This window comes from Pristis pectinata, chromosome 37 (genome assembly GCF_009764475.1).
Source record: "Pristis pectinata isolate sPriPec2 chromosome 37, sPriPec2.1.pri, whole genome shotgun sequence".
Lineage (NCBI taxonomy): Eukaryota > Metazoa > Chordata > Chondrichthyes > Rhinopristiformes > Pristidae > Pristis > Pristis pectinata.
In genome coordinates, this window is record NC_067440.1 from 14237926 (window position 1) to 14369536 (window position 131611).

A 131611-nucleotide genomic window follows, 5' to 3' on the forward strand; every position below is an offset into this window, starting at 1 on the left:
AATCAAATCTGGTTCATTGCACAACACCAAATCCAGAATTGCCTTTTCCCTAGTGGGCTCAACCACAAGCTGCTCTAAAAAGCCATCTTGTAGGCATTCTATAAATTCCTTCTCTTGGGATCCATTGCCAACCTGATTTTCCAGTCTATCTGCATATTGAAGTCCCGCATGACCACCGTAACATTGCCTTTCTTACGTGCTTTTTCTATCTCCTGTTGTAACTTATATCCAACATCCTGGCTACTATTCGGAGGCCTGTACATAACCCCCATTGGGGTCTTTTTACCCTTGCAGTTTCTTAACTCCACCCACAAGGATTCTACATCTTCTGATCCTCTGTTACTTCTTGTTTTCATGATTTGATTTCAGTTTTTACCAACAGAGCCATCCCACCCCCTCTGCCCACCTGACTATCTTTTTGATAGGATGTGCATCCTTGGATGTTTCGCTTCCATCTGTGATCTTCTTTCAGCCATGACTCTGATGTCCACAATGTTGTACCGGCCAATTTCTAATTGTTAGGAGAGATTGGATTGGTTGGGTTTGTTCTCACTGGAGTTTATAGAATTATGGGGGGGGGGGGGGGGCATAGATAGGGTTAGACAACACAGTCTTTTTCCAAGGGTGGGTGAGTCCAGAACTTGAGGGCATAGGTTTAAGGTGAGAGGGGAAACATTTAAAGGAAATGTGAGGGGCAAGTTTTCCACGAAGAGGATGGTGGGTATATTGAATAAGCTGCCAGAGGAGGTGGTAGAGGCAGGTGCAATTTAAATGCAAAGTGTGTTTAAAAAGTACTTGGACAGGTACATGATAGGAAAGGAACAGAGGGATATGGGCAAATGCAGGAAGATGGGATTAGCATAGATAGGCATCTTGGTCAGAATGAACAAGGTGGACAAGCTTCCATGTTCTATAACTCTTGAAAGTACTCTCAGTACTTTCAGTTACTCTCTACATTGTCAGTACTGGCAAGTACATTGGCTTCTGCCTCTATCCATAGATGACTCTGCGTCACCTCCTCCTCCCCCATGATGTCCTTTAGTCTGGCACCAACAAGATATCAACAGCGCTTGATTCTCTGATGTGTCCTAATCAATGGTTAGAGACTGTGGATGATAAATTAACCTGGCCACTAGAGCTGAAGACAAGCTTAGCTATGTAATCTCATCCCAGCAGCCAAAAGGTTAGTGAGGGTTTGTATGATTAAGCAAGATATAAAGAGGAAGTTGCATCACCGCAGATAATGATAATTTAACATCAATTGTTCAATGCAGCTACATGAGCTGCTGGAGAAGACTATCAATTGCTGTACCTCGACCAGTCTGTGGTACTCTGGCGAAGGGATGAAGTCTAGTCCACTCTTTGCTTTTAAGTTGCATTACACCATTACTGGGGAAGCCAGGATGGACAATTACTGCAATACATCTCCCTCTTCAGTAAAAATGAAGCACTCAGTGCCCTGTCCCACAAAAAGTGGTGATAAAGTTGTGGCTGCCATCAGGAGACAGAAAGGCAAAAAAGCCTGGAAGGCACCATCACCACTCAATTCTGCCCTACAGCTATTGCAGAGATTTCCACTCCAACTTTGCCATTAACCTTGTGAGGAACTAAAAGCTCCTCAAGTTGCAGAGCTGCTGTACTGCACATGCAAACAGAGAGACAACCCAACCACTTCCTGACCGCCAGTAGCTGCAACACAGGAAGCAGAAGTAAGCACTTCCTGTTTTTCCAAATTCAAGAGGAAGCCGATCTAAAAAATAAGTAAATATTTTCAGTGTTCTACTGGAAACTAGAAAGGAACTGAAATGCAGCAATTCTTTAACATTCTCCAAATTCTTGTCTGAGCCCTTTACACACACATCAAGTTGCACAGTCAGTCCCAATAGGGCATCAAAAAGCATCAGAGCGGTAAGAAAATACACAGAGCGTCTGCTGAGTGGATCCACACTCCTGCCCCCCACAGGATGTGGGCAATGTTGTGAAGACAAGCACTTATTTGCTGGGTCACTTCAGTCAGGAGTTGTCAACCATGCTGCTCCGGGTCCAGAGTCACACACTGGCTCAGACCAAGAATAGACATCAGATTCTCTTTCTTAAAGGAAACTGATGAATTAGGTAGTTCTAAACTACAGCCTGGTGTCTTGTGGTCACCATTTCAGAAGGGAGTTGTTATTTATTTGATTGTATTTAACAGTCTCGGCTGCTGCTGTAGGATTTAAACTGGTATTGTTGGATCATCAATGCTTCAATTTGCTGGCAAACTCCCTCCTTCCCACTCACATGCAAAAAGCAACCACAGTCCTACTGAGTAACTTCCTAACACCTTCTCAGATGAACTGCCCCTGCCCTCCTCTATAACAATTCTAACATGTCAGTACCAGTTACCTTTAGTTATTGATACATCTAAAAGATCAGAAGAAGCGAGTGGGTGGTTTCTCGCACTTGGATTGCACCATGGTTTCTAAGTCCAGAAGACAAGATACACTGCTGCACTCAGACACCTAGATTAACAAACAGTATTTCAGCTGGGACAGGAGTGATGGTGCACCAGGTAAGTGATGAGGTGCTTTAGACGATTTGTACCATTGAACTACTTGGCTAATTCCTGGGATGAGAGGGTGGTCCCAATACAAGAGGCAAAAGAAATTAGATCTACATTCTTCAGAAGAACGAGGGATGATCTAATTGAAATGTATAAGACTCAGTGGTCTTGATGGGGCAGATTTTGAGATGTTTCCACTAGTGGGAGAGTCTCACTTAGTTACAAGGGGGCAGTCATTTAAAACTAAACTAGCAAGAATTTCTTCTTGGAATGGGGAAGGGGTAAGTTGCTGGAATTCTCTACACTGGAGGGTTGTGAGGGCTGGATCTTTAGGGGTATTTAAAGAGGAAGTAGATAAATTTTTGAAAGATCAGGAACTCGAAAGCTACGGGGAACTGACACAGAAGGGATGAGGCCTGGGGCAGATCAACTATGATCATATTGGAAGGCAGGGCTGGCTTGTGGGGCCTACTATTTTCTTATGTTTTGATGAACTGGATGGGCCAGCAACACCTCTAAATTTATTTCCTGTTACATGTCTCCAGCCCTCTCACTGTCAAAGTCCAACTAATCTCTTAGTCTGCCTCATGTTCTCACGCATGCTCCCCTAACTTGTTCTCCTACCAGGCCACATCCCATGCCATACACACCCATACCACATTGACAGCATTAGACAATCATCACCAAACCCTGTCCACTGAACACTCACTATTAAATAGAACACTACAGCACAGGAACAGGCCCTTCAGCCTACGATGTCTGTGCTGAACACGATGCCAAATTAAACTAAATTTTTTCTGTCTGCACATGATCCATATCCCTCCGTATACATAGAACAATATAGCACAGTACAGGCCCTTCGGCCCACAATATTTTGCCAACATTTTATCCTGTGCCAAAATCTATCTAAACCTTCCCTCCCACAGATATCCACATGAATGATAGAAAAATGGATGGCTAAGAGTCTCTTAAATGTCCCTAATGCATCTGCCTCCACAACCTCTGCCGGCACTGCGTTCCATACACCCACCACTCTGTGTAAAAAAACTTACTTCTGACATCCCCCTTATATCTTCCTCCAATCACCTTAAAATTATATCTCCTCGTGTTAGCCACTTTCACCCTGGCAAAAGTCTCCGACTGTCCACTCGATCTATGCCTCTTATCATCTTGTACACCTCTATCAAGTCACCTCTCATCCTCCTTCTCTCCAAAGAGAAAAGCCCTAGCTCACTCAACCTATCCTCAAAAGACATGCTCTCCAATCCAGGCAGCATCCTGGTAAATCTCCACATCCTTCATATAAGGCGACGACCAGAATTGAACACAATACTCCAAGTGTGGTCTAACCAGAGTTTTATAGAGCTGCAACATTACCTCACGCCTCTTGAACTCAATACCCTGACTAACGAAGGCCAACGCACCATACGCCTTCTTAACAACCCTATCAACCTGCACGGCAACCTTTGAGGGATCTATGGATGTGGACCCCAAGATCTCTCTGTTCCTCCACACTGCTAAGAGTCCTGCCATTAACCTTGTAGTCTGCCTTCAAATTCGATCTTCCAAAGTGTATCACTTCACACTTTTCCAGGTTGAACTCTATCTGCCACTTCTCAGCCCAGCTCTGCATCCTATCAATGTCCTGTTGTAACTTACAGCAACCTTCTACACTATCCACAACACCACCAACCTTCATGTCATCTGCACACTTATTAACCCACCCTTCCACATCTTCATCCAAGTCATTTATAAAAATCACAAAGAGCAGGGATCCCAGAACAGATCCCTGCGGAACACTACTTGTCACCAACCTCCAGGCAGAATACGCTCTATCTATAACCACCCTCTTGTCTTCTATGGGTGAGCCAATTCTGAATCCACACAGCCAATTTTCCCTGGATCCCATGCCTCCTGACTTTATGAATGAGCCTTCCATGAGGAACCTTATCAAACACCTTACTAAAATCCATGTACACCACATCCACTGCTCTAGCTTCATCAATGTGCTTTGTCACATCCTCGAAGAATTCAATCAAGCTTGTGAGGCACAACCTGCCCCTCACGAAGCCATGCTGACAGTCCCTAATCAGCCTAGGTTTCTCCAAATGCTCATAAATCCTGTCTCCAAGAATCTTCTCCAGTAATTTGCCCACCACTGAAGTAAGACTCACTGGCCTATAATTCCCAGGGTTATCCCTACTCCCTTTCTTAAACAAAGGAACAACGTTTGCCACCCTCCAATCATCTGGCACTACTCCTGTGGCCAGTGAGGATGCAAAGATCATCGCCAAAGATGCAGCAATCTCTTGCCTCGCTTCCTGTAATAGCCTTGGTTATATCCTGTCCGGCCCCGGTGACTTATCTATCCTAATGTTTTTCAAAAGTTCCAGCACATCCTCTTTCCTCACGTCGACATGCCCGAGCACATCAGCCTGTCATATGCCAGCCTCACAAACGTCAAGGTCTCTCTCATTGGTGAATACTGAAGCAAAGTATTCATTAAGGACCTCCCCTACCTCTTCCGACTCCAGACACATGTTTCGTCTTTTATCCCTGATTGGTCCTACCCTCACTCTAGTCATCCTCTTATTCTTAACGTACGTGTAGAACGCCTTGGGGTTTTCCTTAATCCTACTCGCCAAGGATTTCTCATATGCCCCCTTCTAGCTCTCCTAAGTCCATTCTCAAGCTCCCTCCGAGCTACCTAATATCTCTTGAGAGCCCTGTCTGATCCATGCTTTCTAAACCTCAGGTAAGCTTCTTTCTTCCTCTTGACAAGATATTCTACATCTCTTGTCAACCATAGTTCCTTCACTTTACCATCCTTACCCTGCCTCAATGGGACAAACTATCCAGAACCTCATGCAAGTATTCCCCAAACAACCTCCACATTTCTGTTGTGCACTTTCCCAAGAACATCTGTTCCCAATTTACACTCCCAAGTTCCTGCCTAATAGCATCATAACTCCCCCTCCCCCAATTAAATATTTTCCCATATCATCTGCTCCTATGTTAGTCAAGGCTATGTTAGTCAAGGAGTTATGGCCACCGTCTCTAAAATGCTCTCCCACCAAGAGATCTGAAACCTGATCAGGGTCATTGCCTAGTACCAGGTCCAGTATGGCCTCTCCTCTTGTCTGCCTGTCCACATACTGTGTCAGGAATCCTTCCTGGACACACCTTACAAACTCTGCCCCATCTCTCTAATCAATGTTAGGGAAGTTGAAATCACCCATGACAACAACCCTGTTATTTTTGCAACTCTCCAAAATCTGCTTCCCGATCTGTTCCGCAGTGTTTCTGTTGCTATTGGGGGGTCTGTAGAATACTCCCAATAGAGTGATCGCTCCCTTCCTGTTTCTGACTTCCACCCACACTAACTCAGTAGACGATCCCTCCAGGACATCCTCCCTTTTACAGCTATGACACTGTCCCTGATCAGCAAAGCCACTCCCCCACCTCTTCTACCTCCGCTCCTGTCTATTTTGAAACATTGAAACCCCGGAATATCCAGCAGCCATTCCTACCCTTGTGATAGCCAAGTCTCTGTAATGGCCATAATGTCATAATTCCATGTACTAACCTATGCTCCAAGTTCATCACCCTTGTTCCTGATACTTCTCGCATTAAAGTAGACACACTTCAGCCCATCCAACTGACTGCAATTTTGCCCTTTCAACTTTCTACATGCTTCATCTACTTGTACACTAAATGCACCGACCTCTGACCTATCACTCGGGTTCCCAACCCCTGCCAAACTAGTTTAAACTCTTCCCAACAACTCCAGCAAACATGCAGGCAAGAATATTGGTCTCCCTCCAGTCCAGGTATAACCCATCCCTTTTGTACAGGTTGTACCTTTCCCAGAAGAGATCCCAATGATCAAATCTGAAACCCTGCCCTCTGCACCAACTCCCCAGCCACACATTCATCTGCCAAATCACCCTATTCTTACCCTCACTGGCACGTGGTTCAGGCAGTAATCCAGAGATTGCTACCCTTGAGGTCCTGCTTTTCAGCTTCCTACCTAGCTTCCTCTATTCCGTCTTCAGGACCTCATCTCTTTTCCTACCGATGTCATTGGTACCAATATGTACCACGACCTCTGGCTGTTCGACCTCCACCTTCAGAATGTTGCGGACCTGATCCGAGATGTCCCTGACTCTAGCACCTGGGAGGCAACATACCATCTGGGAGTCTCTTTCACGTCCACAGAATCTCCTGTTTGCCCCCCTTACTATTGAATTCCCTATCACTACTGCTCTCCTCATCTCCCCCCCCTTTCCTTCTGTGCCAGAGACCTGGGCACTGCGACTTTCCCCTGGTAGGTCATCCCCCCCCAACAGTATCCAAAGCAGTATACCTGTTATTGAGGGGAATGGCCACAGGGTTACTCTGCACTACCTCCCTATTCCCCTCCCCTCTCCTGACAGTCACCCAGCTACCTGCCTCTGGCAGCTTAGGAGTGACTGCCTCTCTGTAGCTCTTATCTATGAACTCCTTGTTCTCCTGTAGGAGCCAAAGGTTGTCCAGCTGCATCTCCAGTTCTGTAATACAGTCAGTAAGGAGCTGCAGCTGGATGCACCTCATGCAGATGTAGCTATCAGGGAGACTGGAGGTCTCCCAGAACTCCCACATCTCACAAGAGGACGAGACCACTGACCCTGGAGCCATTCTAACTACTCTAGCCTGGCACTAAAGGAAAAAAGAAAGAAACTTACCAGAGACTCGCCTTAGCCCCTGCCTCCTCTTGCCAGAGCCTCTTGAGCCAAAGCCTCAAGTGCTCCACTCTAACCCTAGCCCACTCCAACAAAGGTCACTCCCAAAATGGACGCTCCGCTTACATCTACCTTCCCTTTATTCGCTGTTGTTAATTAGCCAATCAACTAGTAACAATTTACAAATGTGCCTCTTGTAGACTCTTGCGAGGTGAAACTCACAAGCACACGCATAGAGACTCACCTCTTTTCAAAGCTCCCGGTCCAAATCTCGCTCCACGTCTATGTCTACATGTGTATCTAAAAACTCTCAAATTACTATCGTATCTGTTTCCACCACTACCCCAGCAGCCTATTCCAGGCACCTATCACACCCTGTGTAAAAAAATGTAACCTGCACATCTTTAAACTTTCCCCCTCTCACCTTAAATACATTTTCTCTGGTATTTGACATTTCTACCTTGGGAAATCTATGCCTCTGATAATTGTATAAACTTCTATCAGGTCTCCCCTCAACCACCGATGCTCCTTATAGTTCATACCCTCTAATCCAGGCAACATCCCGGTAAATCTCATCTGCACCCTCGCCAAAGCCTCCACACTCTTTCTGTAATGGGATGACCAGAACTGCACACAATACTCCAAGTGCGGCCTAACCAAAATTTTATATAGCTGCAACCTGACTTCCTGACTCTGAAAATGCCCCGACCAATGAAACCAAGCATGCTATACGCCTTCTTTACCACCCTATCTACTTGCATGGCCACATTCAGGGAGTTATGAACTTAGACCCCAAGATCCCGCTATACATCAATACTGTTAAGGGTCTTGCTATTAACTATATACTTTCCCCTTACAATTGACCTCCCAAAGTGCAATACCTCACACTTACCCAGATTAAACTCCATCTGCCATTTCTCCACCCATATCTGGAACTGACGGTAATGTTGCAGCTCTATAAAACTCTGGTATTGTGTTCATTTCTGATCACCTCATTATAGGAAGGATGTGGAAGCTTTAGAGAGGGTGCAGAGGAGATTCACCAGGATGCTGCCTGGATTAGAGAACATGTCTTCTGAGGAAAGGCTGAGCGAGCTAGGGCTTTTCTCTTTGGAGCAATGCAGGATGAGAGGTGACTTGATAGAGATGTACAAGATTAAGAGAGGGATAGATAGAGTGGACAGCCAGCACCTTTTTCCCAAGACGGCAATAGCCAATACTAGAGAACATCCATTTAAGGTCAGAGGAGGAATGTTCAGGAGAGATGTCAGAGGTAGGTTCTTTACACAGAGAGTGGTGGGTGCCTGGAATGCACTACCGGGGGTGGTTGTAGAGGCTGATACAATAGGGACATTTAAAAGGCTCTTAAACAGGCACATGGAAGTAAGAAAAATGGAGGATTATGGGCTGTGCAGGAGGGAAAGTTAGATTGATCATGGAGTAGGTGTTCATATGGTTCGGCACGACATCATGAGCCAAAGGGCCCGTACTGTGCTGTACTGTTCTATGTTCTACATCCTAATGTATCTTTCCCACAACTCCATCAATCTTTGTGTCATCTGCAAACTTACTAACCTACCCACCTACATTTTAGTTCAAGTCATTTATATATATCGCAAACAACAGTGCACCCAGCACTGATCCCTGCGGAACACCACTGGTAATGGACCTCCAGCCAGAATAACACCCTTCCGCCACTACCCTCTGTCTTCTATGGGCAAGCCAATTCTGAATCCAAACTATCAAGTCACCCCGTGGATCCCATGCACCCTACCATGAAGGACCTTGTCAAATCCTTGTTAACGTCCTTGTGGACAACATCCATTACCATCATAATCTCATCAATCACCTTCTTCAGCTCCTCAAAGAACTCAGTCAAGTTTGCAAGACATGACCTGTCCATGCATAGCCATGCTGACTGTTCCTAATCAGGCCATGCTTTTAAAATGTGTGTAAATTCTACACCAAGAATCCTCTCCAATAGCTTCCCTACCACTGATGTGAGGCTCACTAGCCTATAATGCTGGATTATCCTTATTTCCCTTTTTGAACAAAGGAACAACATTGGCTACTCTCCAGTCTAGGACCTTGCCTTGTGAGTATACCAAGATCTTTGTCAAGGGCCCAGCAATCTCCTCCCTTGCCATTTTCAATAACCCGGGATATATCCCATCCATTTTAATGCTCTTCAAGAGACCCAGCACCACTGCCTTCTTGATCTCAAAATGCCCTATTCTTTCTGTTCACTTCTCACGGAAGCCAAACTTCTGACTGCACATTCACACTCACACTTTTAGAATACAGGAACAATTTTAGTCCATGATGTCTGTGCTGAACACGATGCCAAATTAAATGAAATCTCTTCTGCCTGCCCATGATCCATATTCCTCCACTTCCAGCATATTCATATGTCTACCTAAACACTCTTAAACACCACTATCATATTTGCTTCCACCACCTGCCCTGCCATCCCATTCTAGGCAATACCACTCTCTGTGTAAAAAACACTGCACCACACATTTCCTTTAAACTTTCCACCTCTCACCTTAAATAGTTGTCCTCTAGTATTTGACATATCTACCCTGAGAAAAAGATTCTGACTGCCTACCCTATGTCTCTCTTAATTTTACAAACTTCTATCAGGTCTCCCTTCTGCCTCCGATGCTCCAAAGAATTCCTTTTTTTTGCACTATTTATTTATTTTTTGTAATTTTTAGATTTTTATGTCTTTGCACTGTGCTGCTGCCGAAAAACAACAAATGTCAGTAATAATAAATCTGATTCTGATAACAACCCACGTTTATCCAACCTCTCCTTATAGCGCATACCCTTTAATCCAGGCAGCATCCTGGTGAACCTCTCCCGTACCCTTTCCAAAGACTCCACATCCTTCCTGTAATGGGGCAAACAGAATTGCACGCTCCCCCTCCTCCTCCACATATTCCGCTCAACACCCTCATTGCCCACAAAGCTGGGTTAAAAAATCAAAAAACTTTTGTGACCAAGTGAGGCAAGAATGAACAGAAATCAAAAAGTCTGGCTGGCTGGATCAATCCCTGCACAACGTTGTCCTCACATACAGCTTGTAAGTTATTGGAGCTTTCAGTAAACCTCAATGGAAATTATAAGCCTGGAGGGTGAAAAGGAAAACTTTCACTGTAGAAGAACATTGCTGAGCTAAAGCAGAAGCAGTGAAGGTGCTGTGACTGGGTGACAGTAACAGTGCTTTTGCTTTCCACACTATAACTGACTAAGTATCACAGTGAGTAGTTTCATCATAGTTTATGTTACAAGAAGGAAACTCAAACTTGGGTGCATTGCCCTGCTGGTCAGAAGAGGATTAGAAAGATGCTGACAACATTTTTCAAAGGGTTAGGGGAACTTTCATTACTGTTCTGAAGACAAGGATAAAGCCAAGTACGTGGACATAGATGGGCTGACAAGCACACTCTAACCCTGGTGCTGATTGTTCTCCTTTGTATAGATCACCCTTGATCTATCCAACTGCTAGAATGAAATGGTGATTTACCACCTCCTCTTGTCCCTATGAACCCCTTGACATTTGAAACATACCTGATGATACTGTAGAGCAAGCTTGAAAAGACAATGCACCAAATCCAAAGTCAGCAAGAAGAAAAGTTCCAGTATGCGTGTAACCTAACTGTTAAAATGGTCCCCGAGAAGTCTCCTGAAGGGTTTGGAATGCAGTGGATTGCCCTTAACAATAGGCAGATTCTTTAAAGAGCTGTCAGTTTAATAGCCCTCTGGATGCCATCAACAACAGCCTTACTGACAGCCTTGGTTTGGATCAGTGTGTTCCTCACTTAGCCATTAATTCTTCTCCTTTTCCCCAGAAGTACAAATGCAAAGGAGCCATGGAGGTGTGATACTAAATCTCACCAAGCAGGAAACCATCAGTAGGGAGACACCAAACTTTATGAAGCATTTATGGATCAAACTTCTGACATCTGCAGATTTAAATAATCTAATTTGGATGCTTGGACCCCTACTGAAGAAAATGGTGGTAACAGAACTAAAGTATGATTGGTGAAGAGAGAAAGAAGCTCAGAAAACAAAATCCTACCACATAATATGAAACAAATGCACACCATTTTGCTTTCATTATCAAGGTATTGAGTACAGGAGCTGGGACATCATGTTGCAATTGTACAAGTCGTAGGTGAGACCGCACTTGGAGTACTGTGTACACTTTTGGTCACTGTTATAGGAAAGACGTGGTTAAACTGGAAGAGGGCAGAGAAGATTTACGAGGATGTTGCCAGGACTAGAGGGCCTGAGTTACAGGGAGAGGTTGGCCAGGCTGGGTCTTGGAGCGTAGGAGAATGAGGGGCAACCTTATAGAAGTGTTTAAAATTATGAGAGGCATAGATAAGGTGGATGGTAACAGTTTTTTCCCCAGGGTAGGAGAGTCCAAAGCTAGGGGGCGTAGATTTAGGGTGAGTGAAGAAAGATTTAGAAAGGTCCTGAGGGGGCAACTTTTTCACCCAGAAGGTGGTGAGTATTATGGAATGAGCTGCCAGAGGAAGTGGTTGAGGCAGGTGCAGTAGAATCACTTAAGAAGCACTTGGATAGGTGGGGCTTAGAGAGATATGGGCTAAACACAAGAAACTGGGACTAGCTGGGTGGGGACCGTGGTTGGTATGGATTGGTTGGGCCGAAGGGCCTGTATCTGTGCTGTATTGCTCTATGACTCTATGCTCTATTCTATTAATGGTTATGTAATGTTAAATCATTTCAATTCAGCAAATGATCTCCACATTTCTGTGATCCATGTTCCTCAACAATGGATGTCATAGAACCTGGATGGGTAGGAGGGCAGTAATCTTTCAAATATATGTGTTCTTAAGTGGCTTTGAAATTGTGAGGATGAATTCACTTCATCCTCAACTATTTCAACAGAGCATTAACTAGCTTATAAAAGAACTAATATCTCAATATGGCGACAAGAGATTTTTTACAATTCTGTCGAGTTTAGTGGGGGGAGCTGAAAATACTCTGGATACTTCAGTTGCCGTGAAACCCTCTGATGGCCCTAGTCAGTGAGGGAGACCATTGAGAGTGGACAAAGTCTTATTGCTAATAAAGCTGTAACTGACCATTTCTTTCTTTGTCCCTTTAGGTAGAGTGCACTGAGGCATTAACTTCATACCACACACTCTGCAAATGCTGTAACACAGAGGTGCTGACACAGACAGGAAAAGCCTGAGCTGATAACTACCTTCACCGCAATCACCCGCCCAACATACTGATACTTAGGTTTCAAAATTAAACTTTACACATCAGAAGCCAAGACTATGTGAGTCAATTATGTACTAAGAAGTTTCCATACTGGTAAAGTTTCCATTCCAAGGCCTTCTCTCTACTTCCTCTCAATTTAAATAATACTGGTCAGACATCTCTTTGGTGTATCTTAATCGCTACTCATTTAACCAATGATTCTTTAAAACAAAAATCTTCTTCTGAAGGCTGTTGGATACTGGTTCTATTGCATGTGCAGCATAGAATTGCTATAGTACAGGAGCCCATTCAGACCATCATCTGTGCTAGTCCTTCATAGAGATACCCAGGCAGTCCCATTCACCCGCTGTTTCTGTAAAGCTCTGCAAAATCTTTTCCCCAAATTTGTCCAATTCCATTTTGAAAATCAAAATTGAATTTGCATCCACCACACTTTCAAGCATGACGTTCCAAATCAAACTACTTGCTGCATTCAAACAGATTTTCCTCATGTCACCCCTTGAATCTTTTGCCATTGCTTTTAAAAACCTGTTCCCTCTGGTCATTGAACCATGCACTAATAAGAACAACTTTTTTTCTATTTGCTCTACCTAAATCTGTTAAGATTCTGAACACCTCTACCAAATGCTCTGTCAAATTCTCTGATCCCTACTCCAGCTTGTCTAGCCTATCCTCGTAACTGGGTACAGAGGATAATAGGATTGGCTAGAGTCAATGTGGATTATGAAAGATACACATCTGTTAGAGTCTTACAAGTTTGTAGCTAGCACAAATAGGCTGAACCAGCTGATATTATGTAATTGGACCAATAAACTGCCACACAAAAGATTATTATGTAAAATTAGGGCACATTGTATTGGGGGGTAATAAACTGCCATGGACTGAAAAGAGCAGGACTAATCGGGACATTTTCAGGAGAGTATTAAGATGCTGGGGCCCCAGCTGTTCACAATATATGTTAATAACACGGACGAGAAGATCAAGTGTAATAAATCTAAGTTTGGTGAAGCTAGTTGGCAGTATGGGCTGAGAGAAGAATGCAGAAGCTGCTTGGGGGATAGAAACAGGTTAAGTGAATGGGCAAGGACATGGCAGGTGGATTTTAATGTGGAAAAATGAGAGGTCATCCACTTTGATAGAAAAAAAATTGAAAGGGCAAGTATATTTTAAATAATGAGAGATTGAAAGATGTTGGTGTTCAGAGCGACCTGGATGTCCTTGTACATGATTCAGTGAAAGTTAGCATACAGAGGCAGCAAGCAATTAGAAAGGTCGATAGTAGTTGGCCTTTATTGCAAGAGGATTTTAGAATAAGAGTGTAGAAGTCTTACTCCAATTATATAGGCCTTGGTGAGACCGCACATAAAATATTGCATACAAATTTCACCTCACTACTTAAGATGGTGCTAGCAAAGGAGGGAGTGCACTGAAGGTTCACCAGGTTAATTCCTGAGATGGGTGGTCGCTTTGCAGAGCACCCGAGTTGCCTGCTGCTTAAATCCACTGCTAGTAAGACCTGTCTATGGCCTCCTATACCGTGATGAAGAAGTACAATACAAGTTTGAGGAACATCACCTTATCTTCTGTCCAGGCATGATGCAGCCTTCCAGATGATGTCTAATTCTACAACTTCAGGTAACTGGCTTTCTCTGTCTGTATCAGAACTAGCCATTTCTACTGTAGGTCACCCAACTACAACTCTGACTTAGTTTTTCACTCTTCATTAGACCTATTGGGCATGACCCACAGCCTTGTAATTTCCCCATTCTGTCCTACCCCCAACCTTCTCTGCAACTTAAAACTTGTTTTTCCTCACTTTCCCAATTCTGATGTAGGGTCTTCAACCTGAAACATCACCTCTGTTTCTCTTTCCATAAGTCTGCCTGACTTGCTGAGTGTTTCTGCATTTTCTGTTTTTATTTCAGATTTCCAGCATCTTAAGTTTTTTTAAAATTTTCATTTAGAGATTTTCCAGAGAATTAAGTGAATCAAGGGATATAGGGTTAGTGCAGGAAAACGGCAGAGGTGGCGAAGAGTGAGGAAGATTTGTCTAAGGTTACAACAGGATATAGATCAGATGGAAAGTTGGGCAGAGCATCGGCAGATGAAGTTTAATCCCATCAAATGCGAGGTGATGCATTTTAGAAAGTCAAATGGGGCAGGATATGTGCAGTAAATAGTAGGGCACCAAGGAATACTGATGAACAGAGACACCTCAAGGTCCAAGACCATAGTTCCGTGAAAGTGACGACCCAGGTTGATGGGGCAGTGAAGGCAGCAAATAGCACACTTACCTTCATAGGTTGGGGCATAGAATATACGAATTGAGACATTATGTAACTTTACAAAACACTGCATAGGCCACACTTGGAGTATTGCATGATGTTCTGGTTTCTAAACTACAAGGTGAATGTGACTGCGCTGGAGAAAATGCAGAGGAGAATCACCAGGATGTTGCCTGGATTGGAGGACTTTAGTTATGGGCAGAGATTAACTAGGCTGGGCTTGATTTCCCCGGAGTGAAGAAGCTGAAGGGGGAGGGAGTGATAAAATGATACAGCACAGAAACAGGCCCATCGGCCCAAACAGACCATGCCAACCGTGATGCTAACCAAGCTAGTCCCATTTGTTTGCGTTTGGCCCATATCCCTCTAAAACTTTCCTATCCATGTACTTATCCAAATGTCTTTTAAATGTTGCTATTGTACCCATCTCAACCACTTCCTGCGGCAGCTTGTGTCATATATGGAACACACTCTGGGTGAAAAAGTTGCCCTCAGATTCCTATTAAATTTTTCCCTCCTCACCTTAAACCTATGTCCTAATATGAGATTTGATATATAAGATTACAAGAGACATAGTCAAAATCTTTTTCTTGTGGTAGCGGTATCAAAAACAAGAGGACACAGGTATAAGGTGAGAGGAAGGAGTTTTAAAGAGGTTCTGAGGGACAAGTTTTTTTTTAACAAAGAGAGTTGATATCTGAAACATGCTGCCAGAGGAGGTGGCGGAATCAGATACAATTACTAGGAGGCATTTAGACATACACTCAAATTGGCAAGTCGTAGAAGGATGCTCTCCTAATGAGGGCAAATGGGATTGGTGTGGATGGTCAGAAAGATCAGCATGGAGGGGAGGGGTGAAAGGCCCATATTCTGTGCAACTCTGCCTCTAGAATATCAACCAAGTTTTTATTGAATGGTGGAGAAAACATGAAAGGCCAAATGGCCTACTCTTTCTTCTCATGTCCTCACATAGATGAATACACTCCACAGTAGTGCAGTGGTTAGTGTAATGCTTTACAGCGCCAGCGACCCGAGTTCAATTCCCGCCACTGTCTGTAAGGAGTTTGTACATTCTCCCTGTGTCTGTGTGGGTTTCCTCCGGGTGCTCCAGTTTCCTCCCATATTCCAAAGACGTACGGGTTAGGAAGTTGTGGCCGTGCTATGTTGGCGCCGGAAGGGTGGTGACACTTGCGGGCTGCCCCCAGAACACTCTACACAAAAGATTCATTTCATTGTGTGTTTCAATGTACATGTGACTAATAATTCTGTAAGCCTAGGCAGGCTATTTGAACAATGGGTCATCCTAGAAGAGCCCAATGCAACCCTCATGCTGCTTGTGTCCATATGGAAGCAGCATGCTGAAGGACAAGAGTGGTACCTTTGACTGATCTTCAGACCCTAGGCCATATGGAGGCTGCTGATAAAGCAGAAACTATTTTAGAACAGCCAACTCACAACCGATCAGACATGAACCTGGGCGCTGAAGTTATTGAAGCATTTCAGGTCAATGTAGTGCAGAGTGGTAGAGAGGTACAAAATACAGTCAAAAATATCAGTGGATTGTTGGCCATTATAAATGGAGGGGGGAGAGGGCTATTTACATCAGCCGTATGGAGCCTTGGTCAGATTCCATGTAGAATAACTGTTCAGGAAAGAGGGGCTGGCCTACAAGTGGTGCAATATAGATTCATCACAATCAAAGTGGGGTTAAAAGGGATAACTTGTGAGGAGAGGTTACGCTACACTGTATTTGCATTTCCAGTTACAGAAGTAGTTCTATCCATTTTATTTTAGTGTTAAAAATGATTCAATAAAAAGAAATACTTGCGAGAAAACACAGAACGAGCAAGAACCAACTTAAAATCGGAAACCAACATTCCAAAAATAAAATCAGAAAGATTTTTTCACACAAAGGATGGTAGAAATCTGACACTCTCCAGAAGATACATCTGACTAATTACAGCCTACAAGACCAAGCAGATGGGTTTCTGTTAGGTAAGGATATGAAAGGATATGGAGTAAATGGAAAAATGGTGTTATGCCAGAGATCAGCAATTCTGTGGCCCCACAGCTTGACCAGTCTTTAAGCTCCCACCAGTGTAAAAACGTGAAAGTCCTGCATCATTAGTCAAGAGTTAAGCTTTAAATATTGGAATTATCACTTCGGTACACATCCCTTTTGCTCCTTCCCACCACATTCCTTCCTTCAGCACAAGAGCAAACTATTGCAGATGTAGGAACTTCCAAATGTATAGCAGGTCAGGCTGTATCTGAGGGAGGGAGAAATAGTTAATGATTCACATTGGATTCATAGAGTTATACAGCTTGGAAACAGGCCCTTCAACCCGACTCATCCATGCTGCCTAAGGTGCCTACTTAAGCTAATTCCATTTGTCTGTGTTTGGTCCACATCCCTCTTTACCTTCCCCATCCATGTACCTGTCCAAATATCTTTTAAACAATGTAATTTTACCCGCCTCTACTACTTCCTCTGTCAGCTTGTTCTACATAGCCATCACACTCTGTGTGCAAAAACTTGCCTTTCAAATGCCCTTTAAATCTTTCCTCTCTCACCTTAAATCTAAGCCCTCTAGTTTTAGACTCCCTTACCCTGGGGAAAAGACTGACTACCTACCCTATCTATGCCCCTCATGATTTTATAAACCTCTATAAGGTCACCCCTCAGTCTCCTTCACTCCATGGAAAGCAGTCCCAGCCCATCCAGTCTCTCCTTATAACTCAAGCTCTTCAGTCCAGACAACAACCTTGTAAATCTTTCCTGCACCCTCTCTAGCGTACTGGGCTACCTGAACTGCACACACTATTCCAGGCAGTCTCACCAACATTTTGTACAACTGTAACATGGCGTCCCAACTGTTGTAACCAATGCCAAGGCCAATGAAGGCAAACATAGTATACGCCTTCTTCATCACTGTCTACCCGTGTTGTCACTTTCAAGGAACTATGTACTTGTACTCCTCCGTCTAACTTTTCAATAACATTACCCAGGGCCCTGCCATTCATTGTGCATGTCCTGCCCTGTTTTTACTTCCCAATGCATCACTTCACAGCTGTCTGAGTTAAATTCCATCTAACATTTCTTTGACCATTTTCCCAGTCTAGATCCTGTTGTAACCTTGGACAACCTTCTTCACTGTCCACTACCATCTACAAACTCACTAATCATAGGAACACAGAAAACCTACGGCACAATTCAGGCCCTTTGGCCCACAAAGCTGTGCCAAACATGTTCCTACCTTAGAGACCTATAGCCCTCTATTTTTCTCAGCTCCATGTACCTATCCAAAAGTCTCTTAAAAGACCCTATTGTATCCACCTCCACCACAGTTGCCGGTAGCCCATTCCATGCACTCACCACTCTCTGAGCAAAAAACTTACCCCTGACATCTCCTCTATACCTACTTCCCAGCACCTTAAACCTATGTCCTCTTGTGGCAACCATTTCAGCCCCAGGAAAAAGCCTCTGACTACCTACCGATCAATGCCTCTCATCATCTTATATACCTCTATCAGGTCCCCCCTCATCCTCCGTCACTCCAAGGAGAAAAGGCCGAGTTCCCTCAATCTGCTTTCATAAGGAATGCTCCGCAATCCAGGCAGCATCCTTGTAAATCTCCTCTGCACCCTTTCTAGGGCTTCCACATCCTTCCTGTAGTGAAGTGACCAGAACTGAGCACAGTATTCCAAGTGGGGTCTGACCAGGGTCCTATATAGCTGCAGCTTTACCTGTCAGCTCCTAAATTCAATTCCACGGTTGATGAAGGACAATGCACCATATGCCTTCTTAACCACAGAGTCAACCTGTGCAGCTGCTTTGAGCGTCCTATGGACTCAGACCCCAAGATCCCTCTGATCGTCCACACTGCCTAGAGTCCTACCATTAATACTATACTCTGCCATCATATTTGGCCTACCAAAATGAACCACTTCACACTTATCTGGGTTGAACTCCATCTGCCACTTCTCAGCCCAGCTTTGCATCCTATCTATGTCCTGCTGTAACCTCTGACAGCCCTCCACACTATCCACACCTCCAACATTTGGAGGTCATCTAAAACATTAATATTTATGACAAACAAAAGGGGACCCAGCACTAATCCCTGCGGCATATCACAGGTCACAAGCCTCCAATATGGAAAAGCAGCTCTCCACTGCCACCCTCTGCCTCCTACCACTGAGCCAATGTTGAAGCCAACAGGCTAATTCACCCTGGATCCCATGCGTTCAACACAATCATTCCATCCAAACTCATCATCAAGCTTCAAGACCTGGGCCTCTGCACCTCCCTCTGCAACTGGATACTCGACTGGCTCATCAGTAGACCTCAATCAGTGAGGACTGGTAACAACATCTCCTCCTTGCTGACCACCAACACAGGCACACCTCAAGGCTGCATGCTTAGCCCCCTGCTCTACTCTCTGTACACACATAATGTGTGGCTAAGCACAGTCCCAATGCCATATACAAATTCACTGATGACACCACTGTTGTTGGACAGTGGTGATGAGTCAGATTGCTGGGGTGAGATAGGACACCTGGTTGAGCCGTACCACAACAACAATCTCTCGCTCAACATCAGTAAAACTAAAGAGCTGATTGTTGACTTCAGGAAGGGGAAGGAGAGCCACCGTGTGCCAGTCTACTTTGGGGGAATCAGTGGTGGAGAGATTCAACAGTTTCAAATTCCTGGGCGTTGACATATCAGATGACCTGTCCTGGGCCCAGCACATAGATGCAATCACAAGGAAGGCACGCCAGCATCTTTACTTTCTTAGTCACCGAACACTCTAACAAACTTCTACAGATGTACTATTGGAAGTACCCTGATTGGTTGCATCATGGTCTGGTACAGCAATTCGAATGTGCAGGAACGCAAGAAGCTGCAGAGAGTAGTGGACTCAGCCCAATACTGCCTCAAGAAGGCAACATCCATCATTAAAATATCCCCACCATCCAGGCCATGACATCTTCTCGCAGCTACCTTCAGGCAAGAGGTAGAGAAGCCTGAAGTCCCACACCACCAGGTTGAAAAACAGCTATTTCCCTTCAACCACTTGGTTCTTGTACCAACTGGCACAACCCTAATCACTAGTTTAGCAACACTATGACCACTTTGATCACTTTGTACTAAAGTATACTTTTTTTTTGTTCTAATTGTGTTTCTTGTAAAAATTGTGTACAATTTATGTTTACTTTGTTTTTCTTTCTTGTAAATACTGCTTATATGATGCTATTGCACCTGTGCATACATGTACTTGTGCATATGACAATAAACTTGACTTTGACTTCCTAAACTTCCAGACTAGCCTACCATGCAGGACTTTGACAAACGCCTTGCTAAAGTCCACACAGATAATGTCCACAGCCCTGCCCTCGTCAATCCTCTTGGTCACCTTTTTAAAAAACTGAATCAAATTTGTGATGCATTTTCCCCACACACAAAGCTATGCTAACTATCCCTAATCAGTCTTTGTCTTTCTAAATGCAAATAATTCTTGTCTCTCAGAATCTATTTCAGTAAGTTTCCTACCACTGACACAAGGCTCACCAGCCTGTAGTTCCCCGGCTTGTCCTTGCCGCCCTTCTTAAATAAAGGAACAATAATAGCCATCCTCCAGTCTTCTAATACCTCATCTGTGGCTAATGAAAATACTAAATCTCTGCCAGAACCCAAACAATCTCTTCTCTTGCTTCCCACAACATCCTAAGATACAACTGGTCAGGCCCCAGGGACTTGTCCACCTTTATGCCCTTCAAGACCGCCAACACCTCTTTCGTAATGTCGATATTAATGATTTGATATCAGAACTGAAAACCTCAATGACTTGAAACCTTAACCGTTTCTCCAGAGATGCATCGACTCTTTCTCCTTCAGTCGTAGGCAAACGGGCAGGCAAAGCGCAAGTTCATCCCTTTACCCAAGATCTGGCACTATTTTTGGTCACGCTTAAATCACAACCAATGCAACACTGATTGAGGTTGGATTTCTGACTCAGGCCCTCGTAGCTGAAACTGGGACCAAAAATGTGTGGGAGATTTCAATTAAATTTTATAATATCTACCATGAAGGTAAAGAGGATGCTAATGCCTTTTGGTAAATCAACAATAATTTTTTTAATAATGAACATATCACATTCCATAGGATGCTTTAGACTGTGATATGTTTAATAATCTAAACATTGCTTCTTTGTTACTCAGCCTATCAGGTGCTGAACTACACAGGTTCCACTCCTTTGCCACAAGGAGTTAATTGATTTCAATCGGCAACACAAGGACCCTGTGGAGGGACGAGCTCAGCCACGATGTTTCTATCGCTGAATGGCACGCTGACTGACACTCTCCTGGTGTTTCATTCATGAAAAAAAAACTACATCAAGAAAGTGATGCCAGTTGAACGTCATAGCTGTTCTTTCCTCATTGATAACATCACGTATTCACTACAGGCAATATTAACAGTACAGAGAAAGTTTCAAAAGAATTTAAGGTAGGAAGCTGCAAGTTTGTGAGAGCATAAAATGTTATAACATGGTAGACATGGGATTTCCTTGTTCGAGTCTACTGCATGACAGGAGCTCCATCTGCTGACAACCTTTGACAATATTCTCCCACACTGGAGGTTTAGTTAAATCACTGGGTAAATTCAATGTCTTCTGAAAGTTTATACTGTGGAGTCAGGATGCATGGATTGATTTTCTAAATGTTGCCCTGTACAAGAGAAAAGACAAACTGAAATAACCAGTGCAGAGTAAGTTTGCAACTCTCCCACCTCAGGTGGAAAGCATTCTGACTCGTTGCACCACGGCCTGGTATGGAAACTCCAATGCACAGGGACGCAAGAGGCTACAGAGAGTGGTGGGACTCACCCAGTTCCATCATGAGTACAGCTCTCCCACTATCAAGAACATGCACAAGATGCGATGTCTCAGGAAAGCAATATCCATCATCAAGGACCCCCATCATCTGGGCCATGCCCTCTTCTCGTTGTTGCCATCAAGCAGGAGGTACAGGAGCCTGACGACTCACACCTCAAGGTTCAACAACAGCTTCTTCCCCACTGCCATCAGGTTCTTGAACCGACCTGAAAAACCTTGATTCTACCTCAGATTATATTTCCTTTAACTTGCATGAATGTCGTTATGTTAATTTTTGTTTATTTTGCAGTGTAAATTATGTATAATTTATGTTAATTTAACTTTATGCAATTTATCTTGTCATATTTGTAATGTACTGTGCTGCTGCTGCAAAACGCTAATTTTCATGGCATTTATACTCTGGGTATGTATGCCCATGACAGTGAACTTGAACTTGACTTGCAAAATGGTTATACATTGTTTACATTTGGTAAAGCATAAAGCCAAGGCTTGGGAAAGACCACTAGCACAATGAATCAGAAGGACAAAGACTGCTTTACCACCAGCCTGGGCTCCTCAGTGAGTGCATCAGTGGAAATTCCACATACTCTTATCGTCAGAGAATCATACAGTGCAGAAACTGGCATCTCAGCCCACCCTATCCATGTTGGCCATCAAGTACATACCCATACTAATCATGTTTTTCAACATTCGACCTGTTGCCTTCTATACCATGGCGATTCAAGTTTTACCCAAATACTTAAATGTTGTGAGAGTCTCTGCCTTCATCACCCCCTTCCAGGATTCAACCACCCAATGGGGGAAAAGTTCCTCAAGTTGCTTCTAAATCTCCTTCCCCCTACTTTGAACTTACACGTTCTTGAAGTACCAGTGGTTACGATTTCTACATGCTCTGGGGAGGCTGGCGTCAAGTAGCCCCCTTGGAGAGATGGCAATCATCTGTGGAATCCCCACCTGCCACAATATGGAGCCTACAGGAATGATGGGTGAACTGCTGGAAATAGGTGGCTGGATGCCGGCAGAATGTTGGTGAAGTGTTACAGCATTAGTGGCACAAGGCTCTTTTATTCTAAAATATGTACAAAGGGACTGCAAGTGGACACCGCTAGAGAGTAATACACACAATTTGCAACCTCACCAAAGTTCCCTCTTCCTTAGGGGTCTCCACTGCCCAGTATTATGCTGCTCCTTTACAATGATTTTGACCAGGGGGATGCCTCTTAAACATTCAGTAGCATTCAAATCCAAAGTCTGGGGCACAACTAAATGGCACTTATACACTTGCTATTACACGCGGTGCCACTGCAGAGCACAGAAAGGAAACACAGGCAAGTCTAGGAGAAAGGCAAATGGGGTAAAGCAAAATGACTTTTCATATAGTACTAAAATAAAGTGCTTCCGGAATTTCTAGACCATTCTCTCTACTGTACTTCTCCATCCCGGAGGAATGTCCTTTGATGCAGGTGGAAAGTCTCCCAGTGTCCCTACCTTTGCTGAATTTATGGACTGGAATTTTCTTGAGCTGGTCCTTGGAGAGACGGTTCCTCCGGATCCTACGTCGATACTGCACACATCTCACTATCTGCAATACGAAGAACAAAGTAAGGTCTCAGGCTAGACAAAGATCTTATACTATAGAGTCAGGTTACTGTATGCTCACTCAAACTATCATGTTCCATACCCTGAAAACCCCACACACAAAAAAGATCCCTTAAAACAAGCAAGTAATTGCTTGAGGAAGTCTTAGATGACTGAGCAAGCCTTAAGGTGGATAAATCCCCAGGGACTGATGAGAAGTATCCCAGGCTGCTACTGGAGGCAAAAAAAGAAACTACTGGGGCCCTGACAGGAATGTTCAAATCTTCTCCAGCCACAGCTGAGGTTCAGATGACTGGAGGACAGCAAATGTGCTTCCTTTATTCAAGAAGGGCAGCAGGGGCACTCCATGAAATTACACACCTGCGAGTCTAACATCAGTGGTAGGAAGATAGTGGAAATATTCCCAGGGGCAGGATTAATCAAACTAGGAGAGGCTGGAATTAATCAACAGTAGACAGCATGACTTTATTAAGGGGACATCCTATTTGACTAAGTTGACAGAATTTTTCAGAGGTAACTGTGTGCCAATGAAGGTAGAGCCATTAATGTAGAGTACAGAGTCATACAACACGAAACAGGCCCTTCGGCCCAAATGGTCCATGCCGACCAAGGTGCTCATCTAAGATAGTTCCATTTGCCTGCGTTTGGCTCATATCCCTCTAAACCTTTCCTATCCATGTACCTGTCCAAGTGCCTTTTACATATTGTTAATGTACCTGCCTCAACCATTTCCTCTGGCAGCTCATTCCATATACTGACCACCCTTTGGGTGAAAAAGTTGCCCCTCAGGATCCTATTAAATCCCTCCCCTCTCACCTTAAACCTATTCCCTCTAGTTCTTGATTGCCCAACCCTGGGAAAAAGACTGTGTGCACTTACCCATCTATGCCCCTCATTCTCCTACACTCCAGTGAATAAAGTCCCAGTCTGCTCAACCGCTATAACTCAGTTCCTCGAATCCTGGCAACATCCTTGTAAATCTTTTCAGTATCCTTTCCAGCTTAAATGGCATATTTTCTACAGCAGGATGACCAAAACTGAACACAATACTCCAAATGTGCCCTCACCAATGTCTTATACAACTGCACCATCTATACTCAGTGCCCTGACTGAAGTAGGTCAGCATGCCAAAATCGTTCTTCACTACCGTGTCTACCTGTGACACTACTTTTATGGAACCATGTACTTGTATTTCTAAGTCCCTCTGTTCTACAACACTCTCCAGGGCCCTACATTTCACTGTGAAAGTCTAGGCTTCAATCAGCCCTGTGAAAACATTCGACATGGGAGACTGGTCCAAAAGGTAAGAGCCCATGGGATCCAGGTAAAGTTGGCAGAATAGATCTGTAATTTGCTTGGTAATAGGAGGCAATGTCTGTCTTTGCCATTGGCCTGTGACCACTGGTGTACTATAGGGATAAGCTCTAAGACTCTTGTTTGTTATATACATTAACAATCTGGATATGAATGCAGGAGGTACAAGTTTCCAGATGACATGAACATTGGTGGTGTTCACAGTGAAAAGGGTAGTTTTGAGCTTTTTAAACATATTGATGAGTTGTTATGCAAGGCAGAGTAACAGCAGATGGGATTCCATCTTGAAAAATGTGATGTTATGCATTTTGGGAGAACTAATAAGGTTAGGACACACAATGAACGTAGGGACCTTGGAAGCACTGAGGACAAAACAGCTCTGTACATTCGCTGATCAACTGTTATTATACAAATCCAAACAGGGTTCTAATATAGATGTTACAAATACCCCTGATAATCCTGGAGTGAGCAAGAGAGTGGAAGATTTGCCACAGTCCAAGATGCTAACCCTGCTACAGTGACTTATAATAGAACATGCACACATGATGACAGTTTTCAGATTTATGCTAATAAATGGAGGCTTCATGGGTTTCACTTCGGAAGACGTCGGGATTTCGGAGCAGATAAGTTTTTTTTATTTTTAATAGGGTTTTTATTATAAGGGTTAGATTTTATAAGGTTCTTAAGTTGTTTTATAAGTTTTTAATCGGGAATAGTGAGGGCTGGACTGCGCAGGCGTGTGACATCAGCAGGTAAGGCATGGGCAGTTTAAAAAGTGAACTGCCATATCCAGCGGGCAGCGTCAGAGCGGGCAGCCGAGTGTGAGGGAGCAGAGTGTTTTGGGCTTTGGCTCAAGGGGCTTTTGGCGTAAAGGGGTGAGGAAAGGTAGGTGACTTGAGTTAAGGAAGGGGTATGAATGAGGTTTCCTGTACTCAGTGTCAGATGTGGGAGTTCCCAGAGTCTCCCTGCCTCCGGGAAGGCTACATCTGCACCAGGTGTGTCGAGCTGCAGCTCCTGAGGGACCGTGTTAGGGAACTGGAGATGCAGCTCGATGACCTTCGTCTGGTCAGGGAGAATGAGGAGGTGATAGAAAGGAGTTATAGGCAGGTGGTCACACCGGGGCCACGGGAGTCAGGCAAGTGGGTCACAGTCAGGAGGGGGAAGGGGAAGGGGAAGAGTCAGGTACTAGAGAGTACCCCTGTGGCTGTACCCCTTGACAATGTACTCCTGCTTGAGTGCTGTTGGGGGAGACAGCCTACCTGGGGGAAGCAACAGTGGCAGTGTCTCTGGCACAGAGTCTGGTCCTGTGGCTCAGGAGGGCAGGGAAGGAGAGAGGGCACCAGTGATGGGCAGACAAGTGATTCTGTGGACACAGGAAAGAAACTCGGAAGGTAGTTTGCCTCCCAGGTGCCAGGGTCTGGGATGTTTCAGATTGCGTCCAAGATATCCTGAAGGGGGAGGGAGAACAGCCAGAGGTCGTGGTACATATTGGTACCAACGACATAGGTAGGGAAAGGAATGAGGTCCTGAAAAAAGACTATAGAGAATTAGGAAGGAAGTTGAGAAGCAGGACCTCAAAGGTAGTAATTTCTGGATTACTGCCTGTGCTAAGTGACAGTAGGTATAGGAACAGAATGAGGAGGAGGTTAGATGTGTGGCTGAGGGATTGGAGTAAGGAGCAGGGATTCAGATTTCTGGATCATTGGGGCCTCTTTTGGGGCAGGTATAACCTGTTCAAAGAGGACGGGTTGCACTTGACTCCCGGGGGACCAATATCTTGGCAGGGAGGTTTGCGGAGGCTACTGGGGAGGGTTTAAACTAGAATTGTTGGGGGGTGGGATCCGAACTGGAGACTGGGGAAGAGGTGTTTGGCTCTCAAATAGAGAAAGCTAGTAGTAGGTATGATAGCAGGTGATAGGCAGGCTCAGACATGTTTGAGATGTGTCTATTTTAACACAAGGAGTATTGTGAACAAGGCGGATGAGACAGCTTGGATCAATACTTGGAGCTATGATGTGGTGGCCATTACAGAGACTTGGATGGCTCAGGGACTGGAATGGTTGCTTCAAGTGCCGGGTTTTAGATGTTTCAGGAAGGACAGGGAGGGAGGTAAAAGAGGTGGGGGAGTGGCACTGTTGATCAGAGATAGTGTCACAGCTGTGGAAAAGGTGGACATCGTGGAGGGACTGTCACGGAGTCTCTGTGGTGGAGGTTAGGAATAGGAAAGGGTCAATAACTTTACTGGGTGTTTTTTATAGGCCACCCAATAGTTACAGGGATATTGAGTAGTAGATAGGGAAGCAGATCCTAGAAAGGTGTGGGAATAACAGAGTTGTTGTGATGGGGGATTTTAATTTCCCACACATCGATTGGCATCTCCAGACAGTGAGGGGTTTAGATGGGGAGGAGTTTGTTAAGTGTGTTCAGGAAGGATTCTTGACACAATATGTAGATAGGCCTACAAGAGGAGAGGCTGTGCTTGATTTGATATTGGGAAATGAACCTGGTCAGGTGTCAGATCTCTCAGTGGGTGAAAATTTTGGTGATAGTGATCATAATTCTATCTCCTTTACGTTAGCACTGGAGAGAGATAGGAACAGTCAGACTAGAAAGGCATTTACTTGGAGTGAAGGGAATTATGAGGCTCTCAGGCAGGAAATTGGAAGATTAAATTGGGAACAGATGTTCTCAGGGAAAAGTATGGAAGAAATGTGGCAAATATTCAGGGGATATTTGTGTGGAGTTCTGCATAGGCATGTTCCAATGAGACAGGGGAGTCACGAGAGGATACAGGAACCACGGTGTACAAAGGCTATAATAAATCTAGTCAAAAGGAAAAGAAGAGCATACAAAAGGTACAGAGAGCTAGGTAATATTAGAGATCAGGAAGAGTATAAGGCTAATAGGAAGAAGCTTAAGAAGGAGCTTAGGAGAGCCAGAAGGGGGCATGAGAAGGCCTTGGTGGGCAGGATTAAGGAAAACCCCAAAGCATTTCACAAGTATGTGAAGAGCAAAAGGATAAGATGCGAAAGAATAGGGCCTATCAAGTGCAGCAGTGGGAAAGTGTGTATGGATCTGGAAGAAATGGCGGAGGTATTTAATGAATACTTTACGTCAGTATTCACTACGGAAAAAGATCTGGGGGATTGTAGAGGGGACTTGCAGCGGGCTAAAAAGCTTGAGCATGTAGATATTAGGAAAGAGGAGGTGCTGAAACTTTTGGAAAGCATCAAGTTGGATAAGTCGCCGAGACTGGATGAGATGTACCCCAGGCTGCTGTGGGAGGCGAGGGAAGAGATTGCGGAGCCTCTGACAATGATCGTTGCATCGTCAATGGAGACGGGAGAGGTTCTGGAAGATTGGTGGGTTGCGGATGTTGTTCCCTTATTCAAGAAAGGAAGTAGGGATAGCCCAGGGAATTATAGACCGGTGAGTCTCACCTCAGTGGTTGGTAAGCTAATGGAGAAGATCCTGAGAGGCAGGATTTATGAACATTTGGAGAGGTATAATATGATTGGGAATAGTCAGCATGGCTTTGTCAAGGGCAGGTCCTGCCTTACGGGCCTGACTGAATTTTTTGAGGATGTGACTAAACACATCGATGAAGGGAGAGCAGTAGATGTAGTGTATATGGATTTCAGCAAAGTGTTTGATAAGGTACCCCATGCAAGGCTTATTGAGAAAGTAAGGAGGCATGGGATCCAAGGGGGCATTGCAGTGTGGATTCAGAACTGGCTGGCCCACAGAAGGCAAAGAGTGGTTGTTGAAGGGTCGTATTCTGCGTGGAGGTCGGTGACCAGTGGTTTACCTCAAGGATCTGTACTGGGACCCTTGCTCTTTGTGATTTTTATAAACAACCTGGATGAGGAAGTGGAAGGGTGGGTTAGTAAGTTTGCGGATGACACAAAGGTTGAGGGTGTTGTGGATAGTTTGGAGGGCTGTCAGAGGTTACAGAGGGACATAGATAGGATGCAAAGTTGGACTGAGAAGTGGCAGATGCAGTTCAACCCAGGTAAGTGTGAAGTGGTTCATTCTGGTAGGTCAAATATGATGGCAGAATATAGTATTAATGGTAGGACTCTTGGCAGTGTGGAGGATCAGAGGGATCTTGGGGTCCGAGTCCATAGGACGCTCAAAGTGGCTGCGCAGGTTGACTCTGTGGTTAAGAAGGCATATGGTGTATTGTCCTTCATCAATCGGGGAATTGAATTTAGGAGCCGAGAGGTATTGTTGCAGCTATATAGGTCCCTGGTCATACCCCACTTGGAGTACTGTGCTCAGTTCTGGTCACCTCACTACAGGAAGGATGTGGAAGCCATACGAAGGGTGCAGAGGAGATGTACTAGGATGCTGCCTGGAATGTGGAGCATGCCTTATGAAAGTAGGTTGAGGGAACTCGGCCTTTTCTCCTTGGAGTGACAGAGGATGAGGGGGGACCAGATAGAGGTATATAAGATGATGAGAGGTATTGATCAGGTAGATAGAGGCTTTTCCCCAGGGCTGAAATGGTGGCCACAAGAGGACATAGGTTTAAGGTGCTGGGGAGTAGGTATAGAGGAGATGTCAGGGGTAAGTTTTTTCCTCAGAGAGTGGTGAGTGCATGGAATGGGCTACTGGCGATGGTGGTGGAGGCAGATACGATAGGGTCTTTGAAGAGACTGTTGGATAGGTACATGGAGCTGAGAAAAATAGAGGGCTATGGGTAAGCCTAGTAATTTCTAGGATAGGGACATGTTAGGCACAGCTTGATGGGCTGAAGGGCCTGAATTGTGCTGTAGTTTTTCTATGTTCTAAATCCAGCTCTAACTCAGAACCTCCTTTATCTCTAAATTATCACTCTGTTTGTCTGACATCCAGAACAAAAGGCAATTGATGATAGGGCAGTGGATGTTGTCTCTTTGCAAGGTCCCCCATGATAGGCTGAACCAGAAGATTAAGATGCATCCAACGGTGACTTGGAGGTTTGGATTTTGGATTCAAAATTGCCTTGCCATTGAAGACAGAAGGTAGTGGTTGAAGAATGTTATTCTGATTGGAGGTCTGTGACTAGTGGTGTTCCACAGGGATCAGTGCTGGGACATCTGTTGTTTATGATATACAGTATGTAAGTGACTTGGAATTAGAATTGAAATTGGTTTATTATTGTCACTTGTACTGAGGTATAGTGAAAATCTTGTCTTGCATACCGTTCATACAGATCAATTCATTACACAGTGCACTGAGGTAGTACAAGGTAAAAACAATACAGAATGCAGAATAAAGTGTCACAGCTACAGAGAAAATGCAGTGCAGGTAGACAATAAGGTCCAAGGTCATAACGAGGTAGATTGTGAGGTCAAGACTCCAGTCGATGGGTTGGTTAGTAAGTTTGCAGAAGACACAAAAATTGGCAGACAGTGAAGAAGGTTGTCAAAGGGTACATCAGAATATAGATCAGTTGCAGATATTGGCGGAGAAATGGCAGATGGAGTTTAATCCAGGCAAGTGTGAAATATTGTACTTTGGGAGGTTAAATACAAGGACAAAGTATACAGTTAATGGCAGAACCCTTAACAGCACTGATGTACAGAGGAATCTTGGGATGCAAGTTCACAGCTCCCTAAAAGTGGCAACACAAGTAGATAAAGAAGGTGTACAGCATATTTGCCTTCATCAGTTGGGGCACTGAGTACAAGAGTCAGGAAGTCATGTTGCAGCTGTATAAAACTTTGGTTAGGTCACATTTGGAGTACTGTGTGCAGTTCTGGTTACCCCATGACAAGAGGATGTGGAGACTTTGGAAAAGATGCAGAAGAGGGTCACCAGGATGCTGCCTGTTAGCTGCAAAGAGAAGTTGGAAAAATTGGATTGTTTTATCTGGGACGTCAGAGGCTGAGGGGAGACCTGATAAAAGTTTTTAAGATTATGAGAGGCACAGATAGGATAGACAGTCAGAATCTTTTTCCCAGGGTAGAAATGTCAATTAGAGGGTTTAGCCTTAACCTAAGAGGGAGCAGCTTTAAAGGAGATTCATGAGACAAGTTTTTGTTTACACAGAGAGTGGTGGGTGCCTGGAATGGACTGCCAGGCACAGTGGTGCAAGCGGATACAATAGTGGTGTTTAAGAGGCTTTTAGGTAGGCACATGAATATGCAGTGAATGGAAGGATATAGATCATGTTCAGGCAGAAGGGACTAGTTTAATTTGGCATCATGTTCGGCACAGACATGGTGGGCCTAAGGACCTGTGTTGTACAGTTCTATGTTCCATGTGAAAAAACTTTTGAACTAAATATCAGGAAGATTAGAACCATCGTCTTTAATCTCAGTCTTGGTTCTGCATCCCCTGACTTCAGTTCTCTTTGGCATGTGTCTGAGACTGAACCAGACTGCTTGAAACCTAGTGGCAGATTTGCTTCACTACTAACACCTCCTTAACAGTGTTGAACTTTGCCTCTGCCTCAATTCACCTCTTACTGCCTCATCTGTGCCTTTGTTACTCTAGACAAGTATTTCAATACCATTCTGCTCGGCCTCTTTGATTCCTCTCTCCGTACACAACAAGGTTATTCAAATACCTGCTGCCTGTGCTCTCAGTCATGTCCCATTCACCCACACCCATCAACACAAAAATCTTAGTGGCTTCCAATTAAGTAGCACCTCAATATTTCTTGTTTTCCAGTTCTCTTCTCAACCTCTACAATTTCCTCCAGCCCTACAATCCCTCAACTTATCTGCAGTCCTCGTTACTTGTTTTTTTGGTCTCTGTTCCTATCTCTTTTTTAACCCTTTTACTTTCTCCATTAGTTATGCATCTTTGAATCCGTGGCTCTATTCCAAATACAACGTTATGCGTTTCTTAGTATCCTTTGCTGAGTTGTTTCAAAGTTCACAATTAAAACAGTAGTCAAGACTTGGGAACTTGGTTGTGCGCAAGTCAGAACCGTTGGTTCAATTCTCACAACGTATGTACGACAATGGATACGAGAAGAAACTGACTGTTGTAGTCCAGCCAGTAAGCCCTAACCTGTGGCAGGTTCTCATGTTTGACTTGGAACCAGTTTCCATGTCCTACAGTGCTGCACTGAAACTGTATGCCTGTCTGAGGGGACGGGGGGAATCAATGTGGGTTCAGGGATGGGTTGGAGGGGCACGAAGTAGGGCATAATAATAGATGATCCCAGTCAAGAGCACCATAGTGTGCAGGTCTTTAACTTTCTTCCACAATCTGTACTCGTGTGCTGAATGTTCCATTGCACACAGACCCCAGTACCCACAGGTTATGCCTAACTGTGGCAATTTGTTCCCTTAGCTTCAATTCCAGAGTCACTCTGGACACTGCTTAACCATATTCCAACTGACAGAACGATAATTGGAAAGTAACAATGTTGAAACCCTTTCAATATGCAGAACTCTAACAGTGATATGGTCTGCATCATGCACTTACCATGACAGTGATCATGACAACAATCACAATTCCAACCACACCAGTAAATGGAATGAGGTAATATCCCAGCGGGAAGCTGAAGTCTGGCATCAATATAACGTAAGCACTGTGAATAGACACAACAAGGAGGAATGTTTGGAGAGGAGACTGACACAGGCAGCTCTGATATCGAGGAAAACACACCACCACCATTACTGCAACAATTAGAACAACCATGTGAAATAACATAACAGTTAAGCAGTATAAATGACTTCTGCAATGCAATTAGGCTACTGGAACTTAAGGGAGCCAAAGGATTCAGTTGCCTCACAAAAGTAGAAGGAGATAGGCACAATTGTGATGTCCTCCACTTCAAACTTAAAGCCATTGCAGCTTTCAGATGAGAACCTTGCAGTGCAAACATCAGCTACTTTGTAATGGCAGAACTGACCCCTAACATCTAGAGAATGACCACTTCCAAGCCCATATAGGCAATCAGATCATCCATTCCTTCCTGGCCTTTCTACTTGTTAGCATCCCTGAATCTCAGCCCTTAAAGAGGTTACATGTTTGACTTGGAACCAGCCTCTATGCCCTACAACAGAGTTCTGAAACATCTGCCTGTGTAGGGGGAGAATGTGAATTTGGGGAAGGGTAAAAGGGCATAATATGGATGATCTGAGAGATCCCAAGAATACTACAGCTGACAGCACCTCCCAAACCAGGGGAATGTCAACCTGTGTAGGTGCCCGTCTAAGTTATTCATCATCCTGACTTGGTAATATATCGCTGCACCTTCAGTGTTGGAGGATCTAAATCTTGGATCCCCTAACAGCACTGGGGGACCAATTTGCACACAAAGATTTTAAAGGAGGTGGCTGTAGAGATAGCGCTGTCATTGGTTGAAGGTTTCCAAAACTACTGAATTCTGGAAGGGTAACAGCAGATTAGAAAACAGCAAATGTGACTCCCTTCTTCAAGAATGGAGGGAGACAAAAAGCAGTTAACCATAGATTAGTTAGTAGAATATCTATTGATGGCAAGATGCCAAAGTCAATAGTAAAACAAATAGCTAATCCTTTAGGAAAGTTTAATATAAGCAACCAAGGCTAACGTGAACCTGATTGGATCTATCCCAGGTTATTGAGAAAAGCAAGAGAGGTTGTTGCTGGGGCCTTGGCGGAGATCTTTGTATCCCAGGTGATATCCCAGAGGACTGGAAAATAGCCAGTGTTGTTTCTCTGTTTAAGAAGGGCAATAGAGACAATCCAGGAAATTACAGGCAATTGAGCCTTATCAGTGTAGGGAAATTATTGGAAAATATTCTTAGAGATAAGATTTATTCGAATTTGGAAAAACAGTTATTTGGGATAGTCAGTATGGCTTTGTGGAGGGAAGTCATGTCTTATAAACTTAATTGTGTTTTTTGACAAGATGATTGATAAGGGCATGGCAGTGGATACATTAGCAAATCTTTCGACAAGGCTCCTCATGGTAGGCTAATTTAGAAGATTAAGACACATGGGATCCATGGAGACTTGGTAGACTGGATTCAAAATTGGCTCAGCCATAGAAGACAAAGGGTAGCGGTGAAAGGGTGTTATTCTGACTGGAGGTCTGTGACCAGTGGTGTTTTGCAGGGATCCGTGCTGGGGCATCTGTAGTTTGTGATATATAAAAAGTAATTGGATGAAAATGTAAGCGGGCTGATTAGTAAGTTTGAAGGCAATACAAAAATTGGTGGAGCTGTGGATAGTGAGGAAGATTGTCAAAGGAGTCAACAGGATATGGACCAGTTGGAAATATGGACAGAGAAATGCCGATGGAGTTTAATCTGGACGTGTGAGGTGTTGCATTTTGGGAGGTCAAATGTAAGAGGAAAGTATACAGTAAACAGCAGGATCCCTTAACAGCATTGATGTATAGAGTTATCCTGGGGTACAAGTCCATTGCACCGTGAAAGTTGCAACACAAGTGGATAAGGAGGTAAATAGGTGTATGGCATGCTTGCCTTCATAAATCGGGGTGTCGAGTACAAAAGTCAGGAAGTCAGGTTGCAGTGTATAAAACTTTGGTTAGGCCACATTTGGAGTATTGTGTGCAGTTCTGGTTGCTGCATTACATCTTTGGAGAGGATGCAGAAGAGATTCACCTGGATGTTACTAGAGAGTATTAGCTACAACGAGAGGCTGGTCAAACTTGGATTGATTTCTCTGGAGTGTCAGAGATTGAGGGGTGATCTGATAGAAGTATTTAAAATTATGAGAGGTACAGATATGGTAGATAGTCAAAGTCTCTTTCCCAGTGTGCAACTGTCAAATATGAGAGGGTATAGCTTTCAGGTGAGAGGGGAAAGTTTAAAGGAGGTTTATGAGGCAAGTTTTTTGTTGCACACACAGAGAGTGGTAGGCGCCTGGAACGTGCTGCCTGAAGAAGCGTTAGAAGCAGATAGCAACATTTAAGAGGCATTTAGAAAGTCAAATGAACAGGCAGGGAATAGATAGATATAGACCATGTGCAGCCAGATAAGATTTGTTTAAATTGGCATCATGGTCGGCAGACACATGGTGAGCTGAAGGGCCTGTTCCTGTGCTGTACTGTTCAGTGTTCTAACAAATTTGTTTTGAGTACTTCGAGGATGTAACAAGCAGGGTTGATAGAAGGGAATCTATGATGTAGTGTATGTGGAGTTCCAAAAGGCATGTGACAAGATGCCACATAAGAGGCTGGTGCACTTCTGCACTCATGGTATTGGGGTAAATGTGTGAGTATGGATTGAAGACTGGTTATCACACAGACCAATCATTGGAATAAATGGGTCTTTTTCAGGTTGGAAGGATGCAACTAGTGGAGTGCCCCAAGGATCAGTTATTGGCCCTCAACTATTTACTATTTATATTAATGACCTGGAGAAAGGGGTGGAATGCAGAATATCTAAATTTTAGGAGGAAGGGCAGATTGCAATGAGGAAATGGTGACTCTGCAACAGGACATTAACAGGTTGGATGAGCAGGAAAAAAACATGGCAAGTGGGGTCTAATGTGGGAAAGTTTGAGATCAATGCACTTTGGTAAGAGGAATCAAAAAGCAGATTGCTATCTCAAAGGAGAGAAATTAGAAATTAGTGAAGTACAAAGGTGTCCTTGAGCATGACTCACAAAGGTTGGCAGGCAAGTGCAGCAGGTAGTTAAGGCCACAAACCTCATACTAATTGGCCTTTATTGCTAGATGAATAGATTCAGAAATAGACTAGTATTATTAGAACTTCCTTGGGTGTGGACAAGGTTATACCTGGAGTATTGTGCAGTTTTGATTTGTTTATTTAAGAAAGGATGTAGTAGTATTGGACACAGTTCAAAAGAGATTCACCAGACTAATTTCTGGGGTGAGAGGATTGTCCTATCACAAGCAGCTGAAGAAATTGGAGTTAAGAACACAGGTCCTCCCCAGCTTATGAATGCCTGACTTATGTACGGCTCATACATATGAACAAGCTTTTGAGAGACTGGCAGGAGGCCAGATTTGCTGGAGGTTGTGGGGCTGCAGGCATCTTCTGCCATGTGAGAACTCCGTTCATGGCCACATTTCTGACTATTCAGGTTAGAAACAGTTCACAGGAATGGATCCCTGTCATAGCCTAGGAAGGATCTGTAATGGATGATCTTATTGAAACATGTAAGATCCTAAGGAGGCATGACAGGGTATATGTTGAGATGTTTTCATGAGTGGGAGAATCTTCAATGAGGGAACACAAGATGCAAGATAAGGAGCCAGTCATTTAAGACTGAGAGATATAGGAATTTCTTTTTGCAGAGGGTGGTGAATCTTCTTCCCCAGAGGTTGTGGAAGCTAGATTACTGGAGGTATTTTAAGAGGCACATGGGATCTAAGACAAACTGGATAATTGGATCCAAAATTGCCTCCATAATAGAAGGCAGAGGGTAATGGTGGAAAGATGTTTTTCTGATTGGAAGTTTGTGACAAGTGGTGTCCCATAGGAATAGGTTCTGGAACCTTTGCTGTTTGTGATATATATTAACAACTTAGATACAAATTTAGGAGATATGATTAGTAAGCTTGTGGATGACACAAAAGTTGTTGGTGGTATGGAATGCAAGGAAGGTTGTCCGAGCCTATAACAGGATATAGATCAAATGGAGAGTTTGGCGGAGGACTGGCAGATGGAAATATTTCCTAATAAGTGCAAGGTGGTGAATTATGGGAAGTCATATAAAGGTAATAATAGACTAAATGGCAGGACACTACTACTGAACATAGAGATCTAGGGGTCTGAATCCATAGTCCTCAGAAAGTGGCAATACAGGTGTATAGGGTGGAGGAGGAGGAATATGGCATGCTTACCGTCATAGATCGGGACACAGAATATAGGAGTTGGGATATTGCAACTTAGGACACACTTGGGAGTATTGTGTGCAGATCCAGTCGCCAAACTATAGGAAGGATGTGATTGAGCTAGAGAGAGAGTGCAGAGGAGAGGCACCAGGGCAGCGCCTGGATTGGAGGAATTTAGTAATGGGGAGAGATTAGATAGGCTGGGGTCATTTTCCCTGCAATGAAGGAGATCAAAGGGTGACCTGATAGGGCAAGTAGAATCTTTTTTTTTACATAGCAGGGGTATCAAGAACAAGACAGCATAGATTTAAGGTGAGAGGAAGGAGTTTTAAAAGGAATCTGAGGGGTAAGACTTTTTTTTTACACAGAGAGAGGCAAGGTGGTGGAATCAGATACAATTACTGTGTTTAAGAGGCATTTATATACTTAAATAGGCAAAGGCACAGAAAGATACAGTCCTAATGCAGACAAATGGGATTAGTGTAGATGGGCAAAAACATTGGCATGGATGTGTGGGCCGAAGGGCCTGTTTCTTGCTGAATGACTCAGTAACTCTATGAGGAGACAGATAAATTTTTGAAAGATTGGGGAATTGAGACTATAGGAAACTGGCACAGTAGGAGGAGCTGAGGCCTGGAGCAGATCAGGGATGATAATATTAAATGGCAGGGTTGGGGCAAGGGGCCATTTCCTACCCCTGATCCCATTTTCTTGTGTCCTTGTGTTTAATGATTCACGATGGGGGGAACTTAGGGATCAGCAATAAATATTGGCCTCACCAACACCACCCACTCTCTAAGGAAGATTCAAAAGAAAATAGGCCATCATACCTATCTCAGCTGTTGTCCAATTAATCCTACTCTCACCCCTACACCTTCCACACAGCTCTGCAACCCCCTCCCCCCTTTTCAAGTCTTATCAAAGTTCCTGTTGAATCTGCTTCCAAAATGTTTTCAAGTTGCATCCTCCAGATCTCAACCCTAACCCTCTCTACTCCACACCCACTGATTGCCCTTTCCCAGGAACCTCTGTAAAGTAATGCATTTCCATTTCACTGTGTCAATGTAAAGGTTTTGATACTTGTTCATCTCGGAAGGAAAAATATTGAGAATTAAGTGTGATGCTGAAAATAATCCCCAACATCGAGATTAGGGTATAGTAAACATGGTTAACCGAATAGGGGTAAAGCTGTGGAAGCTGAGAGTTAGCATTAATTCAAACATCGGAGAAAATGTGAAGATATTGACACGTGGACTTCCTTATGTATATCCTTTAAAGTTATAATTGGAGGGGAAATGTTTGGAGGATGACTCAAAAGGAACCAGAATTCTACACGAGAGAATGAAAGGCCTTTCCAAGTAAATACATTTTAATAATCATAAGCCTGAATGCTGGCTCCAAGTTTGGTGACAGGCTGTGGCTCAGGAAAGTGATGAACTGCCAAAGCATGTCCTAACACATTTACACTGTATGTTTATGGTTAAACAACCACATTATGCACTTACCCCTTGTCATAAGTGAACAAAGACTTCAGGTACTGGGAGGCATGGGTCCCTATGAACACCGATGGGATTGTGATCTGACGTCTGATTTCCTCTGCAAAATTAAAAATATCAGCAATGGATTCTGAAAGTTTCCTCCACAGACAAACCAAAGTCTGTACAAAGCTTTCAGGTCACCTTAACTGACACCATTCCAACCAGCACTGGCTTCCAGGTGCAAAGTGGATCCCAATCCCTGACATCATAGATTCTTAGTTATACAGCATACAGACAGGCCCAACTCGTCCATGCCGACCAAGATGTCTATCTATGCCTACGTTTGGCTTATATCCCTCCAAACCACTCCTATCCATGTATCTGTCCAAATGTCTTTTAAACATTGTAATTATACCTGCCTCTACCACTTCCTCTGGCAGCTCATTCCACATACGCACCACCCTCTGTGAAGAAAAACTTGCCCCTTAGATCCCTTTTAAATCTTTCCTCTCTCATCCTAAACCTATGCCCTCCAGTTTTAAATTCCCCTATCCTGGGAAAAAGACGATCTACCCTATCTATGCCCCTCATGATTTTATAAACCTCTATAAGGTCACCCCTCAGCCTCCTATGCTCCAGGGAAAACAGTCCCAGCATATCTAATCTCTCCTTGTAACTCAAGCTTTCCAGTCCAGGCAACATTCCTGCAAATCTTTTCTGGACCCTCTCTAGCTTAATCACATCCTTGTTGTAGTGTGGTGACCAGAACTGCACAAAATGGTCCAAGCGAGGCCTAACCAACAATTTGTACAACTGTAACATGACATCTCAACTCCTATACTCAGTCCTCAGCCACTGAGGGTAAGAATACCATAGTCCTTCTTCACTGTTCTCTCTACCTGTGTTACCACTTTCAGGGAACTATGTACTTATACCCCTAGGTTACACAGTTCAATAACACTCCCCATGATTCTGCCATTTATTGTGTATGTCCTGGCCTAGTTTAACTTCCCAAAATGCATCACTTTGCACTTGTCTGAGCTAAATTCCACCTGCCATTCCATGCCCACTTTCCCATTTCCTCACGATTCTGTTGTAACCTTAAATAACTTCCTTCACTGTCCACTTTTCCATAAATTTTTGTGTCATTTGCAAACTTGCTAATCAAGCCACCTATTTTCTCTTCCAAATCATTAATATAAACAACAAATAATAAAGGATCCTGCAACAATCCATGTGGCACACCACTGGTTACAGGTCTCCATTCTGAAAAGCACCCTCCCCTACCACCCTCTGCTTCCTAATACCAAGCCAACTGTGTATCCAATTTGCTATCTCATCCAGGATTCCATGTATTCTAACCTTCTGGTCCAGCCTACCAAACAGGGCCTTGTCAAAGGTCTTGTCAAAGTCCATGAAGATAACATCCACTGCCCTGTCCTCATCAATCCTCTTGGCCACAACATAAGCCATCTTCCGGTCTTCCAGTACCTTAGCTGGCTAAGGTACTGGAAGACTGGCTAACAAACACACAAAAATCTCTGCCAGGTCCCCAGCAATCTCCTCCTTTGCTTTCCACAACCAAGAAAGGTGTCTTATCTACAGGCCAAGACTAAAGTCCTGAGGATTTGGTCCTAAACAGCAGTATGCAGGTGGCTGCAGCTTGGGAGCTCACTCCTAGCAAGACAGGGAACTGATCATAGATCACTTTGTTGTAATATACTCTTGGCACATAATCCTCAGCTTACAAGTAGTTATGCACTAGGCAGCCACAAACAAAGCTTATGCCCTGCCCATTATGTACATCAGTGACCGTTCACTGGAAGAAGTAACATCAGTGACATTTTATTTCAGTTATAAAGTGCTGAAACCTACCGTTGCTCCAGCGCATGCTGAGTAGTTGGTCTGAATCCACATTGTGCACAATTGCAGCCTTGTATCCTGCCAGCTGTGCCTGCAATACCTGCAATAAAGATTCACACTTCACTTCTAAGATCGTAGGTGTTTTAAAACAACCTTCTATTTTATCCTGCTTTTTTATGCGATTGTGAACCGGAATCAAACATCACAGTGAAGTCTCCCCAGGCCTCAACAGGTCAGATATTCTTGGAATCCTGCATTCATGCTAAGTCTCAAACAGGCCTGACAGTCTTGGGATCCTACACCCCACTATGGGGCTGAGTCACACAGCCCAAGGATCTCAGGATCCTGCACCCCATATAGTAAGGACTCAAAGACTCAAGGAAACATCCATGCAGCATAGAAGCTTTGGTCTTGCACCTGATACCCTTGCATTTGCGGTGGTAGAGGACAGAATGCCAGTGATCCTGCTCTAGGTCATCTTGTGACTGGTACCATGAAGCTAAAAGTTTGGGAGAATCCATTGGGAGAAAATAAGTAAATTGGTAAATTGGTTTATTATTGTCACATGTACCAAGGTACAGTGAAGAACTATTTTGCATGCCATCCATGCAGATCATTTCACTACATCAATACATCGAGCTAGTACAAGGGAAAACAATGACGGAGTGCAGAATAAAGTGTAACAGCTACAGAGAAAGTGCAGTGCAGGCAGACAATAAACTTGCAAGCAGGCAAGGCCATAACAAGGTAGATTGTGAGGTGAAGAGTCCATTTTATCATACTAGGGGACCGTTCAATAGTCTTATAACAGCGGGATAGAAGCTGTCCTTGAGCCTGGTGGTATGTGCTTTCAGACTTTTGTATCTTCTGCCTGAGGGGGGAGAAGAGAGAATGTCTGGGGTGGCTGGGGTCTTTGATTATGTAGGAAACTAAGGGCTGAACTCAGGGAGAGGTATGTGCACTGGATGGTGTAGTAATTTGAACACAACCCCTTCAGTTCAGACCTTCCCAAGCAAGTAGGTCTCTTCAGCTTTTCACTGCACGAACCCCTTGTGAAATGAGTTTAGATAGGCTCAACTCACTTCAAGAGATAATTGTTACAATCAATTATTGAAGTAATAGCAGAACTTTTTGGAAAGTCATAACCTGATGAAGCAGAGTCAGCATGGCTTCATGATGGGGAAATCACGTCTGACAAATCTGTTAGAGGAAGTATCAACCAAACTGGAACCAAAGAGAAACAGGAAGTACTTGAAAAGCTAGCAATACTTGAATGGGTAACTCATCTGTCTGGATGGGATGCATCCTAGGTTCCTGAAAGATATGCAAATGGAAAATGTGGTGGTGCTGAGCACAATCCTCAAGTTCTCCTTAGTCAGGTACAGGCATGGTGTCGGAGGAATGCAAACTCCAAACACTTCACCCCTGTTTGTTAAAAGGGGTAAGGATAACCCTGGAGATTACAATTCAGTCAGTTTAATGTTGGCAGCAAGGGAGCTTTTAGAAACAATAATCCAGGAAATAACTAACACCCAGATGGACAAATGTGGACTGATAAAGAACTCAGCACAGGGTAAAGGCACAACAATGAGCTGTTGCTGTGGTGTGTATACAAAACTGAAAACAACTTGGATAGAGTACTAGACAATGGGCTTGTTAGCAACAATTAAACCCAGCCCATGGGATGAAAAGGTCAGCAACAGCATATTAAGAGATAAAAACTGGTAATTATGGTGATTGGCTACTCTTCAGTCAGATGAGAGGTCAGAGCATTCATTGCAGGACCACTGCTACTTTTGATGTACATTAAAAATTTGGAGCTCAGCCTGTAATTTCAAACTTTGCAAATGAATGGAAGTGAAGGAAACAGTGAGAGAAAAAGAGCAACAGACTTCAAGAGGCATTGGCAGGCTAGTGCAATGAAATTCTGGTATTCATTTGCAAAGTAGAAAGCAAGCCAGGGGATGATTGTATACAAATCTTAAAGGATGGTAGGACAGGTTAACAAAACACTAAAAGGAGTTAATAAACATATAGATCTGAAGTTTATGAACAAAGCCACAGAATTCAAATGACAGGAAATTTTGCTAGATCTACCTCAAACATTAATTTGGCCTCAGCTCCAGGAATGTATCCTAATCCAGGCACCAAATTCGAGGATAAATGAGAAACCAAAAAAAGGAAAAGAATGAATTATGGTCTCAAGGATAAAGGATTACAGATATCTGGACAGACTTAAGTTGGTCTCTTTAGATCAGAGAAGGTTGATAAATTTGTTGGAGATATTCTATATTATCCAGGAGTTTAGTCAAAATGGATACAAGTTTGTGATCAATATATGGTGGCAGATTTAAGATAATTCACTAAAGCAGAGGTACAGAAGGGACACTTTAATGAATGGTTGTGATCTGAGAAGCACTGCAAAATGGAGTGGCGAAAACAGATTCAATAGCGGCTTTTAAAAGAGAATTACATAAAGAAGAAAAATGATTGCAAGGATATGGGGTGGAACAAAATGGATGTTCTTAAAACGAGTTGTCACAGATCCAATGGGCCAAATGGCAAGAATTCCACTACTTGTCCTATAGTGTGGTAAGCCTGCACAGCACGAACAGACACATGAAATTCTTCTTCCAATGATTTACCCTGCCATAATCATGACACTTCAGTACTGAAGATTCAGATTGATATATTCCAACTACCAGAACCTTAGAAGTTTAATTAGGGAGTAGTCTCAATCCAGCTTGATATGTTACGTACCTTGACATCAAAGTTGCATCCATATCGGCGAATCACAACAATAAAATCCAAGATTGTGGTGTTTGAAGGAGGTGGGGTGATGGGCTCACATGCATTTTCTGGTTTTGCAAATACCAAGTAACCCTAGAGGGGTTAAAAGAAATCATTATTAACTTTCAATAGGAAATATTTATTTCATAATCTAAAAGCCATTCCTGAGAGCCAACCATGTTCAATTATGATGAAGGGTTGATTTAGATTGGTCTTGTAGCTCCTGGTCATCCTAGTTCCGATTGGAGGAAACGCTAGATCTAGTGGACCTAGTGTCCACAGCCCCAACCTGAGCTTTATTGCACCTTATCCGTTTTTGCCTTGCTTCGGAGAATTCCCATACTATAACCTTCACATTATACAAGAGCAGCACAAGTAGCTCAAGGGTGCCCACTGCCCAAATTTCAAACTTACCTGAAATCCAGGAGGCATGGGATCCAGGGAAACTTGGCTGTGTGGATTCAGAATTGGCTCGCTCATAGAAGACAGAGGGTGGTGGTAGATGGAGCGTATTCTGCCTGGAGGTCAGTGACCAGTGGTGTTCCGCAGGGATCTGTTCTGGGGCCCCTGCTCTTTGTGATTTTTATAAATGACATGGATGAGGATGTGGAAGGATGGGTTAGTAAGTTTGCTGATGATACAAAGGTTGGTGGTGTTGTGGATAGTGTAAAAGGTTGCTGTATATTACAACAGGATATTGATAGAATGCAGAGCTGGGCTGAGAAGTGGCAGATGGAGCTCAACCTGGAAAAGTGTGAAGTGATCCACTTTGGGAGATCGAATTTGAAGGCAGAATACAAGGTTAATGGCAGGACTCTTAACAGTGTGGAGGAACAGAGGGATCTTGGGATCCACATTGATAGATCCCTCAAGGTTGCCGCGCAGGTCGATAGGGTTGTTAAGAAGGCGTATGGTGTGTTGGCCTTCATTAGTTGGGGTATTGAGTTCAAGAGCCGTGAGGTAATGTTGCAGCTCTATAGAACTCTGGTTAGACCACACTTGGAGTATTGTGTTCAGTTCTGGTTGCCTCATTATAGGAAGGATATGGAAGCTTTAGAGAGGGTGCAGAGGAGATTTACCAGGATGCTGCCTAGATTAGAGAGCATGTCTTATGAGGATAGGTTGAGTGAGTTATGGCTTTTCTCTTTGGAGAGGAGGAGGATGAGAGGTGACTTGATAGAGGTGTACAAGATGATAAGAGGAATAGATTGAGTGGGCAGTCAGAGAGTTTTTCCCAGGGTGACAATGGCTAACATGAGGGGACATAATTTTAAGGGGATTGGAGGAAGATATAAAGGGGGATGTCAGGGGTAATTTTTTTTTACACAGAGAATGGTGGGTGCATGGAACGCACTGCCGGCAGAGGTTGTGGGGGCAGACACATTAGGGACATTTAAGTGACTCTTGGATAGACACATGAATGATAGAGAAATGGGGTGCTATGTGGGAGGGAAGGGTTAGATAGATCTTAGAGCAGGATAAAATGTCAGCACAACATTGTGGGCCGAAGGGCCTGTACTGTGCTGTAGTGTTCTATGTATGTTATTTGTAAGCAGTTATACTTGTGACTTCATTTACAAACGATGGAGCAGTGTCATGTTTCATCAGTTCTAATAGTTCCCAAGTAAATCAGGTGCAAGACCAATCATTATTTCAGCTAAAGACCAATAATAAAGCAATTCTTCCAAAGTATACAGATACACGAGCAACAAACTCAGCGGGTCATCTTCCAGCACATTGTTGCTCCAGCACTGTTTATAATCCCCAGACTTCCCAACGTGCTTTGGTGTTAAAATACAGTCACTTTTCTAGTAAGAGGAATGCAGCCAATTTACATACAAGAAAATCACACAAATATGACCAATGACCAGATAACACGGATTTGGATTTAGGGAGATCTAACTTTTAGGCACTATACTGAACAGTAGGATTGTTTAGCTTAGAGTGCTTCGCTTTAAACTCTCATCCAAAGAAAGGCACCACCTGCAGTGCAGCAATCTATCAGCTGCCAACTTGCTCAAGTCTCTGGAGAAGAACTTGAACCCACGACCTTGTGATCCAGAGACAAGAATGCAACTGAGATGACAATATTTTCGGTACAGTGAATGTGCCAGTCTGCAGCTTTTTAAATGATGTGAAATCAGTAGCTCAGTAGAGACCTTATTCAGGAAGACAAAAGAAGATTACTGAAAAATTCAGATGACCACACCCCGCCCATTTTCCTTCTGTTCATCTTCAGCTCAGTCCCTTTTCTAACATGTTCCGCATTCTAGCTTGTCCACTTGACCTTTCCCCTTCACCACTCTTCATTGGCTATGAAACGTTTGGGATGACCCAAGATAGTGAAATGAACTCCAGAAATGCATGCCCGCCTTTTGCTTTCCTTTCTCTAGTAAAAGAATAAACCTACCGGCAATCCATCCCTTTGCAGTTGGTAGCCGAACATTGATGGTAGGTCATCGAAGATCATGGTGGTGTTGGGGGTGCTGTTTGTGTACTGTGAAAGCAAATATATCCATTATTCCTAACCTTTAATATTTTGCTGCCGTTTCTTCTATTAGAATTGATTGATAAAATTGTTTGCAGAGTCAGCATTGAACAAATATCAGAACCAGAGCAAAGCTATTCCTATTGTGGCAACCCAATGAGGTTGATGGATTACAACAAAGAGAAAAGTGAAATACCATAATTTGAAGAAGGAATAAGTGAAAAACTACTCAACCGTGTACATTGGACAGTCTGAGCTTCAACACTGCATTGGAGCAGAAAGATCCAGGAAAAATATAGGTCTTTTAAAGGAAAAGGACCACTAGAACTTCAAATTGTTTATTCATAAACAAAAGAGGAAGAGGGTTGTTTAATTTGCACATTGGTTACGTTGGATATAGAACGCAGGGACAGGAACTGGTCATTCAGCCCTTTGATCTGTTTACCCATTCAATGTGCTCACGTTTGATTGGTGAGCTAACTCCATCCATCTTCCTTGTTTCTTCTTCTCTCAGTACCTTAGACTAGCAGAAATTTATCAATATCAGATTTAGAGTTATTGTGTTCTGTTGGGAGAGAATTCCACACACATCCCACTATGTGGAAAGGTTTTTCTAACCTCTCTCCCACAAAAGTGAGCTCTGAAATTAAGGTGATTTCGCTCTGACTGGCAGGAAGATTGTAGATAGCTGTTAGAATAACAGGGTGTAACAACTGGTGATTTTAAGTTCCCCAATATTGACCGGGACCGCCATTGTGCTAAGGGCTTGGATGGGGTGGAATTTGTTAAGTGTCTCCAGGAAAATTTTCTTAAGCAATATGTAGATGGCCTAAAGAGGGCACAACACTCTACTTCCTCTTGGGAAATGAGGCTGGACAAGTGGCTGGTGTGTAAATGGGGGAACACTTGGGATCAATTATCATAATTCTACTAGTTTTAAGATAGTTATGGAAAGAGGTAGGACTGGTCCACAAGTTAAATTGGGGCAAAGCGAATTTTGATGCCATTAGATAGGAACTTGCAAAAGTTGATTGAGAGAGGCTGTTAGCAGGTAAAGGGATGTTTGACAAGTGGGTTTAAGAGTGGGATGAGGATGATTCAGGACCAACCTGCTAGAGTGAAGGGCAAGGCTGGCAGGATTAGGGAATCTTGGATGACGAGGGATATTTAGGTTCTGGTCAGAGAAAAGGAGGCATATGTCAGGTATAGGCAGCTGGGATCAAGGTAATTCCTTCAGTACAAGAGATGTAGGAGTATACTTGAGAAGGAAATCATGAGGGCAAAGAGAGGACATGCGATATCCTTGGCAGATAAGGTAAAGAAGAATTCTATAAGATTGTATATAAAGAGTAAAAAGATAACTAGGGAGAGAATAGACCCTCATAAGGATTAGTGTGGTTGTCCATGAGTGAAGCCATGGGAGATGGGCGATGTCTTAAATTAATACTGTGGAGGTCACGGAAGCTAGGGAGTTCAGGGAAGTGAAAAGTGACGTCCAGAAACACATAGACATTACGAAAGAGGAGGTGTTGGTGGTCTTAAAGTGCACAAGGATGGATAAATCCCTGGGGCCTGACCAAGTGTATCCTAGAACATTATCAAAAGCAAAGGAAGAATTGCTGAGGTCCCAGCAGAGATTGCTGTATCTTCATTAGCCATGAGTGAGGTATCAGAAGACTGGAGGGTGGCTTATGTTGTGCCATTATTTAAGAAGGGCTGCAAGGATAGGCCAGTGAGTCTAAAATTAGTGGTGGTTCAATGCACAAAAACTAGGAGTCCAGATGAAGGGTCTCAACCCAAAAAGTCAACAGTCCATTTCCCTCCATAGCTGCCTGATCTGCTGAGTTCCTCCAGCTTTTTGTATTTTGCTCCAGATTCCAGAATCTGCAGTCTCTTTTGTCTCCATCAGCGGTGAGTAAGTTACTGGAAGGGATTCTAAAAGACAGGATTTACCTGCATTTGGAAAGGCAAGGACTGATTAGGGATAGTCAGTTGTGGCTTTGTGTGTGGGAAATCATGTCTCACAAATTTGAGTTTTTTTTTGAACAGTTGACCAAGAGGATTGATGAATTCAGGGCAGTAGACATTGTCTACATGAAATTTAGCCAGGCTTTAACAAGTTCTTGCATGGTAGGCTGTAATAGGAGAGCACATGGCTGTCATGTGACAGTGACAACACTGACCCCTCTGGTCGGAGGACAGCATTGCTCCTCGGATCGGAAGTGACCACTTCCACTGTCAATCAAGGTGTGGCTCCACCCCACCCATCAGGTGTGGGCATAGGGATTGGACCTGGAGAGCACCTTTGTTCCTGAACCTGCCTGACCATTGGCCTGTCTAAATCACCTGGCCAGGCTCCACCCAGCACTATAAGAGTGTTGCACTGGCCTGGCCCTTCCTCTTTCAACTGCCCTGGGAATAGTGAGACAAGGCTGCAGAGACCACTGGTAAGAATCTGCATTACCATGTGGTTTGGGAGTGTCTTAGTCAGATTCCAGGGAGTGTTAGGGCCAATACTTGTTTGAGTCAAGGTATTCAGGCACTGAAGTGTTTATCCCTCAATAAGCTGTACCTTGTTTATTGTGTGTGTGTGTATCTCATCCTCATTGCGATTTCCCCCTCATGTTTGAGGTCTCCTGCGTGTGTGTGTGAGTGCATCCGTTCCCATTCATTCCGTCCCTGCACTTGTCTTTGTTAATAAACCATTTTTAAATTACAAAGTCTGTGTCCAGAGATCCTCTACCTTTAAGATTCCAAAAGAACCGTTTCACACAACATAGGCTGATCCAGAATGTTAGACCACATGAGACCCAGGGTAAGCTAGACAGCTGGATACAAGGTTGGCTTAGTGGTAGGAATCAGAGGATGGTGGTAGATTGTTTTTTCAGATTGGAGGCCTGTGGTCAGTGTGTTCACAGCTGGGTCCCCTGTTGTTTGTTTTATATATATTAATGATTTGGATATGAACATAGGTGGCATGATTAGCAAGTTTGCAGACAATACCAAAACTGGTGACGTTGTGGACAGTGAAGAAGGTTGTCTAAAGTTACAACATGATCTAGATTAGCTCAGAAAGTGGGCAAATGAATGGCAGATGGAACTTAACTCAGAAAAGCACAAAAGCAATGTATTATGGGAAGTTAAACCAGGGCAGGACATACACAGTGAATGATAGGGACATGGGGAGTGTTGTAGAACAGAGAGACCTAGAGGTACAAGTACACAGCTTCCTGAAAGTAGTGACACAGGTAGACAGGGTAGTGAAGGAAGGCATATGGCATGCTTGCCTTCAGGGGCCGTGGCATTGAGTACAAGAGTTGGGATGTCATGTTACAACTGTACAAGGCATTGGTGAAACTGTCCCTGGAATACTGTGTGCAGTTCTGGTCAAATTGTCAGTCCTTTTTCCAGGGTAGTGGAGCTTAAACTAGAAGGAATAGGTTTAAGGGGAAAGGGGACCTGAAGGCAAGTTTTTCACACTGGGAGTGGTGAGTACATGGAAAAAGCTGCCAGAGGAAGTGATTGAGGTAGGTACAATTACAACATTTAAAGGACATTTGGACTGGCACATGGATAGGAAAAGTTTAGAGGGATATGGGCCACAAGCAGGACTAGATCAGGTACGCACCTTGGTCAGCATGGATGAATTGGGTCAAAGCGCTTGTTTCCATGACTCTGTGACTCTAACTTGCCTGCCTTGCATTACTTTTTTTTTGATTTAAGGTTTACCACTTCACACCTGAGATTGGAGCTCCACCAGGTACCACTTCATTAAAGGAAAATCTCAAGTGCTCATACTTACCGCGCACACGTATCCCTCCACAGCTGGAACATCCATTAGGAGGATTGGCAGAACAAAGATGGCACAGTACGGCACTGAATAGTACACACCTGCAGGCATCTTGCACAGCAATTGCCCTGAAAATCAAACAGGTTACTGTTAGATGCTGAACAGAATGGATGCTCCAAGATCCCTCCTCTGACGCAAATGGAAAACTGTGACCACAATGGTTCCACTGAAGAGTTTTTATTGATAATGACAGTTGCTGCCACATCAACATTGGTCCGTACAGACATCACACCACTCGTTCTTCTAACGTAACTAAACAATCGTTAACCTTGCTGTAGGAAAAGGAGTCACACAAATATTCCAAGGAAATCTACCTGATCAGGAAATCTGACACAAAAGTAGAAAATGCTAGAAATACTCAGTCTGGGAGCATCCATGGAAAGAGAAACAGAGTTGATGACATTTCATCATGAAAATACTCAACTGACAATGGTCATCAGCCTGAAACCCAACATGTTGTATATTCCCCAGACTTGAAACATAAGTGGTGATGCTCCTTAATGAGCCAGTTCTTAAACAACCCTCCTCACTGGATGACTATTGTCATGCAACTCCCAGGCACAATGACACTTCCGCCCCACCACATCACCATCTAAACCTGTACACGACAACCCACCCTAGGTTGCAATCGCTTGTACCTCAAGCCTGCTACGTGACTGAATGTATGCAACTACATCAATGTTAAGATACAGGGTAACACTGTCAGGGATGTATCTGACAGAGCAGTAATGTTGAACACTAACAAGGTTATAAAGACAAAAGGTATAGTGGTTCAAAGAAGCTCAGCAATGCCCAGTTCCCCTCACAAAGTCTAACACAATCCATGTTTATGGAAGAACGAACACCAAGGAGGAATTCTGGCCCAGCTTGCTCCTTCCTGGCAACAACATCAGGTTAAAGAATCTTTCCCACTGGAGGCAAGGGCTCGGGAAAGTGAGCCGAGAATGCACAATAAAAACAAAGTGCTGGAAACACTCAGCAGTTCAGGCAGCATCTGTGCACAGGAACAGAGTTAACATTTCAAGTTGATGACCTTTCACCAAATTAATGAAAAAAGTTAGAAAACAAATATGTTTTAAATTGCAGAGAAGGAAGAGGGATGGACAGAACAAAGGCAATGTCTGTGATAAGGTGACAACCAAGAGAAACTTGAACAGGTGGTGTTAGTGCTGACTAAGAGAGGCCGGTGAAGGTTAATGACAGCTGACCTGTCTGCAGGAGGTGCAAATAGAGAGAAAAGAGACATACTGAATGGTGCACCTGAGTTACAGAACACAGCAGCCACTGGAGATCTGAAGTAAGGAACAATGCTGAGAATAAGCAGCCAGTCAGGCAACACATGTGGAGAGAGAAACACAATTAACGTTACATGTTGATGGCTTTGCATCAAAGCTGGACAGGTCTAACACAAACTGGAAAGTCCAATTATCTGAATCTTAAATATTGAGTGTGAAGACTATAGTATGCCCAGACACAAGATGTGATGCTGTTCCTCAAACTTATGTTGGGATGAATTGGAACAATGTAAGGGGCCAAAGACAGGTTAGTGTGAGAACATAATGCAAAATTAAATTGCCAGACAACCTATGCAGACGGAATGGAATTGTTCTACAAAGCAGTCACCCAATCTGCGTTTGGTCTCCCCAGTGCAGATGAGACCGCAACATAAGCACCAGCTGCAGTACACCGAAGTGAAAGTGCAAGTGAATCCTGCTTCAGTTGGAAGGAGTGTTTGGGTCCCTGGATAGTGGGACTCACCAATGACTTTGTCCTCTCAGGCTGCTCCACTCTACACAAACACACTGCCCACCCCTTGGTCTGCACTCTATCCTATCTGGCTCTCACCATCTCCCCCTTACAGTTCTTGCTGTCCCCCAGTGTCTCTCAACCAAATGCTCTCTCCTGTTCTGTGATTTTTTAAATTTCTATCCTCATCTAAGCTCTCTGCTTGTCTCTCATACCTACCCCTGGCTCTGCGTTCTCCTTCTTTGCTCCTCTCTACCCTTCTGAGCTCTATGCTCTCTTTAATCCTTATCCCAATCTTCACTTTCTCTCGTTGCTCCTCCATTGCCACTCTGGCCATGTTACCATCTCCTGCTCTAAGCTGTCAGTTTCTTCTATTCATCTCCCTTTGATGGCCAACCTTGATTCACCTTACAGCCCGTGGAGAACCTCACTGCCATTCCACCGTGTGAGCAACCAATCCAAACACTTACCTTAGAGCGTTGTAACTTGAGTGCACAGAAACTCAAGAGTTGTCCTTCACCCCAGAGATTAGGCACATGACCAGAACTGATGGAGAAAAAGATTACGGCATAAGTGAACACCACTTCAAAATGTGTAAACAAACTAGATTTGTGAAATTAAATAAGAGGAGGAAATCTGTCCAAAACTCTAGACTGTGGCTCTAATTGCCTAATGGAAAATCTGCTTCACTATCTGTTCACAAAAAAACATGGTGAATTTTCTCCTCTGTTGAAGCACAATTTCAGGAAGTCCTTCCAAGCTATTGTTTTACAATGATGGAGCACTGGAGATGGCAAGTCAGCCTACTGTTACTGTCCCATCCCAGCAAGGTCCCAACTCATTGCTCTTCCCCCACAGCCATGCAAATGTTCCTGTTTCAGGTATTTATCCAATTCTCTTCTACCACTGGAAACGTGTTCTCCTTCTTGGCATATCAAAGCACATTCTTGGCATATTGAATGCAACGAACATGGAAGAAGATCATATGCCCTCTTGAAGCTGCTCCACATTCATTCACTAAGATTATGATTGTTCTTGACTTTTCCCGTGTGTTCCCATAATCCTTAATTTCTCTGTAATCCAAAAATCTCATCTTTAAATGCACTTAATAACTCAGCATCCCAACCAAACCAGAGGCTTGCACCAACAGTCCAGAGAAGGGGTCAAATCCTCCATAGCAGCTGTGATATTTAAATTCAGTTAATTTACTTATGAGGAATTTTGAGAAACTAGCCTCACTAACGGCGACCACAAAAATTCAAGAACAGAAAATAGCAAGAGTAGGTCACTCGGTCCCTTCAGCCAGCTCCACCGGGTGGTACAGGAGTGGGATAGAACACCTGGTTGAGTGGTGCCACAATAACAACCTTTTGCTCAACATCAACAAAACCAAGGAACTGATCATTGACTTCACAAAGGGGAAGTTGAGAGACCACATGCTAGTTCTCATTGACGGGTCAGAGGCTGAGAGAGTTAGCAGCTTCAAGTTCCTGGGCGTTAATATCTCTGATGACCTGCCTTGGGCCCAGCACAAAGGTGTAATCATGAAGAAAACGTGTTAGCACCTCTATTTTCCGCAAAAGTTAAAGAGACTCGGCATGTAACCAAATACTCTAACACACTTCTACAGATGCACTGCAGAAAGTATCCAAACTGGTTGCATCATGGCCTGGTACAACAATTCCAAAACATAGGAACACAAGATGCTGCAGAGAGTAGTGGACATGGCCCAGTCCGTCACGGGCACAACCCTTCTTACCATTGAAAGCGTCTACACTCCCTCAATAAGGCAGAATCTATCATCAAGCATTCCCATAATCTGAGTTATTGCTACCGTCAGGCAGGAGGTATAGAAACCTTAGATCCTGCGGAGACCAGCTGGTGGGGGTATTTGCAGACATTTTTAACCTCTCCCTGCTTCAATCTGAGGTTCTCACCTGCTTTAAGATGACTACTATCATCCCATTACCTAAGACCATAATGACTACCACCCGATGGCTCTGACATCCACCAACATGAAGTGCTTCGAGAGGCTGGTCACGGCACAAATTAACTCCAGCCTCCCAGACATCTCGATCCACAGCAATTCACCTACCACCAAAAAGGGTTGATGAAGGACGCCATCTCCCTGGCCCTACACTCATCTCTGAGCATCTGGACAGTAAAGACACCTATGTTAGACTATTGTTTATTGACTACATCTCTGCCTTCAATACTATAGTTTCAAGCAAACTCATCATCAAAGTCTGAGACCTGGGACTCAACGCCTCCCTTTGCAACTGGATCCTTGACTTCCTGAACAACAGACCGCAATCAGTAAGTATAGGCAGCAACACCTCCGCCGCGATTATTCTCAACACTGGTGCCCCACAAGGCTGTGTCCTCAGCCCCCTACTCTACACCCTATACACTCATGACTGCGTGGCCAGATTCTGCTCTAACTCCATCTACAAGGTTGCAGATGATAGCATCGTAGTGGGCCATATCTCAAACAATGATCAGTGGGAGTACAAGAAGGAGAAAGAGAGCTTAGTGACATGGTATCATGACAACAACTTTTAAGATATTTTTATTAGTCACATGTACATCAAAACACACAGTGAAATACATCTTTTGTGTAGAGTGTTCTGGGGCAGCCCACAAGTGTCGCCACGCTTCCAGCACCAAGATAGCATGCCCACAACTTTCTAACCCGTACCGTCTTTGGAATGTGGGAGGAAACCGGAGCACCCGGAGGAAACCCACACAGTCATGAGGAGAACATACAAACTCCTTACAGACAGTGGCTGGAATTGAAACCGGGTCGCTGGCGCTGTAAAGCCAACCACTATAAACTAACCACTAATGCTAACCACTACACTACCATGCCCAACCTTTCCCTCAATGTCAGCAAAACAAAGGAGCTGGTGATTGACTTCAGGAAGTGGCGGGGAGGGGGGGGGGGGGGGGTTTGGTGCACATGCTCCTGTCTACATTAATAGTGCTGAGGTTGAGAGCTACAAGTTCCTAGGAGTACCACACCTTGAGCACCAATCAGTACTTGAATTTTCATTAGCTTGTAGCGGTTGCTACCGCGGAATAAAACAAGACTCTACTCGGAGGATTGCCAAACAGAACTGGTTTATTTTCCCGCCTTGCGCGGGCCCTTTAAGGGAGAATGTTCCCGCCCAAAACAACTGGCAATGACGTAAGTCCTACGTCATCAGGACTTTCCCGCGCGCGGGTTCTCCCCGTCGCTCGGAAAGACGAGGCCCGCCGCCATCTTGGGCCTCGTCGCTCTGACGCCGCACGACCCGACTGCCGAGCCGGTTCGCCCGACTAGACGGTGAGTCACCACACAACCCCCCCCCCCCCAGAACCGGCGATACAGTCCCCAAGGTCCGTGGGCTGTGCCGGCTGCCGCTTAGGGGGGCGGCCTCTGCGTCGCGGTGTGGCAACCTCGACAGGCTGTTGCAGATCCAAATGGGCCGGTTTGAGGCAGTCCGCCGTGAAAACCTGTTCCCTGCCTCCAATGTCCAAAATAAAAGTGGATCCGTTATTCCGTATGACTCGGAACAGTCCCTCATATGGTCGTTGCAATGGCGCCCGAGGTGTGCCCCTGCGAACGAAAACAAACTTACAGTCCCGTAGTTCCTTGGGCTGGCAGGATGGGGCCTGACCGTGCCGTGAGGTGGGAATCGGGGCCAAGGCGCCAAGCTTCTTGCGCAGTCTTTGTAGGACTGCTGGGGGTTGTTCCCCTTGGTCCCGAAGGGCAGGTATGAAATCCCTGGGGACAACTAGTGGCGCCCCGTATACAAGCTCAGCTGACGAAGTGCGGAGGTCTTCTTTGGGGGCAGTGCGTATGCCGAGCAGGACCCAAGGCAGCTCGTCAACCCAGTGAGGACCCTTCAGGTGAGCCATCAAGGCAGATTTCAGATGGCGGTGAAAACGTTCCACCAACCCGTTTGATTAAGGATGCTAGGCCGTGATGGTGTGCAGCTGCGTCCCGAGCAGGTACGCTAATGCAGCCCAGAGACTGGAAGTGAATTGGGTGCCTCTGTCTGAAGTGATGTGGGCCGGAACGCCAAAACGTGAGACCCAAGTTGTGAGCAGCGCCCGGGCGCAGGAATCAGTTGTGATGTCAGTCAGGGGGGTTGCCTCAGGCCACCTTGTGAACCGGTCCACGATGCTAAGGAGGTACCGGGCTCCTCTTGAAACCGGCAGAGGGCCCACGAGGTCGACGTGTATATGGTTGAACCTCCTACGGGTAGGCTCGAACTGCTGTGGTGGGACCTTGGTGTGTCGCTGGATTTTTGACGTCTGGCAGTCCGGACAAGTCCTGGCCCACTCACTGACCTGTTTGCACAGGCCATGCCAGACAAACTTGCTGGCGACCAGTCGGACAGTAGATCTGATGGACGGGTGTGCCAACCCATATACCGAGTCAAAAACGCGTCTCCGCCAGGCTGCAGGGACTATAGGGCGGGGCTGACCAGTCGCAACATCGCAAAGTAGGGTCCGCTGACCTGGACCAACCAAGAAATCTCGGAGCTGCAGACACGAGACTGCGGTTCTGTAGCTGGGCAGTTCGCCGTCGGCTTGCTGTGCGTCAGCTAGGGCCGTGTAGTCAACACCCAAGGATAGGTTGTGGATGGTTGGTCTGGAAAGTGCATCAGCAACGACATTATCCTTTCCAGAGACATGTTGAATGTCAGTTGTGAACTCGGAAATGTAGGATAAATGTCTCTGCTGACGAGCTGACCAGGGATCGGAGACTTCGGAGAAGGCAAAGGACAGAGGCTTATGATCGGTGAAAGGCCTGCCTTCTAGAAAGTATCAGAAATGCCGGACCGCCAGATACAGCGCTAGAAGTTCCCGATCAAAAGCACTGTACTTCAGTTCGGGTGGTCTAAGGTGCTTGCTGAAAAATGCCAAGGGTTGCCAGCGGCCTTCGAGTAGCTGTTCCAGTACCCCACCTACCGCGGTGTTGGACGCGTCTACCGTGAGGGCAGTCGGGACGTCAGTCCTGGGGTGTACCAGCATCGTGGCATCTGCCAGGGCGTCTTTGGCCTTAACGAAAGCAGCCGCAGCCTCGTCAGTCCAGGTGATGTCCTTGCCCTTACCAGCCAGCAGCGAGAACAGAGGGCGCATGATACGGGCTGCTGCAGGGATGAAACGATGGTAAAAGTTGACCATCCCAAGGAATTCCTGTAGGCCTTTGACTGTGTCGGGGCGGGCAAAATGGCGGATAGCATCCACCTTGGCGGGTAGGGGTGTTGCCCCGTCGCTGGTGATTTTGTGGCCGAGGATAAAGGTCCAGGTAAAACAGCTGCCGCCAAAGTGTAATTGAAGCGTACGGGTGCCGAAAGACCGTATCGTTGTACCGTTGGCAGCATTGAGTAGAGGACCTGGTGGCCTGTCATGAGTGTCGTGGCCTGTCGGGGGCAAAATACTGACCTCCGCTCCAGTATCAACGAGGAAACGCCGTCCAGATTTCTTGTCCTGAAGAGGCGGCTGGCCCTGGCGTTTCCCTGAAACTTGCAGGGTGGGCGGCATCGACGGGCCTCCGCACCCCACCTCTGATGGTAGAAGCACAGCTGGTCACCCGTGTCGTCGTCTGCGTTCCTGGGGCTGCTCGGTTGCTGGGGCCGGGCGAGGCGGGCGTTGGGCTCGCGGCCTGGTGATTTGACTGACGGACGAACCGCTCTCGGGCTTGGCCCTCCACAGGACATCTGCCCGGGCGGCCACCTCACGGGGGTTGCTGAAGTCGGCGTCAGCTAACAACAAGTGGATGTCATCGGGGAGCTGTTCGAGGAAGGCCTGTTCGAACATCAGGCATGGCTTGTGACCCTCGGCCAATGCCAGCATCTCATTCATTAGGGCGGATGGGGATCTGCCCCCCAGGCCATCCAGATGAAGCAGGCGGGCGGCGCGCTCATGACGGGAGAGGCCGAAGGTCCGGATCAAAAGGTCTTTGAAAGCCGGGTACTTATCTTCCTCCTGAGGCGACTGGATGAAGTCTCCAACCTGGGCGGCTGTCTCCTGGTCCAGAGAGCTAACCACATGGTAGTACTTCGTGGAGTCAGAGGTGATCTGCCGAAGGTGGAATTGCGCTTCGGCCTGGTCAAACCAGACGCTGGGCCGAAGTGACCAAAAGGTGGGCAGCTTGAGGGCCACTGCGTTGGCTGCTGCGCCGTCGTCCATTTCGCGGGTCCAAAAGCCGTTTGGACTGTCGGGGTCACCAATGTAGCGGTTGCTACCACGGAATAAAACAAGACTCTACTCGGAGGATTGCCAAACAGAACTGGTTTATTTTCCCGCCTTGCGCGGGCCCTTTAAGGGAGAATGTTCCAGCCCAAAACAACTGGCAATGACGTAAGTCCTACGTCATCAAGACTTTCCCGCGCGCGGGTTCTCCCCGTCGCTCGGAAAGACGAGGCCCGCTGCCATCTTGGGCCTCGTCGCTCCGACGCCGCGCAACCCGACTGCCGAGCCGGTTCGCCCGACTAGACGGTGAGTCGCCACAAGCTTCTATTTTAGGAGCTTCACTCCCTTTTGCACTTAGCAAATTAAGTAAACATATGATTAACCCAATTGTTAAACATACAATACGAATATGGTTTCAATTTCGTAAATTTTTTGGATTGAATAAATTTAACTTGTCAAGTCCCATTCAATCTAATTTTTTCTTTCATCCATCCAGAGTTGACTCAGCTTTTTCCATATGGAAAAGGAAGGGAATAGTATGTTTTCGTGATTTATTCATTGGTAACTGTTTGTCATCTTTTGAACAATTGTCTAACAAATACAATTTGCCTAGATCACACTTTTTCGATATTTGCAGATTAGAAAGCTACTATACCCTCTTTTCCGGCACCTTACAAAACTGAAATTACGGGAAAAAATTTAGGTCTTAATCCTGATCAGAAGGGCTTGATAGCAATAATCTATGAGTTAATTATGAAAATACATCTAGAATCACTGGACAAAATTAATGAATGGGAAAGCGAACTCCAGACATCTTTACCTACAGAGGCTTGGAAGAAACTTCTTAATTTAGTTAATACATCTTCAATGTGTGCCAGACACTCTTTGATACAGTTTAAGGTAGTTCACAGGACCCATATGTCAAAAGATAAGCTAGCCCGTTTTTATCACCATATAAATCCTATATGTGACAGATGTAAATCGAATGTGGCTTCTTTGACACACATGTTTTGGACCTGTCCTCTTTTGGAAAAATATTGGAAAGACATTTTTAACATTATTTCAAATGTATTGAAGATTGATTTACAACCTCACCCTATCACTGCAATTTTTGGATTACCAAGGATAGAGTCTGGCCATTTATCTGCTTCCGCTAACCGTATGATTGCCTTTGTTACATTAATGGCCAAACGATCCATTTTGCTTAAATGGAATACCCCCTACTACTTTTCAATGGTTCTCTCAAACTATATCATGTTTAAACTTGGAAAAAAATTAGAAGTGGTACTGTTGATCCTTCGCTTAAATGTGAAGATATTTGGAGTCCATTTATTCAATATTTTCACAAGATATAGATCCCCTTTCAATAACTTTCCAACTTAGAGGAACAGAGTTGACGACATAATATTGCTCTGTTTCTACTGAGAAATTTTAGTCCAGTATTTTTTTTTCCTTTTTTTTTGTTTGTTGTCTTTTTTTGAAATTTTTCTGTTTAGTTTAGTTTGGTTTGATATATTGTTTATAATTTTTCTTATTGATTTGGGGATTTTATTTTCTCTCTTTTTTATAATAAATCTTTTTCTTTCTTTTATATTATATTCACTTACTAAGAGATGGTTGGATCTACTTTTTTTATATTGTATTGTTCTTTATGATTATCTATGCCATGATTGTTATCTCTTTGTATTACATGTACAAACATTGATGTTATATATTAATCTGTATTAATTTGAAAACTAAAAAAGATTGAGAAAGAAAGTTCCTAGGAGTACCCAATTCAGGCATAACTTTATGAATATTTTTCTGCATCTGTGCCTATATCACTTCTCATGCACTGAGATATTACAGAAGTTGCATTCTAGCCAGGGTTCTCAAATTATCAAAATCTACAGACAGTGCTGTCAAGATCTGGGGAACAAAGATTCACTCAATGGGGTTCTAGGCCTCTTGAAACCTACCAGCTACAGAACATTCTCTTGCAATGCATACCTGTGTTATTTCTGGAAAGGTTGCAAAAAATGGCTCACACTTGCATGTATCTCAATCTTCTCACCATGTGGGTCTGGCTTGGTACAGCAACTCTCTGCCCACAACTGCAAGAAACTGCAGAGAGATGTGGACACAGCTCAACACATCATTGAAACCAGCCTCCCCTCCATGGACTGTCTATACTTCTCACTGCTTCAGTAGAGCAGCCAGCATAATCAAAGACCCCACCCACCCCGGACATTCCCTCTTCTCTTCTCCCCTCTCCCATCAGGCAGAAGATACAAAAGCCTGAAAGCACATACCAAGAGACTCAAGGACAGCTTGTATCCCACTGTTACAAGACTATTGAAATGGTCCCCTAGTACGATATGATGGACTCTTGACCTCGTAATCTACTTCATTATGACTTTGCACCTTATTGTCTATCTGCACTGTACTTTCTCTGTAGCTGTTACACTCTACTCTGCATTCTGTTATTGTTTTACCTTGTACTACCTCAATGCACTGTGTAATCAATTGATCTGTATGGATGGTATGCAAGACAAGTTTTTCATTGTACCTCAGTACAACTGACAATAATACATAATTCGGATGATGGAACTGATGGCTTTGTGGCCAAATTTGCGGATGATACTAAGAAACATGGAGGGGCAGGTAGTGTTCAGGAAGCAGGGAGTCTGAAGAATGACTTGGACAGGTTGGGAGAATGGGCAAAGAAGTGGCAGATTGAATACAGCGTTGAGAAATGTATGGCCATGCACTTTGGTAGAAGGAATAAAGGCGCAGAATATTTTCTAAACGGGGAGCAAATTCAGAAATCAGAGGTGCAAAACAATTTGACAGTCCTAGTTCAGGATTCCCTAAAGCAGGTTGCGCCAGTAGTAAGGAAAGCAACTGCAATGTTAGCAGTCATTTCAAGAGGACTAGAATATAAAAGCAAGGATATAATGCTGAGGATTTATAAGGCATTGGTCAGGCCACATTTGGAGTATTGTCAGCAGTTTTGGGCCCATATCTGTGGAAGGATGTGCTGGCATTACAGAGGGTCCAGAAGTTTACAAGAATGATACCAGGAATGAAAGGGTTAACGTATGAGGAGCGTTTGATGGCTCTGGGCCTGTACTCGCTGGAGTTTAGAAGGATGAGGGGGAATCTCATTGAAACCTACCGAATATTGAAAGGCCTGGATAGAGTGGACGTGGAGAGGAGACTACTGGAGTCTAGGACCAGAGGGCACAGCCTCAGAATAGAAGGTCATCCCTTTACAGCAGAGATGAGGAGGAATTTCTTTCCCCAGAGGGTGGTGAATCTGTGGAATTCATTGCCATAGACAGCTGTGGAGGCCAAGTTATTGAGTATATTTAAAGTGGAGGTTGATAGGTTCTTGATTAGTAAAGGTATCAAAGGTTACAGGGAGATGGCAGGAGAATGGGGTTGAGGGGGAAAAAATAAATCAGCCATGATTGAATGGCAGAGCAGACTCGATGGGCCGAATGGCCTAATTCTGCTCCTATGTCTTATGGTCTTATAATAAACCAATTCTAAAGCTGAAGTCCACTCTTCCATTCTTTCATTACTACAACATTGTTGGAAATAAATGGTTTAGGCAAATGATTTGAAAAGCAAATTGGATGAGTAGATCAAAGATAAAGGAAAATAAATTGTAGATTTTGGATGGTAGTGGTGAGCCAATAGATTGGGATCAAGTTCATGGAGCATAACCACCAGACTAATTGAGCACATAGAAATATTGCACAGGTTTTTTCTATAGATGAGGTAGAGATGGAAGGATACAAGATAATTAATGGGTACACAAAAAAAAGGTGTGATGATGCCATTCCTTAAATTAATGCTCCACATATTAACCACTCTTGGAAAAAAAAGTTTCTTATCTTCCTAATGGATTTATTAGCAACTGTGTATTTTTGTCTCCTAATTTTATTTTCTAGGAAAATCATTCTCTCTAAATCTACTCTCTTTAACTCATTCAGAATTCTAAAGATGTCAGGTAACCCTCACGACTAGATAATAACGCCCTGACTATCCAGAGCAACAATCTCTCAGTTCACTGAAAATCTTTTCTGCATTTTCCCAGGCTCAATATTCAGCTCCTTGCTTTTCCCTCCACAATGGCAGAAAAGAGGATGTACATTGATGATTGCAGTGTTGTAAAAATCATGGATAATTTATGCTTAAATTATGTTTTTCTTGAGAACGCTGCTTATATGATGCTATATGCCTGTGAAGCTGCTGAAAGTACGTTTTTCATTACACCTTTGCATACATGTACATGCATGTGACAATGAATAATCAACTCGATAAACTCGAAACTTTTCAAATTCCATTCTTATTTTTCCTTCACCTGTTCTGACTCATTAGCAGGAAGGGGATTCTTTTCTCGCTCCTCTCCTATACCCAACTGATAAAGGATCTCCCAAATATTCTGTAAAAACTCAATTCCCCTTTCTCTCCTCTCCTTTTGCTATTATTTTCTGACAATTTATTCAAGGCAGAGTCAAAATTAGCCATGATTATTCTAAACCTGCCATTCACCTTGCAGACTTGTCTCCAATTTCTTTCATCATTTGATGATCTATCAGATTCTCCCAATTAGGTGATCTGTTCTTCCCTTCATTCAATCCATGCACATTCTATACTTAACTCTGAACTAATTACATTGTTTACTCACCATTGTTATAGTTATACTACTATCAACCTTCTTTCACAAAATGTGCTATATCCTGAAATTGTTCGCTGCCCATCCGGTTCTCTGCATAACCCTGTTTCAGTCACTCCTACTAAATTCTGATCCTCAAGTTATTGCTTCAATTCATCCACTGTGGTATGTATCCAATTCAAGCATAACTTAGTGCATGAGAAATGATATAGGGACAGATGCAGAAAAATATTCATTGAGATATTACAGAAGTTGCATTCTAGCCAGGGTTCTCAAATTGTCAAAATCTAGACAGTGCTGTCAAGATCTGGGGAACAAAGATTCACTCAGTGGGGTTCTAGGCCTCTCGAAGTCTACCAGCTACAGAACATTCTCTTCCAATGCACACCTGTGTTTTTTCTGGAAAGGTTGCAAAAAATGCTCACACTTCCATGTATACCAATCTTCTCACCATGTGGGTCTGGCCAGTGCCAGCTGGGTGGGACTGATGATGCAACCAGCAAAGGAATTGACACTTTTCATAAAATCATCCAGATCACCATACTTGTTATAACCTACAACACCTGCTAGTTGGTCCTCAACCTGCTTACCCAATGAGGTACTTTACGTTTTCACAATGAGCATAATTGACAGGGGGTGCCAAGGTTTTCTTTACCAGATGTAGCAATTAGTCAAATGCACAGCAAAATCAAGATTACACGCCTTACAAGTGTATTAAAAAGAGAGAAATCAAAAAGATACATAAGCCCTTTATCAACACTTAGAGCTAATAGAGCAAATTAAATACTGCCTTCACAATACGTAAGGATAATATACCCAATATTCAAGGAAAACAAATAATGGAGTATTGGAGTTCACTTAAATTAACAAACAAAAATTTGAAAAACATACCAAATAGAGACAAATCCCCAGGACCTAATGGTTTTCATGACACAGTTTTAAAGAAGTGGCCTCGGAAACTGCATGTGCTTTAGTTATGGGCCTTCAAAGGCCCCTCAGTTCAGGAATTGTAGCTTCTACCTTTTTAATTTTTTGATTTTCTGGGATCTCAGCATCACTGGCAAGGCCATTTTTTTTACCCAAACCTAATTGCTGTATTTGATGGTGAGGGACTCAGCAATGGGAATGCCGTTGAGCATTTAGTGTAAGTAGTTAATTAGACTTGCATTTGGTGGAGGTGGCACTTTTGTAGCACAAGTATTATGTTCCACCCATCAGCCCATGCCCAAATGTGGTCTTAGTCTTACTGCATGCAAGCACAGTCTGCTTCATTTGATGAGAAGTTGCACTACATTCAATTCCATTTGTATTCATCAGCAAAAGTCTCTACTTCTGACTTTATGATGGAAGGAAGGCCATAGATGAAGCAGTTGGGGGTTGAGCCTAGGACACTGCCCTGAGGAACTCCTACAGTGATGTTCCAGGCCTGGGATGATTGACCACTGACAATCTCAATCATCTTCTTTTATGCAAGGTCCAACTCCAACCACTGAAGCACTTTCCTTTTGATGCCCTTTGACTTCAGTTTTGCCAGGGCTCTGTGATGCAGTCAAATGTTGCCTTTGTGTTAAGGATAGTCACTCTTGTCTTGCATCTGGAACTCAGCTCTGAATCATGTTGAAGTAAAGCTACAATGAGGTCTAGAGTGTGGTGGCCTGGTAAAATCTAAACTGGGCACTAGTGAGCAGGCTACTGGTGAGTAAGTGCGTCTGACAGCACTATCAACAACAGTTTCTGTCACTTTGATCATGAGTATACTTATTGGGTGTTTTAAAGTTAGAAACATAGAAAACCTAAAGCACAATACAGGCCCTTCAGCCCACAAAGTTGTGCTGAACATGTCCCTACCTTAGAAATTACTAGGCTTACCCATAGCCCTCTATTTTTCTTGGATGGGATATGTCCTACTTTTTGTAGACAGGACATACTGAGACAATTTTCCAGTTGATGCCAGTGTTGTGACTGTACTGAACCAGCTTGGCTTAGAGATGCAGCCAGTTCTCAAGCACAGGAATGAATTGAATTGGCTGCAGATGAGATTCCGTGATGATGGAGATCTCATGAGGAAGCCAAAATGGATCATCAATCCAAAACGTGTGGTTGATCACAGTTGTAAATATTTCAGCCTTGCCTTTAGTACTTATGTGCTGTGTCCCACAATCATCGAAGATGGGGCTATTCCTGAGTCTCCTTTCATGAGTTGCACAACTTTCTACTTTTGCTCACAACTACATGTGGCAGGACTGCAGAGCTTCGATGTAACCTGTTGGTCGAGACCCCTGAGCTCTGTCCATTGCATGATGTTTTTATACTCTAGTGTTACACTTTCACTGGGCTGAAATCTTTTCATTTAAATATGTCTGGTGTTGCTCCTAGCATGTACTTCAGCAACTCCTCACTTAACCAGGGTCGATCCCATGGCTTGACATCAGAGTGAGGGATATGCCAGATCATGACGTTACAGGTTGTGATGGTGTCCACTTCTGATGCTGCTGATGGTTCACAGAGTTATACAGCAGAAAAACAGGTTCTTTAGCCCACCACGTCCTTGTAACCATTAAATACTTACGTATACTAATCCCATTTACCAGCACTTGTTCTGTAGCCTTCTATGCCTTGATGATCAGAGTACTTACCTCTATCACCCACTCAGGCAGTGTGTTCCAGAACCTAATCACCCGTATACTGATCCCATTTAACAGCACTTGTTCTGTGGCCTTCTATGCCTTAATGATCAGAGTACTTACCTCTATCACCCACTCAGGCAGTGTGTTCCAGATCCTAATCACCCATTGGTTGAAAAGTTTCTTCATTAGATCCTCTCTAAACCTCTCACCCCTTTCCCTAAACCTTATGTCCTCTAGTTTTAGACACCTTTGCAATGGGAAAAAGTTTCCTACTCTGTACCGTATCTTTGCCCCTTAATTTTGTACATCTCTATCGGTAGCCCCTCAGCCCCACCGCTCCAATGAGAAGACACAAAGAGAGGACACAAGTGCCAGATCGAGAGAGGGCGAGCACTAGAGAGAAAGAGAGGGGAAACAGAAGAAGGAGGAAGAAAATTATCAACAAGAGTTTAAAAGGATAGAAAGTTGGTTGGTCTGATATTTTTTAATATGTTTAAGTAACTACAATCATATATTGTGGAAAATGCGCTGATATAAATCATATAGACCTTCAGAATTCATTCAATTAAGGAACCAATAATGCCAACTTAACTAAAATCAAAAACTCATGGAATTAAAAGTAGATTACCAGCTGGATGGAATTTGAACGTTGGTAAAGGCTAACAAAGAACTGTGCTTAATAAAGAGAGTACCATATAGCAAAGGATAAACAAGAATGGAACCCATTACCATAAAAAAGGTGCGTGGACAATAAATCAGTTATTTTAACAGATGTGGAGGTAAGGTGGCTGGATGGAGTTGGAACACAGATCTGCCATGATCCCTTGGAAGGGTAGTTTAGACTTAAGAAATAGAATGGCATGTGTCCTTTGCACAGATGCCAACGTTTTCTAGTTCTATTCTTGCATCCCAGTGTGTGTTAGAAGCACTGTGAGTATTAATGCCTTTCTTTAAGTTGTTCATGGCATTTTAATTGTGGCCAACGTTCTGCCCAAATGCATAATTACTTCCTTCCTCACAAAATCCATGTCCCCAGTTATAAGGCTCAGACATTCAGATATACCTCTTATAACCAGATATACCTCTTATAACCAGATATACCTCTTATAACAGGAGGTGATAGAGAAGAGTTATAGGCAGGTGGTCACGCCGGGACCATCAGAATCAGGCAATTGGGTCACAGTCAGGAGGGGGAAGGGGAAGAGTCAGGTACTAGAGAGTACCCCCGTGGCTGTATCCCTTGACAATAAGTACTCCTGCTTGAGTACAGTTGGGGGAAACAGCCTACCTGGGGGAAGCAACAGTGGCAGTGTCTCTGGCACAGAGTCCGGCCCTGTGGCTCAGATGGGTAGGGAAGGAGTGAGGAGGGCACTAGTGATAGGGGACTCTATAGTTAGGTGGGCAGACAAGCGATTCTGTGGACGCAGGAAAGAAACTCAGAAGGTAGTTTGCCTCCCAGGTGCCAGGGTCCGGGACGTTTCAGATTGCGTCCAAGATATCCTGAAGGGGGAGGGAGAACAGCCAGAGGTCGTGGTACATATTGGTACCAACGACATAGGTAGGGAAAGGAATGAGGTCCTGAAAAAAGACTATAGAGAATTAGGAAGGAAGTTAAGAAGCAGGACCTCAAAGGTAGTAATTTCCGGATTACTGCCTGTGCTAAGCGACAGTGGGTATAGGAACAGAATGAGGAGGAGGTTAAATGCATGGTTGAGGGATTGGAGTAAGGAGCAGGGATTCAGTTTTCTAGATCATTGGGGCCTCTTTTGGGGCAGGTATGACCTGTTCAAAGAGGACGGGTTGCACTTGAATCCCAGGGGGACCAATATACTGGCGGGGAGGTTTGTTAAGGCTACTGGGGAGAATTTAAACTAGAATTGTTGGGGGGTGGGATCCGAACTGGAGAGACTGGGGAAGAGATGTTTGACTCTCAAATAGAGGAGACTAGGAGTAAGTACCATAGGCAGGTGATAGAGAAGGGACGTGTTCAGACAGGCTTGAGATGTGTCTATTTTAACGCAAGGAGAGTTGTGAACAAGGCGGATGAGCTTAGAGCTTGGATTGATACTTGGAGCTATGATGTGGTGGCCACTACGGAGACTTGGATGGCTCAGGGACTGGAATGGTTGATTCAAGTGCCGGGTTTTAGATGTTTCAGGAAGGACAGGGAGGGAGGCAAGAGAGGTGGGGGAGTGGCACTGTTGATCAGAGATAGTGTCACGGCTGCGGAAAAGGTGGACGTTGTGGAGGGATTGTCTACGGAGTCTCTGTGGGTGGAGGTTAGGAACAGGAAGGGGTCGATAACTTTACTGGGTGTTTTTTATAGGCCGCCCAATAGTGACAGGGTTATTGAGGAGCAGATAGGGAAGCAGATCCTAGAAAGGTGTGAGAATAACAGAGTTGTTGTGATGGGGGATTTTAATTTCCCAGACATTGATTGGTATTTCCAGACAGTGAGGGGATTAGATGGGGTGGAGTTTGTTAGGTGTGTTCAGAAAGGGTTCTTGACACAGTATGTAGATAGACCTACAAGAGAGGCTGTGCTTGATTTGATATTGGGTAATAAACCTGGTCAGATCTCTCAGTGGGTGAACAGTTTGGTTATAATGATCATAATTCTATCTCCTTTACGTTAGCACTAGAGAGGGATAGGAACAGACAGGCTAGAAAGGTGTTTACTTGGAGTAAAGGGAATTATGAGGCTCTCAGGCAGGAAATTGGAAGTTTAAGTTGGGAACAGATGTTCTCTGGGAGAAGTATGGAAGATATGTGGCAAATATTCAGGGGATATTTGTGTGGAGCTCTGCACAGACATGTTCCGATGAGACAGGGGAGCCATGATAGGATACAGGAACCGTGGTGTACTAAGGCTATAATAAACCTAGTCAAAAGGAAAAGAAAAGCATACAAAAGGTACAGAGAGCTAGGTAATGTTAGAGATCTGGAGGAGTACAAGGCTAAAAGGAAGGAACTTAAGAAAGAGATTAGGAGAGCCAGAAGGGGACATGAGAAGGCCTCGGCGGGCAGGATTAAGGAAAACCCCAAGGCATTCTACAAGTATGTGAAGAGTAAGAGGATGAAATGCGAAAGGATAGGGCCTATCAAGTGCAGCAGTGGGAAAGTGTGTATGGATCCGGAAGAAATAGCGGAGGTACTTAATGAATACTTTACGTCAGTATTTACCACGGAAAAAGATCTGGGGGATTGTAGTGGGGACTTGCAGTAGCCTGAAAAGTTTGAGCATGTAGATATTAGGAAAGAGGAGGTGCTGAAACTTTTGGAAAGCATAAGTTAGATAAGTCGCCGGGACCAGATGAGATGTACCCCAGGTTGCTGTGGGAGGCGAGTGAGGAGATTGCGGAACCTCTGACGATGATCTTTGTGTCGACCATGGAGACGGGAGAGGTTCCAGAAGATTGGAGGGTTGCGGATGTTGTTCCCTTATTCAAGAAGGGAAGTAGGGATAGCCCAGGAAATTATAGACCAATGAGTCTTACCTCAGTGGTTGGTAAGTTGATGGAGAAGATCCTGAGAGGCAGTATTTATGAACATTTGGAGAGGTATAATATGATTAGGAATAGTCAGCATGGCTTTGTTAAGGGCAGGTCCTGCCTTACGAGCCTGATGTGACTAAACACATCGATGAAGGGAGAGCAGTAGATGTAGTGTATATGGACTTCAGCAAGGTGTTTGATAAGGTACCCCATGCGAGGCTTATGGAGAAGGTGAGGAGATATGGGATCGAAGGGGACATTGCAGTGTGGATCCAGAACTGGCTGGCCCACAGAAGGCAAAGAGTGGTTGTTGAAGGGTCATACTCTGAGTGGAGGTCGGTGACCAGTGGTGTGCCTTAGGGATCTGTACTGGGACCCTTACTATTTGTAACTTTTATAAATGACCTGGATGAGGAAGTGAAGGGGTGGGTTAGTAAGTTTGCAGATGACACGAAGGTTGGGGGTGTTGTGGATAGTTTGGAGGGCTGTCAGAGGTTACAGAGGGACATAGATAGGATGCAGAGTTGGGCTGAGAAGTGGCAGATGCAGTTCAACCCAGATAAGTGTGAAGTGGTTCATTTTGGTAGGTCAAATATGTTGGCGGAATGTAGTGTTAATGGTAGGACTCTTGACAGTGTGGAGGATCAGAGAGATCTTGGGGTCCAAGTCAATAGGACGCTCAAAGCGGCTGCGCAGGTTGACTCTCTGGTTAAGAAGGCATATGGTGTATTGTCCTTCATCAATCGGGGAATTGAATTTAGGAGCCGAGAGGTATTGTTGCAGCTATATAGGTCCCTGGTCAGACCTCAGTTCTGGTCACCTCACTACAGGAAAGATGTGGAAGCCATAGAGAGGGTGCAGAGGAGATTTACAAGGATGCTGCCTGGAATGCAGAGCATGCCTTATGAAAGCAGATTGAGGGAACTCGGCCTTTTCTCCTTGGAGAGACGGAGGATGAGGGGGGACCTGATGGAGGTGTAAAAGATGATGAGAAGTGTTGATAGGGTAGATAGGCTTTTCCCCAGGGCTGAATTGGTGGCCACACGAGGACATAGGTTTAAAGTACTGGGGAATAGATACAGAGGAGGTGTCGGGTAAGTTTTTTACTCAGAGAGTGGTGAGTGCGTGGAATGGGCAGCTGGAAACGGTGGTGGAGGCTGATATGATAGGGTCTTTCAAGAGACTGTTAGATAGGTATATGGAGCTGAGTAAAATAGAGGGCTATGGGTAAGCCTAGTAATTTCTAGGTTAGGGACATGTTCGGCACAGCTTTGTGGGCCGAAGGGCCTGAATTGTGCTGTAATTGTTCTATGTTCTATACTATTGGCGTTAAAGAAAAATGTATTCTGTACTATCACAGTTCAGTTATCTCAAATGTATCAAGGATTTTGTGGTAATTCATTTCTTGCAAAATACTTAGAAACATTTTTGAAAGGTGTGATAGGATGCAGCACAAATACAACAGAAACAGGCCACAGATGTGTGGGGCAACTAGACAAACCTGAAGAGTAAAATTGACTGACCTGAAAAACAAAGTAGAGGTATGGAGTTAGTCTATTAAAAGGAGATTAAGAGGCTTAGGATTTCCTCAGGAACTTGTCTGTATCTTGATCCTATCCAACACTCCTATTCCTTGAAAACTATTTAAGGAAAGCTCTGGTTAAAGATTTTTCTGTTTTGGGTGGACCTGTTACTTTAGGTAAACACACTAGGTAAGCCAGTGAGCAATCAAAGCAAGTTTGTTACCTCAGGCTTTCAGATATATTTATGACTTTGAGCAAAACTCTCTTCAAACACATGACACTCAATTTAAAGGTGGTCTGCTGATTTTGCATCATTAGGGATGGTAATCAAATGACTAAGCACTTTTCCTCCTCTGAATCCTTCCTAATTATTCTCATGTCTTAACAGTGTCACGCGCCTTTAAAAACAAATGCCAGAGAATGCACAAAGCAAAATCTCAATACTATAGGGGGTTAAAAAGATGTTATTCAACCAACACAGGGTACTTACATACTACACATTTATTGCAATCTGCTGAAATATCCCACCTGATAGATCACGGGTTTTGTACTTGACACTGAATGTCATTGTGAATGTTTCCCCTGACGTTCTGTTGCAAAATTCAACTATTGATATAATTTTCTTCATTTCATAACTCTGAATGGCATTTAGTAACTGTAACACTCACTACAGTACTGAGTCAGTGAAATCAGAATACCCTCAGATACAAGCTCTGATCTCTATGGTAATCTCAAATTTCACAGAAGTTCAAATGAAGTGCCACAAAGACAGGGGTAAAGGCAAATAAAGGTATAGTCATCAACCGTGGAATGGTTAATTTGCGGATTGGGATGAAGAGGTCATGGAGGATTATAGATCCAGGAGAGATTTCAGACACAGAGGGGCAAGGCCATGGGGATATTTGAAAACAAGGATGAGAACTTGAAAATCAAGGCATTACTCAGCCAGGAGTCAGTGTGGGTCAGTGAGCATGGGGAGCATTAAGTGAACCTCACAGTGCAAATTAGGATACAAATTGTGATTTACTGAAGTTTAGAATGGGTAAAAGGAGGGGGTTCAACCAGAATTACCACAGGAGAGACAGATGTACCTGAGGTGGTTGGGGTGGGGGGAGACAATGGATTGGGTTGGATTGGATTGCTTCATGCTCCTTCTGTTCTATGTGCTTGGTCTTCATATGCTAAAGTTTTCCAAGCCTTCCAGGATGTTCCTCCACCATTTTAAATAGCCTTAGGCCAGGGTTTCTCTTTAGTCAGTGAGGATGTTGCATTTTTACAGGAGACTTTCAAGGGCATGCTTCTGATCTTTTGAAGTGATGGAGCTCATTATAGATTGTTTTCTTGGGGTGAATGGTGCTAGGCATTTAGACATCTGGACCCACCCACTGCTGGTTGAAGACAATCACATTATTGATGGTGGGGATGTTGACCTGGGAGAGAGGACGCTGACATTGATTCACCTATCCTGCCAGTGAATTTGAAGGATTTTGTGGAGGCAGTGTTGGTACTTTGAGGCCCCCACTCTAGGCTGCTCACATACCCAACTCATACATAAGGGCAGCAAAGCTATGATCCAGAAGACCAAGAGCTCAGTGCCAGGTTTGAGCTTCTTTGAACAACTTTTTCTGAGGGAGGCAGGAAGCTTTTTAAAAAATTAATTGTTTAAGAGTTGAAAGCATCACTGGCTAAGATAGCACTTATTGCCCATGCTTAACAGTTCTTGAGATGATGGTGGCTCGTCGCCTTTTTGAACTGCTGGTGAAGGTATTCCCACAATGCTGCTGGGGAGGGGAGTTCTAGGACTTGCATCACTGTTACTTCTACTTCCACATCAGGATGGTGTGCAACTTGGAGGGGAACAGCAGGGAATATTCTCATGTGCCACATCCTTGTTGACTTTCAGGTAGTGGGGGTGGGGTAGGGAAGGAGCTGTTGGAGAAACCAAGGCGAGTAACCACACTGCATTTTGCTGATGGTAAACACTGTAGTGATGATGTGCCAGTGGTGGAAGGAGTGTCAGTTAAGAGGACTGTTTTTCCCTGGAAGGTGTTGAGCTTCAAGGGTTGTTGGATTTGCACTCATTTAGGCAAGTGGAAAGTATATCATCCTGTGCCTAACTTGTGCCTTGTAGATGGCAAAAAAGCTCTGGGGTGTTAGAAGACAAGTCACTCATTGCAGAATACTGACTTGCTTTTGTGGCCACAGTATGTACGTGGCTGGTCAAAAGTGACCCCAATGATATTGATGGTGGAGAACATGGTATTAAATATCAAGGCTGGTGATTAGATTCTCTTCTACTGGAGATGGCCATTATCTGGCATTAATCTACCATTAAACATTTGTGGACATTCACTCCAAGGACCCTGTTCCTCCATTATCCTCCCATTTATTGCACTCTTTCTTGCCTTTTTGCACTTCTTCCAAATGAAATACCCTGCACTTCTTAGAGTTAAATTCTATTTGTCCTATTTCTGCCCAATTGACCAGACCATCTGTATCTTCCTGTAGCCTAATCCTTTCCTCCTCATTGTCAACCTCTTGGCTAATTTTGTATCATCTGCATGCCCCTGACATTTAAATCATTAATATATACAATAAAAAAACAAGTGAATGAGTACTGAGCTTGGTGGAAGCCTCCGGTAACAGCCTTGCTGTCACAAAAACATAAGAACATAAGAAACACCATTCAATAAGATCATGGCTGATCTGGCTGTGGACTCAGATCCACCTACCTGCCTTTTCCCATAACCTTCAATTCCCCTACTATGCAAAAATCTATCTAATTGTGTCTTAAATATATTTAATGAGGTAACCTCTACTCCTTCCCTGGACAGAGAATTCCACAGATTCACAACTCTCTGGGAAAAGCAGTTCCTCCTCATCTCCATCCTAAATGTACTCCCCGAATCTTAAGGCTATGTCCCCTACTTATAGTCTAATCTACCAGTGAAAACAACCTTCCTGCCTATATCTTATCTATCCCTTTCATAATATTTATATATTTCCATAAGATCCCCCCTCATTCTTCTGAATTCCAGCGAGTATAGTCGCAGGTGACTCAATCTCTCCTCATAGGCTAACTCCTCATCTCCAGAATCAACCTGGTGAACGTCCTCTGCACCACCTCCAAAGCCAGTATATCCTTCCTCAGGTAAGGAGACCAGAACTGCACGTAGTACTCCAGGTACGGCTTCACCAATACCCTGTACAGTTGCAGCATAAGCTCCCTGCTGTTAAATTCAATCCCTATAGCAATGAAGGCCGACATTCCATTTGCCTTCTTGATAACCTTTTGCACCTACAAACCAACCTTTCACGATTCATGCACAAGCATGCTCAAGTACCTCTGCACAACAGCATGCTGCAGTCTTTCACCATTTAAAATAATAATCTGATCTTCTATTTTTCCTTCCAAAGTGGATGACCTCACATTTATCAACATTTTGTACTCCATTTGCCAGACCCTTGCCCATCCACTTAACCTATCTATATCTCTCTGTAGACTCTCTACGTCCTCTACTCAATTTGCTTTTCCACTCAATTTTGTGTCATCAGCAAACTTAGATACACTAAGCTCGGTCCCCTCTTTCAAATCGTTAATGTATATCGTGAACAGTTGTGGGCCCAGCACCGACCCCTGTGGCACCCCGCTCACCACTGATTGCCAGCCAGAGAAACACCCATTTATCCCAGCTCTCTGCCTTCTATTGGTTAACCAATCCTCTGTACATGCTAATACATTACCCCCATCTCCATGCATTCTTATATTATGGATAAGTCTTTTATGCAGCACCTCATCAAACACTGGAAATCCAAGTATACAACATCCACCTGTTCCCCTCTATCCACTGCGCTCATTATATCCTCAAAGAAGTAAGTTTGTCAAACAGGACCTGCTCTTCTTGAATCCATGCTGTGTCTGCCTGATGGAACCACTTCTATCCAGATGTCTCGCTATTTCTTCCTTAATGATGCTTCAAGCATTTTCCCAACTACAAACATTAAGCTAACTGGCTTATAGTTACCTGCATTTTGCCTACATCCTTTTTTAAACAGTGGCGTGACATTCACTGTCTTCCAGTCCATGGGATCTGCCCAGAGTCCAGGGAATTTTGGTAAATTATCACGAACACCTCTACTGTGACTTCCGCCATTTCTTTCAGTACCCTGGGATGCATCCCATCAGGACCAGGGGGACTTATCTACCTTTAGGCCCACTAGTTTGCTCATCACTACCTCCTTAGTGACAGCGATTATATTGAGGTCCTCACCTCCCATCACATCCACAACATCCCTCTTTGGCTTGTCCTCCATCGTGAAGACCGACACAAAATAGTCGTTTAATAGTCGCACAAAATATCTTTCTTTAACTGAAACAATTTTGATAAAATTTGCCATTCTCCCTTGTAACCCACGCCTTCATTTTTTTGACCAGGCTGCCTTTGCTAAAATCCATATGGCTACACCAAACACACTGCCCTTGTTGAGCATCCTTATTGCCTTATCAAAAAAAAAGTTCAAGTTATTAAGAGATTTTCCTTAAATCTATGCCGTCTCCGATTACTTTCTCTTTCCAAGTAAAAGTTTACTGTCTCTGATCCCAACAATTTAATCACCATAGAATTTAAACCAACTAGCCTGCAATTATTCAGTTTATCCTTGCTCCCTTTTTAAACAAAGCTTAAAACATCAGCAATCGTCCAATCCTTCACCATCATTCCTGTAGCCAGGGATGTTCAAAAAAAAATTCTCTCTCGCTCCTTTAAGATCCTGCTTCAAATCTTAGAACAATGGCAAGGAGGTGCAAGAGGACTGGAGAGCACTCCCAACCACGTGCATACACACACATGGCCCCCACCCCACCCCCCAACTCTCTCTCTCACACACACACACACACACACACACACACACACACACACAAAAAGAATCCAGGTATTTTGCAGTTGCAATTGTCACAAAGTTGTCTCCTGTGTAATTTCTACCCATCGTCGCTTTAGTTAATGAATTTTTTTTGTTGGACCATGGTTCTTGGATGCCTGTTTTATTTACCCCTTAAGTTGTAATGTCATTCCAGTCCAATAATGCCTTGTGTTTTTGATTTATTAGCTCCTGGATCTCCTCATTAAGCCAAACCTGGAGTTTTCTTGTGGTGAAGATTTAGTCTCTTTACAAGTGCAAATGTTAGAGGATTTCAGGGACTGTGAACACTGCAGTTCCTAAAGACTGGGAATTTGCAGGTTGATTTTGAGGTATCAGCCAAATAAGACTTTCTTTGCGGGGCCTTTATATCCTTCTTTCCTCATTTTCCCATGACAGTGTTTCTTGATGATTCAAGTGCTTGAATGCTGTGAGAATATCTGCCTCCACCACTCACTCACTCAGGCAGTGTATCCCAACTGCCCTCAGGATGAAAAAAAACTCTTCCTCAGATCACCTTTAAACTTCTTATCTCTTATCCTAAACCTATGATGTGTAGTTTCAGACACCTTTGCAATGGGAAATTATTTCCTACTTTCTACCCCATCTACGCCCTTTACAGTTTTGTATAACTCTATTAGGTCTTCCCTTAACCCCCTTTCACTCCAAGGAAAATAAACCTAGCCTATCCAGTCTCATAACTAAAACGCTCCATTCCAGGAAACACTTAGGTGAAACTCCTCTGCACCCTCTCCAGTGCAATCACATCCTTCCTATGCTATGGCCACCAGAACCATACAATGCTGTGGTATCAGTCATGATGAATGGTCTCAACCAGAAACATCGACTGTTTATTTCCCTCCAGAGATGCTGCCTGACCTGCCGAGTTCCTCCAGCATTTTGTATGTGTTACTATACCCTCCCTGCTCTTATATTCAAAGACCTGGCTAACAAAGCCAATTATCTCTACTACCTTCTTCACCACCTATTTAGCTTTGCTGTCACCTTCAGGGATCCTTGGACTTTTACTCAATACTCCTTAGGGCTTCACTATTCAGAATCATAATCAGATATTATCACCGACTTATATGACATGGAATTTATTGTTTTGTGGCAGCAGTACAGTGCAAAGACATAAAAATTACTATGTTACAAAAATAAATAGTGCAAAAAAAAAAGGAATAACAAGGTAGTGTTCATGGGTTCATGGATTGTTCAGAAATCTGAGGGCAGTGGGGAAGAAGCGGTTTCTGCATCATTGAAAATGGGTCTTCAGGCTCCTGTACCTCCTCCCCGAGGGTAGCAATGAGAAGACTGCATGTCCCAGACGATGGTCCTTAGTGATGGACACCGCCTTCTTGAGCCACCGCTTCTTGAAGATGTCCTTGATGGTGTGGAGGGTTGTGCCCATGATGGAGCTGGCTAAGTCTACAACCCTCTGCAGCCTCTTGCAATCCCGTGCATTGGAGAATCCATACCAGATAATGATGCAACCAGTCAGAATGCTCTCCACTGTCCATCTATAGAAATTTTTAAGAGTGTTTGGTGACATACCAAATCTCCTCAAACTCCGAATGAAGTAGAGCCACTGGCATGCCTTCTTCATGATTGTATTGATGTGTTGAGCCCAGGATAGGTCCTCCGAGATGTTGACGCCCAGGGAATTGAAGCTACTCACCTACCCTATTCATTATGTATGTTCTACCGTTATTAGTCAGAGTTACAGAAACAGGCTGTTCGGCCCAATTCATCCATGCCGCACAAAGTATCTACCCGAGCTAGTTCCATTTGCCTGCATTTGGCCCAGATCCCTCAAAACCTTTCCTATTTTTATACCTGTCCAAATGTTTTAAATGTTGTAATTGTACCCACCTCTACCACTTCCTCCGGCACCTTGTTCCATATGCTCACCACATTCTGTGTGAAAATTTTTCACCTTAGGTCCCCTTTAAATCCTTCCCCTCTCACCTTAAACCTATGCCCTCTAGTTTTAAGACTCCCCTACCCTGGGAAAATGACTGTGACCATTCAATATCTAATCCCCTCATGATTTAATATACCTCTGTAAGGCCACCCCTCAGCCTCCTATGCTCCAGGGCAAAAAGCCCTAATCTATCCAGTCTCTCCTTGTCCTCCAGTCCCGGTAAGATCATTGTAAATCTTTTCTGCACCCTTTCCAGCTTAATGACACCCTTCTTATAGCTCAACGACTGGAACTGCACACAATACTCCATGTGGTCTCACCAATGCCTTGTACAGTTGTTGCATGACTTCTCAACCCTTTACTCAATGCCCTAACCAATGAAGGCAAGCATGCCAAAAGCCTTCTTCACTGCCTACTGTGTTGCCACTTTTAGGCAAGTATGTATGTGTACCTCTAGGATCTCTGTTCCACAATACTCTCCAGGGCCCTGCTATTTACTGTGCATGTCCTGCCCTAGTTTAACTTCCCAAAATGTAAAACTACACATTTGTCCAAGTTAAATTCTATCTGCTATTACTTGGCCCACTTTCCTAGTTGATCTTGATCCTGTTATAATCTTAGATAATCTTCCTCACTGTCCTCTAAACCACTAAAATTTGGGTGTCAAACATACTAATCATGCCACCTACATTCTCACCCAAATTGTTAATATATATGACAAACAACAGGAGACCCTGCAGCACACCGCTGGTCACAAGCCTTCAATCTGAAAAACAACCCTCCACCACCACCCTCTGATAATGTCTACCACCCAGCTCTTGTCAGACTTCTAGATCACCTCTTCAAAAAAACTCAATCAAATTCATGAGACACAATTTCCCACACAAAGCCATGCTGATTAATCAGTCTTTGGCTTTCCAAATGCAGGTAGATCCTATCTCTCAGAATCCCCTCCAGTAACTTTCCCACCACTGATGTTAGGGTCACCAGTTCCCCAGCTTATCCTTGTAGCCCTTCTTAAATAAAGGCACAACATTAGCCATCCTCTAGTCTTCCGGTACCTCACCCATGGATAACAATGAAAAAATATCTCTGTTAGGGCCCCAGCAATTTCTTCCCCGGCTTCCCACAATATCCTTGGATACACTTGGTCTGGTCCCGGGGATTTATCCACCTTTATGCCCTTTAAGACTGCCAGCACTCCTCTTTTGTAATGTGGATATGTTTCAGGACATCACTATTCTCTTCCCTGAACCCCCTAGCTTCCTTGTCAAAAATATGCATTTAAGATATTACCCGTCTCCTGTGCTCCACACAGAGATAAGCACACTGATCCTTAAGGGGACCTAATCTTTCCCTAGTTGCCCTTTTGCTCTTAATATACTTATGGAATCTCTTGGGATTCTGCTGTACCTTTGCCAAAGCTATCTCATGTCCTCTTTTTGTCTTCATGATCCCAGCTGTCTGTACCTGACATATGCCTCCTTTTTCCTGAACAGAGCCTCAATATCCCTCTTCAACCAGGGTTCCCTAATCCTGCCAGTCTTGACCTTCACCCTAACAGCAACATGCTTGCCCTGAACTCTCCTTATCTCACTGTTAAAAGCTTCCCACTTGCCAGATGTCCCTCTCCCAATCAACCTTTCCAAGTTCCTTTCTCATGCCATCAAAATTAGGCTTGCCCCAGTTTTGGATTTTAACTTGTGGACCAGTCCTATCTTTTTCCATAACTATTTTAAAACTAATAGAATTATGGTTACTGGTCCCAAAGTGCTCCCACACTGATACTTCAGCCACTTGCCCTGCCTCATTTCCCAATAGCAGGGTAGGTGTTGCCCCTCTCTCATAGGGCCATCTACATAGTGTACAAGAAAACTTTCCTGGACAGACTTAAATTCTGTCCCAGCTAATCCCTTAGACCAATGGCAATCCCAGTCAATAGTATGGAAGTTAAAATCACCTACTATTATAACATTATTCCTACAGCTATCTGTGATCTCCCTACACCTTTGCTTCTCTAATGCCTGCTGACTATTGGGTGCTGGAGCTATAGTACATTTCCAAAGTGATCACCCCCTTTTTATTTCTAAATTCTACCAGCATAACCTCACTGAACAAGCCCCCAAGAACATCCTCTCCAAGTACTGCCACGATGTACTCCCTAATCAAAATCGCAACTTCACCTCCTCTCTTACCTCCACCTCCAACGTACCTGTTTCTCTTGTTAATCAAAAACAGTAATAGTTGGTTCTATGTCAACAACCAGCAATGCAATTCTTCATCAGTAAAGCAAAAAGAAACCAATAGCTGGAATGCTGAATGTCAATTTTAACCAAGATGTATTCTGTTTATCACTACAATCTGCGGCCTCGTGGCATTCGTAGGTAATGATAAAACCTGTCCCATCTCAGCTCACTTCACCCAGAGCAAACCAGAACAAATACAAAAGGTCATAGTCTGCACTCAGATCAGGTTTTATCACAGTTATCCAATGTAGAAATAGGGAGTGCTCGTTAATCCAATCCTGGGATTTTATAAAAATCTTTATGATAGAAAGGAACCAGATTAACCAACTGTACCCATGAGGAACAGTATTAGCACCATGGGCAGAACCAACAGAGAGAAAAATAGAAAATCACTTTCCACACAAAGCCAATGAGAGGAGACAATCAAAGGATTTGTATTTCACAGCCTTGCTGCATATACCAGGATGATAAGGGAATCACGGGGAAGATTGCTCGGGCTCTGACAGAGATTCTGCATCTTCTTTAGCCACAGCTGAGGTACCAAATGACTGGAGGATAGATAGTGTTGTCCCCTTGTTCAAAAAGAGCTGTACGGATAAACCTGGAAGCTGCAGGCTGGTGAGCCTTACATTAATCATAGTGAAGTAGATTTATGTTCACTGAGGAAAGGCGGGGACTGATTATGAGTCGCCATGGTTTTGTGCATCGGAGATTGCGTCTTACACATCTGATTGAGTTTTTTTTGAGGAGGTAACTAAGAAAACTGATAAATGCAGAGGTTTTACATGGACTTTAGTGAGGCTTTTAACAAGGTCTCACACAGTAGACTGGTCCAGAAGGTTAAGGCACAAGGTACCTGAGGTGTGTTGGCAAACTGGATCCAAAATTAGCTTGGTGATACAAGGCAGAGAGTAGTGGTGCATGGCTGTTTTTCTGACTGGAAATCTGTAACAAGTGGTGTACCACAGTGATTGGACTTGAATGAGAACGTAGGTGGCACGGTTACTAAGTTTGCAGATGACATGAAAATTGGTGGAGTCACGGATAGCGAAGTTTGTCCAAGGATACAGCATTGAACATAGATCAGCGGGAAGGTTGGGCAGAGCAGTGGCAGGTGGAATTTAGTCCAGAAAATTGTGAAGTAATACACTTTGGGAAGTCAAATTATTGTAGGACATATAGTGCAATTGGCAGGGAACATAGCAGCGTTGAGGTATAGAGAGACCTTGGGCTGCCATAGCTCCCTGAAAGTGGTAACAAACACGGATAGGGTAGTGAAAAAGGCATTTGGTATATTTGCCTTAGTAGGCTAAGGCATTGAGTGTCACAGTTGGGATGTCATATTGCAGTTGTACAAAGTAATGGTTAGACCACTCTTGGAATATTGTGTGTAGTTCTGGTTTCCATACGACAGGAAACATGTGGTAGCAATAGAGAGAGTGCTGAAAAAATTCACAAGGATGTTTCCTGGAGTGCAAGCCTGTAGATGTAACGAGAGATTGGATAGGCTGGGTTTATTCTCACTGAAACGTAGGAGGATAAGGGTGACTTTGTAGAGGTTTATAAAACCATGAAGACTATAGGATAGATAGCCAGAGTCTTTTTCCCAGGGCAAAGGAGCTCAAAACTAGAGGATTCTGGTTTATGCTGCGAGGGAGAAATTTAAAGGAGATCTGAGGGGTAAGTTTTCCATACAGAGGGCAGTGAATACATCCAGGCACAAACATAACCTCGAAAGAGGAGTAGGCAGTCAACTCAGACAAATCCTCTGCACCCACTGCCTGGACCTGTAAACAGCCACTTTGGGCAAGTTAAGGGGCTGACCAATAAGAAGGTCCCTCCTCCACCTCTTCCCCCCCTCCTCCCCACACCCACCCACCCCCACCCCCCAATTGGGAACTCAAAAATCAGGAGCATGAGGCCAGTGCAATCAAACTCAATGAGCAGCACCTATAACCTCTTGCATTACACATACATATGGACGTCCATGCTACAAAACTGACAGGCAATCTGTTAGTCAGTGAACCAGCTTAAGTACCTACTGCATGGGACTGCTCTGTGCAGCACTCTCCACCCCAGGTCCCCAATGTAAAGAGAGAGGACTCCCACTTGGAGACACTGACGATAACTTTTGCCTCCAGGTAGCAGAACCAAGCACCATTGGGTGGCTGGATGACAAACGAGAGTGAGGAAGTGAGGAGCATGCAGAAGCAACCCATACAGGAAATGCCCCTGTGTGATGCAGAATATGGTTTTGTAGCCAACATTTATCCCTCAATCAGTATTACAAATACAAATTAGTTGGACATTATTACATTATCTTTGTGGGAACATGCTGCAGCCAAACTAACTGCCGTGTTACAGCACTGGCCATTCCAAGCGATCTTCAGTAGCTCTTCAGGAAACCCAGAGGTTATGAAACAAGGTTGACCACCCAAGTCACCATCCACTCTTTCTCCAAAATATGTGGTTAAAGGTGTTCCCATTAATGCTTGTAAATCATAAATGACAACATAGAAACAGGACGTTTAAAGTTTGAGCAGAGAAAGCAGGAGTTTTTTTGCCTGCAATACAGAGCAGATCAGGAAGAAACATTTTTTGTTTACCCAGGTTACTGAAGCAGGAAACACAAAACCCTTGGTCATAAAGTCATAACAAGCCCAACGTCCCAACTCGTCTGTGCTGACCCAGGTGCCTACCCCAACTAGGCCTATATTCCTGCATTTGGCCCAAATCCCTCTGAACCTTTCCTATCCATGTACCCATTCAAATGTCTTTTAAACATTGTAACTACAGTATACCCACCTCTACAGCTTCCCCTGGCAGCTCGTTCCATGTACCCACCACCCTCTGTATGACAGACAACAATGGACCCAGCACCAATCCCTGCGGCACAGCGGTGGTCACAGGTTTCTCATCTAAGAAACAACCCTCAGACTCCCTACCACCAATTTTGTACCCAATTTGCTAGCTCACTCTGGATCGCCTGTGATCTAACCTTCTGGACCAACCTACCACATGGAACTTTGTCAAAGGCCTTGCTAAAGTCCATGCCCTTGTCAATTCTCTTGGTCTCCTCTTCAAAAAACTCAGTCAAATTCAAAAGACATGACTTCCCACACATAAAGCCCTAATTAGTTGAGACACAAGAGACTCCAGATGTGGGAATCTGGAGCAACAAACAATCTGCTGGAGGAATTCAGCAGGTCGAACAGCATCTGTTGGAGGAGAGAAGCTGTTGCTGTTTCGTGCCAAAACCCTGCATCAGGAATAAGAGTGGAGAGGGGAGATGGCCACTATAAAGAGAAGGGGAATGGTAGGACAGGAGTCAAAGGTGACTGGTAGACTGTGGAAGGGTGAAAGATGATAGGCAGATTGTGCCAGGTCAGGGAGAGGAGGGGTGGGCAGCTGCTAGAGGGAGATAAGGAGGAACACAAAAGGGCTACCTGCTTGTGTTCCCACTTATCTCCCTCCAGCAGCTTTCTCCAACCTTCAGGCTCCCCTCCCCCCACCTTGCTCCATCTGCCTCTCATTTTTTTCTATTTTTCTCTTTCTCTGCCTCTATTCACCTGCCACTATCTCCCAATTCCTCCACCTCCCCCCACACATGCATAACCTGCCAGTCATCTTTCACTCCTCCACAATCCGCCAATTGCCTCGGAATCCTCTCTCACCACTCCCCTTCTCCTCCTTATACTGGCTATCTCCCTTCTCCACTCTCAGTCCTGGTACAAGGTTTTGACCCAAAATGTTGATTATTCCTTTCCTCCCACAGATGCTCCTTGGCCAGCTGAGTTCCTCCAGCAGATTGTTTGTTATCCATCATCAGTCCTTGCCTTTCCAAATGCTGGTAGATCCTGACTCTCAGAATCCCCTCCAGTAACTTTCCCACTACTGATGTTAGGCTCACCGGCTAGTTTACATTTCCTCCTCTAACTCCCACTGACTGTTGGGGGTCCTATAACACAATTCCATCAAAGTGATCACTCCCTCCTTATTGCCCTCACCATCCGGGACATGCCCTCTTCTCGTTACTACCATCAGGGAGGAGGTACAGGAGCCTGAAGACCCAAAGTCAATGATTCAGGAACAGCTTCTTCCCCTCCTCTATCAGATTTATGAACGATCCATGAACACTACCTCATTATTCCTTTTTTTTTTGCATTGTTTAATTTTGTAATTTAGAGATTTTATGTCTTTGTACTGTACTGCTGCCACAAAACAACAAATTTCACATCATATGTCAGTGATAATAAATCTGATTTGATTTTCCCACCAAGATATTGGTCCCCCTCCAGTTCAGGTGCAGATCACCCTTGTCCCTGAAGAGATCCCAATAGTCCAAGAAAATAAATCCTTCCCTCCTGCACCATCTCCTCAGCCAGGCATTTATCTATCCCCATCCTCCTATTCCTACCATCACTAGCACATGACACTGGGAGTAATCCAGAGATTACAACCCTTGAGGTCCTGCTTTTTAACCTTCTGCCTAACTCCCTATATTCACCCTCAGGACCCTGTCCGTTTTTCTACCTGTGTGGTTTAATAATTTAGCTAGATGGGTAATGGAAACAGAGCCTCAGGGATTACCACTCGAGCTCAGGTGGATAAACACTAACGCACTGCATGCATTGAACAGCTTGTAGGCACGTTGCAATTATTGCGCAAGTGGGTTTGCTTGCGGTTTAATCAAACAAGGCTCAAGGATCAGAGTTAGATGTTAAATGGTCACTGCAGGCACTCCTGTCATTCCAGGAGAATTTCTAGTCAGATACCCTGCATTGCTTTCACATAGATGAACAGACCTCCTTGTAGTAAAAACATCTAGTGTGTTACACTTGAGGTATGAGTGCACATCTGACCAAAGCTTGCAACAGCCAAGGGAGAAGGCTGTAACTTGATTCTCAAACAACATGATTGACTACTCCCAAATCACTTTTTACCACTTTAGAAGTATTCCAGCAAGAATCAGATGGAACATAAAACCACAAGGCACCAAGGTTAAGCATTCAGTCAGGGAAGACATCACAATGTGTTGCAAGTACTTCTCAATTAAACTCCCTTCAGAGCATTAGAAATCCATGGCAGGAAATACACCACCAATGCCCCAGTGCTGCACTGCTCCTTGTTCACTCATCCAGGTCAATCATGGGAACTTCAGATGGCTGCCCAAGTAGGGCAGAGGCAGAAAAAGCAAGCACAGTACTGATCCCAACAACTCTGCAGAAGGGGGGAGGAGGAGGAGGAGGATGATAGCAGGCCTGGAGCAGGAGATGACAGAGCTATCTCGGTGAAACACTGAGGAGATGCTTACACACACCTTGTGCAAGCCATGACCTGAAATAATATCCAAATGAATGGTCTGCCATGCCATGAAGATTGTACAGAAGCTTATGTCTACTGATATATTGTATCAGTTGTAGCTTCCTCTCCCTGAAAGATATTACAAAGGGCAAAAAAGGGATGAGGAAGTGGAGGGGTGTGTTAGTAAGTTTGCGGATGACATGAAGGTTGAGGGTGTTGTGGATAGTTTGGAGGGCTGTCAGAGGTTACAGAGGGACATAGATAGGATGCAAAGTTGGGCTGAGAAGTGTCAGATGCAGTTCAACCCAGATAAGTGTGAAGTGGTTCATTTTGGTAGGTCAAATATGATGGCAGAATATAGTATTAATGGTAGGACTCTTGGCAGTGTGGAGGATCAGGGGGGATCTTGGGGTCCGAGTCCATAGGACGCTAAAAGCGGCTGCGCAGGTTCACTCTAATGTGGTTAAGAAGGCATATGGTGTATTGTCCTTCATCAATCGGGGAATTGAATTTAGGAGCCGAGAGGTATTGTTGCAGCTACATAGGTCCCTGATCAGACCCCACTTGGAGTATTGTGCTCAGTTCTGGTCACCTCACTACAGGAAGGATGTGGAAGCCATAGAAAGGGTGCAGAGGAGATTTACTAGGATGCTGCCTGGAATGCGGAGCATGCCTTATGAAAGCAGGTTGAGGGAACTCGGCCCTTTCTCCTTGGAGCGACGGAGGATGATGGGGGGACCTAACAGAGGTATATAAGAGGATGAGAGGTATTGATCGGGTAGATAGTCAGAGGCTTTTTCCCAGGGCTAGATTGGTAGCCACAAGAGGACATAGGTTTAAGATGCTGGGGAGTAGGTATAGAGAAGATGTCGGGGTAAGTTTTTTTTTTACTCAGAGTGGTGAGTGTGTGGAATGGGCTGCTGGCAACGGAGGTGGAGGCGCATATGATAGGGTCTTTTAAGAGACTGTTGGATAGGTACATGGAGCTGAGAAAAACATAGAGGGCTATGGGTAAGCCTAGTAATTTCTAGGGTAGGGACATGTTCGGCACAGCTTTGTGGGCTGAAGGGCCTGAATTGTGCTGTTGGTTTTCTATGTTTCTAAAAACAAAGATAGAGAAAAATAGCAGGAATAGGCCTTTCAGTCCTTCAAGCCTGCCCCACCATTCAATATGGTTATGGCTGATCCTCTATCTTAATACAATATTCCTGCTCTCTCCTCACAGCCCTTGACATTGTTGTGTCTAGAAAGCAATCCATCTCCTGTGGCCATCCTCCCTTCAAACAGATATACTATGTTGGATACTGTTGGGAGGTGTGAATCTGGGGGGAATGGTCTCTCAGAGGAGGGCAAGCAACAGACAAGTTTGTGGCACTGTGGTTGGCTCTGCTGCATGGCATGGATTCAACAGACTAGGAGAGCTACAGTGATAGGGGCACCTGTGCATTTCTGTGGCTGTGAACAAGACACTCAAATGAAATGTTGCCTCCCTGATGCCAAGATTAGTGATGTGTCAGAGCACAACAGGACATTCTGAAGGGTGGTGGAGGGTGGGATGGAGGAAGTGCGAATGGCCAATTGGTACCAATGACGTGGGTGGTGAAAGGGATGATGTCCTGTAATGTTTAGGGAGTTAGGCTGCAGGTTAAAGAGCAGGCCTCTAAGGTTATAACCTCTCAACTACTTACAGTGCCCTGTGTTTCTGATTAAAGGAATAGGAGGATAGTTCAAATGAATCATAGCCAAAGGGATGGTGTAAGATGGTGGGCTTTAGATGCATAGATCATTAGGAAAGTTTCTGCGGTAGGTGGGACCTATGCAAGCTGGATGAGCTGCACCTGAACCTGAACAGGTCCAATATCTTGCCAGGAGGTTTGCACAAGTTGTTGGGGAGGTTTCAAGCTAATTTGACAAGGGGACGGGACACAGAGTTGGTGCATACCAGGCTGCTATGGAAGGCAAGGGAGGAGAATGCAGCAGCCCTAATGGATATATTTAAATCATTGCTGGCCAAAGGCGAGGTGCTAGATGATTGGAAGACAGCAAATGTGGTGCCTTTATTTAAGAAGGCCAGCAGGGATAAGCAGTTAATCAAATGTCGGTGGTAAGGAAATTATTGGAAAAAAGTCCTTTTTAGATTTACAGATTAATCTACACTTGGGAAGTCAGGGATTGATCAACGATAGCTCAGATTTGTTGATGGGAGATCCTGTCTGACTAGCTTAATAGAATATTTTGAAGAGCTAACTGAATACAATGAGTCAAGTCAAATTGAGTTGATTGTCATGTGCACGAGTATGGTAAAGTACAGGTACAATGAAAATCTTGCTTACAGCAGCGTCACAGGCACGAGGGCAACACAAGTGGTATGGGTTACATGCACTCAGAATGACCTTTAACAAAGTCCCATATTGAAGACTGATCCAAAAGGTTACAGCCCATGGGAACCAAGGTAAATTGGCAAAATGGATCCAATATTGGCTTGGTAATAGGAGAGAGAGGGTTTTAGTGGAGGGTGCTATTGTGATTAGAAGCCTGTGACCAGTGTACCATTGAGATCAGTAGTAGGACCCTTGTTGTTTGTTACATACTTTAGCAACTTGGACATAAGACGTGAAAATTGGTGGTGTTGTGAGAAGGGTAGTCTTAGGCTACAGAATGGCTTTGAGCAAGTGGTAAATTGAGTAGATGGAATTTAATCCTGATAAATGTGAGGTGATGCCTTTTGGGGGGATCAAATAAGGATAGGGTATGTACCAGGAATAATACGGCCTTAGGGAGTATTAACGAACAAAGGGACCCTGATGTACAAATCCAAACATTCCTGAAGGTAGCAGCACAGGTAGGAGGTGTGGTGAAGAAGGTACATGGATAAGAGCAGGAAGGTCTTAGGACAACTTTATAAAAATCGTTTAGACCACAGCTGGAATGCTAAGTTCGGTTCTGGTTGCCACACTACAGTTAGGATGTCATTGCACTGGAGAGGGTGCAGACGAGATTCATCAGGATGTTGCCTGGGATGGAATGTTTCAGTTATGAGGACAGACTGGATAGACTGGGCTTGTTTTCCTTGGAGCAGAGGAGGCTGAGGAGGGGGACTTGACAGAGGTGTACAAAATTATGAGAGGCATATGAGGCAAACTGCTCTATGTTCAAATTATGAGAGGTAGACAGTAAGAGTTTTCCCAGTGGCAGAGTAGGCCACAGAGGGGGAATAATAAACACCCTCACACAGAGCAGTACTTAGATCATCGGATCCAGTGTCTCAGGAACATAAGATATAGAGAGTTACAGTAAGAAAAGTGTAAGGCTCTTGGCTCCTTTACAGAGGTAGGCAGGTGACACACTCACACTGTAAATAACCCCACTCCACAGGACTGGCAAACCTTTCCTGTATGAATACCTGTGTTTATGTGACATTCACATCTCTGCCACACCAGGCAAACTCAAAGAGGGCCACAACTACCACCTGCACCCTCTCTGTCATTTCCACCCACCATGTTCATGCTTTTTTCATTTCTCTCCAAAGTGAGCAGCACACCCCCACCCCATCTCCCCAGCACACCTCTTCCCCAAGCTCCTTCCTGTGATGCTGCTGTGATTCTGTTGCAAAAATGCTTCACCCATTTCAAGCTCCCATGTACTCCCCAGCTCGCCCCAAGTTCCCAAGAATTGCACTGCTACCCCTCCACACAATCTCCCTCAATTGTACTAACCAGCCTCGCCATGCCTCCTCCTCACCTCGCCCCGCTCCTCCTCGTCTCCACCCCCTCTGCCTTGCCCCCTGCCCCCTCCTCCTCGTCGCCTTCACCCCGCACCTTCAGCCCCACCTTGACTGCCCCCTCCACCCTGCCACCTCCTTGCCCCCTCCTCCTTACCCCTCTACTCACATCCCCCTCACACTATTCTCCCTTCACAACCAAATCCCCCATCTCCTGACCAGTCTCCATGCGCCCCGTCTCCCCCCACCTTACCCCCTCCCATCCCCCCAAACAATCACAACCCCCCTGGACTCCCGATCACCTCCTTCCTCGACCTCCATCACCTGACTCCTCGCCCCCAATCACCCACCGCCCCCCCGCCCCAAATCACCTCCCCCCCCCGCCTCCCATGACCGACCTCCATTGCCCCGTCCCTCCACAACAACGGCCCCTTCTCGCCGGCCGTCGCACCTCCCTGCTGCCCCCACCCACCATCGCCCCCCGTGTCTGATCTCAACAGGCGGCAGTTGGACTTACCGAGAAGCTGCGGCTCGGCGGGCTCAGCGTCACCGACCAGGCCCGATCCTCAGTGGCTGGTCCGACTCCCGAATTCCATAGTGGAGTAAAATGGCGACCCTCCTTGCCCCGCCCCCTGCCTGTCACCGACAGAACCCCCCCCCCTGCCTGTCACCGACGGAGGCCCGCCCCCTGCCTGTCACCGACAGAACCCCCCCCCTGCCTGTCACCGACGGAGGCCCGCCCCCTGCCTGTCACCGACGGAACCCCGCCCCCTGCCTGTCACCGACGGAGGCCCGCCCCCTGCCTGTCACCGACGGAACCCCCCCCCTGCCTGTCACCGACGGAGGCCCGCCCCCTGCCTGTCACCGACGGAACCCCGCGCCCTGCCTGTCACCGACGGAGCCCCGCCCCCTGCCTGTCACCGACGGACCCCCTCCCGCCTGTCACCGACGGAGCCCCGCCCCTGCCTGTCACCGACGGAACCCCGCCCCCTGCCTGTCACCGACGGAACCCCGCCCCCTGCCTGTCACCGACGGAGCCCCGCGCCCTGCCTGTCACCGACGGAACCCCGCCCCCTGCCTGTCACCGACGGAACCCCCCCCTGCCTGTCACCGACGGAGGCCCGCCCCCTGCCTGTCACCGACGGAACCCCGCGCCCTGCCTGTCACCGACGGAGCCCCGCCCCCTGCCTGTCACCGACGGACCCCCTCCCGCCTGTCACCGACGGAGCCCCGCCCCCTGCCTGTCACCGACGGAACCCCGCCCCCTGCCTGTCACCGACGGAACCCCGCCCCCTGCCTGTCACCGACGGAGCCCCGCGCCCTGCCTGTCACCGACGGAACCCCGCCCCCTGCCTGTCACCGACGGAGCCCCGCCTTTACCTCGGCCTCACTACCATCCGGACCACTGTCCTAAACCAAAATCACCGCGCCCCCCTGTCTGTCAACAACCGGGCCCCGCCTACTCCGTGCGTCATCAGCCTCCCCCTAGCCCCGCCCTCTCCCGCCCAGCGTGTGTGACGGAGCAGGCCGGCTCTTCACCCCCCGACCCCCCCGCCGGAGGCTGACGGCTCTGTTCTCAGCCAAGGCCCCCCTTCGTACCTCTGCCCCCCCCACCTCAATGAATTCCGTGCCCGGCACAATCACAAGCTCTTTTTCTGCTTCCTAATGACCCATCTCCCGCCCTCTTCTTCCACCTGGACCCCACTCTGTGGGCACCACATCGGCCGTCTTGACTGACTCACCCTCACCCACTCCAGCCTCACCCCTTCTGAACGGTCTGCTCTCCACTCCCTCCACACCAACCCCGACATCGTCCTCAAACCAGCCGCCGTGGTAGTCTGGCGCCCTGACCCCTACCTTGCAGAGGCCAGATGCCAAGTCTCAGACACTTCCTCCTACCCCCTGAGCCATGACCCCACTGAGCCCCACCAGGACATTATCTCCTACAGCATCACTGACCTCATCACCCCAGCAGATCTCACCCCCACAGCTACCAACATGATAGTCCCACAACCTAGGACTGCCCACTTCTATCTCCTCCCCAAAATCCACATGAAGGACTGTCCCGGCAGACCTATTGTCTCCGCATGCTCTTGCCCCACAGAGCTCGTATCCTCGTACCTAGACACTATCCTGTCTCCCCGATCCAATCCCTTCCCACCTACGTCCGTGACACATCACGTGCTCTCCAACTCTTCCATAGCTCTAAGTTCTCCAGCATGCACAACCTCATCTTCACCATGATGTCCAGTCCCTATATACTTCCATTCCCCACCATGACGGCCTCACCGTCCTCCGCTTCTTTCTCATTCTAAACAATTTCACTTTCAATTTCTCTCACTTTCTACAGACCAAACGCATAGATATGGGCACTCACATGGGCCCCAGCTATACCTGCCTCTTGGTTGACTTCGTTGAACAGTCTCTGTTCCAAGCTTACTCCGGCCCCATTCCTCAACTCTTTCTCTGCTATATCGACAACTGCATTGGTGCCACCTCTTGTACCTGTGCAGAACTTGACAGTTTCATAAATTTTGCCACTAATTTTCACCCAGCTCTCCAATTCATTTGGACTATCTCTGACACCTCTCTCTCCTTCTCCGATCTTTCTGTCTCCATCTCAAGAGATTTCTTATCCACTGACATCTTCTACAAACCCACAGATACCTTGATTACAGCTCCTCCCACCCTCTTGCAGGGATGCTATCCATTTTTCTCAATTTCTCCACCTCTGCCCCCATGATGAGGCTTTCCACTCCAGGACATCTAAGATGTCCAACTTCTTTTCTAACTGGGGCTTCCCCCCGACTGTGGTCGAGAGAGCTGGCACCCGTATGTCTGCCAATCCCTGCACTCCCACTGTCACTCCCACCCCTCCCAGACCCAACAGGGATAGGGTCCCTCTTGTCCTCACATTTCATCCCACCAGCCTACAAATCCACTATATCATTCTCTTTCACTTCTGCCATCTGCAACGGGACCCCACCACCAAACATACCTTCCCCTCCTCACCCCTTTCTGCCCTTCGCACGGAACACTCACTCCGCAACTCCCTCATTCACTCCTCCCTTCCCACCCATCCCGCTCCCACCCTGGGAACTTTCCATAGAATCATAGAACAGTACAGCACAATACAGGCCCTTCGGCCAACCATGTTGTACCGACCTTTAAACCACACCTTAGACGATCTAACCCCTTCCTCCCACATATCCCCCTATTTAAAATTTCTCCATATGCTTATCTAACAATCTGTTGAATTTGACCTGCCTCCACCACTACCCCAGGCAGCGCATTCCATGCACCAACCACCCTCTGGGTAAAAAACCTCCCTCTGATATCTCCCTTGAACATCCCACCCATTACTTTAAAGCCTTGCCTTCTTGTATTGAGCATTAGTGCCCTGGGAAAGAGGTGCTGGTTGTCTATCTATTCCTCTTAATATTTTGTGTACCTCTATCATGTCTCCACTCATCCTCCTTCTCTCCAAAGAGTAAAGCCCTAGCTCCTTTAGTCTCTCCTCATAATCCATACTCTCCAAACCAGGCAGCACCCTGGTAAATCTCCTCTGCACCCTTTCCAATGCTTCCACATCCTCACTATAATGAGGTGACCAGAACTGGACACAGTACTCCAAGTGTGGCCTAACCAGAGTTTTGTAGAGCTGCATCATTACCTCGTGGCTCTTAAACTCAATCCCACGATTTATGAAAGCTAACATCTCATATGCTTTCTTAACTACCCTATCCACCTGTGAGGCAACTTTCAGTGATCTGTGGATATGAACCCCCAGATCCCTCTGCTCCTCCACACTACCCAGAATCCTGCCATTAACCTTGTACTCCGCCTTAGAGTTTGTCCTTCCAAAGTGTACCACCTCACACTTCTCCAGATTGAACACCATCTGCCACTTCTCAGCCCAGCTCTGCATCCTATCCATATCCCTCTGCAATCTTCAACAGTCCGCCACACTATCCACAACACCACCGACCTTTGTGTCATCTGCAAACTTGCTAACCCACCCTTCTACTCCCTCATCCAAGTCATTAATAAATATCATGAAAAGTAGAGGTCCCAGAACAGATCCTTGTGGGACACCACTAGTCACAGCCCTCCAATCTGAATACACTCCCTCCACCACAACCCTCTGCTTTCTACAGGCAAGCCAATTTTGAATCCACATGGCCAAGCCTCCCTGGATCCCTTGTCCTCTGACCTTCTGAAGAAGCCTACCATGTGGAACCTTGTCAGACGCCTTACTAAAATCCATGTAGACCACATCTACTGCACTACCATCGTCAATCTGCCTGGTCACCTCCTCAAAGAATCCTATCGGGCTTGTGAGACATGATCTTCCCTTCACAAAGCCATGCTGGCTTTCCCTAATCAGTCCATAATTCCCTAAATGCTCATATATCCTAACTCTAAGAATCTTTTCCAACAGCTTGCCCACCACAGGTGTAAGGCTCACTGGTCTGTAATTCCCTGGACTATCCCTACTACCTTTTTTGAATAAGGGGACAACATTTGCCACCCTCCAATTGTCCAGTACCATTCCTGTGGACAACGAGGACTCAAAGATGCTAGCCAATGGTTCAGCAATCTCCTCCCTCGCTTCACAAAGCAGCCTGGGGTATATTCCATCAGGCCTCGGGGACTTATCTGTCCTAATATTTTCTAACAACTCCAACACATCCTCTCTCTTGATATCTACATGCTCTAGAACATTAACCTTACCAACACTGTCCTCAGCATCATCAAGGCCCCTCTCCTTGGTGAATACTGAAGAGAAGTATTCATTGAGGACCTCACCCACTTCCACAGCTTCCAAGCACATCGTCCCACCTTTGTCTCTATGCGGTCCTGCCTTTACTCCTGTCATCCTTCTGCTCTTCACATAAGTGAGAAAAGCCTTGGGATTTTCCTTAACCCTACTCGCCAAGGCCTTTTCATGTCCCCTTCTTGCTCTCCTCAGCCCCTTCTTAAGTTCCTTCCTTGCTACCCTATATTCCTCAAGAGACCTATCTGATCCTTGCTGCTTACACCTTATGTATGCTGCCTTCTTCCTAACTAGTTGTTTCACCTCTTGTCACCCATGTTCCTTCACCTTACCATTCCTTCTCTGCCTCACCAGGACAAATTTATCCCTAACATCCTGCAAGAGGTCCCTGAGCAATGACCACATCCCCATCGTACATTTCCCTTCAAAAATGTCATCCCAATTTACTCTTGCAAGTTCTAGCCTTATAGCTTCATAATTTGCCCTTCCCCAATTAAATACCTTCCTCTGCCACTCTTCTACTCCCCTTCATAAGGGGAGTTATGAAGGGAGAGCGCATTAATGTGCAGGGGAGGGAGGGAGTTGACACGTGAGAGAGGGAGGGAGCCAGCATGTAGTGTGGAAGGGAGTTGGTGTGCAGGAGAGGGAGGGAGGGAGGCAGTCGATATGATGGACAGAGGAAGGCAGTCTGCACAGGAGGACACCAGAACAAATAGGAGCAGGAGTAGGCCACGGCCCTTCCAGCCTGCTCCAGCACCCAAGATCAAAGGTGACCTTTCACCTCAGTGCTATTTCCCTGCCCCATTCCCATATCTGTTTTGATTCCCTTAATGCCCAAAAATCTGGTGATCTCTGTTTTGAATGAACACTGACCCCTCACAGTGCACTGGGGTAGAGAATTCCTGTGGTTCACTACTCCTGAGAGAAGAAATGTCTCCGTCCTTTAGCTCTAAACATCCTACTGCTTGTTCTCAAACTGTGCCCCCTGCTTCTAGACTCCTCAGTCAGGAGAAACATCCTGCCTACATCTGGTCTGTCAAGCCTTTTCGGAAGTTTGCAAGTTTCAGTGAGATCTCCTCTTATTCTTCTAAAGTCCGAAGAATACAGTCCAACTCTACTTGATCTCTTCTTGTATGCTGGAACCAGTCTGGTGAACCTTCACTGCACTCCCTCCATGGAAAGTACAACATTCCCTAGGTACTAAGACCAGGTACGGTGTCACCAAGGGTCTATACAACTGTAATAAGACTTGTGTGCTCTTGTAAACAAACCCTTGCATTATAAGGGCAAACATACCATTGGCCCTCTCAATTGCCTGGTGCACCTGCATGTGATTTGTGTACAAGCACACCCTTTGAACATCAACACTACCAAATCTCTCACCACTGAACAATTTTGTTTTCATTATGTGCACGTGGATGATCTCATATTTTTCCACATTACACTCCATCTGCCATGTACCTGCCCACTCACTCACCTTGTCCATAACCCCCCCTCCCCCAAAGTCTCTTTACATCATCCTACATACTCAAAGTCCACTTGGTTTACTAATGGCAGCAAATTTACCCACACCTCAGGGACTGCTGCAGCTCAAGAGGCAGCTCACCACCACCTCAGGGGCAACTAGGGATGGGTAATTAAATGCTGGCTCAGTTTGTGAGTATGTGAGGGGGTTAGTGTGAATGTGAGAGGGTGAGTGTGAGCGGGTGTGTGAGGGAGTGAGAGGGTGTGAGTGTGGGAGGGTGAGTGTGGGAGGGTGAGTGTTCCCAGTCCCTGCTGCCTTCCCCCGTTGATGGCCTCTGGCAGGTGCTATTGGAGAGGCTGCAGTGCATTTTGCGGATGGTACAGACTGCAGCCGCTGTAGGCCAGTGCTGGAACAGGATGGTGGATGAGGTGCCAAATGGAAAGGATGGTTTGTCCTGACTGGAGTTGATCTGGTACCTGCTCTCATCCAGGCCAGTGGAGGGTGTTCCACCACACTCCTGACATGTCTTATAGATGGTGGAAAGGCCTTGGGGTGAATGGGAGGTGATCACTTACTGCTGGATCCCTAGCCTCTGACCCATGGTATTTTTATCACAAGCCCAGTTAAGTTTCTGGTCAGATGTGACCTCCAGGATATTCATGATGAAGGCTCAGCAATGGCGGTAACATTGAATGCCAAGGGTAGATGGTTAGATTCCCACTTGTACCAGATGCCTGGCACTTTTGTAGCATGAACGTTACTTGCCACTTACCATCAAATGCCTGAGTGTTGTCTAAGTCTTGCTGCATGAACTGCTTCACTTGCTGAGGGGTTGGGAATGGAATTGAACATTGTGCAATCATCAGCAAACATTTCTGACCTTACAATGGAAGGAAGATCACTGATGAAGCAGCCGAATGTGGTCGGGCGATGCACACTGCCTTGAGGAGCTCCTGCAGGGGCTGGGATAATTGGCTGATAACCACAACCATCTTCCTTTAGGCAAGGTATGACAGCAACTAGTGTTTATTTAATGCCCATTGACTTCAGTTTAACCAGATCTCTTGATGCCACAGCAGATGGGACACACAGGATGAAGAAGTGGTGCAGTTGGTAGAGCACCAGAGATCTGGGTTCAATCACGACCTTGGGTACTGTCTGTGTGAAATTTGTACCATCTCCCTGTGACCGCGTGGGTTCTTCCTGGGTGATCTGGTTTCATGCCACATCCCAAAGACGTGTGAGTGGTGGGTTAATTGGCGTTGTAAATTGTCCCTAGTGTGTAGAGGAGTGGCAGAATCCGGGGAAGAGTTGATGAAAATATGGGGTTGTAGTGGCTGCTACCGCGATGTGAAAGCAAGGCACTAGTCGGTGGGCTGCAGAACAAAAACTGATTTATTTTCCCGCCTTGCGCAGGCCTTTTAAGAAGAACGGTTCCTGCCCACCGAAAACGGAAATGATGTATGCGCTACGTCATCAAACTTTTCCCGCACGCGGGTTCTCCCCGTTGCTCGGGGAAGACGAAGGCCCAATACCATCTTGGGCCTCGCCGCTCCGACAACGTGCGACCCGACTGCCGAGCCGGTTCGCTTGCTCGGACGGTGAGTCACTACACAATCCCTCCCCCCCCCCCAAGAACCGGCGATACAGTCCCCAAGGTTCGCAGGCTGTGCTAGCCGTTTCTTAGGAGGTCGGCCTCTGCATCGCAATGTTGGGACCTCGACTGGTAGTTGTAGATCTACATGGGCCGGTTTGAGGTGGTCTGTCGTGAAGTCCTGTTCCTTGCCCCCAATGTCCAAAATAAAGGTGGACCCATTATTCCTGATGACCCGGAACGGCCCCTCATATGGTCGTTGCAACGGTGCCTGGGATGTGCCCCTGCGAATGAAAACAAACTTACAGTCTCGTAGTTCCTTGGGCTCGTAGTTCCTTGAGCTTGACCATGCCGCGAAGTGGGAATCGGTGCCAAGCTGCTGAGCCTCTTGTGCAGTCTTTCCAGGACTGCTGTGGGTTGTTCCTCTTGGCCCCGAAGGGCGGGTATGAAATCCCCTGGGACAACCAGGGGCACACCGTACACAAGTTCAGCTGACTAAGCGTGGAGATCTTCCTTGGGGGCAGTGCATATGCCGAGCAGGATCCAAGGCAGTTCGTCAACCCAGTTACGACCTTTCAGGGGGGCCATCAGGGCTGATTTCAGATGGTGGTGGAAACGTTCCATCAACCCGTTTCATTGAGGGTGGTAGGCCATTGTGGTGTGCAGCTGCATCCCTAGCATGTTCGTTAATGCAGACCAGAGGCTGGAGGTAACTGGGTGCCCCTGTCTGAAGTGATGTGGGCCGGAACACCAAAACGTGAGATCCAAGTTGTGAACAGCGCCCGGGCGCAGGAATCAGTTGTGATGTCGGATAGAGGGGTTGCCTCTGGCCACCTCGTGAACCGGTCCACGATGGTAAGGAGGTACTGGGCTCGTCTTTAAACTGGTAGAGGACCAACGAGGTCGACGTGGATGTGGTTGAACCTTCTACGGGTAGGCTCGAACTGCTGTTGCGGGACCTTGGTGTGTCATTCGATTTTTGATGTCTGGCAGTGCGGACAAGTCCTGGCCCACTCACTGACCTGCTTGTGCAGGCCATGCCAGACGAACTTGCTGGCGACCAGTCGAACAGTTGATCTGATGGACAGGTGCGCCAACCCATGTACCGAGTCGAAAACACATTTCCGCCAGTCTTCAGGAACTATAGGGTGGGGTTGACCTGTTGCGATGTCGCAAAGGAGGGTCTGCTGACCTGGACCGACTAAGAAATCTTGGAGCTGCAGGCCCGAGACTGCGGTCCTGTAGCTGGACAGCTCGTCGTCGGCTTGCTGTGCATCAGCCAGGGCCGTGTAGTTGACACCCAGGGACAGGCTGTGGATGGTTGGTCTGGAAAGCGCGTCAGCAATGACATTGTCCTTTCCAGAGACATGTTGGATATCTGTTGTGAATTTGGAAGTGTAGGACAAATGTCGCTGCTGACGAGCTGACCAGGGATCGGAGACCTTGGAGAAGGTGAAGGACAAAGGCTTATGGTCAGTGAAAGCGGTGACAGGCCTGCCTTCTAAAAGTACCGGAAATGCTGGACCACGAGGTACAGCGCTAGAAGTTCCCTATCAAAAGCGCTGTATTTCAGTTCAGGTGGTCTAAGGTGCCTGCTGAAAAATGCTAAGGGTTGCCAACAGCCTTCGATTAGTTGTTCCAGTACTCCACCAACCGCGGTGTTGGATGCATCCACCGATGGTAAAAGTTGACCATCCCCAGGAATTCCTGCAGGCCTTTGACCGTGTTGGGACGGGCGAAATGGCGGGTAGCGTCTACCTTGGCAGGTAGGGGTGTTGCTCATTAGATGGTGATTCTGTGGCCGAGGAAATCGATAGAGTCAAGTTGAATTGGCGCTTGGCCGGGTTGATAGTGAGGCCGAAATCACAGAGACAGGAGTACAGTTGGTGGAGGTGGGAAAGGTGTTCTTGGCGGTCACGGCTGGCGACTAGTATGTCATCTAAGTAAATGAACACGAAGTCCAGATCTTGGCCTACCGCGTCTATCAGCCGCTGGAAAGTCTGTGTGGTGTTCTTAAGGCCAAATGGCATTCAAAGGAATTCGTAGAGGTTGAATGGAGTGATAAGTGCAGTTTTGGGGATGTTGTCAGGGTGGACCGGGATTTGGTGGTATCCTCGGACAAGGTCCACATTGGAGAGGATGTGGGCCCCATGTAGGTTTGCCGTGAAGTCCTGGATGTGAGAGATGGCGTAGCGGTCTGGGGTGGTGGCATCATTCAGCCTGTGGTAGTCACTGCAGGGCCTCCACCCGCTGGTGGCTTTGGGGACCATGTGAAGGGGGGAGACCCAGGGGCTGTCTGACCTGCCAACAATCCCCAGCTCCTCCATGCGGCGGAACTCTTCCTTTGCCAGGCGGAGCTTGTCTGGAGGTAGTCGTCGTGCTCGGGGATGAAGGGGTGGCCCTGTGGTAATGATGTGGTGCTGCAACCTGTGTTTGGGCATCGAATTTGTAAACCGATGGGAACTCAGCTAGGAGCTTGGTGAACTCGTTGCCAGACAGGGAAGGAGTCCAGGCGTGGGGCTGGTAGGCTGGCTTCTCCCAGGGGGTAGGTTTGGAAAGTTCTGGAGTGCACTAGCAGCTTCCCTCGCAGGTCGACTAACAGGCTGTGAGCCCAAAGGAAATCAGCTCCCGGAAGTGGCCGGGCGACGGCGGCAAGGGTAAAGTTCCAGGTAAAACGGCTGTCGCCGAATTTTAATTGAACTGTACAGGTACTGAAAGTCCGTATCACTGTGCCGTTTGCGGCATTGAGTACAGGACCTTGTTGCCTGTTACGAGTGTCGCGGCCAGTTGGGGGCAAAATACTGACCTCTGCTCCAGTATCAATGAGGAAACAACGCCCAGACTGCTTGTCCCGAACGAATAGGAGGCTGTGTTGGCGGCCAGCCATTGTAGCCATCAGCAGTGGCTGGCCCTGGCGTTTCCCTGAAACTTGCAGGGTGGGCGGCATCAACGGGCCTCCCTGCCCCACCTCTGATGGTAGGAACACAGCTGGTCACCAGTGTCGTCGTCTGTGTTTCTGGTGTGTGGTCGCTCGGTTGCTGGGACTGGTTTAGGTAGGCGTTGGGCTCACAGCCTGGCGATTTGGCCGACGGACGGCCCGCTCTCGCGTTTGGCCTTCCACAGGGCAGCTACCTCACATGGGTTGCTGAAATCGGCGTCGGCCAACAGTAGGTGAATGTCATTGGGTAGCTGTTCGAGGAAGGCCTGTTCGAACATTAGGCAGGGCTTGTGTTCCTCAGCCAAGGCCAGCATCTTGTTCATTAGGACCGATGGGGATCTGTCCCCCAGGCCGTCGAGATGAAGCAGGCGGGCGGCACGCTCGCGACGGGAGAGGTCCAAGGTCCGAATAAGAAGGTCTTTGAAAGCTGGGTACTTAGCCTCTGGAGGAGGAGACTGGATGAAGTCTCCGACCTGGGCGGCTGAATCCTGGTCCAGAGAGCTGACCACGCGGTAGTACTTTGTGGAGTCGGAGGTGATCTGCTGAAGTTGGAATTGTGCTTCAGCCTGGTCGAACCAGACGTTGGGCCAAAGCGTCCAAAAGGTGGGCAGCTTGAGTGCCACTGCATTGGCTGCTGCGTTGTCGTCCATTGTGCGGGTCCAAAATTGGTTTGGACCATCGGGGTCACCAATGTAGCGGCTGCTACTGTGATGTGAAAGCAAGACACTAGTCGGTGGGCTGCAGAACAAAAACTGATTTATTTTCTCGCCTTGTGTGGGCCTTTTAAGAGGAATGGTTCCCGCCCACTGAAAACGGAAATGATGTATGCGCTACATCGTCAAACTTTTCCTGCACGCGGGTTCTCCCCATCGCTCGGGGAAGACAAAGGCCCAACACCATCTTGGGTCTCGCCGCTCTGACGACGCGCGACCTGACCGCCGAGCCAGTTCACTTGCTCGGACGGTGGGTCGCTACAGGGTAAATAAAAATGAGATTAGTGTAGGATTAGTGTAACTGGATGGTTGACGGTTGGCATGGGCTTCCTGGGCTGAAGAGCCTGTTTCCCTGCAATATCTCTCTATTACAGGAAGGGTGCGGAAGAGGTTTACCAGTATGTTGGAGGGTATGAGCTATAAGAAGAGGCTGGACAAACATGGGTTGCTTTCTCTGGAGCATCAGAGGCTGAGGGGAGACCTGATAGAAGTCTATAAAATTATGAGAGGCAGAAATAGGGTAGTCAGTCAGAATCTTTTTGAAGGGTAGAAATGTCCAGTACTAGAGGACATATATTTACGGTGAGAGGGGGAGAGTGGTGGGCGCCTAGAATAGGCTGCCAGGGGTAGTGGTGGAACCAGATATGATAGTGATGTTTGAGACTGTTAGACACATGAATACGCAGCGAATGGAGGGATATGGATCACATGCAAGCAGAAGAGATTTAAGTCAATTTGGCATCGTGCCCAGTGCAGACACCGTGGGCCAAAGGGACTGTTCCTGTGCTGTATCGTTCTGTGACTCCGTGGTACACTATCTGAAGAGCCATCTTCTGCAATGAGAAGTTTAAGTCCCGTGTGCTTTCTCAGGCAGTAGGATGTCCAATCAACTCACCATCCATACTCCAGAAAATGCTGGAATCTGGTGTTAAGGATACAGGTGTCATAACGTGTCGAGTCAGGGTCAATATGTTGTTTAGTTGGTACATTGAACAGAGTTTTTGGAGGATGTAGATGAGGACAACCAATATCCCTATCTAACATCCCAAATATCCCAATGACTAGACCATCCCCAATAGGCTAGGCAAAATAAACCCATAACTTTACAATAACTCTTTCCCAGTGAGCCTCCAATAATGAGAACAGAAGGAACAGCTGGTCAGTCCTTCAAGCCTGCTCCACCATTCAACACTATTGTGGCTGATCCAGTCTCAGGCTCAACACAACCTTCCTGGTCTCAGCCCAAAGACTGTTCCCCAATAATCCCCTCAACAGTAACCCTGCAAATCCCCCAGGCAGTCTTCTCCCCAATAACCCACGCTAACGTCACCTTGCTAAACTCATTCCCCTAGTCCTAATGATCTGCTTCTTAATTACTCCTGCCAAATAAACCACAATAATTCCCTCCAAAAGCCACTCCCCAATAATTTCTTCCATAATAAGCCCCTCCTCTAATTCACCCCACAGGGCTGGCAAACTTCCCTCCAAAAGCCATTCGCTGATAACCTCCAACCCACTCCAAAAGCTGTTCCCCAATAACCCACTTCTCGAAAATTCCCCTCCATTACAATACCACAAGCTATCTTCCCAATAAACCCTCTTCACAACTTCCCCGCCAATAACCCTCCCTCAATCCAAACTGCATAATAAACTCCCCCCTACTAACCCAATGATTGGACCTCCAATAACCCCTCCCTTAACCCGTAATAATCCAATTTTACTACTCTGGAGCTGGGACTCGCCCTCAGCTTTGAACTGTATATCTTTTGTTTCCACTGCCCTTCAATCTCCAATCTCCAACCTTCACCGTCCCAATTAAATCTTTTGAAATCCAGGGAATACATAACTGTGTAAATCCCTAATTTGGTCCTTTTGACCCAGTGTTGGACGGCGATGCAACCAAGGGGAATTCTGTCTGTCTGTGTGTGTGTCTCTCTCTCTTCATTCGGCCTTTTGTTGGGATCTGCGAGAAGGTTTCTGATTGGGCAGTTGCTCTGGGATTGAACAACTCCCATCTCTGGGAAACCTCGGAGATTTCCATTGCAATAGCATCAATTAACGCCTATTTCTCACCCTGTTCCCTCCCAGAAGTGTCCCCGAGGCTTGCTGCTCCATTAAAGTTGCGAGCAGCGTGGAGCCATCTGTCTGCAGCTTTCCCATGCTCGGTGGGATCCCATGGAGCAGCGTTTCCTGCAATTTCAGTCACAGATGGAGTCTGGTCCCCGGAGGGAGGATTGCTGCTTCCCACAGGGCGACGGTAATACCGGCGACCGTGAGCTCTGTCCCTTCCCACCCCACCACTCGGCCGCAGAGCAGCGGCGGGTCCCGGAGGAACACGTGGAGAGTGAGGCTTGGCGAGCAGGTAGGGTGCGCCTGAGGTGGGTGGGATGGGCATCTTCTCAAACACCGGAGGTTCACGCAGTGGCCTGGGTCTGGAGCGGGGCCTCTGCTATTACCGTTACCCCAGTCACCCCAGGTGTCTCGTGTCTCCCTAGACCCGGTCTTCCAATTCTTCCTCGGCTCGGGATCACCGGCACAATTCCACAGCCTGTGAATCACTTTGTGTTCCACAGAAGGAGGCCGATCTGGGCTCCAGCGGTTCCCAAACTAACCCCTGGGGTGGTCCTGATTGGTAGTCCGGGAGAGGGGAGAGTACCCTATGGAATCGTCTGTGGACGCTTGAAGAACTCTAGCCTTTCTGTAACTTCAGAAAGGCTGAAAATAGCGACACGGGTAGATTGGGTAGCGAAGAAGGCATTCGGCATGTTCGCCTTTATAGGCCAAGGCATTGAGTATGAGAGTTGGGACGTCACTCTGTAGCTGTACAAAACACTGGTTAGACTACACGGAGTACTGAGTACAGTTCTGGTCGCCACACTACAGGTGGGATGTGCCACAGTGCAGAGGAAATTCACCGGGATGTAGCATGGAATGGAGGGCTGTCAATATAAGGAGAGAGTGCGCAGGCTGGGTTTATGTAGGAGGCTGACGGTGACTTGAAAGGTTTATAACATTGAGGGGCACAGATGGGGTAGAAAAAGTCAGATAGGGCAGGAAGTGTAGAAGGTGGTGAATAACTGCAGCGAGCTGCCAGTGGAGGTGGTGAAGACAAATGCAATTACAACATTTAAAAGGCATTTGGACAGGTACTTCGTGACACCAGAGACGGAAGACGCTGGAAATCTGGAGCAATGAACACAAAATGCTGGAGGAACTCAGCAGGTCAGGCAGCATCTGTGAGGGGAAATGAACAGTCGACCTTTTGGGTTAATACCCTTCATCAGGACTATTCGTTTCCCTCCATCGATGCTGCCTGACCTGCTGAGCTCCTCTAGCATTTTGTGTTCGTTGGATAGGATAGGTAGGAGCCACAGGTGGGGTGGGCCAAAAGGGCTTGTTTCTGTGCTGTATGAATCTGAGTAAATTTTACCTTGCCTCCTTGGACCCGAGTCTGGATAGTCTCCCCCTGTCTATAATTATTCTGTCCTGGCAACATCCTCAACTCACCCTTAGCTGCAGGGTGGTGATCTGTATCCCCACATGATCTGTGGCCTAACTAGGATGACCCCTCTCTCCTTGTGCCAGAGGAATGGAGATTGGTACTTTGCCCCTTTGCTTAAAAGAGGGGAGGAGATAAACTGAATAACTGCAGATGTTATTTTTGCTCCATTGATAGGAAAATTATTGGAATCAATTCCAAGGAACAGTATAAACATTCACAAAAAAACGTGAGAAGCACTCAGCAGGTCAGGCAGCATCTGTGAACAGTGAAAGAATTTTTCAGGTTGAACTCCCTTTGTCAGAAACTAACTCTGTTTCTCTCCAAATGCTGTGTTTGCAGCATTAGATTCATAGTCGCACAGCACAGAAACAGGCCTTTCGGCCCAACTTGCCCACACTGACTGTGGTGCCTATTTACGTTAATCCCACTTGCCTGCATTAGGCCCATATCCCTCTACCCCTTTCCTGTCCAAAATACTTGTCCACAAGCCTTTTTACCATTGTAATTGTATCTGCCCCTACCACTTCTTCTGGCAACTTGCTCCCTATAACTACTGCTGTATTTGTAACAAACTTATTGCTCAATTTCTCTCCACTCACTTTAAATCTATGCCCTCTATTTTTAGACTCCCTACCTTGGGGGGGGGGGGTGGTGGTGGGGGCACTCTAACTACCCTATCAATGCCACTCATAATTTTATCAACCTTTATAAGGTCGCCCATCATCCTAGGACACTCCAGTGGGAATAAACCCCCTTATCCAATCTCTCCTTGTACCTACAGCCCTGCAGTTCAGTCAACATCCTGCTGCATGTTTTTTGTGCTCTTTCTGAGTGGTGGCTTGTGTCTAAAGCCTTCCTCTAGTGTAGTGACCAGAACTGTGCACAAATGCTCACAGGTGCAGCCTAACTAGCACTTGGAGTTTTGTACATCTCCAACATTACATTTGCAACTCCTATACCCAAAGCCTCAGCCGATGAAGGCAAACATGCCATATACATGCATTCTCAGCTACCCAATTTACCTGTGTTGCCATTTTCAGGGAACTATGAACTTGCACACCAAGGTGTCTCTGTACATCAAAACCCCTAAGGTTCCTGCCATTTATTTTGTATGTCCTGACGGAACTTGATGTCCTGTAGTGTGTTACGTCACATTTGTCTGGTTTAGATTTCATCTGCCATGGCTCCACCCAACTTTCCAGCTGATTGATGTCCTGCTGCATCTTTACACAACATTCTTTGCTGTCTACAACTCAAATTTTCATTTTATCAACAAACTCACTAATCATATCACCTCTCATATTTTCATCCGTCAAGCAACAAAGGTCTCAGCTCTGACCCCTGTGGCGCACCACTGCTTATATCTCCCACTCAGAAAAGCAACCCTCCATCACTGACCTCTGCCTCCCATGACCAAGCCAATTTTGGATCCAGTTTGCCAACACCTCAGATCACACGTGCTTTAACCTTCTAGACCAGCCTACCATGGGGGAACTTGTCAAAAGCCTTGCTATGGTCCATGCATACCATGTGTACTGTCCTGCCTTCATCAATTTTCTCATTTACCTCCTCAAAAAAAACTTTAAAAAAAACCCTGTTTTACTTCAGGCTTCCTGCATCTGCATACCTTTTGATTTTTATTTCAGTGCACACATTAATTTGGGAATGTAAAGATTACTTGGGGACAATCAACATGAATTTAAGGGAAGGTCATGTCGGCTTAACAATTGAATTTTAAAGATGCATTTCATGCTGGTCATGTGCATTTTAGTAAGGATTTTGGGAAGCTCCCACGTGGAAAGCTGTCAAAGTAGAATTCTGAGATCCAATGGAGAGATGCAAACTGGATCTAAAATCTGCTCTGCTTTGGGGAGCAGTGGGTAATGGTTTGCAACTTTTTATGATTGGATGGCCATTGTCAGTGGGGTTTCATCAGGCTCAACATTATCTTTTGTCAGATCATAATGATTTGGATTTAAATGTAGGGGCATGATACAGAAGCTTGCAGATGATATAAACATTTTCCATGTGGTTGATGGGGAAGAGGGAAGTTTTAGAATATAAGATGAGGTAGGTGTCAGCTGGTGAAAAAATACCAAATGGAATAATGCAAAGAAGTGTGAAGAGATGTGTTTGGGGAGGTGCATCAAGACACAAGAATATACAGTAAAGGGAGAATAATGAGTGATGTGGAGGGACAGAGGGACTTGGAGTGTCTGTCCAAATAGCCAGATGAGTCAATGGATAGTTACAAAGGCATGCAAGATGTTGTCCTTCATTAGTTTGGTCATGGAATATGAGAGCAGTCTGGTTTTGCTCAAATGTCATTCAACACTTGGTAGACCTGAGGTTTGAGTACCATGTGCAGTTCTGGACACCACATTACTTAGAAAGATGTGATTACGCTAGGGAAGGTGTAGAGGAGATTGGAGGTTATTGTGGAGTGGAAAAGTGCAGCTTTTAAAAATTGGAACACAAGGGATTATGATATTGTTGCAATCACAGAAACACGGTTGAGGAAAGGGCAGGATTGGCGGCTCAGTGTTCTGGTGTATGTTCCAACATTTCAACTGTGACAGAGGGGTGCAGGGGGTAGGTAGTGTTGCCCTGCTGATCAGGGAGAGCATTACTGCAGTGGTCAGGAAGGATAGGCCAATGAGGCTATATTGGTAGAACTTAAGAAATAGGAAAGGGATGGTCAATTTGGGGTTGTACTACAGGCCTCCCCATAATCAGTGGAAATTGGAAAAACACATATGTAGGCAGATCACAGAACGGAGTAAAAGTGATAGTTGTAGTAGTGGGTGATTTTTAGCTTTCCCAGTGTTGACTGGGATTGCCTTAGTGCAAGAGGCTTAGACGGCAAGGAATTCCTAAAATGCGATGCTACCAAAAAACATGGTACAGTGGGCAGTGAAGAGCGTTATCTAAAGTTACACCAGGATCTGTATCAGCTGGGAAAGTGGGCCAAGAAATGACGGATGGAATTTAACTCAGACAAGTGTGAAGTGTTCCACTTTGGTAAGTTAAACCAGGGCAGGACTTGCACAGTAAATGGCAGGGCCTTGGAGAGTGTTTGTAGATCAGAGACATAGGTGTGCAAGTACATAGTTCCTTGAGAGTGATGACATAGACAGAATGGTGAAGATGATGTTTGGCGCACTTGCCTTCGTAGGTCAGGAAGTTGAGTACAAGAATTGGGACATCATGTTACAGCTGTACAAGACACTGGTGAGACTGCACTTGGAGTTCTGGTCACCTTGCTATAGGAAGGATGTGATTAAGCTGGAAAGGGTGCAGAAAAGATCATAAGGATGTTGCTGGGACTGCAGGACTTGTGTTATAAGGAGGGAAGGGATAGATTGGGGCTTTTCTTTCTGGAGCGTAGGAAGCTGAGGAGTGACCTAATAGAGGTGTTGTTTAAAAAAAACTGCAAGGGTAAGGGAAACTATAGGTTTAAGGTGAGTGGGGAAAGATTTAAAGGGGGTCTGAGGGAGGAAACTTTGTAAGACAGGACCTGATGGAAGTAGATTGCGAGCAGCTGCTAGAGGGGAAAATGGCTTCTGGTAAGTGTGAAGCATTTAAAAAGGAAATAGTGAGAGTTCAGAGACAATGTCTCTGTAAGGGTGAGAGACAAGAATGGTACATTTAGGTAACCTTGGTTAACAAAGAACATTTAAGGCTTGATCAGAGAAAGAAAGAAGCTTGTGTCAGGTATAGGAAACTAATATTGAATGAGTCACTCGAGCTTTATAGGGAACATACAATTTAAGGAAGAAATGAGGAAAGCAAAAAGAGGGCTATGAAATGATCTTGGCAAGTAGGATTAAGGAGAATCCAAAAACCTTTTATAAGTATGTTGAAAGCAAGTGGGTAGCTAAGGTAGACGTGGGTCACCCCAGGGAGTAGAGGGGTAATCTATAAGTGGAGCCAGAGGATATAAGTGAGGTCCCAAATGAATACTTCTCATTGGTATTCACCAGGGGAGAAGGACATGGAAGTTGGAGAGTTAGGGGAGGGGTAGGCTGATATCCTGGAGGACATCTGTATCAGGAAGGAGGAAGTATTAGAAATATTGAAGCACATTAGGGTGGATAAATCTCCAGGGCCTGACAGGATCGATCCCAGGATGCTAAGAGTTGCAAGGGAGGAGATGGCTGGGGTTCTGGTGGAGACGGTAAGTCAAGTTGAGTTTATTGTCATGTACACAAGTACCATGAGGTACAATGAAAAACTTGTAGCAACATCACAGGGCATGTAAGTTCCTACTGGACACAAAACATAATTTATATATAAATTATACAAGACATTGAAGAGGAAAAAAGTCTATGCAAACCAAGGCCTTAGTGCAAAAAAGAAGACAATCAGAGACAAGTCCATGTTAGTGCAAGAGGTGGTCCGTGGTGTTCCATTGCTGAGGTTGGGTTAGGGTTGTAGTTCCTACTGGACACAAAACATAATTTATATATAAATTATACAAGACATTGAAGAGGAAAAAAGTCTATGCAAACCAAGGCCTTAGTGCAAAAAAGAAGACAATCAGAGACAAGTCCATGTTAGTGCAAGAGGTGGTCCGTGGTGTTCCATTGCTGAGGTTGGGTTAGGGTTGTGCAAGTTGGTTCAAGAACCTGATGGCTGTAGGAAGTTAGCTGTTCCTGAACCTGGTGGTGTGGGACTCCAGGCTACTGTACCTCCTGCCCGATGGTAGCAGCAAGAAGAGGGCGTGGGCTGGATGGTGGGGATCCTTGATGATCGATGCTCCTTTCTTGAGGGAGCGCCTCCTGTAGATGCTTTCAATGGGGAGGGATGTGCCTGTGATGGACTGGGCTGTGTCCATTACTCTCTGCAGCCTCTCATGTTGCTCTGCCTTGGAAATGCTGTTCCAGACCATGATGCAACCAGTCAGGATACTTCCAACAGTGCATCTGTTGAAATTTGTTAGAGTACTTGGTGACATGCCAAATCTCCTTAAGCTTCTAAGAAAGTAAAGGCACTGGTGCACTGCCTTCATGATTGTATCCATGTGCTGGGCACAGGACAGATCATCTGAGATGTTGATGCCCAGGAATTTGAAGCTGCTAGCTCTCTTCACCTCTGACCCACCTATGAGAACTGGCATGTGGTCTCCTGACTTCCCCTTTCTGAAGTCGATGATTAGCTCTTTGCTTTTTTTGACATTAAGCATGAGGTTTTTATTGTGACACCACTCAACCAGATGTTCTATCTCACTTCCATGTGTTGACTCATCACAATCCATGGTTCAGCAACAACAGTGGTGTCAGCAGTGAATTTGTGGATGGTATTGGAACTGTTCTTAGCCACACAGTTATGGGTGTTTGGAGAGTAGAGCAGGGGGCTAAACACGCATCCTTGAAGTGGACCAATGTTGATGGTCAGTGAAGGGCAGATATTGTTACCAATCTGCACTGATTGAGGTCTGCCAATAAGAAAGTCAAGGATTCTGTTGCAAAGGGAGGTACAGAGGTCCAGGTCTTGGAGCTTGGTGACAAGTTTGGAAGCGATGAACAGCAGCCTAACGTGTACATTAATGTTGTCAAAGTTTGTAACAATGTTTGCATCTATGTTAGCCATTGGATGAGGTACTAGAAGATTAGAGAATAGCTGATGTTGTCCCCTTGTTCAAAAAGGGCAGTAGGGATAAGTGGTAGGGAAGTTTTTGGAGAAGATTGAGGGACAAGGTTTGTGTTCACTTGGAGAAGCAAGGACTGATTAGGAGGTGTCAGCATGGTTTTGTTTTTTTTTTACGAGGACATACCTAAGAAAATTGATAAAGGCAGAGTGGTATACATGACGTCCGTGGAATTTAGTGAGGCTTTTGATAAGGTCCCGTACGGTAGATTGGGCTAGAAGGTTAAAGCACAAGGGATCTGCGGCGTGTTGGCAAACTGGATCCGAGTCTGGCTTGGTGATAGAAGGCAGAGGGCAGTGACGAATGGGTGCTTTTCTGACAGGAAATCTGAAACAAGTGGTGTACCACAGGGATTAGTGCTGGGACCTTTATTGTTTGTAATATATATAAATGACGGATGGGAAGGCAGCTCATATAATTAGTAAGCTGGCAGATGACACGGAAATCGGTGGAGTTGTAGATAGAAAAAAAATTGTCTCAGAATACAGCAGGAAAGTTGAGTGAAGTGGTGGCAGATGGAAATTAATCCAGACAAGTGTGAGGTAATGCACCTTGATAAATTGCAATCTGGTAGAAAATATGGAGTATGTGTCAGGGATCTGTTGATGTACAGAGAGATGTTGGGGTGCAAGTCCATAGCTCCCTGAAAGTGGTGACACAGGTAGATAAGGTAGTGAAGATGATGTTTGGCATGCATGCTTGCTTTCATAGGTCAATGCACTGAGTGTATTGTAATGTTGCAGCTGTACAAAACTCCCAACGGCTGCTTAGGCTGCACGTGGAGTATTGTGCGCAGATTTGGTCACCACACTACAGGAAGGATGTGGTAACAATAGAGAGTGTGCAGAAGAGATTCACCTGGATGTTGCCTGAAATGGAGGGCTGCAGTCATAAGGAGAAGTTGGACAAACTGGCCTTGTTTTCACTGGAACGTAGGAGGCTGAGGGGTGACAATATAGAGAATTATAAAAATATTAGGGGGCCTGGATAGAATGGATAGTCAGAATCATTTTCCTAGGGCAGGGGAGTCTAGAACTAGAAGGCACAGGCTTAAGAAATTAGGCTGATGGGGCCTCTTTCTGCACTTTTGATTCTATGAGAATGTTGAAGGGCTGAGGTTGACTAAATAAGAAGGTTCTGTTTCCCTTGGCTGAGGGCTCAAAACCCAAGAGATATGGGTTTAAAGCAGGTAGAAGGATTAGAGGGAGGATGAGAAGCATTTCCTTCTTCCAGAGGATGGCAGTGGTCTAGAAATCTCTGCAAAGGTGATGGAGGGACAACCCTCAACATCGATGTGTACTGGAAGAACCATAACCTCTAGGCTGTAGACCCTGTGCTGGCAGGTGCCATCATGTTGAACAGTGCTGACAATGGGCCAAATGATTACCACCGTGGATGGGGTCTGAGGTCTGTGAGCTCGGGTTGCTGGGAAAGTGGAGAAGGAGATGGCATAGATAGGGTAGATGATAGGAAACATTTCCCCAGAGCAGAAGTGTCTCTATCTAGGGGCCATACATTTAGGGTAAGGGACGGAGGTTAAGGAAGACTTTGTTCACCCAGAGAGTGGTTAGAATCTGGAGTACATGGCTTGAGTGTGTAGTGGACACTGGTACTTTTGCAAATGTTTAAAAAGTATCTGAACAAGCACTTGAATTGTAAAGGCTGCAGAACCAAGTGCTGGTAAATGGGATTAGTTGGAAGGATTAGCTGATGGTATGAACATGATGGGCTGAAGGGCCTGTTTCTGTGTGTATGACTTCACTGAGTCTGTGGTGATTTCCCGAACAACCATCTATTCAGCCTCTTTCCTATTATTTTTCTTGAGTGATTGTCCAATTTCCCCCCTTGAAAACCCTGGCTGATTCTGTTTCACCACCCTTTCAGGCAGTGAGCTCCAGTTCCGTGGAGAGAATGGCAAAGCTGGGTTCCTTATTCGCAGAAGAGGATGCATTCAGGGGAGTTTTAATAGATGTGTTTTGAGTAAATAATGAAAAAGTATTTCCAGAAACAAAGAGTCAGTGACCAAAGGACAGGTTGAAGGGAATCAGCAAAAGAGCCAGAGGGAGGAAGAGGAGAAATATTTTAACACAAGTGAGCTGTTGTGGTCCAGAATGTGCTGCTTCAAAAGGTCATGGAAGCAGATTCAACAGGAGCTTTCATATTGGAACGGGGAGAAGTGCTGATCTGTGGGGAGAGAACAGCAAGAGGTAATGTGGAGAGCTCTTTCAAAGAGGTGCCAGAGGCACAATTGATCAAATGATCACCTTGCCTTATGTAGTCCTAATTCATTGCTAACAAGTCTGTGATTCTGGAATTGGGGTACATCTCCCCATTTCGGACACAGAGCTTGTTGTTGAACAGACTATGGTACAGCTGCTGTTATGTAGACTGCTTTCTGTGATGCTCTTCATGCCCCACCATCCCTTCCCCATCTTCTCCACTATTGAAAATTAACATCTTCTCTCTTTCCCAGTTCTGCTGAAGGATCTTGGACCTGAAACATAGAGTTCCTCTCTCCATAGATGCTGCGTGACCTGCTGAGTGTTTCTAACATTTTCTTTTTTTAGTTTCACTTTTTTTTAGTTTTGGTTGGTTTCTTCCTGACCAATGTTGTTTGTGATGTCACCATATTTGTTCAAATGGTAGATCTGACCTTGCTGAACCCTGTTGGTGCCCCTGCTGTGGAATACTGGTCTGAACTCTCCCAGAAACACACTTCTTGTGAGTCAGTCAAGGCTGAAGTGGATCAGATAGAGAATGGAGGTGCCACCTCCTGCTGTCTGGTGGATGAGAGTAAGTATGAGGGTGCCATGGGACTGGACGCAATCCTTCATCTCAAGTGGTGGGAAGAAGAGTCTAGATGTGAAACAGGCCTGGCTGAGGGTTTTACCAGCTGGTGAATTGAGAGAAGGCTGTACTTCAGGATAATGTGGAAGCAGAAATATTGTCTTAGTGGTTGGGTCAGGGTCTCACCTTATGAAAATTGTGGTTCAGTGTAGACCCCAGGGAGAGGGATAGGATTGCTGTTTGGGCAATGGAGTTTGAGGGTGATCAGTGCTGGTGGTTTATTGCTGAATATTTCTGCTGCTCTGGTTCTGTTTGTTGGATGAGTGCTAACCATCTGGAGGGGTTGTGGGTCAGGAGATAAAATATCTTCATTTGTCACATGAACATCGAAACACACAGTGAAATAAATCTTTTGTGTAGAATGTTCTGGGGGCAGCCCACAAGTGTCGCCATGCTTCTGGCGCCAACATAGCATGCCCACAACTTCCTAACCCGTACGGCTTTGGAATGTGGAAGGAACCATAGAACCATACAGCACAAAACAGGCCCTTCCGCCCACCATGTTGTGCCATCCATCAAACCACCCTCACACTATCTAACCCCTTCCTCCCGCATATCCCCCCCATCCCACACTCCTCCATATGCCTATCCAACAAGCTCTTGAACCTGTTCAATGTATCTGCCTCCACCACTACCCCAGGCAGTGCATTCCATGCACCAACCACTCTCTGGGTGAAAAACCTCCCCCTGACATCTCCCCTGAACCTCCCACCCATAACCTTAAAGCCATGACGTCTCGTCTTGAGCATTGGTGCCCTGGGAAGGAGGCGCTGACTGTCTGCTCTATCTATTCCTCTCAGTATTTTATATACCTCTATCATGTCTCCTCTCATCCTCCTCCTTTCCAGTGAATAAAGCCCCCTCCAATATTCAATACTCTCCAATCCAGGCAGCATCCTGGTAAATCTCCTCTGCACCCTCTCCAACGCCTCCACATCCTTCCTATAATGAGGCGACCAGAACTGAACACAGTACTCTAAGTGTGGCCTAACTAGAGTTTTGTAAAGCTGCATCATCACCTCGCGGCTCTTAAAATCAATCCCGCGATTTATGAAAGCCAACATCCCATTGGCCTTCTTAACTGCTCTTTCCACCTGTGAGGCAACTTTCAATGAACTGTGAATATGAAACCCCAGATCCCTCTGCTTCTCCACACTGCCAAGTACCTTGCCATTCACCCAGTACTCTGCCCTGGAGTTTGTCCGTCCAAAGTATACCACCTCGCACTTCTCCGGATTGAACTCCATCTGCCACTTGTTAGCCCAGCTCTGCATCCTGTCAATATCCCTCTGTAAGCTCCGACAGCCCTCCACACTATCCACAACACCGCCTGTCTTAGTGTCGTCTGCAAACTTACTAACCCAGCCCTCCACCCCCTCATCTAAGTCATCTATAAATATCACAAAAAGTAGAGGTCCCAGAACCAATCCCTGCGGGACACCACTAGTCACTGCCTTCCAATCCGAGGGCACTCCTTCCACCACAACCCTCTGCTTTCTACATGCAAGCCAATTCCTAATCCACACAGCCAAGCTTCCTTGGATCCCTCGGCCTCTGACCTTCTGAAGAAGCCTACCATGAGGAACCTTATCAAATGCCTTACTAAAATCCATGTTAACCACATCCACCGCACTGCCCTCATCAATCTTCCTGGTTACCTCCTCAAAGAACTCTGTCAGGCTTGTGAGGCAAGATCTTCCCTTCACAAAGCCATGCTGGCTGTCCTTAATCAGTCCATGATTCTCAAGGTGTTCATAAATCCTATCCCTTAGAATCCTTTCTAACAGCTTACCCACCACAGATGTGAGACTCACCAGTCTATAATTCCCTGGCCTATCCCTATTACCTTTTTTGAACAAGGGGACATTCGCAACCCTCCAATCCTCCGGCACCATCCCCGTGGACAACGAGGACTCAAAGATCCTTACCAGCGGTTCAACAATCTCCTCCCTAGCCTCGAAGCAGCCTGGGGAAAATCCCGTCAGGCCCCGGAGATTTATCTGTCTTAATATTATTTAATAACTTCAACACATCCTCTCTCTTGATATCTACAACCTCGAGAACATTACCCCTACCAGCACTCACTTCCGCATCATCAAGACCCCTATCCCTGGTGAATACTGAAGAGAAGTACTCATTGAGAACTTCTCCCACTTCCGCTGCCTCCAGGCAAATTCTCCCATCTTTGTCCTTAGTCGGACCTACCTTTACCCTAGCCATCCTCCTACCCTTCACGTACTTGAAAGAGGCCTTGGGATTTTCCTTAACCCTACTAGCCAAAGCCTTTTCATGTCCCCTTCTAGCTCTCCTCAGCCCTTTCTTAAGTTCCTTCCTCGCTACCCTATATTCCTCACGGGCCCTGTCTGAACCTTGCTGCTTATACCTCACGTATGCTACCTTCTTCTCCCTAACAAGTCATTCCCACCTCTCTTGTCACCCACGGTTTCCTTCACCCTGCCATTCCTTCTCTGCCTCACCGGGACATATTTATCCCTAACATCCTGCATAAGATCCCTGAACATCGACCACATCTCCATGGTACATTTTCCTTCAAAAAGGACATCCCAATTTACACTCCCAAGTTCTCTCCTTATAGCCTCGTAGTTCGCCCTTCCCCAATTGAAAAAACCTCTTGTCCTCTCTGCACCTGTCCCTGTCCATGACAATTTTAAAGGTTATGCAGCAATGGTCACTGTCCCCCAAATGATCACCTGTCCCGGTTCATTTCCTAAAACTAGATCTAATATGGCATTCCCTCTAGTCGGCCGGTCAACGTACTGCGTCAGGAATCCCTCCTGGACACATTTAACAAATTCCGTCCCATCTAAACCTTTGGCACTAAGCAGGTTCCAGTCTATATTTGAGAAGTTGAAGTCTCCCATTAGAACAACCCTGTTATTTTTGCTTCTCTCCAAACACTGCCTGCCAATCTGCTCCTCTATATCTCTACTGCTACCGGGGGGCCTATAGAATACTCCTAGTAGAGTAACTGCTCCTTTCTTGTTCCTTAATTCCACCCATACGGACTCTAGAGATGATCCTTCTACAACATCCATCTTTTCCACAGCCGTAACAGTGTCCCTGACCAGTATCGCCACCCCTCCTCCTCTTCTTCCCCCCCTTCCCTATCCCTCTTAAAACACCGAAAACCGGAGCATCCGGAGGAAACCCACGCAGACGTTGGGAGAACATACAAGCTCCTTACAGACAGCAGTCGGAATGGAACCTGGCTTGCTGGTGCTGTAATAACGTTACGCTAACCACTACACTACCATTTCATTTACTTGTGATTTGCTGCCGATTCTGTGAAGGTTTCACCTGGTCTCTCATTTCTTGCAGCCCCCCACTTTCTGCTGTCTGAGGCAGACTCCCAGGATGGTTTGGGAAGCCTCAATGCCAGAGGAAACCCTTGGCTGGATCCTGTAAAGGAAGGCAGCTCAAATGTGCAATCCGTATCGAAGAAATACAAGGGTCGCACGACTTTCACTGCTGAACAGCTGCGGGTTCTGCAGCAACGTTTCCAACTGCAGAGATACGTCTCTGCGTCAGAACGACAGGACCTGGGAAATGCACTGGGGCTGAGCAGTCAACAGGTACAGGGCACGGGTTTAAGGTGGGAGGGGAAATTTAAAGGGGATCTGAGAGGCAAGCTTTTCACACAGAGGATGGTGGGTATATGGAACAAGCTGCCAGAGGAAGTGGTGGAAGAAGGCAGAATTACCATGTTTTCTAAAACAAAACATTGGATAGGTTGCATCAAAAAGGTTTAGAGGATGGCCCAAATGCAAGCAAATGAGATTAGAGATGGGCATCTTGGTTGGCATAGACAAGTTGGGCCAATTGGCCTGTGTTCCTGCTGTATAACCCCATGACTCCATGAATAAAGTGTCAGAGAGGAGCCTGCCTGTCGCTGAAGCAAAAGTGTGGCTGGGTGGTGGAGGTGCATGTCATTGAGCTCAGTGGATCTGTTGTGTGAGCTGTCCTTGTGCGTTCCCTAAAGCCATAGCTAGCAATATAACTACTTGAACCCAAAGAACAAGTCTGGAGTGTGGAAGTTATAGAAGTACAGCAGTGTTAGAACCTGCTGCTGGAACAACCTGCTGCTGGAACATCCTGCTCTTGTGACCTCTTGTTCTTGACCGCTGTCTTACACTCCTGGTCAGCACTCTGTACATCTGTCACTCCAGCCCATGCCCACTAACATTGGCACCCAGACCTACAACTTAATTCTTGTCCTTCACTCCATTCCTTCCTCTTTGGGAATCCCTTCATAGTCTTGCTGTTGCCAATCTGTGGGTCCTCCTAAACCCTCCCAGTCTTGGCTCAGTGGGTTACACTCAGGCCCTGAGTCCAGAAGTTGTGGGTTTGATTCCTTTTCAGAAAGAGTGTGGCACTGTCAGTGGTAAGTTGTTAAACATGCCCTGTCCACTTTCTTCATGGCTGTTTTAAAGGGCATGGGCATCTTTTCTGCTGTTCTGGGGCCAATGTGGATCATTGTGTGCAGTTCTGGTCACCACACAGTTGGAAGGATGTGGTGACTTGGGAGAGAGTGCAGAGGAGTTCACCAGGATATTGTCTGGATTGGAGGTCCTTAATTATGGAGGAAGATTGGATAGGCTGGGCTTGTTTTTCCTTGTGAAGGACGCTGACGAGGTGACCTGACAGAGGTGTATAAAATTATTATAAGATGTATAGATAGGGGAGGTGGTTAGGATCTGTTTCCCCTGGTATGGATATCAAAATCAAAAGGGCATGGGTTCAAGCTGAGAGGAAGGAGTTTTAAAGTGGATGTGAGGGTAAATTTTTTACACAGTAGTTGATATCTGGAATGTGCTGCCAGAGGAAATGGTGGAATCAGATACAATTACTATGTTTAAGAGGCATTTAGACAGGCACTTGAATTGGCAAGGCATATGGACCCAGTGTGGGCAAATTGGATGTGTAGGTGGGCAAGAAGGTTAGCATGGATGAGGTGGGCCGAAGGGCCTGTCTCTGTGCTGTACAACTCTGACTGTGTCCTCATAGTATTTACCTTGCAATCATCTTCACTAACTAGATCTGGTTTGTGGAGCTTTCTGTGCATAAACAAGCTGGCAAATTTGCATCATTACAACAGGGACTACACACTGACAGTTGCACAATTTAGGTTTTAGATCTTGAAGTATTTATATAAATGTCTATTGCTTCTAAAGCCTCCACAGCCCACCCTTTTCTATTATTCCATCAGTTGTCCTGCAATGTATTCCCAAAACTCTCCTCCTGTTTTCAGATCCAGCTTTAGATTCCATTCTTTGACTCTCCCTCCCCCAGCTGAATATTGCTCTTGTGACTTGTTGCACTTCCAAAACTTCCTGCTGGTAATGCTTTATGAACACACATGGGTACTGGTTGCCTTGGATGGAAGAGTGAGATGTAAGGAAGGCTAATCTCACCAGAACTGCCCATGTTTCATGACAAAAGGTGGCCAGTGGTGATCAGTTGGTTTATTTCAGGTACCAGGGATGTGGTTGGATGTAAGTGATGGACAATCCAGAGCTAATGGGTCAACCCCAGATTCTGGGTCTGAGTTATACAGAGGAACGGAAGAGATGAATAAAAAAATAGAGTTTCACCGCCTCTGGAAAGATGTTTTGCAATGACAGATGTATGTAGGAGATGCAAGAAACTTAAGATGCTGGAATCTGGAACAAAAAAAACGAGGTGCTGGAGGAATTCAGCAGGTCAGGCAGCATCTATGGGGGGAAATGGACAGTCGATGTTTGTAGGACAGTCTGTAGGAACTGTGGGGGGGGGTGGGGGTGGGTAAAGTAGTGAGGAAAGTCCAATGGCTGAGGTTATAGTTTTGGGGAATGAGGAGGTGGAGTATGGATGAAAATCTCTTATAGGAGGGTTCTTGTGAGACTATAGCCAATGACTGCAGATGGCTCACATGCAGGAAGTGCAGTGTACAATGCAGAGCAAGTCAGTCGTACAGCACATAAACAGGCCCTTTGGCTCATCTTGTTCACACCAACCATCAAACACCCATCTATACCAATTCCATTTACTGGCACGGTCTGTAGCTTTTTCTGCCTTTGGTGATTCTCGTGCTCATCTAGATAAATATTGTGAGAGTCTCTGCCTCCACCACCCCATCAGGCAGTGTGTTCCACATTCCAACCACTCTCCTTGGATCCCCTCTGAACTTCTTACCCCTAACCCTAAACCTATGCACTCTAGTTTTAGATGCCTATGGGGAAGAATTTCCTACTACCTATGCTATCCATGCCCCTCATAATTTCGTATACCTCCATCAGGTCCACCTCAAACTCTACTCCGGGGAAAACAAGCTCAGCCCATCCAGTCTCTCCTCTCAGAATAGAGAACAGCACAGGAACAGGCCCTTTGGCCCATGAGGTTGTGTCAAACTAATTAAACTAGTGATTAAATGCCTACAAAATGTCCATATCCCTCCATTCATGGCACATGAATGTGCCTTCGGGTCAAGATGAAGGGTCTTGGCCTGAAACGTCGACTGTCCGTCTCCCTCCACAGATGCTGCCTGACCTGCTGAGTTCTTTGAGCAGTTTGTGTTTTAACGTTCTGCAGTTCAGAGACATGATCTGCTCTGTCATAATCTGTTACTTCTCATATTTTCTTAGACATAGGAGGAGGCCATTTGGCCCACTAAGCCCACGCCAGCTTTTAGAGAAATCCCATCAATCTCATTCCTCCACTTGTTACCCCACATCTTGTCCTCTCCCAGATGTCCATTTAGCTCCTCTCCTGATTCTCCTGATTTCCCTATCATCACCTTCAATAAGGGCAATTTACTGTCGGGATTAGTTTTCTAACCAGCAAATCTTTGGATGTGAGAGGGAACTGGAGCACCTAGGGGAAATCCAGATGGTCACAGGGAGAACCTGTAAACTCCACATAGACAACACCAGGATTGAATGTGAGTCACTGGAGCTGTGAAGCAACAGCACTATCTGTTGTGTGCTGTGCCACCATTCCACTTTATGTTTTAGTCTGTAATGTGTATTTAATGTAAATTAATGTAGTTAATTACTAAAACAGTGCAAATTTTATATACTTATTATGTCAATTTTATATGAACCACAAAACAAGCAATGAAAGCAAAGGCGCCTCTCCTTTCCCCTCTACATTAAATTTGCTTCTAACCAATTTCTCAGATTTATCGTTTAAGAAATACATTTAAAAACCATTCTGCATTTCCACTCACAGCCTTGTGAAGTTAGACTGAGGGATTAACCAAACTTTGCAAAGCAACACTCTTGAGTATCCAATGAGCTTTTATGTATATTCTGCCTTTAACATAATGAAATGTCAAAAGGAAATGTATGGGACCATAGCAAATAAAATTTGACACTGAGGCCTGCATATAAAAAATATACGGGCAGATTCTTTGTCAAAGTTGTAGGCTTTAATCGATGCCTTAAGGGACTTGCGAGAAAGAAAAAGATGCTGAGGAAAGGAATTCCAGAACTTGGGATATAGGGGCCAAATGCAGTTTCCAGTGGAGGGGCAATTAAAATTGAGTAAATTGAAGGGGCCACGAATGAGGTTGCAAACGTTTCAGAAAGTTCTTTAAACAACTCCAATGCACCCTTTGTATGACTTTCTCATTCTACTTCCATAAGCTTGAGATCACCTTAATGGTTATTGCCTCCCAGCCAATCCTGTTCACTTAGTAGTGGGTTGTCAGTTGAATGACTAATATTCTTGTTAAGCAATGAATTAAATTATGATCCTTCTTTACATACTACTCTATAGCCACATTTTCCCACAACTTTGTGATCTCTTCCAGTCCCACAGAATCTCTTGAGTTATTTGTGCTTTTCCAATGCTGAAGTCTTGATCATCCCAGATTGCTTCTCTCGAGCGATGGAGGCTCAGCGGAGACCTGATAGTTTATAAGATTATGAGAGGCATAGACAGTAGACGGATGGTATCTTTTTATCAGGGTCAAATTATCTAATACTAGAGGACATACACTTAAGGTGAGAGGGGGTAAATTCAAAGGAGATGTGTGGGTTTCTTTACAACAGAGTGGTGGGTGCCTGGAATGCACTTCCGGGGAGGTAGTGGAGGCAAATACGATAGAAGCTGTTCAATAGGCACATAAATATGCAGAAAATGGAGGGTTATGGACCTTGTGTAGGCAGAAGGGACTAGTTTAGTTGGGCATTTAGTTATTAGTTTAATTAGTTGGGCACAACATCGTGGGCCAAAGGGCCTGTTCCTGTGCTGTACTGTTCTATGTTCTATCTGAGAGCCTCTTAAATGCCTCTATTGTATCTGCCTCCACCACCAGCCCTGGCAGCATATTCCAGGCACCCACCACTCTGTCCTCTAGTATTAGACATTTCAACCCTGGGAAAAAGAAACTGGCTGTCTACTCTATGCCTCTCAATCTTATAAACTTCCATCAGGTCTCCCTTCAGCCTCTGATGCTCCAGAGAAAAGAACCAAATTTGTCCAACCTCTCCTTATAGCAAATGCCCTCTATTCCAGGCAGCATCCTGGTGAACCTCTTCTGCACCCTCTCCAAATCCTCCACATTATTCCTATAATGGGTGACCAGAAATGAATGCAACACTCCAGATGTGGCCTAACTAGAGTTTTAAAGCTGCAACATAACCTCCCAACTCTTGAACTCAGCGCTTTGACTAATAAAGGAAAGGGTGCCATATGCCACCTTTACTACCCTATCAACCTGTGCAGCTGCTTTCAGGGAGCTATGGACTTGGACCCCAAGATCCATCTGCACATTAATACTTAAGGGTCTTGCCATTAACTGTGTACTGTCCCTTAACATTTCATCTCCCAAAGTGCAACAGCTCACATTTGGTGGGATTAAACTCCATCTGCCCATATCTGGAACTGATCTTTATCCCGTTGTATCCTTTGGCAGTCTTCTACACTATCAACAACACCAACAATCTTTGTATTATCTGAAAACCTACGAACCCACCCATCTACATTTTCATCCAGGTCACTTGTATATATCACAAACAGCAGAGGTCCCAGTATGGATCCCTGTGGAACACCACTAGACATGGACCTCCAGCCAGGATAAGTCCCATCAACCATTACCCTTCTATGGGCAAACCAATTCTGAATCCAAACAGCCAAGTCATTGTGGATCCCATGCATCTTAATCTTCTGGATGAGCCTGCCATGAGGTCGGCTCCGTCGCCTCTCAAACCTCAATCAAGTTAGTAAGACATGACTTGCCCTGCACAAAACCATGCTGACTGTCCTTAATTAGGCCATGGTTTTCCAAATGCTCAAATCCTATCCCTAAGAATCCTCTCCAATAGCTATTTCCCTTGAATAATGAAACAACATTAGTTACTTTCCAGTCCTCTGGGACTTTGCCTATGGCTAGAGAGGACATGAACATCTTGGTCAAGGCCCCAGCAATTTCATGTCTCGCCTCTCTCAATAACCTGGGGTATATCCCATCAGGCCCTGATGTTCTTTAAGAGACCTCCCTCTTTGTCTCAAAATGCCCCAGCAGATTAGCACATTAACATTTTATTTAGTCCTCATACCTGAAGTGTTCCATTCCAGGCAGGTGAATCTCCTCTGCACCATCTCTGGTGCAGTCATGTCCTAATACTGAGGTGACCAGAACTGTACACAGTATTCCAGCTGTGGCCCAACCAATTTTATAAAGTTGTACCATAACCTCCCTACTCTTATTGCATGGCCTGGCTCATGAAGGCAAGTATCCCATATACCACCTTCACCACCTTGTCCAGTGTGCTGCCACTTCCTCTGTGGGGAAGAATACACAGTGAATGCTTCATCTTGTTCTAGAACAGTACAGCACAGTACGGGTGTTTCCAGCATTTTCTGTTTTTAATTAAAAATTTCAAACACCTGCATTTTTTTGAGTTTTTTTTTGTGGCAGGACAGCACAGTGGGGCAGCTGGTAGAGCCGCTGCCTCAGCCCCAGAGACCAGGGTTCAGTTCTGGCCTTTGGTTCTGTCTGTGTGGAGTTTGCACGTTCTCCCTGTGACCATGTGGGTTTCCCCTGGGTGCTCCAGTCTCCTCCCACATCCCAAAGACATGTTGGTGAGTAGGTAAATTGCCCCATTGTATAGGTGGGTGGTAAAATCTATGTGGAGTTGATGAGAAGAATAAATAAAAATGGGATTAATGTTGGACTGGTGTAGACGGGTAGTTGATAATCGGCATGAAGGGCCTGTTTCGTTGCTGTATCCCTCTGTGACTGTGTGACCATTTAGGTGCTGCCTGAGCCACTGAAGGTTTCTGTATTTCATTGCTAGTTCTCCCCAATGGTAGGGTTTTGGCCTTTGGAGTGTGTCTGAGCCTGGTTAGACACTAGTGAGCTGGAGTATTCTAACACCCTCTGACTGGGAAAATTGAAGCTGTGTCACTTTGCAAGCTGCAGAAGTGCAGGGTCTCAACATTGTTGTGTTTGCTTGGAATGTGTACCTTGGCTGTTGCACCAGGAGATTCCTTTGTGATGCATTTTGTGTTAAAGATGCATAATAGGCTGCTAACTGTAACTGCGGCCCTGATCCTTTCACCTCTGAACCATCCAGACCTGCTGGGACCGGTAGGATCATTGTTCTGCTAATAGACTGCTAAACAGCTGGGACTAAGGTTTAACACCAACCCTGGGAACCAGTTCCTGGAACAACTGTAGACATAAGACAAAGGAGCAGAATTAGGCCATTCAGCCCATCAAGTCTGCTCTGCCATTTGATCATGGCTGATTTATTTTTCTATCTCAACCCTGTTCTCCTGCCTTCTCACTATAACCTTTGAAACCCTCGCTAATCGAGAACCTATCAACCTCTGCTTTAAGTACACTCAGTAATTTGGCCTGTCTGTGGCAATGAAGTCCAAAGATTCACCAACACCCTGTGGAACACCACTGGTTACCGACATCCAGGCAGAATATGCTCCATCTACCGCCACCCCGTCTTCCATGAGCAAGCCAATTCTGAATCCACACGGCCAATTTACCCTGGATCCCATGCCTCCTGACTTTCTGAATGAGCCTTTTATGAGGAACCTTATCAACCGCCTTACTAAATTGCATGCACACTTCATCCACTGCTCTACCTTCATCAATGTGCTCTGTCACATCTTCAAAGAATTCAGTCAGGCTCATGAGGCATGACCTGCCCCTCTCAAAGCCATGCTGACGGTCCCTAATCAGCCTATGCTTCTCCAAATGTCCATAAATCCTGTCTCTGAGAATCTTGTCCAGTAATCTGCCCATCACTGAAGTAAGACTCACTGGTCTGTAATTCCCAGGGTTATCCCTACTCCCTTTCTTAAACAAAGGAATAACATTTGCCACACTCCAATCATCTGGCGCTACTCCTGTGGCCAGTGAGGACTCAAAGATTGTCCCCAAAGGCGCAGCAACCTCTTCCCTCGCTTCCCGGAATAACCTCGGATATATCCTGTACGGCCCCGGTGACTTACCTATCCTAATGTTTTTCAAAAGTTCCAGCACGTCCTCTTTCCTCATGTTGACATGCCCGTGCACATCAGCCTGTCGTACACCATCCTCACAGACATCATGGTCTCTCTCTCTGGTGAATACTGAAGCAAAGTATTCATTAAGGACCTCCCCTACCTCTTCCGACTCCAGGTACGTTTCCTCTTTTATCCCTGATTGGTCCTACCCTCACTCTAGTCATCCTCCTATTCTTCACAAATGTGTAGAACGCTTTGGGGTTTTCCTTGATCCTACTCTTCAAGGACTTCTCATGCCCCCTTCTAGCTCTCCTAAGTCCATTCTTAAGATCCTTCCTGGCTACCTTGTAACTCTCCAGAGCCCTGTCTGATTCATGCTTTCTGAACCTCGGGTAAACTTATTTCTTCCTCTTGGCAAGATATTCTACATCTCTTGTCAACCACGATTCCTTCATCCTTGCCCTGCCTCAATGGGACAAACCTATCCCAGAGTCCCATTGCAAGTATTCCTTAAACAACCTCCACATTTCCGCTGTGTACTTCCCCAAGAACATTTGTTCCTAATTTACACTTCCGAGTTCCTGCCTAATAGCGTCATAATTCCCCTTTCCCCAGTTAAATACTTTCCCATATCGTCTGCTCCTATCCCTCTCCAAGGCTATGGTAAAGGTCAAGGAGTTATGGACACTATCTCCTAGACTCTCCCACTACTGGAAACATCCTCTCCACGTCCACTCTATCCAGGCCTTTCAATCTTCGGTAGGTTTCAATGAGATTTCCCCCCCCTCATCTTTCTGAACTTCAGTGAGTACAGGCCCAGAGCCATCAAACGCTCCTTATATGTTAATCCTTTCATTCCTGTGATCATTCTTGTAAACCTCCTGGACCCTCTCCAATGCCAGCACATCCTTCCTTAGATAGGGGGCCCGAAACTGCTCACGATATTCCAAATGGGGTCTGATCAACACCTTAAATCCTCAGCATTACATCCTTGCTTTTATATTCTAGTCCTCTTGAAATGAATGCTAACATTGCATTTGCCTTCCTTACTACTGATTTAGGGAATCCTGCACTAGGACTCCCAAGTTCCTTTGCACCTCTGATCTCTGAATTCATTTCCCGTTTAGAAAATAGTCGACGCCTTTATTCCTTCTACCAAAGTGCATGATCATACACTCCCTATGCTGTATTCCATCTGCCACTTCTTTGCTCATTCTCCCAACTTGTCCAATTCCTTCTGCAGATTCCCTGCTTCCTCAACACTACCTGCCCCTCCACCTATCTTTTTATCATCTGCAAACTTGGCCACAACACCATCAATTCTGTCATCCAGATCATTAACATATAACATGAAAAGTAGCAGACCCAATGCTGACCCCTGAGGAACACCACTAGTCACCGTCAGCCAACCAGAAAAGGCCACCTTTATTCCCACTCTTTGCCTTCTGCCAGTCAGCCAATCTTCTATCCATGCTGGTACCTTTCCTGTAATGCCGTGGGCTCCTATCTTGCTTAGCAGCCTCAAGTGCAGCACCGTGTCAGAGGCCTTCTCAAAATCCAAGTAAATAACAGCCACTGACTCTCCTTTGTCTATCTTGCCTGTTACTTCCTGAAAGAATTCCAACATTTGTCAGGCAAGATCTCCCCTGAAGGGAAACCATGCTGACTATGGCCTATTTTTTCCAAGTACCCCAAAACTCATCTTTAATAATGGACTCTAACATCTTACCAACCACTGAATTCAGGCTAACCATCCTATAATTTCCTGTCTTTTGCTTCCAGAGTAGAGTGACATTTGCACAACTGGACCCTGGGTTCCATATATGACACGCCTCTAGCCCACATTCTGCCCCAGATCTGGGACTTGGTTCAGCTGCAGCTCTGTGGGTAACATTCACCCACCCCCCTTGGTCAGCAGTATCTCAACCAGCTGCAAAATCTGAGACTCCCAGGCAGAACCAAGTCTGTGCCACTTGTTTAAGAGCAACACACAAAGCACTGGAGGGGCTCCATTTCCCTCACAGATGCTGTCTGACCCATTGAGTTCCTCCCGTGCTTTGTGTGTTGCTCCATTTCCCAGTATCTGCACTCTCTTAAATGTCAAGAGGTGGGTTGCCTGCTGGGTCAGGAGGGGCCAGTGCTGAAGGAGTGCTGCACTATTCCAAGGGTGGCTTTTTGCACTACTTTCTCCTGAGGTTCTGTTAAGTTTCAGGTCAACCCAGCTACGGTCATTGTCTGTGTTTAGCAGTCAGGTGGTTGGGCTGGAGCTGTTCTATGGCTGGCTTCCTGTAATGAGCAGCTTGGGGCTGAGACTGGAGAGAGACAAGATACTGCAGATGTTGGCATCTGGAGCAACACAAGATGCTGGAGGAACTTAGTGGGTCAGGCAGCATCTATGAAGGGAAGTGGACAGTTGATGTGAAACAATTTTAATAAAAAAAAAGGTAGTTCAGGTTCTTTGAATTATCGTAAAAGATTTAATTTGATGTTTGAGATGGGTTGACAATGTGATAGCCGGGGGGTGTTTTGTACCGGGGCACAGGAGGAAAGACGAAGAGAAACTTCTTCAGTGAGGGTTAGGAATCATTGAACATATCTTTCCCTCAAGTTGTTGAGGCTAAGGTCAGTTATAAATTTTGTGGGCTGGGTGTGGATATCAGTCATGACATTGAATGGTTAGTAGATTTGGAAGCTGTGTAGGCTTCCACTTTCACAGACATAGGTATAAGGAGATCTGGAAGGAATAAGATTGGTGGTGGGGTGAATGTGATGAGGTGTGTAGTTCTCTGTAAAGTTCAGTGCATGAGAGAGGGAAAACTAGTCTTCGGTATCCCTTCCCGTTTCCTCCACCATGGGGTTAACCATGGTCCTCATGGTGATCACACTAGCAGGAGTAGGCCACCTTGTCTCTCAAGCCTGCCCGCCATTTTGTTCACAGCCGTGGGCCTTAGCCCCTCTGGCCAAGGTTAGTCCTTTCCTCTGGGCTCTGACCTGCCGAGAGCTGCTGTGATAAAGGTCTGGATTTATTATTTTTAGGTGAAAACCTGGTTCCAGAATCGCCGTATGAAAGTGAAACGGATCCTGAAGGAACCAGTCGATGGCCCTGCAGTCACTTTCCTGCCAACGGACCTGTCACAAGTGAGTTTGAATGTCTTCTAATCAAGTGGTGGACTACATTGCCAACCTACTGCAACTTGCCATTTACTGGGCTCCTGCTGGTGCTCGGTTATGTCCACAGATGGAACATGCACATCCAAAGGAATTCTAAAGATCTCATCTCTATTTCACCACCCCAAATTTCCCACACTGCCTGGTGCGCATTGTGCACCAACCAGCTTTTTCCATTTCTTGTGGGTTTTTTTTGCCTTTTATTTCAGATTTTCAACATGTGCAAGATTTTTTTTCGTGTGATGTGAAAGTCTGCCCTAAATCTCATGTCTCTAACAATAACAGGCAGTTCCTTCACTTGTTCCTCCTCATCCAGGATGGTATGGAATGGGAGCTGCTATAAGCAGTCACCAGCCTCTTTCCAAATACTTTATCCCAACCTTATTGTGTGGTCCTCATGGTCATTTATGCCTGTCCCTAATTGGTCTGTGAAAGAGGGAACTTGTATCATGTTGAGCAGTACAACATGTCTCCTTGGGTCATTTCAGAGAACCAACCATCTTGCTAATTTCTAGACTGACATTTTGGTCAGACCAGGCTCCATGTTTCTACCCCTGAAGTTTATTGGTGAACTAGATGGGCTTTTCCTCTAAACTATTAGTTTTGTGGTCGCCTTTTTCCCCAGGTTATTTGTGTGATTGCATTTACATTGCCAAGCTACCATGATGGGTTTTCAACTTGTATCTCTAATTTACTGGTCTGGTAATTTAAGTGATTTTTGTTGGCCTTCTTAACCAGCCCAGCATCTATGCTGTCAGTGTAATGATTCTGTGCTGTACTTACACAAGCTTCTGTTTTTGCAGAATAACCCTGTGGTCTTCAGGAATCCACCTGATTATATGAAGCAACAATTTCGCAGCTACCTACTGCCCAGACAGCTGATGCCTGCCCCCACTCAGCAGTGGCCTGCACCTGAGTCAGTGTGCCCTGCTTTGGGCAATTTCCAGTCCACTGTCATTAAAAGTGCCTTGCAGTATACAAACCAATCTGTCAACTTCTCCATTAAGAAGGAAGCAATTGCCCTCTCCTCCCGACCAGAGACAGAGCTAGGGAACTGCTCAGTGTCTTCCTGCAGTTCCACTGGTCCAGTGGAGCACTTCTCCCTGCAACAGGTCTTCTCCAGACCTGGCCATGCCCTACAGGCAGTCTCCAGACCTGGCCATGCCCTACAGGCAGTCTCCAGACCTGGCCATGCCCTACAGGCAGTCTCCAGACCTGGCCTCAGCCAGCAGGGAGTCTCCAGACCTGAGTTCAGGCAGAAGGCTCACTCTTTTGTCTATGAGAGGTACAAACCTGCAGAGAACCAAGCTGAGTACGAGAAAGTGATTATTTCCTAGGGCGAGCTGCCACCTGGGGTGAATCTCATTTTGTAATGAATTTTGTAATTATTGAGAGGAACTCAAAATCCGGAAATGGTCTAGTCCACAGAAACCACTCACAGCTCCAGTCCAATCCCCCCTCCCTGACCTCTGCAACCTCCCCTGCTCTCCCCAACCTCTGCATCCTTCCCACTCTCCCCCTCTGCAGCCCTACTCCCCTCCCTGACCTCTGAGCCTGTGAGTAACCTCTCCCTGAAATTTCCCCACTTTGCTTTGGCTCCCCTGGTTTTGCAACATCCTCTTGTCTCCAACATATTTCTGAGCTGGGACAGACCTATGGAAGGAACCTCCATTATAACTTTTAACTTGTTTCTATTTTTAAATTTTGTCAAATAAAGTGTTAAAATGAGTACACCTGTAGAAAATCTGATCTCTTTGCCACTGGGCCTGGTTGTGGGAAGTCTGGCTGGAGCTCGCAGCCTGCATCCCTTCTGGCTCTGGTGGTCCTCCTGACTCTCCTGCTGAAGGAAGGGAAGCCACCTGCTCCAATCAGAATGGAAGGAAACAGCTGTTCCATGGATTCTCCAACATCTGTCCAACCTGGGTGGTGATGGTGGGCAGTTGTTGTAAATGTCCTACTGTTGTCTCTGTTTTAAATATTTGATTTTTATAATGTTTGTTGCTAACTTCAATAAACTTGAGGGTTTCTCTGTTGTGTAGCCCTAAATGTGAGTAGAGTCCAGACTTATTCTCACTAAAGCACATGCTGTGGTCAGTTCCAGCTCAGAGCTTTCAGTAGGAACTGGTAAAGTTAAAGGTTTTCAGCACAAGCAGGACCCAGGGAAGATGGGCAAAGGCAGGAAATGGAAGGATATGGACCATGTGCAGGCAACTGAAGTTATTCTGGATAGTAGGTGCAGACATTGTGGGCCAAAGGGCCTGTTCCTGTGCTGTACTGTTTTATGTTCTAAAGGATGGAAATGTATTAGATGGTGATGTGAGGGGAGATGGGACAACATTGAGGTAAAGGGGCAAGTGGAAGAGGGTGAGATGAGTCCGGACGATTGAGTTGTGGGAACTGGAGAGTTGTCCCAGGAGCTGCTCTCAGCAGGACCAGTGGGTCAGATCAAGTTGAGCGTGGAAAGCTATGTTGTGCTGAGGTACTTCACGGGCAGAGTGGAGATGAATGGAAGGATTCCACTGACACCCAAATGGAGTTTGAGGCCACATGTGACATCCATAGTGAAGCATTGATGGGATAAATATCGGCGTGGATGAGTTGGGCTGAATGGCCAGTTTATGCTATATGATTTATGATGTATGACTATAGCAGGACTCCAATTGTGGACAAACACCCATATCTATAAAAGTTCATGACCTCCTTGTACTTTCTTTGTTTATAAACCTACCTGCTTTTATTAATCACGACCTCGACAAGCCCTGCCCTGCACATGTACGCCCAGATCTGTCTCCTTGCGCACCTTTTAGAATTGTGCCTCTAATTTCACAAGATCACAAGACAAGGGAGCAGAAGCAGGCCATTTGGCCCATCGAGTCTGCTCCAAGGAAAAGGGAAAAAGAAATGGGGTGGGGAAAAAAAGAAAGAAAAAAAAAGAAAAAAAACTATTCTAATCCCATTTTCCAGCCTTATCCCCATATCCCTTGATACCCCGACTATTTAGATATCAGTCTATCTCCTCCTTGAACATGCCCACTGATCTGGCCTCCACTGCTGTGCATGGCAAGGAGTTCCACAATTTCACCACCCTCTGGGTAAAGAAATTTCTCCTCATCTCTGTCTTGAAACTGTACCCTCTAATTCTAAGATTGTGCCCTCTGGTCCTGGACTCGCCCACCAAGGGAAACAGCCTAGCCACATCTACTCTATCCTTACCTGTCAACATTTTAAATGTCGCTACGAGGTCCCCTCTCATCCTTCTGTACTCCAGTGAGTACAGTCCAAGAGCCGACAAACGCTCATCATATTTAAGCCCTTTCATTCCCGGAATCATTCTCGTAAATCTCCTCTGAACCCTCTCCAACGTCAGCACATCCTTCCTAAGATGTGGGGCCCAAAACTGCGCACAGTATTCCAAATGAGGCCTCACTAGCGCCCCGTAGAGCCTCATCAACACTTCCTTACTTTTATACACTATACCTCTCGAGATGAATGCCAACATAGCATTCGCTTTCTTAACCACCGATCCAACCTGGTGGTTAATTTTTAAGGTATCTTGTACAAGTACCCCCAAGTCCCTTTGTACTACCGCACTATCAATCTTCTCTCCTTCTAGATAATAATCTACCCTCTTATTTCTGCTTCCAAAGTGTACAATTGCACATTTCTCAACATAGTTATCTCTTCATTCTTTTCCCCAAAAGAAATCAACATTTCTCTGCATTAAATTTAATCTGCCACTTATCTTTCCAATGCACCAGCCTGTCAGTATCCCCTTGGTCTATTCTACCCTCTTCACTGTTCACTACTTCATTACACAGAGTCGTAGAGAAATGCAACACAGAAATGGGACCTATGATACTCTGAAACTGCAATGACCATCAAACACCCATTTTTACACAAATTCTGCTCTAACCCAATTTATTCTCCCCACATTACTACATTCAGGTTTTGTGTCAGCTGAAAATTTGGGAATTTTGCCCTGATTTACATAGGATTAGTGTAAATGGGTGTTTGATGGTTGGCATGGAATCGGGCCTGAAGAGCCTGTCTCCATGCTGTATTCTCTGACCATGCTCAAGTACAAATCATTAATATTATGAAAAGCAATGGTCCAAGACTTATCCTGAGGACCTCCATTGTACACTTGCTCATGTTCAAGAAAGAAACAACTTCTCACTTCAATACTCTGTTCCTGTTACTTAAACTCAACTAATTTTCCATACATGCTGCTACAGATCCTTTTTATTCTGTGGGCTTCAAATTGATGACAGACCTATTGTATGGCACGTTATCAAATGCCTTATGAAGATACAGATTTTAGACAAAGCAGCAATGATTTGTTAATCATTCCACACGTCCTACTGACTGCTAAATTCTGTCCCAAGTTTTGTTTCTGGAACTTATCCAGCACTGGATGGCTCCTTCAACTCTGCTTCCTTGCCCTCATGATTTCCCTTCAAATACTAGTCTTAGACCCATTCTTCTCTCCCTCAATGTCCCAGAAATGTCTGCAAATTGGAAATTGAAAGGGAGGGACAGTAAAATTACAATCACCAAGACAGTGTTACTGAGCTGTGGGTTGAGGTCTCCAAGTCCCAATGGACTTCAACTGAGGCTCTTAAAACAAATGGTGAGGGAGATGGCTGATGCATTGGCTTTAATTTTCCAGAGTTCTCTAAAGTTCTATTAAATTGTAAAATCCTAAAGGTAATTCCTTTATTCAAGAAGACGGGGAGCAGGAAACTGCAGGCCAGTCAGTTTAACATCTGTCAAAGGGAAAATGTCAGAGGCTCTGATTAAATAGGTTATAGCGGAGCACAGAGAAAAATTCAGTGTAATCAGGCAAAGTCGATGTAGTTTAGTGAATGCAAAATTTTATTTGGTCAATGAATTGAACTTCTTTGGCAAGCTTGCCTTCATCAGTCAGACAGTGAATATAAGAGTCGGGAAGTCATGTTGCAGCTGTATAAAACTTTGGTTAGGCCACATTTACAGTTTTGTGTGCAGTTCTGCAGGTATTCTGTCCTTGTGGGCAGGTTTGTGAGAGTTGTTGGGAAGGGTTTAAACTAGGTTGGCAGGGGGATGGGAACCAGCGTGTTAGGTCAGATGATGGAGCAGTTGGTGTAAAGCTAGATGCAATGTGCAGAGACTGGAAGGATGGGCAAGGGATAGGGCATAAATGCAGTCAGTTGGATGGGTTGAAATGTGTTTAATGCGAGAAGTATTAAGAATAAGGGTGATGAACTTGGAGCATAGATCAGTACGTGGAATTACGATGCTGTTGGCTATTACAGAGACTTGACTGTCACTAGGCAGGATTGGCTGCTTGATGTTCTATGCTTTAGATGTTTCAAAAGGGATAGGGAGGGAGGTAGAAGAGGGGGGAGTGGCATTGCTGATCAGGGACAGTATCACAGCTACAGAAAAGGTGGATGTCGTGGAGGGATCATCTACTGAGTCGGTGTGGGTGAAAGTAAGAAACAGGAAGGGAGTGATCACTCTATTGGGAGTATTCTATAGCCCTCCCACAACAGCCACCAGCTGTTTATTCAGGAGGAAGAAGTAAGCATACTAAAGGTTTAGGGAGCAAAAAATCAGACACAGCTCTTGAGAATTATAGGGTAGTCAGGAAGGAGCTTTAGAAGGGACTTGGGAGAGCTAGAAGGGGATATGAGAAGGCCTTGGCGAGTAGGATTAAGGAAAATCCCAAGGCATTCTACATATACGTGAAGAACAGGAGGATGACCAGAGTGATGGTAGGACCACTCAGGGATAAAGTGGAAACGTGCCTGGAGGTGGAGGAGGCGGGGAGGTCCTTAATGAATACTTTGCTTATGTGTTCACCAGGGAGAGGGACTTTGATGAATGTGAGGTCACCACAGAACAGGCTAATATGCTGGAGCATGTCAAGGTTAAGAAAAAGGTGGTATTGGAGCCTCTTTAAAAAAAAATTAGGATAAGTCCCCGGGGCCGGGTGGGATGTACCCCAGGTTGGCCTGCAGATGACTGAGTGGTTAACAAGAAACAGAATGGGCATAAATGGGTATTTTTCTTTTTGGTTGACAAGATTAATAAATAGTTTGCAGTTGAAATGGGTGCTGGAGCCTCAGCTTTTTAACATTTTTATAAATGATGAAGATATCAAAGATATGGTTTCTAAATCTGCTCATGACAGAAGGATAGGAAGGAAAATAAGTTGTGAAGAGGACACGGTGAAAATGATAGAATTGGTAAAGATCTCACAAATGGAATGTGGGAAATGTGAAATTGTCCATTTTGGTGGGGAAAATGAAAA

The 131611-nt window shown here is 45.4% G+C and overlaps 2 protein-coding genes across 2 annotated transcripts; one reads left to right on the plus strand and one right to left on the minus strand.

The window, feature by feature from the left end:
- Positions 1–23072: 23072 nt before the first annotated feature.
- LOC127586658 (E3 ubiquitin-protein ligase RNF167-like) lies at positions 23073–87817 on the minus strand. The gene is made up of 9 exons (XM_052044774.1): positions 87711–87817; positions 51056–51131; positions 48792–48907; positions 44912–44998; positions 42472–42594; positions 39724–39811; positions 37876–37966; positions 32039–32144; positions 23073–23282 (listed from the first exon to the last, which is right to left on the minus strand). The coding sequence occupies exons 3-9, from the start codon at positions 48888–48890 to the stop codon at positions 23073–23075; spliced, it is 804 nt and encodes a 267-aa protein (XP_051900734.1). The 5' UTR covers positions 48891–48907; positions 51056–51131; positions 87711–87817.
- A 12955-nt stretch (positions 87818–100772) lies between these two features.
- On the plus strand, positions 100773–127359 carry LOC127586677 (homeobox protein Hox-A3a-like). Its single transcript, XM_052044799.1, has 5 exons — positions 100773–101042; positions 110479–110625; positions 114019–114272; positions 125185–125286; positions 126120–127359. Exons 1-5 carry the CDS (start codon positions 100856–100858, stop codon positions 126651–126653), a joined length of 1224 nt encoding a protein of 407 aa, XP_051900759.1. The 5' UTR covers positions 100773–100855; the 3' UTR covers positions 126654–127359.
- Positions 127360–131611: the final 4252 nt, after the last annotated feature.

Bases quoted from the DNA above. Each gene is read 5' to 3' on its own strand.
- LOC127586658 (XM_052044774.1), bottom strand. From the start codon at position 48,890: ATGCCTGCAGGTGTGTACTATTCAGTGCCGTACTGTGCCATCTTTGTT. The intron at 42,595-44,911 runs GTAGGTTTATTC...TAACCCCTCTAG, and splicing joins TGCAAAGGGATGGATTGCCG to GGTTACTTGGTATTTGCAAA. The intron at 39,812-42,471 runs GTACGTAACATA...TCTTTATTGCAG, and splicing joins GATGCAACTTTGATGTCAAG to GTATTGCAGGCACAGCTGGC.
- LOC127586677 (XM_052044799.1), top strand. From the start codon at position 100,856: ATGGAGCAGCGTTTCCTGCAATTTCAGTCACAGATGGAGTCTGGTCCC. The intron at 110,626-114,018 runs GTAAGTATGAGG...CATTTCTTGCAG, and splicing joins CTGCTGTCTGGTGGATGAGA to CCCCCCACTTTCTGCTGTCT. The intron at 114,273-125,184 runs GTACAGGGCACG...TATTATTTTTAG, and splicing joins TGGGGCTGAGCAGTCAACAG to GTGAAAACCTGGTTCCAGAA.